Source organism: Nomascus leucogenys, chromosome 7b (assembly GCF_006542625.1).
Source record: "Nomascus leucogenys isolate Asia chromosome 7b, Asia_NLE_v1, whole genome shotgun sequence".
Taxonomy (NCBI): Eukaryota; Metazoa; Chordata; class Mammalia; order Primates; family Hylobatidae; genus Nomascus; species Nomascus leucogenys.
Window position 1 is genome coordinate 8,823,612 of NC_044387.1, and position 119,997 is coordinate 8,943,608.

The 119,997-nt window shown below is 47.3% G+C and overlaps 5 protein-coding genes and 1 non-coding gene across 7 annotated transcripts; 2 read left to right on the forward strand and 4 right to left on the reverse strand.

The window, feature by feature from the left end:
* Positions 1-17,332: 17,332 nt before the first annotated feature.
* On the reverse strand, positions 17,333-18,917 carry LOC115835882. Its single transcript, XM_030815194.1, has one exon. The coding sequence runs from the start codon at positions 18,915-18,917 to the stop codon at positions 17,466-17,468; it is 1,452 nt and encodes a 483-aa protein (XP_030671054.1). The 3' UTR covers positions 17,333-17,465.
* LOC100599926 lies at positions 17,333-26,846 on the reverse strand. The gene is made up of 4 exons (XM_030815193.1): positions 26,480-26,846; positions 24,924-24,983; positions 21,617-22,005; positions 17,333-21,530 (listed from the first exon to the last, which is right to left on the reverse strand). The coding sequence occupies exons 3-4, from the start codon at positions 21,684-21,686 to the stop codon at positions 19,492-19,494; spliced, it is 2,109 nt and encodes a 702-aa protein (XP_030671053.1). The 5' UTR covers positions 21,687-22,005; positions 24,924-24,983; positions 26,480-26,846; the 3' UTR covers positions 17,333-19,491.
* A 22-nt stretch (positions 26,847-26,868) lies between these two features.
* On the forward strand, positions 26,869-42,330 carry LOC115830397 (NHP2-like protein 1). Of its 2 annotated transcripts, none has more exons than XM_030815459.1 (3): positions 26,869-26,989; positions 35,857-35,977; positions 41,064-42,330. In XM_030815459.1, exons 1-3 carry the CDS (start codon positions 26,987-26,989, stop codon positions 41,324-41,326), a joined length of 387 nt encoding a protein of 128 aa, XP_030671319.1. In that variant the 5' UTR covers positions 26,869-26,986; the 3' UTR covers positions 41,327-42,330. The 2 variants fall into 2 exon arrangements, with proteins under 2 accessions (XP_030671319.1, XP_030671320.1); XM_030815460.1 differs by lacking the exon at positions 26,869-26,989 and adding an exon at positions 33,582-33,843.
* Positions 36,411-36,517, reverse strand: LOC115836219. Its single transcript, XR_004031185.1, has one exon. It is a non-coding gene; the product is annotated as a U6 spliceosomal RNA (small nuclear RNA).
* A 5,624-nt stretch (positions 42,331-47,954) lies between the features above and the next one.
* On the reverse strand, positions 47,955-91,862 carry XRCC6 (X-ray repair cross complementing 6). The gene is made up of 13 exons (XM_030815461.1): positions 91,680-91,862; positions 90,939-91,035; positions 84,355-84,467; positions 77,717-77,855; positions 77,199-77,453; positions 76,162-76,345; positions 67,064-67,250; positions 63,246-63,414; positions 60,424-60,585; positions 57,004-57,133; positions 55,695-55,795; positions 50,536-50,649; positions 47,955-48,374 (listed from the first exon to the last, which is right to left on the reverse strand). Exons 2-13 carry the CDS (start codon positions 91,018-91,020, stop codon positions 48,181-48,183), a joined length of 1,830 nt encoding a protein of 609 aa, XP_030671321.1. The 5' UTR covers positions 91,021-91,035; positions 91,680-91,862; the 3' UTR covers positions 47,955-48,180.
* A 94-nt stretch (positions 91,863-91,956) lies between these two features.
* DESI1 (desumoylating isopeptidase 1) lies at positions 91,957-112,401 on the forward strand. The gene is made up of 6 exons (XM_003264814.4): positions 91,957-92,245; positions 105,446-105,467; positions 105,975-106,044; positions 109,118-109,227; positions 109,887-110,009; positions 112,083-112,401. The coding sequence occupies exons 1-6, from the start codon at positions 92,158-92,160 to the stop codon at positions 112,174-112,176; spliced, it is 507 nt and encodes a 168-aa protein (XP_003264862.1). The 5' UTR covers positions 91,957-92,157; the 3' UTR covers positions 112,177-112,401.
* The last annotated feature ends 7,596 nt before the right edge of the window (positions 112,402-119,997 follow it).

Below are 119,997 nucleotides of genomic sequence, written 5' to 3' on the forward strand. Positions count from 1 at the left end.
TATATATATATTGCTCCACACACACATATCTATTTCTATTTAAATATACTTAAATATATTTAAATGTTTTATACTTTAAAATATTTTTCTAAATATAAAATTCTAGTGTATTTCTAAAGTTATCCAGGTAAGTCTATTGTGAAGCCAGGTTTGAAAACTGCTTTTGGGCCAGGCGCAGTGGCTCATGCCTGTAATCCCAGCACTTTGGGAGGCCAAGGCGGGCGGATCACGAGGTCAGGAGATCGAGACCATCCTGGCTAACACGGTGAAACCCTGTCTCTACTAAAAATACAAAAAAATTAGCCGGGCGTGGTGGTGGGCGCCTGTAGTCCCAGCTACTCGGGAGGCTGAGTCAGGAGAATGGCGTGAACCCAGGAGGGAGAGCTTGCAGTGAGCCGAGATCGCCCCACTGCCCTCCAGCCTGGGCAACAGAGCGAGACTCTGTCTCAAAAAAAAAAAAAAAAAAAAAAAAAAAAAAAACTGCCTTTTTTTTTTTTTGAGTCGGAATTTCACTCTTGTTGCCCAGGCTGGAGTGCACTGACATGATCTCGCCTCACTGCAACCTCTGCCTCCTGGGTTCAAGTAATTCTCCTGCCTCAGCCTCCTGAGTAGCTGGGATTACAGGCACCCGCCACCATGCCTGGCTAATTTTTTGTACTTTTAGTAGAGACAGGGTTTCTACATGTTGGCCAGGCTGGTCTCAAACTCCTAACCTCAGGTGATCCACCCGCCTCGGCCTCCCAGGGACTATAGGCGAGAGCCACTGTGCCTGGCCGAAAACTGCTATTTTATATTATCTCTACTATTTCCTTCCTCGGTTTGCTCCTTTATATATACTAAAAAAAAAAAGAACTATAGGCAAGTTCTTATAGCCAATTATTACAACATTATCTCTCAGCTCCAAACCCACCCTTCTCTACAATCATTTGTGGCACTTCTGCTGGTGGCTTTGAGGAGAGATTCTGTAAGGTTGGAAAAGCTACAAACTAAATTCAGCAGCTGCTGTGGGAAGGTTCTGTCACTGCAGGGTCAAGAAGCATTCTAGGCTAACACGCACAGAAACAAGAAGCAGGCAGAAAGCAAACAGGAACCATGAGGAAGGAGCAAGTCCTTCAGCCCTCACCCTTACTCTTCCTCTAGTGCTTTCCACCTGGGTGAAGTTCCTGAGGTCTGATGGTTCTGCAAGCCATGCTGATACCAACCAGAAGTGGATGGCTGCAGGATTGTAGACCCATTCAAGGGTGGCCTAGAAGGAAAATGATGAAGGAAAATCCCCCGGGTGGTCAGAACTTCAAGTGGTACATTGTCTACATTAGCTAGACTGAGAGATGGTCAGAAGTACATACAGATCATATTGACTTATGAGCAGCTGCTAACTCTTTGGCTGGATGGTCACAGACTTGAGAAAGACACAATTGCAAGATTGGTAACTGGGCCAGGCACAGTGGCTCACACCTGTAATCCTAGCACTTTGGGAGGCCAAGGTGACTGGATCACTTGAGGTCAGGAATTCGAAACCAGCCTGGCCAACATGAAGAAACCCCATCTCTACTAAAAATACAAAAATTGGCCAGTTGCGGTGGCTCACACCTGTAATCCCAGCACTTTGGGAGGCCGAGATGCGCGGATCACGAGGTCAGGAGTTCGAGATCATCCTGGCTAACATGGTGAAACCCCATCTCTAGTAAAAATACAAAAAAATTAGCCAGGCATGATGGCGGGTGCCTGTAGTCCCAGCTACTTGAGAGGCTGAGGCAGGAGAATGCATGAACCTGGAGGTGGAGCTTGCAGTGAGCCGAGATCGCGCCACTGCACTCCAGCCTGGGCAACAGAGCGAGACTCTATCTCAAAAAAAAAAAAAAAAAAAAAGCCAGGCACGGTGGCTCATGTCTATAATCCCAGCACTTTGGGAGGCCGAGGCAGACGGATCCAAGGTCACGAGACCATCCTGGCTAACATGGTGAAACCCCGTCTCTACTAAAAAAAATAAATAAATACAAAAAATTAGCCTGACGTGGTGGCAGGCGCCTGTAGTCCCAGCTACTCGGGAGGCTGAGGCAGGAGAATGGCGTGAACCCGGGAGGCAGAGCTTGCAGTGAGCCGAGATCGTGCCACTGCACTCCAGCCTGGGCGACAGAGCAAGACTCCGTCCCAAAAAAAAAAAAAAAATTAGTCAGGTGTGGTGGCGCACACCTGTAATCTCGGCTACTCAGGAGGCTGAGGCAGGAGAATCACTTGAACCCAGGCGGCGGAAGTTGCAGTGAGCGGAGATCACGCCAATGCACTCCAGCCTGGGCGACAAAGTGAGACTCTGTCTCAAAAAGTAAACAAATGAACAAACAAAAAACAGAAGAAAGGCAAGGCAGGACCACAAGCTCTGAGGAAGATTAGTCATCCACTTCCTCTCCCTGCCCACTATCCAGAAATTCCATCCTCATGAGAATCCTTATTAGGAGAGGAGACACACCCAGGTTTTACTGGAATGGGAGCTATGTATTCAGCCTCTCTTGTTTAAGCCACACTGCCCCAGACTGTAACCATCCTGGTGCAACCTTGTTTGCATCACGTATGAAAGCAAATCTTACATGGATTTCTATCTTCTGAGGATTCAGGTGGCTCACGGGCCATGCCCGCACTTCTGGTGTTCCTAGCTACCCTGCGGATCACGAGGTCAAGAGATCAAAACCATCCTGGCCAAAATGGTGAAACCGTGTCTCTACTAAAAATACAAAAATTGGCCGTGCTTGGTGGCAGGCGCCTGTAATCCCAGCTACTCAGGAGGCTGAGGCAGAAGAATCACTTGAACCCGGGAGGCGGAGGTTGCAGTGAGCCAAGATCGCGCCACTACATTCCAGCCTGGGCAACAGAGTAAAACTCTGTCTCAAAAAAAGAAAAAAGGCTGGGCGCGGTGGCTCACGCCTGTAATCCCAGCACTTTGGGAGGCTGAGGCGGGCGGATCACGAGGTCAGGAGATCGAGACCATCCTGGCTAACAAGGTGAAACCCTGTCTCTACTAAAAATACAGAAAATTAGCCGGGTGTGGTAGCGGGCGCCTGTAGTCCCAGCTACTCGGGAGGCTGAGGCAGGAGAATGGCATGAACCTGGGAGGCGGAGCTTGCAGTGAGCCAAGATCGGGCCACTGCACTCCAGCCTGGGCGACAGACCGAGACTCCGTCTCAAAAAAAAAAAAAAAGAAAAAAAAAGAAATATTGGTGACAATGATGCCTGGAGAAGATGGGCCTTTCAGAGGGAGCATAAAGTGGGAAGACACTTGTCTCTTGTGTGAATGCTCCCTAAAGAACATCTATTACAGAAGAGATTCTCAGTAACCAGGTAGTCAAAATGGCACATTTTTTGAATGTTAATCCACCTCTTTCCCTCGCCATCAAGTGCTTATTCAGTGGATCCATGTACAAGGTGGCTATGGTGGCAGAGCTGGAGGCTATGAGCTGGGCGCAACAACACGGACTTTCCCTTGTCAAGGCTAAATTGATAACTGCTATGACTGAGTGCCTAACCTGCCAACAGCAAATGGAGAGGCAGAGATTTGTCCTCACTGGAATAAACACATATTCTGAATACAGACTTGCCTTCCCAAACCATAATACTTCTGCCAAAAACACCTTTGTAAGCTTACAGAATGGCTTATTCAGTATCATGGTATTCTGCGCAACATCACTTGGATTAAGGAACTCATTTCACAAAAGAAGTGAGGCAATGGGCTCACACCCATAAAATTCACTGCTCTTATCCCATACTCTATCATCTGGAACCACCTGACCTAACAGAATGTGGAATGGCCTATGAAGACTCAGTTATTCCACCATCTGAAAGACACCACTCTGAACGGATAGGGTTCTATCCTACATGTGATATATATTTTGATGCAGTGATCAACATTAGGTGCTGTCTTACCCACAGTAGAATACATGGGTCAGAGAATCAAGGGGTAAAGTGGGAGTCATTTCCCTATTACACTTACTAACCCAGTTGCAGAATTTTTGTATCCTATAATAGCTCACTAGGGCCTCCATAATAAAATACCACAGACTGCATGGCTTAAACAACAGAAATTTATTTTCTCACAGTTCTTGAGGTTGAAAGCCCAAGACCAAAGTGCCAGCAGATTTGGTTTCTTCTGAGGCCTCTCTTCCTGGCTTGCAGATAGCTACCTTCTCACTGTGCCCTCACATGGTCTTTGCTTGGTGCATACACACCCCTGGTGTCTCTCTGTGTGTGTTCAAATTTCCTCTTCTTATAAGGATACTAGTCAGATTGGATTAGGGTCCATCCTAATTGCCTCATTTTAGCTTAATCAACTTTTTAAAGGCCCTATCCCCAAATACACTCACATTCAGAGGTTCTGAGAGTTAGAGCTTCAACATATAAATTTGCCGGGGCTGGGGGGTACATATAAATTTAGCCCACCATATATCCTATCCTGCAACTTTGGGCTCTGCTAAAGATCTTAGTTCCTAAGGAAAGAATGCTTCCATGAGAGGTCACACAATGGTTTCATTGAATTAGAAGTTGTGACTATCATCTGGCCATTTTGAGTGCCTCATGTCATTCAACCAACAGGCAAATAAGGGATTATTCTACCACCTGGAATGAGTGATCCCAATATCCAGGGGAAACTCAGTTGCCACTAACAATAATGGCAAGGAGGACTATGTGTGGAACCAGGTATTCTCTGGGGCTCTTCGTACTAGTCTCATATTCAATAGTAAAAGTTAATGAAAAACATCAGCAACCAAAAAAAAAGGAAGAGCCACTAAAGATTCAGAACTTTCAGAAGAAGAAGAGGTGAGAACAACCCTGGACCGACCAAAGCCCGTGTGCCGCTGCATCCCGCGCACAGCGCATACATCCCACTGCCGTCGCTGCTGCCACCATGCCCAAGACAAAGGCTGAAGGGGATGCTAAAAGAGATAAAGCCAAGGTGAAGGACGAACCACAGAGAAGATCCACAAGGTTGTCTGCAAAATCTGCTCCTCCAAAGCCACAGCCCAAGCCTTAAAAGGCCCCTGCAAAGAAGAGAAGGTCCCCAAAGGGAAAAAGGGAAAAGTGGATGCTGGCAAGGAAGGGAATAACCCTGCAGAAAATGGAGATGCCAAAACAGACCAGGCACAGAAAGCCGAAGGTGCTGGAGATGCCAAGTGAAGTGTGTACATTTTTGATAACTGTGTACTTCTGGTTACTGTACAGTTTGAAATACTATTTTTTATCAAGTTTTATAAAAATGCAGAATTTTTTTTAAGCTATGTTGTTAGTACACAGAACACTTCACTGTTATATTTTGGGGAAGGGGCCTATGTCACTAATAGAATGTCTCCACAGCTGGATTGATGTGGGGAAACATCTTTCCCTTCTAGTTTTGAGAGACTTCCTCTTGGCTCCCAGGAGGAGGGATTCCCTGACTTTGACACACGTGGCCACTTTGGCACACGTGGCCACTTTGGCACAAAAGCCTTGTGGTATGGAAAAACAAATTCGTTTTTATGTCCTCTTCTCCCTCTCCACCTTTCAGCATAGATTTAACTCCCTTAAGACCCAGACATCTGTTGGGACCTGACCTCTAGTCATTGGTTACCAGTGTGTCAGGCAATCTAGACTTTCCAGTGATGCCACTGAGATGGCACCTGTCAAAAGAGTAGTGGCTCCATTTTTAGATTGTGGATCTTCAGATAAATTCTGCCATTTTCATTTCACTTCCTGAAAGTCAGGGTCGGCTTGTTTAAAGTTGTTAAACAACATGCTAAATGTGAAATGTCAACCCTCACTCTAAACTTTCCCTGTGAGCATCAGATGAAGACTTCATTGGGTTTTACAGTGGCTTTCCGATTTTTGGTAGTCCATTGAAGATGGGAGTTTGAAAGTTGTTGTGTACTGTTAACGACTGTCTGCCCATGTCCTGCCTGAAATACCATGACTGTTTACGGAAAGTATCTTTAATAAAGCTGGACACAGTTTGGCTTGGAAAAAAAAAAGATTCAGACCTTTCAGGAATGAAGATGTGAGTCACCCTACCATGTAAAAACCCTGACCAGTTGAGACTCTGGTTGAAGGCAAAGGATACATAGAACAAACACCATTAAGAAGGAAATTATAAATATTAACTATATCCTTGTGACCAGTTATGAAAATGAAGATTGTAATATATTTCTGTATATTAACTGTTTTCTTCTCTCTCCTTTTTTCCGTATTGTTTGTACACGTTTTGGTGGAGGTTAGCTTTAAAATTTAGTCTTTAGGTAACAGAATATTCATATAGGATTGTGATTGAATTTAAAAATAAATTATTAACCTCCTTATGTTGGGGACAAATTGACAATGGCTTAGTCTGTATGAAGTATATGAATGAAGGATAGTTACATCTTGTTAGGTAAAAAAAACAAGATGTTTTTGTTCTATGGGAGTTCAAATATGTGGAGAAGGGTGTTTGGACACCAAGTAGCCAAAGGAATGGACCAAACCAATTATTACACTATTGTCTTTGAGCTCCAAAACCCACCCTGTAATCTGCCTTGGAATACTGACTGGACTCTGCAAATCACATTTTTGCTTTGCTAGCTGAACCTCATTAAGCTCTGTCAATAATGAGCACTAGAAAGAGATGGCAAGGCTGTAGGAAGAAGGGATTTGCTCCTTCCTCTGTTTCCTATGGGTTTCCTGTCTGCTTCTCATTCATATAAGTCTTCTCATTCATGGAAGTATCCCCTTAACACTTTTTTTTTTTAAGAGACAGTCTTGCTACGTTGCCCATGTTGGACTTGAACTCCTGAGCTCAAGTGATCCTCTCACCTCAATCTCCTGAGTAGCTAGGACCACAGACCCACACAATTCAGGTGCCTGGCACCTTAGCACTTCTTTATCCTGGCAGTGGCAGTGCCATTCTATGACAGCAACTCAATCCAGCCTGCAGTTTTTCCAGAACCACCTTCATTGCATCTCTCCTCCTCCAGAGACAACAGTATTATCTAGTCAGTACCACTCAGAGGTCTGAGTTTCATAAGCAGGCCCTTCCTCCAAACTTCTAGGTTTTAACCATTCCAGCCTCTTTCCTTGGTTCCCCCAGCCCCAGTGAGGGAGTTGTTTTCTATAATTGCTATCTCCATGAAAATTTGGTTGTTCTCTTTTTCTTCAGTTACCTACTTAACCAACATTATTTTTTTAATTGAGACGGGGTCTCACTGTATCACCCAGGCTGGAGTGCAGTGGTGCAATCTCAGCTCACTGCAACCTCCACCTCCCGGGTTCAAGTGATTCTCCCGCCTCTGCCTCCCGAGTAGCTGGGATTACAGGTGCCCAACACCATGCCCGGCTAATTTTTTTTTTTTTTTGGTAGAGATGGGGTTTCACCATGTTGGCCAGGCTGGTCTCGAACTCCTGACTTCAAGTGATCCACCGGCCTAAGCCTCCCAAAGTACTGGGATTACAGGCGTGAGCCACTGCGCCCGGCCTACTTAATCATTCTTTAAAGTTTTTTTCTATTCAAATAATTGGTGCCATGGTTTCTATTTCCTGACTGAATCCTAACTAGTACAATTCTCACTCTCTCTGCAAGAATTCTCGCATACCAGGGCTCTTACCTTCTTTCTCTACAAACACTTTATAGGTAAACCCATGCACTTCGACAATTTTTGGTTTTTTCTTTTTTTTTTTTTTTTTAAGAGAAAGGGGTCTCACTTTGTCATCCACGCTAGAGTGCAGTGGGATGATAACTCACTGTCACCCCAAACTCCTGGACTCAAGGGATCCTCCCACCTCAGCCTCCCAAGTAGCTAGGACTACAGGCATGTGGTCCCACGCTCAGTCCACTTCAACAGTTTTAACCACCATCTGTGTGCACACAACTTTCAACGAACCAATATGAGATGTACTAAAAAAGAGTTTTGTATGTGCCTTTGTAATAGCACTCGTCAACTCTAGTTATTTACCTGTCAGTCAATCTCTTCTCCAGATTGTAAGCTCCTAGAGGACAGGGACCATGTCTTATCTATCTATGTATCCGTAGTGCCTGATCCAGTATCCAGCACAGAGTAGACACCCAAGGAAAAAATGTAAGGCCAGGAATGGTGACTCACGCCTATAATCCCAGCACTTTGGGAAGCCAAGGCGGGAGGATTGCTTGAGAATAGCCATTTGAGACCAGCCTAGTCAATATGGTAAGCCCCTGTCTCAATGAAAAGAAATTTTTTTAGCCAGTCATGGTAGTGCACACCTATAAGTCCCAGATACTCGGGAGGTTGAGGCAGGAAGATTGCTTGAACCCAGCAGTTCAAGGCTGCAGTGATTGTACCACTGCACTCCAGCCTGGGCGACAGAATAAGGCCATGTCTCAACAAAAAGAAGAAAGAGAGAGAAAGAAAGAAATATTGGGTCGGGTGCAGTGGCTCATGCCTGTAATCCCAGCACTTTGGGAGGCTGAGGCAGGCAGATCACCTGAGGTCGGGAGCTCGAGACCAGCTTAGCCAGCATGATGAAACCCTGTCTCTACTCAAAATACAAAAATTAGCTGGGCGTGGTGGCAGATGCCTGTAATCCCAGCTACTCGGGAAGCTGAGGCAGGAGAACCGCTTGAACCCGCGAGGCAGAGGTTGCAGTGAGCTGAGATTGCGCCACCGCACTCCAGCCTGGGCAACAGAGCAAGATTCCATCTCAAAAAAAAAAAAAAAAAAGTAAAAAACAAATGTTGAATTAGTGATTGAAAACTAATGGGGTTCCTCTTATCTGTGTCTAAACAGACAATTTCGCCAAGGTCTCAAGTAACCAGTGCTACAATTCAGACTAATACTTTCATCTTCAAGTGCTAGATACAAGGTTTGAACTTACCTTCAATACAGAGGTCTGTCACACTCCCATCTTCCATGCTGCCTAATAGTCCTTGGAGCAGAGGGAGGTAAGAAAGGGGTGGTTAGGCAGGGCGCGGTGGCACACACCTGTATCCCAGCAATTTGGGAGGCCAAGGTGGCAGATTACCTGAGGTCAGGAATTCAAGAAAAGCCTGACCAATATGGCGAAACCCTCTCTCTACTAAAAATACAAAAGTTAGCCGGGAGTAGTGGCCTGTGCCTGTAGTCCCAGCTACTCAGGAGGCTGAGGCAGGAGAATCACTTGAACCCAGGAGGCAGAGATTGCAATGAGCTGAGACTGCACCACTGCACTCCAGCCTGGGCGACACAGACTGTCTCAAGAAAAAAAAAAGGGAGTGGTTAACAGTTCTCTACAAAGAGAAATAGACCCACACAGGCACACTGTAAATTCTAAGTCTAAAAGCAGCTATAAACAATGTTCCAGCTAAATTCTACTCTCAGCACCAAACACTTTGACTTTCAATGACCTGCCCAGGCTTTAAAAAGATAACAAATGGCCGGGCGCCGTGGCTCACGCCTGTAATCCCAGCACTTTGGGAGGCTGAGGCAGGTGGATCGCGAGGTCAGGAGATCGAGACCATCCTGGCTAACACGGTGAAATCCCATCTCTACTAAAAATTCAAAAAATTAGCCGGGCGTGGTGACAGGCACCTGTAGTTCCAGCTACTCGGGATGCTGAGTCAGGAGAATGGCATGAACCCGGGAGGCGGAGCTTGAAGTGAGCCAAGATCACGCCACCGCACTCCAGTCTGGGTGACAGAGCAAGACTCCATCTCAAAAAAAAAAAAAAAGATAAGAATTGTGGCCAGGTGCAGTGGCTCATGCCTGTAATCCTAGCACTTTGGGAGGCCAAGGCAGGCGGATCACCTGAGGTTGGGAGTTCGAGACCAGCCTGGCCAACATGGCAAAACCCCATCTCTACTAAAAATGCAAAAATTAGTTGGGCATGGTGTTACATGCCTGTAATCCCAGCTACTCGGGAGGCTGAGACAGGAGAATTGCTTGAACCCAGGAGGCGGAGGTTGCAGTGAGCTGAGATCACGCCACTGCACTCCAGCCTAGGCGAAAGAGCGAACACCATCTCAAAAAAAAAAAAGGTAAGAATTGTCAATGTGGTACAGCAAAAAAAAACCCCATGTGCTCTGGTGTCTATGACAGACCTGGGATAAAATTCTAGTTCTGTCACTTGTTAGCATGAATTCCCTGAAGCTTGGAGATCATCCTAGCTCCCTTAAAAACTGTCTTGGCAGTTAAAAGCCTGAAAAGTCTCTGGCACAGAAAAGCAATCAATACAAGTTAGCTGCCTTCCTCCCTGAAAGGGCTCATTCCATTGGACATTATCGTCATATTAAAAGAAAGAACATCAGATAAAATTTAATCTATCATACTTCACACATGAAGATATTAAGGCACAGGAGAGGGAAAGTAACTTGAGCAGGGTCATACCTAGGTCAGCAGACTCCATTCTGCTCCTGTACAAAGACCATGTATACTGGACTCTTTGAAGAATTTTTATTTTTATTGAGACGGAGTCTTGCTCTGTCACCCAGGCTGGAGTGTGGTGGCACGAACTGGTCTCACTGCAACCTCCGCCTCCAGGGTTCAAGCAATTCTCATGCCTCGGCCTCCCAAGTAGCTGGGACTACAGGCATGCGCCACCACACTGAGCTAATTTTTGTTATTTTTAGTAGAGATGGGGTTTTACCATGTTGACCAGGCTAGTTTCTAACTCCTGACCTCAAGTGATCTACCCACCTCAGCCTCCCAAAGTGCTGGGACTACAGGCATGAGCCACCACGCCCGGCCAACATTTCCCATTTTCATCTTCTTACTTTTACTAACTTCTTGGCTCTAGTAAAGTCAGTTACTGTAAAATGCATCTTGGATCTTAGAAAAAGGGCCATTTCTACATCATTATGACAAAACAATTTGCTAATAAAGTATTACAATACAAAAAATCTAAATAATCTAAGATCATTTTTCCAAGAGCCCAAAAGCAGATATACATACTATACATTCAAAACTCATGTCAAATTTCCCTCTTAATCTTACCAAAAAGCACGCTTATGAAGTGGATGCAGACTCTCTGATCCTGAGACACCAGTTGCGTGACCAGGGAGGTATGCCTCACGAGGGCATCTTGGAAGCAGGACAACATGTGCTTCTTGCGCACTAACTTGAAGCAAATGAAGAAAAATATTCAATAGCAACCAAACTTTGGCTATTCTGAATCCAACAACCGTAATTTCCAAATACAATTACAAGATGATACAAGGGATCATTTAAACTATGGTAAGATCCATACTCCTTCAAGGGAGGTTGGAAAAGGATATCATTTACACAGAGGAATCCATGTATTCATACAGAAAATTATACATGAGCTAAGGTTCCTAATGGCCTATATTTACATAGCAATTTATTTTTCACAAATCATTTTTGTCCACCAGCTCATTTAAGCCTAACAAGTTGGTGAAGAAAGCAAAAATAGAGGCTGGGCATGGTGATTCACGCCTGTAATTCCAGCACTTTGGGAGGCCAAGGCGGGCAGATCACGAGCTCAAGAGTTCGAGACCAGCATGGCCAACATGGTGCAACTCCATCTCAACTAAAAATAAAAAAAATTACCCGGGCATGGTGGCAGGTGCCTGTAATCCCAGGGAGGTGGAGGTTGCAGTGAGCCGAGATAGTGCCATTGCATTCCAGCCTGGGGGACAAGAGCGGGATTTCGTCTCAAAAAAAAAAAAGAAAAAAGAAAAGTGTGTTCAGAGGCGGGGCATGGTGGCTCATGCCTGTAATCCCAACATTTTGGGAGGCCGAGGCAGGCGGATCACCTGAGGTTGGGAGTTCGAGACTGGCCTGACCAACATGGAGAAACCCGGTCTCTACTAAAAATACAAAATTAGCATGGTGGCGCATGCCTATATCCCCAGCTAATTGGGAGGCTGAAGCAGGAGAATCACTTGAATCTGGGAGGGGAGGCTGTGGTGAGCCAAGATCGCACCATTGCATTCCAGCCTGGACAAGAGGAAAACTCTGTCTCAAAAAAAAAAACAAAGAAAAAAAAGTGTGTTCAAGCCGGGTGCCGTAGCTCACACCTGTAATCCCAACTTTGGGAGGCCAATGTGGGTGGCTCACCTGAGGTCAGGCGTTCGAGACCAGCCTGGCCAACATGGTGAAACCTCTTCTCTACTAAAAATACAAAAAGTAGCCGTGCATGGTGGCAGGCGCCTGTAATCCCAGCTACTCAGGAGGCTGAGGCAGAAGAATCGCTTGGACCTGGGAGGCAGAGGTTGCAGTGAGCCAAGACTGCACCATTGCACTCCAGCCTGGGCAACGAGAGCGAAACTCCATCTCAAAAGAAAAGTGTGCTCAATAAAAGGTAGAAGTTGCATCTCTTATTGCTTCTCATCTGTGCTACTGTAAGGCTCCTGTTTTTCCTTCACCAATTCATCCTACATAATAGATTAAGGTAGTGATCTACATGAGCTACTCAAAAAATCCTAGTAACTCCCCTTCATCTGACAGTTTATATTCAAGCTCCTTAGCTAGGTTTCAAACTCTTCAAGTAACTGTCCTCAACCTGTCTCTCCAATCTCATCTCTTTCAATTTCCCTTCAAACACTCTGATTATCCCCAAAACCCATCCTTATAATACCTACCTCCTGGGATAATCAGCCTCCCACTTCCTGTGGTCCAAATCTCACCCATCTTCTTAAACCTAATTTGAATGCTTCCTCCTCTAACAAACCTTTCCTAATTCCTTTCCTTACCCTGAACAGCACTTGACTACAAACATGTTCATTCTTCTAAGTTCCAAATAACATGTTCTCTTATTTTCTCCCCGCTGCACTGTCTTATTCATCTCTGACTTACTGTCCAAGAAAAGCAGCCTCAGAATTTCCATCCTTAATGAAAATTCAGAGGTTATTAGCTAGTTTACGAGTTCCCAGAGCACAGTATGGGAATTCCTAAGGGTGCCTAAAACACTTTCCAGAGGTCCACAAGAACAAAAATATTTTCATATAATATTAAAATGTTCTTAGTCTTCCTCATTTTTTTTTAATTTTTTCTATGTTGGCCAGGCTGGTCTTGAACTTCTGGCCTCGTGATCCGACCACCTCGGCCTCCCAAAGTGCTGGGATTACAGGTGTGAGCCACTGGACCCGGCCCAGTCTTTCTCATTCTTATTCTCCCACAAGTGCACAGTGGAGTTTTTGAGACTATATGACATGATAGCACAACAGACTGAATGCAGAAATAGATAAAAATCCAGCTGTTTGGCCGGGTCTGGTGGCTCACGTCTTTAATCCCAACACTTGGCCGGGCGTGGTGGCTCAAGCCTGTAATCCCAGCACTTTGGGAGGCCGAGGCGGGCGGATCACGAGGTCAGGAGATCGAGACCATCCTGGCTAACAGGGTGAAACCCCGTCTCTACTAAAAATACAAAAAATTAGCCGGGCGTGTTGGCGGGCGCCTGTAGTCCCAGCTACTCGGGAGGCTGAGGCAGGAGAATGGCGTGAACCCCGGGAGGCGGAGCTTGCAGTGAGCCGAGATCGCGCCACTGCACTCCAGCCTGCGGGACAGAGCAAGACTCCGTCTCAAAAAAAAAAAAAAAAAAAAAAAAAAAAAAAAAAAAAAAAAAAAAAATCCCAACACTTTGGGAGGCCAAGGCAGGCAGATCACCTGAGGTTGGGAGTTCAACACCAACCTGACCAACATGGAGAAACCCCGTCTATACTAAAAATACAAAATTAGCTGGGCATGGTGGTGCATGCCTGTAATCCCAGCTACTTGGGAGGCTGAAGCATGAGAATCTCTTCAACCTGGGAGGCAGAAGTTGTGATGAGCCGTGATCGTGCCATTGCACTCCAGCCTGGCCAACAAGAGTGAAACTCCATCTCAAAAAACAAAACAAAACAAAAAAAAAACCCAGCTGTGTTTAAGAGAGACAGGGTCTTGCTCTTGTCCAAGGAGTGCTGTGACTTGGTCATCGCTCAATGCAGCCTTGAACTCCTGGCTCGAGTGATCCTTCCACCTCTGCCTCCCAAAGCAGTAGGATTACAGGCATGAGTCACTGTGCCTGGCCAACCTGTCTTCAATTAAAGCAACTTGCAAAAATGTAAAACAAAGCCACTCCTGTCACTATCTTCCTTGTTTTGAGAAAATAGTTATTTATATTTTTAAAATTACTTATGCCACAGGACTGTACACTTAAAAAGATCTAAAAACAAATCGTATGTTATCTATATTTTGCCACAATAAAAAATTACTTATGGGCCAGGCACAGTGGCTCACACCTGTAATCCCAGCACTTTGGGAGGCCAAGGCGAGGGGATCACCAGAGGTCGGGAGTTCAAGACCAGCCTAACATGGAGAAACCCTGTCTCTACTAAAAATACAAAATTAGCCAGGCATAGTGACGCATGCATGTAATCCCAGCTACTCGGGAGGCTGAGGCAGGAGAATCACTTGAACCCGGGAGGCGGAGGTTGCAGTGAGCTGAGATTGCGCCATTGCACTCCAGCCTGGGCAACAAGAGTGAAACTCCATCTCAAAAAAAGAAAAAAAAAAAAAGAGAAATCAAAATATTTGAGAATGCAGCCAGGCATGGTGGCTCACAGATGCAATCCCAACACTTTGGACTTTGGGAGGTCAAGGCAGAATTGCTTGAGACTAGGAGTTCAAGACCAGCCTAGGCAACACACAGGGAGACCCCCGAGACCGTTTCTACAAAAAAAAAGAAAAAATTTTGAGAACTTCTGATCTAGCCAATCCACCCACTCACGAATTCCCCTCCCATGAATTGGAGAGAAACTTGACCTCCCAAAGTCTTCTTGGATGTCTCCATGGACAAGAAAACTCACTGCAGGTTGGGCACCGTGGCTCACGCCTATAATCCCAGCACTATGGGAAGCCGAGGCGAGTGGATCACCTGAGGTCAAGAGTTCGAGACCAGCCTGGCCAAAATGATGAAACCCCTATCTCTACTAAAAATAGAGAAATTAGCCGAGCGTGGTGACGGGCGCCTGTAATCCCAGCTACTGGGTAGGCTGAGGCAGGAGAATCGCTTGAACCCAGGAAGCAGAGGTTGCAGTGAGCGGAGATGGCGCCATTGCACTTCAGCCTGGGTGACAGAGCGAGACTCCGTCTCAAAACAAACAAAACCACTTCACTGCAAACGCCGGTAGGCATTGAGGGCCCAGGCAGCCTGCTTTGGCCAGCTCTGCCCAAGGAACAGTCTTCCAGTTCACCCCACTTCTGCCCGGCTGTAACCTGTCACTCCTGTCCCCTCGGAGCCCAGACTGCCCCTCCTCCGATTCACACCCCGACAGCTGAAGGGAATGAGGGGCAGCCGCCGCGTGCGCGCCTGGCCCGCAGGTGAGTGGGGGCTGACATGGCGGGAGCCTGAGCTAAGGCCGAATCCCCGGGAAATGAAGGCAGGGGCAGCAAAGGGAAGGAGCCAGAAGGCAGAAGGCGGGAAGGTGTGTCCCTGAGACTGGGTGAGGTCCCGGGGGATCCGGATTTCCGCCCTTTCAGGCGCAGAGCCAGTGCACGGGGCTCCACCGAGGCCCGCAGGCCGGCCTGGGGCTGAGGGGCTCGCGAGGCCAGGGTCCGGGACGGGCTGACGGGGAGGAGAGTGAACACAGCGCGGGGGCCCGGTTTTGCGTCCGGTTCACCAGAGCGGGTCTGGCAAGGGCCCGGCCGCGTTTGCTGAGGGAAATGGCCAAACCCAGGTCTTCTGAAGAAAAGGTTCCGCTCGCACCGACACGACGGGGTCCGGCAGCAGCTCCAGCGCGCAGGCCAGGCACAGGCGGGGGGTCACGGGCAGCAGCCAGCGCGGGTCGTGCCGGTAATGGGCCCTCTCGAATAGAAGCGCTGCCTCTTCCTCTCTCCTGGGCCCGGGAGTGCCCGCCGTCGCCGCCGGCCTCACAGCCATCTCTTCGCTTGCCCTCAGCTGAGGCGGCACTCTTTCCCGCGCAGACTGCACGCATGCGCACTTGGAGGACAGAACTGCGTCGGTGTGGAATGCGCCTGCGCGGACCCAGGACGCGGCAGTCTCAGGCAAGCAGCAGCCCCTGAGGGTAAGTGGTGGACGCAAGTGCTCTGGGTCGTGTCTAACTAACTAAGCCAAAAGCAGTTTGTGCTTAGAACCCTGCAGGAATGTCTTTACCACACCCAAAGTTGAAAAGCAATTATGAAGTAGGGGGCATTTGCCTTGAAAAAGGAAGGAAAGGAAGCTATTTCTACTGTTTTTTAAAAGTGAAGGCCGGGCATGGTGGCTCACGCCTGTAATCCCAGCACTTTGGGAAGCCGAGGTGGGCGGATCACGAGATCTGGAGATCGAGACCATCTTACCCATCATGGTGAAACCCCATCTCTACTAAAATACAAAACATTAGCTGGCTGTGGTGGCACGTACCTGTAATCCCAGCTACTTGGGAGGCTTGAGGCAGGGGAATCACTTGAACCCAGGAATCGAAGTTTGCAGTGAGCTGAGATTGTGCCACTGCACTCCAGCCTGGTGACAGAGCAAGACTCTATCTCAAACAAAAAAAAAAGAGGGAAAATAAGCAATCTCAAGGATTTGCATCTAAAAGCAATTAGAGGCTGGGTGAGTTGGCTCATGTCTGTAATCACAGCACTTTGGGAGGCCAAGGCCGGTGGATCACCTAAGGTCAGGAGTTTGAGACCAAGCCTGGTCAACAAGGTGGAACCCCCGTTTCCACTAAAAATACAAAATTTAGCTGGGCGTGGTGGTGGGCACCTGTAATCCCAGCTACTCGGGAGGCTGAGGCAGGAGGATCACTTGAACCTGGGAGGTGGAGGTTGCAGTGAGCCAAGATTGCACCACTGCACTCCAGCCTGGGTGACAGAGGAAGACTCCATCTCAAAAATAAATAAATAAATCAGAAGCTTAAAACCAAAAAATAAAAATAAAAGTAAAAAAAAAAAAACAACCCAAAGACAGAAGTTCAAGACCAGCCTGGGCAACAGGGCGAAACCCCACCTCTACTAAAAATGCAAAAATTAGCCGGGTGTGGTGGCTCATGACTGTAATCCCAGCTACTCCGGAGGCTGAGGCAGCAGAATCGCTTGAACCCAGGAGGCGGAGGTTACAGTGAGTCAAGATCAAGCCACTGCACTCCAGACCTACGCTCCATCTCAAAAATAAAAAAGCGTCCCATGCAGAGGACCACCCCTCCCCATAAGCAGCTGAGGCTTTTGGAGTGTCCTGCCTCAATCAGGATTAGCTTGGGGACAGGGCAGGATAGAACCTCTGTGGACTCCACTGTGAGGAGCTGGGAGGGAGGTGTTTTGGAGAGAACATTGGGTTGACCCACATTCCCTAAACCACAACCACAGAGTGCAAGGGGCTTCTACCCCACCCACAAAGTATCCCAAACCCCGAAAAGGGGTGCTTGGAAAATGTGCCAGAGAAATCAGAACACCACAGGGCCCACACAACCAATTTATTAGAGGCTTTGCAGGGATGAGGACACTCTCAAAGCTTTTCTGATTTGTCCTGAGGACTCTGGGCCTGAGTCTACTTTTTAAAGCCATGCTGGAAGAGAAAAAAATTCAGATGCTTCATAATACTAAACTTTTTGGAGGCTCGGGTATTCTGTGGAGCCCCATTTGGGTTCCCAGGTGCCTCCTGGCCCTGGGGACTCTCTGTCTTAGGAAGGGGGCCCCAGTACAGCAGTGACCTGGCGGCTGAAGATCCTTCTGTGAAGCAGTGTGGTCTCCAATGCTGTCCTCCCCTGCACGTGGATCACCCACTTTGGGAAGCAGAGTAGAATCAGGTTCCCTCAGGCTCAGGTTAGGGGACAAGTGCTTGCGCTTGGCGAGCTGTGGGGACCAGGACATCTTGTTCAGAAGGGTCAGGCTCAGCTTTGCCACTGCAGAGTGGAGCCTCCCTTTGAAGCTAACAGGTTCTGCAGAATGGCAGGGAGGCTGCTGCCCAGCCCCTCTGCACCCTGTAGATTCCAGGCTTCCTCTTCTCCAGTATGTGGGCTGCTGGCATTTGAGTCTGGGGGGCTTAGAGTCCTCCCAGGATGTACATTCCTTCCTCCAGTGGGCGTGGTCTGCCCTAGAGAATGAGGTCCTCACTCTGCTGGGAGCCCTCTCTGCCAGCTGGGAGACCCTTGACCTGATAATTTTCCTGCCCCTACTGTTCTCACTGGGAGGCTCTCCGACCCTTTGTAGGCCACACCAGCTCCTGGACTCCGCTGCCGGCCTGGGGGTCCTGGGAGCTGGAAGCTTGGTCCTAGCGGGCGCTTCCTGGATCTCCTGTGGTTCTCTGGCGCCCCCTGGTGGCGTGACTCTCCTGGCCTTTTTAGGCTGGATGGAAACGCTCATGGGCTCTGACCTGTGCGGTCTGTTCCTCTCCAGAGCTCTGGCTTGTATAGGAAGTTTTGAGCTTTTTCTGTCTGGGCGCTGAACCCTCTGGAACCTCTCTTGGGACTTAAGGCCTGATGAGGAGCCTTGGGCCTCACAATCCCTTTCCTGCTGCGCTTGGAGCTCCGGGCCTGTGTTCAGTCCAGGGGGCCTCGCCCCAGAAAGGGTCAATGAGCAAGATCCTAAGAAGTTAAACAGGAAATAGGACTCCAGGATCCGCCGGGGAAGACCCCACTTCAGGTGTGCAATCCTCCTCCGCATGAGGGACTCCAGGAGCAGTCGTTTGCTCTTCTTGAGGCCTGTCCCCTTGGGCAGGACAGTGAGGGCGGTGGGAGGACCCGCCAGAATGATGGCAGCTTCCCGGGCTGGGCCACGCGGGAGACAGGGGCAGGCAAAGGGCATGCCCAAGGGAGCAGTCAGAGACGGAGGGTTTGGGGACTGCCGAGTCAGGCTGGGGGCCTTCTCTGGATCCACCCCTTTGTCCCTTTGTCGTCTTCTCCGGGATTCAGGTTGGGCCTGCTGGGAGGCTGGACTGATCCCCACTCTATAATCCCTGGCAGGGGTTGTGCCCTGGCTGGCCAGTTGCTCTCTCTCCCCACCCACCAGCAGGAAGACTTCACCCCGGTGCGGGAGAGGATTCATCTCAGGACAGGGGGCAGAGATGAAACCATTCACAGCCACTGCCCATTCCTGTTCCCAGGTCCCACATCCATAGCCAGTGAAGGCTAGAGGCCATGGTAGGCTGTGCCTCCTGCCTGTGGGCCTCTCACTCCCAAAACAGTCGACTTGGAGAGTGTCCCTCACAGCATCCTCTCCTCTGACCAGATCCTTCTTTCCTCCCCTTGGTGCTTGAGGCCCTCCAGCATCCTCATCTGTGCACTTTCTCTGGCTTCCTATATCCTGGAGTTCTGCAACGTCCTCAACTCCACCCTCATTCTTATTTCCTCGCACTTGTACCTGGATCTCTTCATCAATTTCACCTCTTAACTGTCCCTGGTCATCTCCTGCAGGAGCCTGGGTCTCTGTACCATCATCACTTGTGGTCCCTCTCAGGTTTCTCTTCCCCTGTATTTGAATTTCTTCATCATTCCCACCTCCACCCTGTTTCTGGTTCTTCCACTCTAATAAACGGGTCTTTCCATTACCTTTACTTTTTAACAGTCTCTGGTTCTTTGCTCTAAGCCTCCAGTTGTTTCCCCTAAGCCTCCAGATCATTCTAATGTCCTCGTTTCCAACCTCTGTCTGGTTTTTCTTCTCTGATGCCTGATTTTCTGCAACATCCTTTCCAGTCAGCTCCCAGTTCCTCCTCCCTGGTGAATGGCTCCCTCCCAATTTCACTATCTAACTGGTCCTCGTTCTCTCTCTTAGGTCTCTGAGTCTTTACACTGTCCTCAGTTCCAGGTCCTCTCTGGTTTCTCTCCACTGGAGCCTGAATTTCTGTTCCATTCTCACTTCCCATCTGCTCCTGGCTCTTCCACTCTGATAAAAGGATCTTTCTACCAAGATCACTTCTAAACTGACTCTGGGTTTCTTTCCCAGGTGCCCAGGTCTTTACACCATCCTCACCTCCAACTTCTCTCAGGTTTCTCTTCCCTTGTATCTGAATTTCTGCCCCATTCTCACCTCCAATCTGCTCATCTTTCTTCCATTCTGCTGAATGCATTTCTCCATCAATTTGACTTGTTAATTTGCCCCAGTTCCCTGACTCAGATGTCTGGGTATGTGCACCATCTTTGCCTCTAATATGTTCCTGATTCTTCCCCTTTGGTATGTGAATCTTTCCACTAAATTCATTTCCTAACTGACCCTGATTTTTCCCCCCAAGTTCCTGGGTCTCTTTATCATCCTCACCTTTAACCTGTCTCCTGCCTAGTGACTGAATGTCTGTACCATCTTCTTCTCTAAGTGGCTCATTGCTCTGAGTCTCCACATCAGTTTCACCTTTTAATTGTTCCTGGATCTCAGCCTCGGGTGCCAGGATATTTGTGCCATCCTCACATCCATCCTTTCTCTGGTCTCTCTTCTCTGATGCCTGAATTTCTGCTCTATGTTCACCTCCAATCCAGTTCTGATTCTCCCAACAGAGTATCTCAAATTCTCTATAAATTTCACTTACTACTTGTCTCCGGTTTCCCCACCATAGTGCCTGGATCACCACCCAATCCTTCTCTCTTATCTCCCTGAGCTTCTTCTTGGTAGCTATCTGGGTTTCCTTAGCATCTTCACCTCTTCTCAGGCCCTTATTTCCCCACCCCACTTGAATTTCATGACTTAATTGTTTCTGGTTCTCTCCTCCAGATGCTTGGGTCTTCTTAGCTTTCTTACTTCCACCTTGATCATGCTTCTCCCACCTTGGTGTCTGGATCTTTGTAACATTCCCATTTCCAACACATTCCTGTTTTCCCCAATCCAAGGCCTGGGTCTCTACACTATTCTCTTTTACTTCTCCCACGTTCTCCCTCCCACATGATTGGGTTTGTGCAGCATCCTGACCTCCAACCTGGTCCTTGTTTCTCCCCTCTTCCGTCTGAATTTCCACATCCGCATCCCCTTTCATCTGATCTTGTTTCTCCCACTGTGGTGTCTGGGTCTCCTCACCATTCTCATCTCCAGTCTGGCCTTGCTTCCCCAATCCTTGAGCCTGGATCTCCTCCCCATCCTCCTCTCCAGCCTCTTTCTTGTCCTTCCTCTCAAATGTCTGGGTCTCCACAGCATCCTCACTTCCATTCTTATCCTGGTTCTCCCACTCAGGTGTTTGGGTCTCTGCATCAATTTTACATCTTAACTGTTCTTGGTTCTCTCCCATATGTGCCTGGGTTTCAGGGAGATTCTTACCTCCAGCCTCCCTCTGGTTTCTATTCCCTAGTTCCTGAATGTTGGTTCTACTCTCAACTCCCATCCGGTCCTGGGTGTCCCATCCTGGTGTCAAGATCTCGCCATCAGTTTCACTTATTACTAGTCTCTGGTTTGCACACTCCAACACGTTAGTCTCTGCATCACCCTCCATTCCAAAGTCTACTGGGAACTGCTCCCTAGATGCCTGGATTTCTGAAGCATCCTCCCGTCTGCTCCCTGTCTGGTACATCCACCTTGGAGCCTGGGTCTCTCTACTATCCTCTCTGCCTGCTGTCTGGTTTTTACCCCCTGGTTCCCAGGCCTCTGATGGACAGTGCCAAGACTTCCAAGTGCACATTCTCATTGTTTGGTGGGAAGGATCAGGCAGGAGCTCTCTGGGGCAGAACTGCAGCCTCTGAGCTGAAAGTAAGTTTGGAAGAGAGGTGGTTAAGGTCATGGAGGTGGGGCGAGACCTCATGCTGATGACAGGCTCCAGTGACACCAACCTTTCCTGTGAGTGAAGCAGCAGCTGCTCCATCTCTTGACACATGTCCAAGGCAGGGTGAGTCTGACCATCACAGAGACACCAAGGCACCTGCCATGCTTTCCAGGAACTGTCCTGAGGCAGTAGACAGGTGTTTGAAATGGAGGTGGTACAAAAGATGGGCTCAGAGTGGGTGTGGACACCTGAAGTTGGGCCTGGACATGAGTGCTGTGGAGAGAGCAGTTTCTGGGCCCATGATTCCTGGAGGCTCCTCCGGTATCCCCATCTCTGCCTTTGTGTGCATTGTTGAGAATCTAGGCCCCTGGACTTTCCAGGACTGAAGAATTCAGGAGTCAGCTTGAAGACAGTTTCGCACCTCATGGAGGGCACTGCCCACTTCTGCATTGGCACCTGTAAGTGAGAACAGAGAAGCAAAATCCTTGCACACATAATAACTTGCATAATCCGCACAGACAGAATAGTCAGGGAAGGCTTCTTGGAGGAAGTGACATTTGACTGGAGACCTGAATGAAGTAAGGGGCAAACCAAGTGACATCTGAAGAAAGAGCGTTGTAGGCAGAGGAGACATTAAGTACAAAGGCTTGAGGATGGAACAAAATTACGTGTACAGGAACAGCAAAGAAGACTGTGTGGCCAGAATGGAACCAGTAACAAGGAGAGCACTGGGAGATAAGATCGGAGACAAACACGGGACAGATTACGCTGGTCCTTAGAGTCATGATTAGGAGTGAGAATTTTCTTCTGAGTTTGGCGGATAATGTAAGTATAGGAGCCATTGCAGGGTTTTGAGCAGCTAAGTGCTATGTTCTGTTTCTAAAAGTTTGTTCTGATGGCAGGGCATGGTGGCTTATGTCTGTAATCCCAGCATTTTGGGAGGCCAAGATGGGTGGACACTTGAGGTCAGGAGTTCCAGACCAGCCTGGCCAACATGGCGAAACCCCATCTCTACTAAAAATACAAAAATTAGCCAGCCATCGTGGCGCATGCCTGTAATCCCAGCTACTCAGGAGGCTGGGGCACAAGAATTGCTTGAGCCCAGGAGGTGGAGTTTGCAGTGAGCCAAGATCACACCACTGCAGTCCAGCCTGGGTGACAGAGTATGACTCCATCTGAAAAAAAAAAAAAAAAAAAAAAAAAAAGAAGAGGCCCGGCGCAGTGGCTCACGCCTGTAATTCCAGCACTTTGGGAGGTCAAGGCAGGCGGATCACAAGGTCAGGAGATTGAGACCATCCTGGCTAACACGGTGAAACCCCATCTCTACTAAAAATACAAAAAAAAAAAAAAAAATTAGCCAGGCGTGGTGGCGGGCACCTGTATTCCCAGCTACTCAGGAGGCTTAGGCAGGAGAATGGCATGAACCCGGGAGGTGGAGCTTTCAGTGAGCCGAGATCGTGCCATTGCACTCCAGTCTGGGTGACAGAGCAAGACTCCGTCTCAAAAAAAAAAGAAAGAAATCCACAGAGTCGGCCAGGCGTGGTGGCTCACGCCTGTAATCCCAATGCTTTGGGAGGCCAAGGTGGGTGGATCACTTGAGGTCAGGAGTTCGAGACCAGCCGGACCAACATGGTGAAACCCTGTGTCTACTAAAAATACAAAATTGGGCCGGGCGCGGTGGCTCACGCTTGTAATCCCAGCACTTTGGGAGGCCGAGGTGGGCGAATCACGAGGTCAGGAGATCGAGACCACGGTGAAACCCCGTCTCTACTAAAAATATAAAAAATTAGCCGGGCGTGGTGGCGGGCGCCTGTAGTCCCAGCTACTCGGAGAGGCTGAGGCAGGAGAATGGCGTGAACCCGGGAGGCGGAGCTTGCAGTGAGCCGAGATTGCGCCACTGAACTCCAGCCTGGGCGACAGAGCGAGACTCCGTCTCAAAAAAAAAAAAAAAAAAAAAAAAAAATACAAAAATTAGCTGTGCATGGTGGCACATGCCTGTAATCCCAGCTACTAGGGAGGCAGAGGCAAGAGAATCACTTGAACCTGGGAGGCAGAGGTTGCTGTGAGCCAAGATTGCACCACTGGACTTTAGCCTGGGCCACAGAGCAAGACTCCATCTCACAAAAAAAAAAAAAAAAAAGAAAGAAAGAAAAAGAAAAAAGAAAGAAATCTGCAGAGTTGGCTGGGAGTAGTGGCTCATTCCTGTAATCCCAGCACTTTGGGAGGCCAAGGCAGGCGGATGACATGAGGACGGGAGTTTGAGACCAGCATGACTAACATGGAGAAACCTCACCTCTACTAAAAATACAAAATTAACGGGTGTGGTGGCGCATGCCCGTAATCCCAGCTACTCGGGAGGCTGAGGCAGGAGAATTGCTTGAACTTGGGAGGCAGAGGTTGAGGTAAGCCGAGATCACACCATTGCACTCCAGCCTGGGCAACAAAATCAAAACTCCGTCTCAAAAAAAAAAAAAGAAAAGAAAAGGAAATCCGCAGAGTTGTGACTACAAACTTCTGGACTGCTGGTAATCATTTGTTTCTTAATCTCCATGCTACAAACTGATGTATTCAATTATGAAAATTTACTGATCTACACACTTGTAATTGTGTGTGTGTATTATCCTTGGACCAATTTTTTTTTTTTTAAGAGAGAAAAAAGAGGCCAGGCGCAGTGGCTCACCCCTGTAATCCCAGCACTTTGGGAGGCCGAGGCAGGCAGATCATGAGGTCAGGAGCTCGAGACCAGCCTGGCCAACATAGTGAAACCCCGCCTCTACTAAAAATACAAAAAAAAAAAAAAATTATCCAGGCGTGGTGGCGGGTGCCTGTAATCCTAGCTACTTGGGAGGCTGAGGCAGGAGAATCGCTTGAACCATGGAGGCGGAGGTTGCAGCAAATCAAGATCACACCACTTGCGCACTAGCCCAGGCAACACTGTGAGACTCTGTCTCAGAAAAAAAAAAAAAGAGAGAGAAGAAGGCCACTCTGGTGACTGTATGGAGGATAGGCTGTGGTTGGATAAGAGAAGCAGCAAGAACCAGGCAGAAGGCTGTTGCTATGGTCCAAGTGAGACATGATGGTGTCTCTGCCCAGGAAGGTGTGGTGTGGTTAGGAGAAGTGATCAGATTTGAGATACAATTTGCAAGTATACCCCTCGGACTTGCAGATGGATTGAATGTGTGGACTGAGGGAAAGAGAGGAGCTCAGGGTGACTCCTGGGTTTGGGGCTTGGCCGATGCTCTCCCTGAGCAGCCTGATTTTCCCTCTGATTCATTTTCTGGTACACCAGGCATAAAACAAGTTCCTTGTAACAAGTGACAGAGACAATCATGGTGCTGAGGGAAGAAGGGTGAAGGTGTGTGGGGCCCACTCACCTGGATGACATTCCTTGTGCTGAAGCGGGTCCTGGTGACCTGGTGCCAATAGTGCCGGACCTGCCAGACCAGAAAGAGGCAGAGGACAAGCAGGTTGCCACAGCACTGAGGGTCCCTGCAGCTGTGATCCTGGGAGAGCAGGCCCTGCACTGGCTCCCACTCAGGGCCATGGAATGGCCCTACCACGACACAGACACCCAGCAGTGACAACAACATGGCAAAGCTTAGGTCAGGCAGATGGTGTTGGGAGCTAGAGGGCAGGCCTGGCACATCTGATGCAGCCAGCTGCAGTAGGATAGCCGCCACCTCATAGCACCCCTGTCATTGAGGCCACCTCACAAAGGGGGCTGATGCCCCAGCCTCAACTCTGACCCTGGTGCCAGGCCTGGCTAGCATGTTCTTGGTGCAGGTAAGGACAGTATTGGGGAATTGTTCAAAAGTAATTAAGAGGAAGAACTTGCTTTAAACAAACCCATCCTCTGGAATGAAAAGATTAAGTTCCCTGAATGTGTGATGGGGTGATATAACCTGCGGTCTGCTTGATTTCTTTCTTCCTATGAAATACTTGGATCTGCCTGTCCTTCTATCTATTATCAAACATTTAATGAACACTGTATTGAATACATGTATTCTTGTTTAACCACTCAACATCCCTTTCTCGTTGCTTGCAGTATCCTGATTTCCTGTGGGGGAATTACTTTTCCCATCTTAGGATGGGAGTGTTGGTGGGAAAATAAATGCTACCCTGAAGACTCTTTTACCCAAAAGTTCTATTCAAAATATTAAATATCTGAGCAGGCAGGGACATCAGCCAATTATAATGAGCCAGGCCTTAACCGTTTAGTGGCTGGAATTTTTTTTTTTTTTTTTTTTTTTTGAGACTGAGTTTCCACTCTTGTTGCCCAGGCTGGAGTGCAATGGCACGATCTCGGCTCACTGCAACTTCCGCCTCCCAAGTTCAAGCGATTCTCCTGCCTCAACCTCCCAAGTAGCTGGGATTACAGGCATGCGCCACCACGCCCGGCTAATTTTGTATTTTTAGTAGAGATGGGGTTTCTTCATATTGGTCAGGCTGGTATCGAACTCCCAACCTCAGGTGATCCACCCACCTCAGCTTCCCAAAGTGCTGGGGGGATTACAGGCGTGAGCCACCGCACCCGGCCTTTTTTTTTTTTTTTTTTTTGAGATGGAGTTTCTCTCTGTTGCCCAGGCTGGAGTGCAGTGTGCAGTGGTGCGATCTCGGCTCACTGCAAGCTCTGCCTCCCGGGTTCACGCCATTCTCCTGCCTGGGCCTCCCGAGTACCTGGGACTACAGGCGCCCGCCACCACGCCCGGCTAATTTTTTGTATTTTTAGTAGAGACGGGGTTTCACCGTGTTAGCCAGAATGGTCTTGATCTCCTGACCTAGTTATCCACCTGCCTCGGCCTTCCAAAGTGCTGCGATTCCAGGCGTGAGCCACCGCACCCGGTCGGCCTTTTTTTTTTTTTCTTTTTGAGAGTCTCGCTCTGTAGCCTCAGCTGGAGTGCTGGAGTGCAGTGGCACGATCTCAGCTCACTGCAGCCTCCACCTCCGGGGTTCAAGCGATTCTCCTGCTTCAGCCTCCTAAGTGGTTAGGGTTACAGGCGCCCGCCACCACGCCTGGCTAATTTTTGTATTTTTAGTAGGGACGAGGTTTCACCATGTTGGCCAGGGTGGTCTCGAACTCCTGTCCTCAGGTGATCCGCCCGCCTCGGTCTCCCAAAGTGCCGGGATTACAGGCATAAGCCACTGCGGCCGGCCGGTGGGTTACTTTTTGAATGTTTAATTCATTGTTTCTGCCAATAATTTGTACTAGACGGCTCATAAGAACGCCAAAGTACGTTCCTTCTTCGACACAGGGCCAGTTTCCGCGCCAGTGCCCCCGTAGAGGGCGGGGCCCACTCGCTCGCGTAGCGTCACCTTCGCTTCCTGCCGCGCGGGGCCATTTCCGCTGCTGCTTCTGTGAGTTTTTCCGGTGGAGGCGAGTGCTTCTGAGACGTCGGCTGCGCTCCCCTAGGAGTGCTGAGCCCGCGGAACCGCAGCCATGGTGAGTGCGTGCGTTGGCCGAGGGACCGGGAAGCGGGAGACTCAGGGTTGCGTTCGCTCCCTAGCCTGTTAGATGGAGGCTTAGACCCTGAGCCGCCGGCGTTGGGTCTTAACCGCCGGGCCCTGAGTTAGAACCCCAGCAGCCGCGGGGTCCCAACAGCCTGGCCCGAGGTTAGAATTCAGGAAACCTTAGGATCCCCGCAGCTGTGTTGCTTTGCCGTACGGTCTGTTTGCTTGGCAAAAGGCCTGCGGCGAGCGGAGGGGGCATGGCCCAGCCTGGGAGAAAGAGACCAACCCACGTGGGAGAGGGCAAAAAGTTGGGTGAAGAAAACTTGGCTCCAACTTTTTTTTTTCCTTGTGTCTTTTCGTACGAAATCTACGATGGCGTGGGACCCTGGGATTCGGATCAACTTCTCCTACCCACCCTACCTCACCCCACCCCCGTTGCTGGGGTTCAGGAGGAGATCTCCCGTGGGCCTGCGCTTAGTGCCCGCCGCGAGTCACACGCGCCGGGGACCTAGAGGAGCCTTTGGCATTTGGGGGCTGTGGGTAACATGAAGTGAGCGCGACTCACGGCCTTGAGTGCAGGAAAGGCTTCTCCTGCAAGGCGGTAGCTTCAAAAACCAGAAGTCTGGTAGCACCACGTGCGGCGTCTCTAAACTCTTGGTCGTCTCTGACTTTTGAACATCTAGGGAAAGTTCTAAAACGTGTGTCCTGGCGTAGTATTTTTGGTTGGCACTTGGTGAGGAGGGAAGAATTTGTAAAGCACTGTAACTTCTATAGTTAATCCTTCCATCGGAGCTTGGATCCCGGCGGTAGCACTCCCCCCAAACCTCCTCCCGTGCATTTTGAAGCTTAGTACGTGGCTGAGCCTAGAACTTGAAGCTTCCAAACTCAGTGCTCGCTTTAATGCAGTTCTGTGAAACGTTCTGGAATCGGATGGTCTCAGGTTGAACTTTGCAGTTTTCCTCAACTGTAAAATGGAGATGACAGTGCATGAGGATGTTGTGAGGATCAAATGAAATAAAGCATGTTAAACATCTAGTCCTGATGCTTGGTACAGAGTAAGCATGCAGTATTTGTTGTTCAATCAAAACCTTGCAAGTTTTGGCTGTCTGGTGTACAGGGAAACTAAACTGATCATGCTAGGTAGGGATTTAGGTTGGCTGGTGGTATGATATCATTCGTTAATTTATTTAACCCCTGAAGAAATTGAAAGGCGAATAAATACACCCTAAGCAAGTTTCAGTTAGTGTTTATAAGCTAGGTAGTTTGGTTTTAAAATTGAGTTTAACATTTTTGTTGACTAATAGTGAAACATTTAGGTATTTAATGATTGTTCAGATTCCTGAAGTCTTCCTCTTTTATGAATTTGATGTTTATTGAGAGTTGAGAATCCTGATTTCCAGAGAATGGGTTGTTGGAAACAACGGCAATTTTTAAAGTTTTTTTAAATTGACATATCATAGTTGTACATACTTTGGGGGTTCCACGTAAGATTTTTAAGTATATCTATTTTAAAACGTGCGACAGGGCCAGGCGCGGTGGCTCACGTTTGTAATCCCAGCACTTTGGGAGGCCGAGGCGGGTGGATCATGAGGTCAGGAGTTCAAGACCAGCCTGACCACCATGGTGAAACCCCATCTCTACTAAAAATACAAAAATTAGCCGGGCATGGTGGTGCATGCCTGTAATCCCAGCTACTTAGGAGGCTGAGTCAGGAGAATCACTATAACCAGGGAGGCGGTGTTTGCAGTGAGCCGAGATCATGCCACTGCACTACAGCCTGGGCGACAAAGCAAGACTGTCTCAAAGAAAAAAAAGAAATCCCTACTGTAGTATCAAATAAAACATTTGTATGGCCGGACGTGGTAGCTCATACCTGTAATCCCAGCACTTTGGGAGGCCAAGGCGGGTGGATCACCTTAGGTCAGGAGTTTGAGGCCAACCTGGCCAACATGGTGAAACCCCCGTCTCTACTAAAAATACAAAAATTAGCTGGGCGTGGTGGTGCATGCCTGTAGTCCCAGTTACTCGGGAGGCTGAGGCAGGAGAATTGCTTGAATCTAGAAGGCAGAGGTTGCAGTGAGCCAAGATTGCGCCACTGCACTCCAGCCTGGGCGACAGAGGGGGACACCGTCTCTTTAAAAAAAAAAAAAGATAAAAAAATAAACTCCAAATCAGTAGAGGGAAAAATAGTGCAAATGCAATGATAAATCCAGAAAAAGGAAAGAAAGAAAAAGAAACAGAACAAGTGGAACAAATAGAAGGCACAAAAGAAGGAAAATTTGAAACCATTATACCAATACTTAAATATGTAAAGGGACTGAGTGCTCCAGTTAAAAGACGGGATGTGGCCGGGCACTGTGGCTCAAGCCTGCAATCCCAGAAATTGGGAGGCTGAGGTGAGAGAATCTCTTGAGCCCAGGAATTGGAGACCACCCAGGGCAAAATAGTGAGATCCTATCTCTACAAAATTTTTTTTCTTTTTTGAGACAGAGTCTCGCTCTGTCACCCAGGCTGGTGTGCAGTGGCATGATCTCTACTCACTGAAACCTCTGTCTCCTTGGTTCAAGAGATTCTCCTGTCTCAGCCTCCCGAGTGCTGGGATTACAGGCATGTGCCACCATGCCCAGCTATTTTTTGTATTTTTTTAGTAGAGACAGGGTTTTGCCGTGTTGGTCAGGCTGGTCTCCAACTCCTGACTTCAGGTGATCTGCCTGCCTCGGCCTCCCAAAGAGCTGGGATTACAGGTGTGAGCCACCGCACCCAGCCTAAACAACTTTTTTTTTTTTAATTAGCCAGGAGTTGGCCAGGTGTAGTGGCTCATGCCTGTAATCCCAGCACTTTGGGAGGCTGAGGCGGGCGGATCACGAAGTCAGGAGTTCAAGACCAGCCTGGCCAACATGGTGAAACCCCGTCTCTACTAATAATACAAAAATTAGCCGGGCATGGTGGCGCATGCCTGTAATCCCAGCTACTTAGGACACTGAGGCAGGAGAATCGCTTGAACCCGGGAGGCGGAAGTTGTGGTGAGCCGAGATTGTGCCACTGCACTCCAGCCTGGGCAACAAGAGCAAAACTCTGTCTCAAAAAATAAAAAATAAAATAAAATAAAATTAGCCAGGAGTGGTGGCCCACACTTGTAGTCCCAGTTACTGAGGAGGCTGAGGCAGGAGGATCACTTGAGCCCTGCAGGTCGAGGCTGCAGTGAGCTATTGTCATGCCACTGCACTCTGGCCTCAGTGATAGAGTGAGACCCTGTCTCAACAACAAAAAGGGTGTAATTCTTTTTTTTTTTTTTTTTTTTTTTTGAGATGGAGTTTCACTCTTTCGCCCAGGCTAGAGTGAAGTGGCGTGATCTCAGCCTACTGCAACCTCCGCTTCCCGAGTTCAAACCATTCTCCTGCCTCAGCCTCCAAATAGCTGGGATTACAGGTGCCTGCCACCACGCCCAGATAATTTTTGTATTTTTAGTAGAGACAGAGGTTTCACCATGTCGTCCAGGCTGGTCTTGAACTCCTGACCTCAAGAGAGCCACCCACCTTGGCCTCCCAAAGTGCTGGGATTATAGGTATGAGCCACTGTGCCTGGACTGCCCTAGCTAATTTTTAAGTATTTTTAGAGATGAGGGTCTCACTGTGTGGCCCAGGCTGGTCTTAAACTTCTGGCCTCAATCAGTCCCCAGCCTCAGTTTCCCAAGTTGGTGGGATTATAGGCCTGAGCCACTGCAGCCAGTTCAGAAAACACTTTTCAAACAGAATACACTTTTCAAACATGGAACATTTTTGAAAATTGGCCATAAAGCAAGCCCTGCAAATTTTAACATTGGTAATAATTACATACCATTTTTGCCCAACCCAAATGGAAATAAGTTAAAAATTAGTAACAAAGTAGTTTGAAATGAAAAATATAAACTGTCAGAGAGATTTAAAAATTATAGTAGAAATTCAAAAATAGAACAGAACAATAATGAAAATACCACATACCAGAGCGTAAGTGACAAGGGCAAAGGGGGGAAGAAACAAATGAAAGGATATAATGAGGCCGGGCGCAGTGGCTCACGCCTGTAATCCCAGCACTTTGGGAGGCCGAGGCGGGCGGATCACGAGGTCAGGAGATCGAGACCATCCTGGCTAACACGGTGAAACCCCGTCTCTACTAAAAATACAAAAAATTAGCCGGGCGCGGTGGCAGGCGCCTGTAGTCCCAGCTACTCGGGAGGCTGAGGCAGGAGAATGGCGTGAACCCCGGGGGGCAGAGCCTGCAGTGAGCCGAGATCGCGCCACTGCACTCCAGCCTGGGTGAAAGAGCGAGACTCCGTCTCAAAAAAAAAAAAAAAAGAAAGGATATAATGAAGTATTACTTGGAGCCTAAGACGCTCATGCTAGGAAGAAACGGGCTAAAAAGGTAGGAAAAAAACACAAGGACAAAATAACCCCAAAGAAAGTAGAAGGAAAGAAAAAAAACAAAAGGAGAAATTGCTGAAATAGAAAGTAGAGCATACTGCTGGGTCTTTTCCTTTCTGAAGCCCCTCTTTCTCACCAGAGAGAGCTGTTCTTTGTCTTTCTTTTGCCGATTAAACCTCTGCTCCCGGCCAGGTGCAGTGGCTCATGCCTGTAATCCCAACACTTTGGGAGGTCGAGGCAGGTAGATCACCTGAGGTCAGGAGTTCGAGACTAGCCTGGCCAACATGGCAAAACCCAGTCTCTACTAAAAAATATAAAAATTAGCCCGGTGTGGTGACGCGCACCTGTAATCCCAGCTACTGGTAGGGGCTGAGGTAGGAGAATTGCTTAAACCCAGGAGGCAGAGGTTGCAGTAAGCCAAGATTGCGCTACTACACTCCAGCCTGGGCAGCAGAGCAAAACTCCATCTCAAAAAAAAAAAAAAAGTGCGCTCACCATTGCTCCATCTGTAAGGGCACACCCTTCTGTAGAAGTACGTTGCCTTGCTGAGAATTAAAAAGAAAATTTTATATTCGAGTGCTATTTCTTTTGCAGCACCGAAACTTTATATAACAGTGGTGTGTGCCTAACTATAGTCTCGGCTACTCAGTAGGCTAAGGTGGGAGGATTTCTTGAGCCTAGGCAGTCAAGGCTGCAGTGACCCATGATCGCACCACTGCACTCCAGCCTGGGCGACAAACCACAGAGCAAGACCCTGTCAAAAAAAAAAAGAAAGGGCCGGGCGTGGTGGCTCACGCCTGTAATCCCAGCACTTTGGGAGGCCGAGACGGGCGGATCACGAGGTCAGGAGATCGAGACCATCCTGGCTAACACGGTGAAACCCCATCTCTCCAAAAAAAAAAAAAAACCCTGCTCCTAAACTCCTGTGTGTCCGTGTCCTAAATTTTCTTGTCATGAGACAACAAACCCCAGATATTTACCCCAGGCAACGAAGCTAGTTCAGTTTGACACTGTTGTCAAAGTTTTGGGGAATTAGTTACTGTCATGCATTGCTGGCGGGTGTGCAAGTTGTTAAACCCTATATAGGGTCAATCTGGAATAGATATAAAAGTTACAAATGCATATTATATCTTTTGACTCATTAATCCCACTTCTAGGAGTTTATCTTACAGGTATACTGAATGAAACATAATATAGATTAGGTATAGATGAGATTAGACATTTTAGCATTTATATAATAGTGAAAGATTAAAAAATATATAAATGGGCTGGGCACAGTGGCTCACGCCTGTAATCCCAGTACTTTGGGATGCCCAGGCAGGAAGATTGCTTGAGGCCAGGAGTTCAAGACCAGCCTGCGCAACATAATAAGACAGTGCCTCTAAAATTAAAAAATTAGCCAGACGTGGTGGTGCATGCATGTAGTCCCAGCTACTTGGGAGTCTGAGGCAGGAGGACCACTTGAGCCCAGGAAAGTCCCCTTCAGAAAGATTAATCGAAAAAATAAGGCCAGGCACGGTGGCTCACGCCTGTAATCCCAACACTTCGGGAGGCCAAGGCAAGCAGATCACTTGAGGTCAGCAATTGGGAGACCAGACTGGCCAACATGGTGAAAGCCCGTCTCTACTAAAAATACAAAAAAATTAGCCGGGCCTGGTTGTGCCTGCCTGTAGTACCAGCTGCTCTGGAGGCTGAGGCCGGAGAATCCCTTGAACCCCGGAGGAGGTTGCAGTGAGCCTGGATGCCACCACTACACTCCAGCCTGGGTGACAGAGCGAGACCCTGTCTGAAAAAAGAAAAGGTTTAAGTAGGTACCATGTGAAGGAGACCTACTCTATAGACATTAAAAAGAAAGGATGGCCAGCTGCGGTGGCTCACGCCTGTAATCCCAGCATTTTGGGAGGCTGAGGCAGGCAGATGACCTGAGATCAGGAGTTCGAGACCAGCCTGGCCAAAGTGGTGAAACCCCGTCTCTACTAAAAATACAAAAATTAGCCGGCCGTGATGGCTGTCACCTGTAATCTCAAGTACTCAGGAGGCTGAGGTTGCAGTGAGTCGAGAGCGCGCCACTGCACTCCAACCTAGGCGACAGAGGGAGACTCCGTCTCTAAATAAATAAATGAGGAAGAGAAAAATAATATGGAGGTCTTCCCTCGACCTCCCCCAACCCCCTTCCTTTAGAGGACTCCTCCATCCTTCACCTAATTCCTCCTAGTTGTCCTGGGACCAAGACAAATTCGCCTAAGATAAGGAGTACGTAGAAGACAGGGCGTCCTGGTGTACAGGCTGGCCCTGGACGTCACTTCCGCTGGCGGCAGTGGCGTCACTTCCAGCTCCTGGGGGCGGGGCATCCGTGTCCTTGTGGTGCTGGGCAGCCGACTGTCCAGACCAACACGCGTGGTGTTCTCGCGGTGTCCGGCGAGAGACTACCAAGACAGACGCTATGGTGAGTGTTCCTACTGGGCCACTGTCTCCGGGTCACTTCCCGAGAGCCGCGGTGCCGTGAGCGTGGTCCGGCTATGTCAGAAAAGCTGTAAAAAAATGGAAGGAGAAAAAGGCAGGTGCGCGGTGTCGGGCAGGAGACCACCGAGGCAGGCGCTATAGATGAGTGGTCCCACCGGGCCGTCTCCGTCTCAGCGACTGCCGTCCACCCTGTGTCCAGCCTCCAAGGCCGAGGTTAGGTGGTAGCCGCAGTGAATCACTCGCGATTCGCACGTTACACACGATGGCGACATGTGGGGCCGCACCTGGGTTATAATATGAATATATCCTTGTATATAAATATGTGTTTGTAAAAACAAAAAAAAAAGAGAAAAATTAATGAAAATGGTTAACTGGAGCAGTGGGAATGAGATGGAAGGAGCAGAATAGGCAGGCCACTCACCCAACATGCTCCCTACATGGATGTGTATTTATTTATTTATTTATTTATTTATTTATTGAGACGGAGTCTCGCTCTGTCGCCCACGCTGGAGTGCAGTGGCGCCATCTCGGCTCACTGCATCCTCCGCCTCCTGGGTTCAAGCTATTGTGCGTCAGCCTCTCGAGTAGCTAGGACTACAGGCGTGAGACACCGCACTCGGCCCCTACATGGGTTATTTTGACACAGGTCTCAGTGACGTCATTTTATCCATAAGTATTACAGTATATATCTATAAAGTAAGGATTTTTAACATAACTGCAAATGCCATTAATTAGTTAATAAGGGTTGCAAGTTGGTGATATTTAAGTGTACCATTCCCTCTTTATTTATTATGCGGAATAGTGATACAAGAAGTACTTCTCATCTTCTACCTGGTTACCGCCTACTACAGCATTTAGGAAAGGCACAGAGGATGATTGTTTCCCTTTCCCAGTTTTCAAAATATTGAGTTGCTATCACTTGCATAGTTTTGACTTTTAAACCATGAAGATATTTTACATATTTGAAAAATAAAATTTAAAGCAAGCTGACTACAAAATAAATCTACTTGTATACCAAATTGCTAACTAACCACAAGGAAAATTTTAATTTGAGTAACTTTTGAACAAAGTCCTGTTACTGGATGGCTTTGATAGGATATATCCTAAGAACAAAAATAAATTTTTACTTTGGTGAGTTTGTTGGTAGAGGTGGTATATTGGTGTAGCAATTTTGGAACCATTTTGTGTGTATTGTAGAGTAGAGTAGGTGAGGAAATACTTTGATGTGTTGGAAACCAGGAGTTTGAACAGAAGATATGCGTATGGAATGGGGAATGGAAAGAAAACTTTGTGCTTCATTTACTGTAAATTATGTCTTATTGATTCAATAAATTCAGGTGGAATACAGAAGTTCAAATTTAAAGATTACCCATGGACTCCTGACCTCAGGTGATCCACCCGCCTCGGCCTCCCAAAGTGCTGTGATTACAGGCGTGAGCCAGGAGTTTGAGACCAGCCTGGCCAACATGGTGAAACCCTGTCTACACAAAAAATACAAAATTAGCCTGGCATGGTGGTGCATGCCTGTAGTCCCAGCTGCTTGGGAGGCTGAGGCACAAGAATCATTTGAACTTGGGAAGCAGAGGTTGCAGTAAGCTGAAATCGTGCCACTGCACTCCAGCGTGGGCAACAGAGCAAGACTCCGTCTAAAAAACAAAAACAAAAACGGATTACCCATGGACTTAAATGGATGCTGAGCCATGGGAGCCCACTTGTAATCCATTTGCTGTAACATTATCAAACATTCGGCTGAAGAAAGACAAAAGTACATGAGCTTTAGTATACTTTACTGAACTGTGTAATTCCTAATAGTGTATTTCCTTTTTTTCGAAGATAGGAGTGGAAAGTCCATTGTTAACTACGTGGTGTTTTGTGTGTTTGAGGGTTAGGGAGCAGGGCAGCTGCCCCCTGTGTCTCAATTGTTGATTAATATTTTGTGACTCAGGTAGGAAAACTTCTGGCTCAATTTGTCTGATATTTTTATTTCCCCCCATAGACTGAGGCCGATGTGAATCCGAAGGCCTATCCCCTTGCTGATGCCCACCTCACCAAGAAACTACTGGACCTCGTTCAGCAGTCATGTAACTATAAGCAGCTTCGGAAAGGAGCCAATGAGGGTAAGGCAGCCACAGGGTGCTGCTCTGGGGCAATGTTAAAGGCACCTGTTTCCATCTGGGCCCTCTGATCTGATTTCCAATTTGGGAGGAGGGCTAGCTGCTCTTGACCACAACCAGTGGGAGGACTTTGGCATTAGATGCTAAAGCTGATGGGCTAAGAATTTTTTTTAGACCCACCAATTGTTAACATTTTGCCACATTTACCTTCTTTTTCACTCTGTAAATGAATTTTATTCTTGCTGAGCCATTTGAAAGCAGTTGTAGAGACTTTGTATAGTAGCTGTATGACCTCTCCAGAGCCATCAGAAGGAAAGGGATATTAATGCTTTTTAGCATCCCTTTGATGATGGATACTTAACATTCATGAATTTCATTTCGTTCCCAGAAACATTCCCTACCCCTCTCCCCCTTTTTTTTTTAGATGCAATTATTCAGAAACATGGAATGTTTCACGAATTTGCATGTCATCCTTGTGCAGGGGTCATGCTAATCTTCTCTGTATTGTTCCAATTTTAGTATATGTGCTGCTGAAGCGAGCACTACCTCCCTTTGTAAAAAAGGAAAAAAGAAAAAAAAGCTGTTTTTCAGTAGAATAATTATGTATGCATGATACTTCTGCCCAGAGGTAATATAGGATACTCTCACTTTATTATTTTTTTAATTTTATTTTTATTTATTTATTTATTTATTTATTTGAGAGTTTTGCTCTTGTTGGCCAAGCTGGAGTGCCATGGCAGGATCTCAGCTTACTGCAACCTCCGCTTCCCAGATTCAAGTGATTCTCCTGCCTCAACCTACCAAGTAGCTGGGATTACAGGCATGCACCACCATGTCCAGATAATTTTGTATTTTTAGTAGAGATGGGGTTTCTCTGTGTTGGTCAGTCTGGTCTCGAACTCCTGATCTCAGGTGATCCACCTGCCTTGGCCTCCCAAAGTGCTGCTGGGATTACAGGCGTGAAACACTGTGCCCAGCCTTATTTTTATTTTTATTTTTTTTCAAGTAGAGACAAAGTTTCACCATGTTGGCCAGGCTGGTCTCAAACTCCTGACCTCAAGTGATCCGCCCGCCTCTGCCGCCCAAAATATTGGGATTATAGGCGTGAGCTACTGCGCCCAGCTGCCCAGCCTTATTTTTATTTTATTTTTTTATTTGGAGACAGAATCTCGCTCTGTCGCCCAGGCTGGTGTTGAACTCCTGAATTCAGGCAATCTGTTTGCCTCGGCCTCCCAAAGTGCTGGGATAACAGCAGGCGTGAGCTACCACACCCAGCCAGAATACTCTCATTTTAACAGATGCCCGGTAGTTTGATGTGGTAGAGCTCTTTTGTCGTTGAAGATTTTTAATGGAAACATCAGAGATTTTGTCAACTGTGTTTGAGATTTAGGAGAAGTATTACAATCGCTTTTACCTGTGCTGCTGAAGGGAGATAAAGTAGACTCTCTGGGTCTCATCTTGGTGCTCTTTCCTCCCTGCTCGTCACACTGCAGTAACTTCAGTGCCTGGTATAGCAGTAGCCAGTGGGGCATTGTAGGGTGACTCACCAGCTCTCCTGGGAGGTCTCTCTTCTCACTTGATGCACTCAGGTCAGCTTGGCTGGGCAGGGATGTGAGTTCTTACACTTTAGGTAGATGAGGACTCATGGACACAGAGTAACCTTATTTCCTCTTGCCATACTTTGCACAGTGATAGGCACACAGGTCCTTGAATGGAGATGCTCAGTCTCAGCGACTTCAATTCAGAATGTGCTTACTGGGAGTTCAGGGAGGGAGATGCAACAATTTTCCGTACTTCTGCCTCAGTGTCAGGTATTCTTTCTTGCCATATTTATTGATTGCCTGCTGTGTGCCAGGCACATGTGTATATATGCTGATGATGCATTGGTGAACAAAATGAAGTCTCTGCCTTCTTGGAGTATACATTCCGGTGGAGAAAGACAGATTTTTTTTTTTTTTTTTTTTTTTTTGAGACGGAGTCTTGCTCTGTCCCCCAGGCTCGAGTGCAGTGGTGTGATCTCGGCTCACTGCAAGCTCCGCCTCTTGGGCTCACGCCATTCTCTTGCCTCAGCCTCCCGAGTAGCTGGGACTACAGGCGCCTGCCAACACGCCCGGCTAATTTTTTTTTTGTATTTTTAGTAGAGATGGGGTTTCACCGTGTTAGTCAGGATGGTCTCGATCTCCTGACCTCGTGATCTGCCCGCCTCGGCCTCCCAAAGTGCTGGGATTACAGGCTTGAGCCACTGCGCCCGGCCGAAAGACAGGTTTTATGCCTGGTGGTAAAGAATGCTGTAAAAGGCCGGGTGCAGTGGCTCATGCCTGTAATCCCAGCACTTTGGGAGGCCGAGGTGGGCAGATCACGAGGTCAGGAGATCGAGACCATCCTGGCTAACACGGTGAAACCTAATCTATACTAAAAATACAAAAAATTAGCTGGGCGTGGTGGCGGGCACCTGTAGTCCCAGCCGCTCAGGACGCTGAGGCAGGAAAATGACGTGAACCCGGGAGGCGGAGCTTGCAGTGAGCCGAGATCGCACCACTGCACTCTAGCCTGGGCTACAGAGTGAGACTCCATCTCAAAAAAAAAAAAAAAAAAAGGCTGGGCGCGGTGGCTCACGCTTTGTAATCCCAGCACTTTGGGAGGCCGAGGCGGGCGGATCACGAGGTCAGGAGATCGAGACCACGGTGAAACCCAGTCTCTACTAAAAATACAAAAAAATTAGCCGGGCGTGGTGGCGGGCGCCTGTAGTCCCAGCTACTTGGAGAGGCTGAGGCAGGAGAATGGCGTGAACCCGGGAGACGGAGCTTGCAGTGAGCCGAGATCGCGCCACTGCACTCCAGCCTGGGTGACAGAGTGAGACTCCGTCTCAAAAAAAAAAAAAAAATGCTGTAAGAGAGAATAAAGTAGAGAAGGGGGATAGGAATGGCAGTGGTGGGTCTTTTTAGATGGAGTATTCAGAGAAGGTCTGTCTGAGGAGCTGAAGTTTGAGCAGAGAACTGAATAGATGAGGGTGTTGGAAAGAAACGTTTTTGGGCATGGCGTAAAGGCATGCTTGAGGGATTCTAAGGAGGCTGGTGTGTGGCTGGAACTAAGTGAGGGAATGAGAGGTACTAGGAGATCACGTGAGACCATGTAGGCCACCGTTAGCAGTGAGTACAATGGGAAATGAGTAGAAGGATTTTGAACAGCAAGATTGCTATGATCTTACTTAACACTTATAAAAGAGTCACTCCTATGACTTTTGTAGGGTGAATAAGCTATAGTAATATCAATAGAAATGAACATGCTTTGCATTTACCATGTGTCAGGTATTATTATTATTATTATTTATTTATTTATTTATTTATTTTTGGGGATAGGGTCTCACTCCGTAGCCCAGGCTGGAGTGCATTGGCATTGATCATGGCTCACTGCAGCCACGACCTCCTGAGCTTAGGTGATCCTCCCACCTCAGCCTCCCAGGTAGCTGGAACTACAGGTGTACGCCACCACACCTGGCTAATTTTTTATATTTTTAGTATTTATATTTTTATTTTTTATAGTATTTATATTTAGTATTTATATTTTATATTTTTAGTTTTGCCATGTTGCTCAGGCTGGTCTCAAACTCTGAGTTCAAACAATCTACCTGCCTCAGTCTCCCAACGGGCTGGAATTACAGGTGTGAGCCACCGTGCCCAGCCTCATCATTCTTATTAACTTGTTTAATCCTTCCAATAATCCTATTAGGTAGAATTATTAGGTAATTAGAATTAGGTTAAAAAGAATTAGGTAATTCTTTTTTTATTAGGTAGAATCCTATTAGGTAGAATTATTTTATAGATGATAAAAGTAAGGGAAGTTAAACACCTTGCTCAAGGTCATCTGTGTAACAAGAATGAGTGCCAGCATTTGCACAGACAGTGTAGCTCTAGAGTGTGTGCCCTTCTCAAGTACTCCAGCATGAATGCAGAGTATTCGCACTGAGCCACAGAGGCAAGCAATCAGAAGAGTACGCATCTGAAACGGTGCTGTGGGGTGTTGAACTTGCATGGTGAGTCGCATGTGGAATCAGCTTTCTAGAAGTATTGATTATGGCAGATTGAGATGGTAAAACTCTGACTCTCAGTCACAGATACCTTGAGAAGTACTATATTATTAATATACTACTACTTGCTGGTGGGGGTTTGTGGAAGCTGTTGCAGTTGGCGAGGCAAGAGATGATGGTGACTTGGACAAGTATAGCAGAGAAGTAGAAAGAAGTGGTCAGGGCCAGGCGTGGTGGCTCATGCCTGTAATCCCAGCACTTTGGGATGCCAAGGCAGGTGGATCACAAGGTCAGAAGTTTGAGACCAGCCTGGCCAACATGGTGAAACAAAAAATTAGCTGGGCATGGTGGCGGGTGCCTGTAATCCCAGCTACTTGGGAGGCTGAGGCAGGAGAATCACTTGAACCTGGGAGGCAGAGGTTGCAACGAGCCAAGATTGCGCCATTGCACTCCAGCCCGGGCGACAGTGTGAGACTCTTATCTCGAAAAATGAAAAAAAAAAAAAAAAAAAAAGAAAGAAAAAAGTTGTCAGATTAGGCCGGGCACAGTGGCTCATACCTGTAATTTCAGCACTTTGGGAGGCCGAGGTGGGTGGATCAGTTGAGGTCAGGAGTTTGAGACCAGCCTGGACAACATGGTGAAACCCTGTCTCTACTAAAAATACAAAAATTAGCTAGGCACAGTAGCACATGCCTGTAATCCCAGCTACTTGGGAGGCTGAGGCAGGAGAATCACTTAAACCCGGGAGGCGGAGGTTGAAGTGAGCCAAGATCGCACCACTGCACTCTAGCTGTGTGACAGAGCAAGACTCTTATCTCAAAAAAAAAAAAAAAAAAGAAGTGGTCAGATTCAGGACGCGTTTCGAGGATAAGTGGTGGGTTTAATGTAGGGCTTGAGAAAAGGCCATTATGTATGACTGACTGGTGTTTGAATCCTTTATCATATCCCAGGGCTGGTCTAGGACACACACAGTTGTGTGTGCCTAGGCATTCTTCCCAGTTTGTTGTGGCTGCCCTGCCCAAGCCCACATCACCTATTAGCTTCACGCCCTTCTCTCCACAGCCACCAAAACCCTCAACAGGGGCATCTCTGAGTTCATCGTGATGGCTGCAGACGCCGAGCCACTGGAGATCATTCTGCACCTCCCACTGCTGTGTGAAGACAAGAACGTGCCCTATGTGTTTGTGCGTTCCAAGCAGGCCCTGGGGAGAGCCTGTGGGGTCTCCAGGCCTGTCATCGCCTGTTCTGTCACCATCAAAGAAGGCTCGCAGCTGAAACAGCAGATCCAATCCATTCAGCAGTCCATTGAAAGGCTCTTAGTCTAAACCTCTGGCCTCTGCCACGTGCTCCCTGCCAACTTCCCCCCTGAGGTTGTGTATCATATTGTCTGTGTTAGCATGTAGTATTTTCAGCTACTCTCTATTGTTATAAAATGTAGTACTAAATCTGGTTTCTGGATTTTTGTGTTGTTTTTGTTCTGTTTTACAGGGTTGCTTTCCCCCTTCCTTTCCTCCCTCCCTCTGCCATCCTTCATCCTTTTATCCTCCCTTTTTGGAACAAATGTTCAGAGCAGATAGAAGCGGGGTGGTGGCACCGTTGAAAGGCAGAAAGAGCCAGGAGAAAGCTGATGGAGCCAGGATAGAGATCTGGTTCCAACTTTCAGCCACTAGCTTCCTATTGTGTGCACGGTGTGGTGGAATTAAACACCTTTCATTATGTATCCCTGTGCCTGGCACACAGAATCATTCATACGTGTTAAAGTGATCGAGGGGTTTCATTTGCTCTGGGGGGATTATGTATCATTTGGGGAGGAAGCATGTGTTCTGTGAGATTGTTCGGCTATGTCCAAGTGTCATTTACTAATGTAACCCTGCTGTTTGCTTTTGGTAATGTGATGTTGATGTTCTCCCCCTACCCCCAACCATGCCCTTGAGGGTAGCAGGGCAGCAGCATACCAAAGACATGTGCTGCAGGATTCTGGAGGCGGCCTGGGTGAGTGAGCCATGGGGCAGTTGACCTGGGTCTTGAAAGAGTCAGGAGTGACAAGGTCAGAGAGCATGAACTGATGCTGGCATGAAGGATTCCAGGAAGATGATGGAGACCTGGCTGGTAGCTGTAACAGAGATGGTGGAGTCCAAGGAAACAGCCTGTCTCTGGTGAATGGGACTTTCTTTGGTGGACACTTGGCACCAGCTCTGAGAGCCCTTCCCCTGTGTCTTGCCACCGTGTGGGTCAGATGTACTCTCTGTCACATGAGGAGAGTGCTAGTTCATGTGTTCTCCATTCTTGTGAGCATCTTAATAAAAAAATCTATTCCATTTTGATGACAGAATGGCAGTGCCTGATTCTTAGTAAGTATCCGGCTAAAATTGGAATGAAGACATACTTAGCTTTACTGGAGTGGTGATAGCTGCTTAAGACTTTTTTTCTTCTTCTTTGTGAAAGAGTTTCACTCTTGTTGCCTAGGCTGGAGCGCAATGGCACGATCTCAGCTCATTGCAACTTCTGCCTCCTGGGTTCAAGCGATTCTCCTGCCTCAGCCTCCAAAGTAGCTGGGATTACAGGCATGCGTCACCACGCCCAGCTAACTTTGTATTTTTAGTAGAGACGGGGTTTCACCTTGTTGGCCAGGCTGGTCTTGAACTCCTGACCTCAGGTAATCTGCCTGTCTCAGCCTCACAAAGTGCTGGGATTACAGGTGTGAGCCACCACGCCTGGCCACTTGCTTAGACTTTTTTTTACCAGAAGACTATGGAAGAGCTGTCTCCTCCTACCAGGTAGTTTCTGCCTTGGCAGTTCAAAATGTCGTCTTATACAGACTCAATTGGAGCATTGCTATCACTGGAACTGGCTTTCTCAACCCCGTGCTGTTGACATTTGGGGCTGGTTAATTTGTTGTGAGGACTGCCCTATGTGCTGTATGTTTAGTAGCATCACTGGCCTCTACCCACTAGGTGGCAGTAGCAGCGCCCCCCACAACCAAAAGTTTCCAGACATTGTTAAATGTCCCCGGCAGTAAAATCACCCCCAATTGAGAATCACTGTTGGAGAATCAGGGTTTCTAGTGACCCTTGGCACATGCAGGATTGGTATTGGTGACTAAAGCCACTGCCCCCTCACTTGCCTCTTCTACTTATTTTCTTAAGGATAAGTCCCTTGAGAGCCTAATAACTCAGCTTGAGAAATCTTGCAAGGTGCAAATAACTGGGTACCATAGTGGTCAAGTGAGAATAGATCCCCTCTTTGCCAGCTTGGGCCAATATACCCCTGCTCTAGCAAGAAGCACACCTGGGGGAACCTGGCAGCCACCTTGGCCAGTTGGACCTGTTCTGTGCATCCTGGGCTGGTCATTTCTCCCAGCTTACTCCAAGTGTTCTCATCACCACCCCTGAAGCAGTTTTATATTTTTGGATGGTGGAATTTTACACAGTGCTTACTTTTTCACAGTCGTGCATTCAGTGTTTTTGGTCAATGACAGACCACACATATATGACAGTGGTCCCATAAGATTATAATACTAAGTTTTTACTGTACCTTTCCTACATTTAGATGCACAAATGCCATCGTGTTACAATTGCCTACAGTATTCAGTAACATGCAGTACAGGTTTGTAGCCTAGGTGTATGTATAGTAGGCTATTCCATCTAGGGTTTTGTTTGTTTGAGACAGTCTCGCTCTGCTGCCCAGGCTGGAGTGCAGTGGTGTAATCTCAGCTTACTGCAACCTCCGCCTCCTGGGTTCAAGCAATTCTTTTGCCTCAGCCTCCTGAGTAGCTGGGATTACAGGAGCACGCCACCAAACCCGGCTAATTTTTGTATTTTTAGTAGAGACAGGGTTTCCCCATGTTGGTCAGGCTGGTCTCGAACTCCTCACCTCTTGATCCGCCCACAGCCTCCCAAAGTGCTAAGATTACAAGCGTGAGCCACTGCACCCGGCCGGTTTTTGTAAGTATACTCTATGGTGTTTACACAGTGATGAAATTGCCTGACAATGCATTTTTCAGAACTTACCTCTTTCATTAAATGACACATTACTTTTTTTGTTTTTTTTTGAGACAGTCTCGCTCTGTCACCAAGGTTGGAGTGCAGTGGAGCAATCTCAGCTCACTGCAGCCTCCACCTCCTGGGTTTAAGTGATTCTCCTTCCTCAGCCTCCTGAATAGCTGGGATTACAGACACGCCACCATGCCCAGCTAACTTTTGTATTTTTAGTAGAGACGGGGTTTTACCATGTTGGCCAGGCTGGTCGGGAACTCCTAACCTCAAGTGATCCACCTGCCTCAGCCTCCTAAAGTGCTGGGATTACAGGCGTGAGCCATCCCGCCCAGCCGACGTAGTGACTTTTCTTTTTTCTTTTTGAGACGGTGTCTCGCTCTGTCACCCAGGCTGGAGTGCAGTGGCGCGATCTCAGCTCACCGCAAGCTCCGCCTCCCGGGTTCACGCCATTCTCCTGCCTCAGCCTCCTGAGTAGCTGGGACTACAGGCGCCCGCCACCACGCCTGGCTAATTTTTTGTATTTTTAGCAGAGACGGGGTTTCACCATGGTCTCGATCTCCTGACCTCGTGATCCGCCCGCCTCGGCCTCCCAAAGTGCTGGGATTACAGGCGGGAGCCACCGCGCCTGGCGTTTGTTTACTTTTTGAGACGGAGTCTCACTTTGTCGCCCAGGCTGGAGTGCATTGGCGCGATCTCTGCTCACTGCAACTTCCGCCTCAGCCTCCTGAGTAGCTGGTATTATAGATGCCCGCCACCACGCCCGGCTAATTTTTGTGTGTTTTTAGTAGGGACGGGGTTTTCACCATGTTGGCCAGGCTGGTCTCGAACTCCTGACCTCAGCTTCCCAAACTGCTGAGATTACAGGCGTGAGCCACCGCGCCCGACCTCTTCTGGTTTTCAATAAGACATTAAAACAAGACATTACAGAAGGGGAAACGCTGAGAGGTAAAAGGCTCATCTTCCCAAGTAACCGCAGCTTTCGATGAGTGCCATTCCAGACGTTCCCTCTGCACCTGGCCTAGAAGTAAACAGACATATGTGCATCCGTGTGTGTGTTTCAGTTTTGGCCAAACGGATTCGTGTTCTCGAGCTGCTGCGGCGGCCACAAGGAACCCGGGTGCCGCTGAGCTTAGCCCGCCAGACCCTCCCGCTTATGGCTCCCAGGCCCAGGAACCCGGCCCGCCTCGTCCGTGGCGCGCATGCGCAGGCCCAGGTCCGCGCTCCCCGCCGGCTATGTCGCCACCTGGCGGATGGAAGCGCGATGGCCGCGGTAGAAGTCAAGCGCCAGAGGGCACTCCATGCGGATAACCAAATCTGAGGTTGCCCAAGTCCCTGATGTAACATGGCGCAGTATTTGCATATGAACTACGCACGGCCTCCCGGATACCTTAAATGATACTCTAGATAATTTACGATACCTAATAAAATGTAAATGCTATGTAAATAATTGTCATACTGTATTATTTATGGAATAATGACAATTTTGTTGTTGAGACGGAGTCTCGCTCTGTCGCCCAGTGCAGTGGCGTTATCTCGGCTCACTGCAACCTCCTCCCAGGTTCAAGTGATTCTCCTGCCTCAGCCTCCCGAGTAGCTGGGATTACAGGCTCCCACCACCACAACTGACTAATTTTTTTATTTTTAGTAGTAGAGATGGGGTTTCACCATGTTGGCCAGGCTGCTCTCAAACTCCTGACCTTAGGTGATCCGCCCTCCTCAGCCTCCCAAAGTGCTGGGATTACAGGCGTGAGCCACCGCGCCCGGCGGGCTAATGACAAAATTTGAAGTCTGGCCAGGCGCGGTGGCTCACACCTGTAACGCCAGCATTTTGGGAGGCCTGGACGGATCACCTAAGGTCAGGAGTTCGAGAGCAGCCTGACCAACATGGTGAAACCCTGTCTCTACTAAAAGTAAAAAATTAGCCGGGTGCGGTGTTGTGCGCGCCTGTAATCCCAGCTACTCAGGAGGCTGAGGCAGGATAATCGCGTGAACCCAGGAGGCAGATGTTGCAGGGAGCCAAGATCGCGCCACTGCACTCCAGCCTGGACGACAAGAGCAAGAGTACAGATGCAGCCATTGATTTTTTTCCTCAAGTTTTATTTATTTTTTTGAGACAGTCTCGCTCTGTTGCCCAGGCTGGAGAGCAATGGCACGATCTCGGCTCAGTACAACCTCTGCCTCCCAGATTCAAGTGATTCTCCTGCCTCAGCCTTCCGAGTAGCTGGAATTACAGGTGCATGCCATCATGCCCAGCTAATTTTTTGTATTTTTAGTAGAGATGGGGTTTCACCATACTGGCCAGGCTGGTCTCGAGCTCCTGACCTCGTTATCTGCCTGCCTCGGGCTCCTAGTGTTAGGATTTCAGGCGTGAGCCAGCACGCCTGGCCCCCAAATATTTTTGATCCACGTAGGTTGAATCCATCGATGTAGAGCCTGCGGATGCAGAAGACCAACTGTACCTATCGAGTGCCATGTTCTTTTACGTATTTTCTCATTTTCACCATGTGACGTTATTACAAGAATGTGGAAGCCAAGCCTCAAAAATGCCTCATAAACTGCCCAAGGTCACTTGTATATATGATGGCACTAAGACGTAAATTTGCTAAATCAGCCTTGTGAGCTTCCAAAGGCCTAACCAATTCCACTGGAACATGGTATTTCTTCTCTCCTGGGTGGGGGGCTCAGCAGGCAGAGAAGGCATCATTCATTTACAGAGAAATATCATTCTGTTACTGTTTACCACAGACCTCTGGTGATTTGTCTAACATTCACATACCTGCCTGGCTCTGGTAGGTGTTTGACCCTTGAACTCTCATTCTCTCCATTTTGGAAGTAGGAGGCAAAGGAGCGTAGGTTTGGGCATAGTGTGCACAGCAAAGCCAGCCTGGAGCTCACTCCAGGGCTGCTCTTCACTAGCTCTAGCATCCAGGGTCGGATACCAAGGGCTCAGTGGGGCTACTCCTTGCCCTCCTATTGCAGGTGACTGGCTGTGACTAGTGTGATTTCAATCTACCTTCGTAGATTAACACCCTATAGAATCCAGTTTCCAAACTTGCTCCATTTTAAGGGGAATGGTCCAATTTCTCAACAATTTCTAAGCATCTAATGGGAGAATTATCTTCCCCTCTTGCCCAGACACGTAAGGAAATACAAAAAAATACAGTATCTCCTTTCAAACAGAAACAAAAGCAGTAACAGGTTAAAAAAAAAAAAAAAAAACCTATAAAGCTTAGAGCCGAGAATCCAAAGCTGAAAGGAGTAATTTGGCCCCTCCTACACTCTCTTCCTCATGAGGTGCTGCTCTAGTCCTGAAGGACACAGGACATGCAAACCCTTACTCACATCCTCAGAGGAGACCAATTCCAGATGCTCTCCTTCCTTCCCTCAGGCTAATTCTTCAAAAGCTGTGGCAGCAGAATGAGCAGGACACTCCTGTCCTCTTCTCCTTCTTTAAATACTAGGACATTTTCTCATCTTCTTGAACTTCCTACAGCTCCCCTGAAACACAAGAGGAGTAACTCTTCATTTCACTTATTCTGGAACCCAAATTCTCAGGGCAACAGAAAATGGGTATATTTTTGCATGATTTAATGTTGCATTAAGAGGAATGCAACGAGAGGGAGTTGCTGTTTACTCACGAAGCAAATGGCCCCAGAACTAAGTGTTACCTTCTTACTGCTTCAGAAATCTGATTTTTACACCTTAACATGACACATTTAAAGGGAAACAGGCTAGAGGACAGAGGATAAGGATAATATAATCGTGCTAGGGCTTCTTACTCCCGAAATACCTTCGCCTGCCTTGACCCGTCACACTCTCACCCTCTCCGCTGATACTTGTTTTGTTTCCATTGCGGTGATGAGTGTTCCCAATGAAAGAGAAAATTAAGCTAAGTGATGGCAAGTGAGTTTTGGATGCAAGGCATACACATCTTTCTCCTTCACACAAAAGAACGGTATATAGTACAAACTTAGGGCTCTTTATTCAGGCAGTAAAGTAAGGAACAGCAAAGTGGGAGGGCTACACCATCACCATGGCAACAGAAAGCCTCAAAAACATAAAGTCCCTCAACTTATGTCGGGTAGACTCTTCCTAGCTCAGGAGAAACACATTTTAACTGGCTGAGGACAAGGCCAGGCAGCCTGGCCACACTGTGGAAGGGCAGCTGGACGCGCGGCCTCCGGTCAGTCCTGGAAGTGCTTGGTGAGGGCTTCCAGCAGCTCCTGCTTCTTCAGCCCACTCTTCAGCCCATAAGCCCGGCAGGCCTCTTTCAGCATGGGCACAGTGAACTTGCCCAGCGTGCCCTTGCTGATGTGGGTCTTCAGCTCCTCTTCTGAATACTCCACCTTGGGCCTTTTGCTTCCAGAACCTTCATTATCTGGGGGGAAAGGTCAGGAGGGAGTGACTGGAAATGCTACAAGTGGCATCCCAGCTACATGGCATGGGGGCTCTCGTATAATCTGGGCTGCAATTAACCATAGGCTGGCTGTGATGCCAGCCTAGGATACCATGGGGAAAACTTAACTCGATAAGGCAGCTTCATTTAAAGTGCAAAATAAAACACAGTTCACACCTAGGAGGAAATTACAAGTAGTGTGAATGCCATCAGTTTACCCAAAACTGTTGCTCACTCTGGGTAAGTCATTCCTTCCTTCCTTCGAAAATCTTTTACAGGTTCATGACCAGCCTTGGTAATACAGTGAGACCCTGGCTCTAAAGTAATAAAATCAACCGGCCATGGTGGTGTGCACCTGCAGTCTCAGCTACTCAGGAGGCTGAGGCTGGAGGATCACTCGAGCCCAGGAGGTTGAGGCTACAGTGAGCCAGTGAGCTGTGATTGAGCCACTGGACTCCAGCCTGGGTGACAGAGCAAGACTGCCTAAAAACAAAAAAAGGATATAACTTCTGTATCATTTTTGAGATGGAGTCTCACTCTATCACCGAGGCTGGAGTGCAATGGTGCGGTCTCGGCTCACTGCAACCTCCGCCACCCGGGTTCAAGGGATTCTCCTGCCTCCGCCTCCCAGGCACTTGGGACTACAGGCGCCCACTACCACATCTGGCTAATTTTTGTATTTTTAGTAGAGACAAGGTTTCACTGTGTTGGCCGGGCTGGTCTTGAACTCCTGACCTTGTGATCCGCCCACCTCGGCCTCCCAAAGTGCCGGGATTACAGGCGTGAGCCACCGCACCTGGCCAACTTCTGTATCATTTTTAATAGAAATTGAAAAAATTAAGTCCTGGAAGGGTGAGAGTGCAGGAAAACATTCGCACTCCTTGGATAGAGGGTAAATCACTGTTTTGGAAGCAATTCACTGCAAGAATGTATCCTGTGGATCTATTCACACAAGAACACGATGGAAATGCATGTTCACTGCAGCATATCCACCCGTCAATACAGGTCTGGTTAAATAACCTGGTATATCTATCCAATGAACTACTCTGCAGCCTCATTTTTTAAAAAATGAGATAGATAGGTAAGTGTGGATATAAGTAACTGTCCAACATATATAGCTGAGTAACAAAAATAGCAAACTAGAAAACAATGTATTATTCCATTTGTGCTGAAATATGTATGTTGGTATGTGTAAATATGTATGGTTGTATAGACAGTTCTTTTCTAAAATTTTTTCATTTTTAATTTTTGTGGGTACATATTAGGTATATATATTTGTGGGGTACATGAGGTATTTTGATACAGGCATGCAATGTGAAATAATCACATCAGCATAAATGGGGTATCCATCCCCTCAAGCATTTATCTTTTGTGTTACAAACATTCCAATTGTATTCCTTTAGTTATTTTTAAATGTACATAAATTACTGACTATAGTCACTCTGTTGTATTATCAAATAGATCTTAATCATTCTATTTTTTTTTTGTACCCATTAACCATCCCCACCAACCCCCCAATGCCTCACTACCCTTCTCAGCCTCTGGTAACCATGCTTCTATGCTCTATCTCCATGAGTTCAATTATTTTGATTTTTAGATTCCACAAATAAGTGAGAACATGTAAATGTCTGTCTGTCTGAGCCTGGCTTACTTCACTTAACATATTATTGCAAATGACAGGATCTCATTCTTTTTTATAGCTGAATAGTACTCCATCGTGTACGTGTACCACATTTTCTTTATCCAGGCATCTGTTGATGGACACAAGTTGCTTCCAAATCTTGGCTATTGTGAATGGTGCTGCAATAAACATGGGAGTGCACATATCTCTGATATACTGATCTCCTTTCTTTTGGGTATATGCTGACCGGATCATATGGTAGCTCTAGTTTTCACTTTTTGAGGAAACTCCAAACTGTTCTCCATAATAGTGGCTGTACTAATTTACATTCCCACCAACAGTGTATGAGGGTTCCCTTTTCTCCACATCCTTGCCAGCATTTGTTATTGTCTGTTTTTTGGATAAAAGCCATTTTAACTAGACTGTGAATATATATTTCTGAAATGATATTGCCCACTGTGATAAGACTATCATAAAAGCAATTTTTAAAAATAGCCCACATGTCCACATTCAGCTCCTCACCGTGTTTTCTCTTGGTAACTTTCCCTTCAGGATTGTAATCTGGTGGGTAAACAAGCTCCTTAAACTCATCCACCAAGGAGCCCAGTCTTTTATTCATTGCTTCAACCTTGGGCACTGGAAAATCAAAACACAGAAGAGTGGCCTGGTGAGTCACGAGCCCCAGTTTGCTGTCCACTTCCAACTCTCTGAGAACCAGAAGAGAGAGCACCTAACTGCTGAGGTGGGAGGGGTCTAGGGAAAGGTCTTTCCAGCATTTACCAAGTACCTTCCAACACCTGCATTTACTGTAATCACACATACTACCGCCAGGCACTGTTGTAAATGCTTTAAACTTACTCTATTTACTCCTTCTAACAACCTATAGGATAGGTAAATTTGTCCCCAGTTTTTTTTTTTTCTGTGGTGGAGTCTTGCTCTGTTGCCAGGCTGGAGTGCAGTAGCACGATCTTGGCTCACTGCAACCTCCGACTCCCTGGTTCAAGCGATTCTCCTGCCTCAGCCTCTTGATTTGTCCCCAGTTTTACAGAGGAGAAAAGCAGAGAGATTACATGACTTTCCCGAAGGGGAGTGGTACAGTGGAGATACTGAGCTAGATTCTGGGAATTCAAACAAGTGCTCATGCCTGCGGTGAGCTTACAGCCCAGTGAGAGTGAGGAGGTGGATAAAAACGATGCAGTGGAGTTGGGCAACACCATGCAAGAAGTGACTGTACAGGCACACTAGAACACAGGAGGGGTGGTGAAAGATAAGAAGCAGAAGGCATCAGGTGAGAAACAGCAGATGACATACACCTGGAAGGTAGGGTGTTAAGGAGGACAGGGCCAGTAGAGAGGTGGGAAAGATGGGCATGGCGAGGTCGTGGAAGCTTGGATGCCTGCCAAGGAATTAGGCCTTATCCAAAGAACCCTGATAGCTGCATGGAGGGTGAACTGAAAGAGGGTAAGATAGACAGGTGAAGTGGGGTGTGGGTGGGAGGACCCATATATATGAGAAGTGACAGAACTGGCAGGACTTACTGACAGAATAGGATTTATTATTTAACTGAAATTACAGAGCTGGAAACCAGAACGTAAGAAGAATAGGAGTGGGATGGGGAGATGACTGGCTGAAACAGGGGGAGCAAATACGACAGGAAAAGGCAACTTTGGAGGAAAGATCAGACTTTTGTTTTGTTTTTTGTTAGCTTATAACTATATTGTTAAATCAAGCTTCTGACATGAGCTGTCACATCAAGGGCGAGGGTGATGAGATGGGCAGCTCACATGCCCATATTTGCCAAGCATGGAGAGGAGCTCTTGCTGGTGTACCTAGATGGCACAATGCTGGAGCCAAACTGTGCTCCTGCTACATCAGAAGCCCCCTGCTCCACATCATGGGAACCTCTGCAAGAGCACTGGCTTCCCAATCTGGGAATCATCTGTAGAGTTTTAAAAGTACTGAGAAGCTGGGTGCAGTGGCTCATGCCTGTAATCCCAGCACTTTGGGAGGCCGAGGCGGGTGGTCACCTAAGGTCAGGAGTTCAAGATGAGCCTGGCCAATATGGTGAACCCCATCTCCACTAAAAAATACAAAAATTAGCCAGGCATGGTGGCAGGCGCCTGTAATCCCAGCTACTCAGGAGGCTGAGGCAGGAGAATTCCTTGAGCCTGGGAAGCGAAGGTTTCAGTGAGCCGAGATCCCACCACCACACTTCAGTCTGGGTGACAAGAATGAGAACCTGTCTCAAATGAATGAATGAATGACTGTACTGACGTCCGGCCGATGTTCAGTACTAAAAATAAAAATAAAAGTACTGGCCAGGCACGGTGGCTCACGCTTGTAATCCCAGCACTTTGGGAGGCCGAGGCGGGAGGATCACGAGGTCAGGAGATCGAGACCACGGTGAAACCCCGTCTCCACTAAAAATACAAAAAAAATTAGCCGGGCGTGGTGGCGGGCACCTGTAGTCCCAGCTACTCGGAGAGGCTGAGGCAGGAGAATGGCGTGAACCCAGGAGGCAGAGCTTGCAGTGAGCCGAGATTGCACCACTGCACTCCAGCCTGGGCGACAGAGCAAGACTCCGTCTCAAAAAAATAAATAAATAAAGTACTGAGCACAGTGGCTTATGCCTGTAATCCCAGCACTTTGGGAGGCCAAGACAGGTGGATCACTTGAGGTCAGGAGTTTGACACCAGCCTGGCCAACATTGGTGAAACCCAATCACTAATAAAAACACAAAATAGGCCGTGTGCTGTGCCTCCTGCTTGTAATTCCAGCACTTTGGGAGGCCAAGGAGGGCGGATCACGAGGTCAGGAGATCAAGACCACGGTGAAACCCCGTCTCTACTAAAAATACAAAAAAAAAAAATTAGCCGGGCATGGTGGCAGGTGCCTGTAGTCCCAGCTACTCGGAGAGGCTGAGGCAGGAGAATGGTGTGAACCCAGGAGGCGGAGCTTGCAGTGAGCCGAGATTGCGCCACTGCACTCCAGCCTGGGTGACAGCGTGAGACTCCGTCTCAAAAAAAAAACAAAAAAACAAAAACAAAAACAAAAACAAAAACAAAAAAAACACACATGCTTCTGGGCACCAACCTGAGCATCAGATTCAATCAGCTTGGGAGAGGGCTCAAGAATTTGCATTTCTCACAAATGTCCTGGTGACATTGAGGCTGCCAGTCCAGGGACCACGCTTTGAGAACTGCCAGTGTAACCTGCTGAGGGCAGCTGGCGAGAAGTGGAATGCGAGAGGAAGGGTGGGCTCAGAGTTACTCAGAGCAGCCCTAGTGGAAGAAGGGAAGCAGGTCCAGGAAAGGAGTTGGAGGGTTTCCACCGGCACAGGATGAAAACCCTGGTGGTACAGTGTTACAAAGCTGAGAAGAGAGTGGGAAAACAACTTCCAGTCTTCAATAAATACTTACTTAAAAAAAGCATATATTGGTGTTAGAGGGAAATACACAGGCATTTGATTAGAAAAGAGTGAGGGATGTAAAAGAGGAAAGAGTCAAAGGTTCAGATGTTTGAGCGGAAGGATATCCAGGTCCTACAGTAGACGCTGACCAGGTAGCTGGAGGTTCCAGCCAAGAGTTTAGAAGAAAGGACAGGGCTGGAGACGTGTAGGCCTGGGGGTCATGGCCATGAGGTGATAACTGAGGTTCCGCGAGTGGATAAGAAAACAAGAAGGCAGAGAAGAGAGGGCTGAGGATAGAAATCTGGGTCATTTAGGTTGTAAGAAATATTAGGACAGGCTGGGCGCAGTAGCTCACGCCTGTAATCCCAGCACTTTGGGAGGCCAAGACAGGTGGATCACTTGAGGTCAGGAGTTTGACATCAGCCTGGCCAACATGGTGAAACCCAATCACTAATAAAAACACAAAATAGGCCGCGTGCGGTGCCTCCTGCTTGTAATCCCAGCACTTTGGGAGGCCGAGGCGGGCAGATCACGAGGTCAGATCGAGACCATCCTGGCTAACACGATGAAACCCTGTCTCTACTAAAAATACAAAAAATTAGCCAGGCGTGGTGGCAGGCGCCTGTAGTCCCAGCTACTCAGGAGGCTGAGGCAGGAGAATGGCGTGAACCCGGGAGGCAGAGCTTGCAGTGAGCGGAGATTGCGCCACTGCACTCCAGCCTGGGTGACAGAGCGAGACTCCGTCTCAAAAAATAAATAAATAAATAAATAAATAAATAAAAATAAAATTAGCTGGGTGCGGTGGCAGGTGCCTGTAATCCCAGCTACTTGGGAGGCTGAGACAGGAGAATTGCTTGAACCCAGGAGGCAGAGGTTGCAGTGAGCTGAGATCATAAACTGCGCTCCAGCCTGGGAAACACAGCAAGACTCTGTCTCAAAAAAAATAAAATAAAAATAAATAAATAAAAATTAGGGCAGCCAACCCAACCGTTTTGAAAATAGAGGTAGAAGAGAAAACAGGACTTTCCCTGAAATTATAGGGCTGGATGCCAGAACGTAAGGAGTTGAGACCCTGGTAATGGAATAGCTGTGGACTAAAGACAATGGCTGTGTTCTGAGCACTTACTGAGTGTCAGGGCCTACATTTTGTTAACACCTTGTAAGAACAATATCATTATCCACATTTTACCAAAAAGGAAACCAAGTCTCAGAGGGATTAAGTAATATTCCCAAAGCTACTCAATTTAGTAAGTAGCAGAGCTGAGATCAAATAGACATCAGTCACCTCCAAAGCCTGTGTCCTAAACTACCTTGCTAGGCACTAGGCCACTGACTTCTGAATTTGCCTAAGGCCTGAAAGGAGGAGATGGGCTGTTTAGCTCAAAATGTTTCTCTTCCAGACACAGCTAAGTAGGCACCACAGTAACAATGGTCCAGTAACTCTTCTGCTTTTAACACTGGGGCTATTTTGTCTAAAATAAAAGAGATCATTCTGAGACCAGCCGGGCCATCATGGCGAAATCCTGTCTCTACTAAAAATACAAAAATTAGCCGGGCAGGGACCAACTACTAAGGAGACTGAGGCACGAGAACAGCTTGAACCCAGGAGGCAGACGTAAGCCACTACACCCGGCCGGAGTCGCTGGATTCTAAACCCAAATCCACCACTTATTTCCTCCTATATTATTTATTTATTTATTTTGTTTTTTGTTTTTTGAGACAGCGTCTCGCTCTGTCACCAGGCTGGAGTGCAGTGGTGCAATCTCGGCTCACTGCAGCCTCTGCCTCCTGGGTGCAACCGATCCTCCTGCCTCAGCCTCCCGAGTAGCTGGGACTACAGGCACACGCCACCACACCCAGCTAATTTTTTGTATTTTTAGTAGAGACAGAGTTTCACCATGTTGGCCAGGATGGTCTCAATCTCTTGACCTCGTGATCCACCCGCCTCGGCCTCCCAAAGTGCTGGGATTACAGGCGTGAGCCACTGTGCCCAGCCTCTTATTTTTTAACTTTCACCAGCATGTAGTCACAGGGTGGCCTAGTGCAGAGGCAGGTCTCAGGAGCCTGGCATTCTCCTCCTCTCACTATGGAACCAGCCAAATCTGTTCCGTGGCTGTTTAAGCTGGTCTAGAAAAGCTCCCAAACAGAGGGGGTCTGGGCAATGAGGTTAAGTGTTTAGAGAGGACTGGGAAATGCACCCAAATTACTGGTTCAGAGTGGAACCAGTAAGAAAGCCTCCCATGAAAAGAACTACTCGATTCAACCGCCTTACATGTCAGGTCCACTGCTTGTTCCGGCTCCATCAAATCCAAGGCCAAGGCCTCCAGGTTTCTGAAGTGCTGCTGCAGCACGGGGTTCTCAAAGCTGTCACTTCTGTTAAAACAATAATGTAACTCAATTGAAACATGACAATTTAAACATTGAAAAAAGAAGAATAAATAAAACCACCTGAGATACTACAGGTCCAGGGTGAGCTGAGAAAAACACAAAAACACCCCAAGTAAAACAGTTGAGGTCAGGTGTGGTAGCTCATGCCTGTAATCCCAGCACTTTGGTAGGCCAAGGTAGGCGGAATGCTTGAGTCTAGCAGTTCGAGACCAGCTTGGACAACATGGTGAGACCCTGTCTCTACAAAAAATTTAAAAATCAGCCAGGCATGTTGGTGCATGCCTGTGGTCCCAGCTACTCAGGAGGCACAGGTAAGAAGACTGCTTGAGTCCAGGAGATCAAGGCTGCAGTGAGCCATGATCTGCCACTGTACTCCAGCCTGGAGGGCAGAGCGAGACTTTGTCTCACATCAACTTAAAAAGCAAACCAGCCTGGGCACCCTGGCTCACGCCTGTAATGCAGCACTTTGAGAAGCTGAGGCAGGCGGATGGTTTGAGCTCAGGAGTTCCAGACCAGCCTGGGCAACGTGGTGAAACTCCATCCCTACAAAAAATACAAAAATTAGCCAGGTGTGGTGGTGCAAGGCTATGGTCCCAGCTACTCGGGAGTCTGAGGTGGGAGAATCACCTGAGCCCAGGGAGGTCAAGGCTGCAGTGAGCTATGGTAACACCACTGCACTCAAACCTGGGTGACGAGACCCTGTCTCAAAATAATAATAATAATAATTAAAATAAAAAATTATTTAAAAATGACATGAAAAAAATTATGTTTAGTGTCCCATTATGCAGGCTCTGAGAGTTGGTCTATTATATATGTGAGAGGGAATGACTTGAATTACTTATTCTTTTAAGCCTGTAACAATTTACACTAGATTTATTTACTTTTGCTCATTGTGGAATAACAAACACAATCAAGGAGAAGGGCAACTAAGAATCCCACTATTTTTTCGAATTTGTTCAACCAACCAATCTGGCTAAGTACAGCACAACAGAGCAACCACAGAATCCCAGAGTCTCCAATATAATAAAAGCTTCCATTCTCTATATGGCTTTCAAAAAACTATTAATAAACAAGTAGTAATCTGTTAGTTTGCTGAAAAGAGTAGTGCCATTCTCTTGGCCTATGCCCAAGCTAAGTTTCTAATAAGACTTTCAACTCAGGAGGCAGTTCCAGAAGGCCTGAGATTGACTCACCTGTATGTGAAGCGAAGCTTCTCAACGATAGCCTTCATCTTGTCCACCTGCTCTGAAGTTGCCATGATTTTTTCAGTAAAGGGCATCTTCCTTTTATCATCAGCAAAAGGTAAAAAGACCAGCTGGAAGCCTGAAGAAGGGAGATAAATTTTCTTTGATTTGACTTCAAGTGTTGCAGTCACTTGTTTCTCGGCTCCAAATTCTTCCTTCTATGTCCTGTGGTGCTGGTGCTGGTGCTGGGGCCGGGGCCCCTGCAGGCCCCATTTCTTGAACTTCACCAGCTGGTTTTTGTTATCATCTGCCTAACAGACTCCCTCTGCAGTTTCCAGGAGACTGCAAGGGAGGAGGGGTGCCCCTTCCTGTATACAGTAGATCCCTTATCCCTGGGGAATATGTTTGAAGAACCCCGGAGGATACCTGAAACCTCAGGCAGCACCAAACCTGACTGCCATCAATTGAAACATGTTTCTGTCCATGTTGTACATTCACAAATTTAATATTTAATGTTTTTTTCCATCTTTTTTTTTTTTTGAGATGGAGTTTCACTCTTGTCACCCAGGCTGGAGTACAGTGGCACAATCTCGGCTCGCTGCAACCTCCGCCTCCCAGGTTCAAGCGGTTCTCCTGCCTCAGCCTCCTGAATAGCTGGGATTACAGGCGCCACCATGCCCGGCTAATTTTTGTACTTTTGGTGAAGACGGGATTTCGCCATGTTGGCCAGGCTGGTCTCAAACTCCTGATCTCAGGGAATCCACCCACCTCGGCCTCCCAAAGTGCTGGGATTACAGGCGTTAGGTACTGCGCCCAGCTTTCATCTTTTTTTTTTTTTTTTAAGACAGGATCTTGCTATCACCCAGGCTGGAATGCAGTGGTGTAATCACAGCTTACTGTAGCCTCTACGTCTCAGGCTCAAGTAGCCTATCAAGTAGTCAGGACTACAAGTGAACACCACCACATCTGGCTACTTTTTTGTTGTTTTTTTTTTTTTTTTTTGCAGAGACAGAGTTTCACCATGTTGCTCAGGCTGGTCTCAAACTCCTGGGCTCAGGCGATCCACCTGCTTCAGCCTCCCAAAGTGCTAGGATTACAGGCATTAGCCACAGTGCCTGGCCTCCTTTTCTATTTTAACTAAGCACTTCTCATGTACTGTGGCAGTAACTTTTACAGTTTGAGGTGCAACAGCAAAACTAGCTGGGGCCAGACATGGTGGCTCACGTCGGTAAGCACAGCGCTTTGGGAGGCTGAAGGAGGAGGATCACTTGAGCTTAGGAGTTCGAGACCAGCCTGGGCAACATAGTGAGACTTTGTCTCAATTTATGTAAAAAAAGGGAAAAAAACAAACAAACAAACAAACAAAAAACAAACTAAGATGAATTTCTTGTTTTTTTGTTTTGTTTGTTTTGTTTGTTTGTTTTTGAGACAGTCTTGCTGTCGCCCAGGCTAGAGTGCAATGGCGCGATCTAGGCTCACTGCAAGCTCCGCCCCCTGGGGTTCACGCCATTCTCCTGCCTCAGCCTCCCAAGTAGCTGGGACTACAGACACCTGCCACCATGCCCGGCTAATTTTTTGTATTTTCAAGTAGAGACGGGGTTTCACCGTGTTAGCCAGGATGGTCTCGATCTCCTGACCTCGTGATCCACCCGCCTTGGCCTCCCAAAGTGCTGGGATTATAGGTGTGAGCCACCGTGCCCAGCCACTAAGATGAATTTCTTTTTCCTTCTTAACAATTTTGTGGATAGAAGATTCCTTCTTACCATGTATCTTAGCAACCTCAGCATAAAAAAAAAAACTAAAATGAATTTTTTCCCTTCTTAACAATTTTGTGGATAGAAGATTCCTTCTTACCATATATCTTAGCAACCTCAGCATGTATTTTTTTCTTCCTTAAAGTCAAGAACTCTCACCTTTTCATTTAAAGGAAGCACTTTATGACTTTCTCTTTAGTATATCCAAATTGCCAATACCACTACACTTGTGCTTTGGGGCCATTATTAAATAAGGGTGACCTGAACACAAGCACCGCAATACTGATTACCTTGACAGTCAATCTGATAACCAAGACAGCTACTAAGTGACTAACCGGTGGGTAGCATTTACAGTGTGGAGATGCTGAACAAACGGATGATTCCTGCCCCAGGTGGGATTGTGCTTTTAAGTTATTTCTGGAATTTTCCATTTAAAATTTTTGGACCATGGTTGACTATGGGTAACTGAAACTGCAGAAAGCAAAACTGTGGTTGTGGCCCTCCTGTATTTACTGTTCCTATCTGTATTGCCCCAGCAAAGACCCTTTACCTGGCAGCAGTTGGTTCCAGTCTCCAGCTTTTTCGATACATCCAGAGCTAGCCGGACAGTGCCTCCTCCCTGGAGGGCTAAGTCCCAGCTCCACGGGGGCCTCCTCTGAGCTTCACCCTCGCCCATTTTATCCTTACCCTCTACCACGTGATAAATAAAAGGTAACAGGTAAGGCTTATCAGGCTGATTTTAGTTCAGTTACTGGCTGGTTCTGGAAGGACTAAAAAATCTAGGCCCTGTAACCAACTGCTGCTACCAGGCGAAAGCCTTTGCTGACAATGCTGACCACACTGAGCAAACAGGAAGAAGCAAGTCCCTCACCTCTCCTCTGCCCTTTGGTCTCCCTCTAGCACCCACTATAGACACAGCCTGAGAGCCAGCTGTGAAAGATGAAATTAGGTTTAGATCATTTCAGCCTCAGCAGTGCAGAGCATAAAAGGGTGGATTTGGAGCCGAGATACAATAGCTTAGCAACTGAGCACTCCTGAGCATGCTGAGGATCAAAGTTAAAACTACAGTAACTCATCTCAAATGTAAAACCACCCCGAGGGAAAGGTGCTCCAGAACGCCCAACTTTGTAGCTAAGGAATATTAAATAGAAAGGTTAAATTACTTGCCCACGTTGACCAGCTAACAAGCAGCAGAGATGGGCCCAAAACAAAAGCAAGCAAGCTTCCAGACACACAAGCAGAAGATAAAGTCAAATCTGACTTTAAAATCCATGGTCTTTCCGCTATACCTCACTATCTTGGCAAACCCCATGGTTGGTTTGTATAGGAACTAAACCAAACATGAGACATTACAAGGGTGCCAAACAATGGCTTTGGAAAGAAAGGTGTCGGCAGTGAGGTCCCAAGAACTTGTGTCAGTAATCTGCAAACAGTCCCCTAGGCAGACACTTCTCTATCCTAGCTGCAGATCAGCCTTGTATGGCTGTGCAACCCATCACCACATTTAGTGGCCTTACCTGGCTGTGCATTAAATTCACCCAAGAAAGCTTAAAAATAGACATTTTTAAGCCCCATTCCCAGAGACTATGATTCAGTAGGTCTGCATTAGGAGCCCATGGATGATTCGAAAGTATGAGCAAGGTTCAGAAGCCCTGGAAGTATCTCTGCCACATACCTGGAGGAGTCACCTGAATTTTCTGGTCATCCAACTCTTCTTCCTGTGGCACCAAAGCCACAAAATAAGGAGGGATGTTCCTGCGGGGTGTGTATCTGCACAATGCTGCAACCTCCTTCTCCAGACACTTGATGAGCAGAGCACTGAACAGGGTTGAGCTCCCTAGAAAACAAAAAGCCCAGTGACCAGCCTCCTAAAAAAAGGTTTCCTCCTTTCTTCTTTTAGCCCTACAGTTTCTCTTCCATTTTCTTTAAAGGGCTTATTTTAATTTTATTATTTATTCATTTGAGATAAGGTCTCACTCTGTCACCCAGGATAGAGTGCAGTGCTGCAATCACAACTCACTGCAGCCTTGACCTCCCAAGCTCAGGCAATCTTCCCACTTCTGCTTCCTGAATAGCTGGGACTACAGTCATACACCATCACACCCAGCTAGTTTTAAGATTTTTTGTAGAGATAAGGTCTCTCTAAGTCACCCACACTGTTCTCCAACTCCTAGGCTCAACTGATCCTCCAGCCTCAGCCTCCCAAAGTGTTGGGATTACAGGCATGAGCCACCACACCAAGCCTTTAAAGGGCTTATAATATCTCAACAGGTAAGGGTTGGAGGACCCCACAGCTGAAGGGAAAATGGGGGCAGCAGAGACACAGAAAGGAAAATTTAAAAAGGAATAAGAGGTTTAGAAGCCCCAAACATTCCACTTAAGAAAGTTAATTATGGCTGGGCATGGTGGCTCACGCCTGTAATCAGCACTTTGGGAGGCAAAAGTGGGCGGATCACAAGGTCAGGAGTTCGAGACCAACCTGGCCAATATGGTAAAACCCCGTCTCTACTAAAAATACAAGAATTAGCTGGGCATGGTAATGCGCGCCTGTAGTCCCAGCTACTCAGGAGGCTGAGGCAGAAGAATCGCTTGAATCCAGGAGGCGGAGCTTGCAGTGAGCTGAGACCTCACCACTGCACTCCAGCCTGGGCGACAGAGCGAGACTCTGTTTCAAAACAAACAAACAAACAGAAAGTGAATTATTGGCCAGGTGAGGTGGCTCACGCTTACAGTCCTAGCACTCTGGGAGGCCAAGACAGGTGGATTGCTTGAGTCCAGGAGTTTGAGACCAGCCTTCCCAACATAGCAAAACCTGTCTCTACTAAAAATACAAAAGATTAGCTGGACGTGGTGGTGTGGGCCTGTAGTCCCAGTTGCTGGAGAGGCTGAGGTGGGAGATCACCTGAGCCTGGGAGCTTGAGACTGCAGTGAGCCAAGATGGTGCCACTGGACTCCAGCCTGGGTGACAGAGTGAGACTCTGTCTCCAAAAAAAAAAAAAAAAAGCAAATTCTTAATGTTAATTCACCTTTACTGACACTAGGTTAATGACATGGCCCCAGTTACTAATGAAAACCAATCAAGTCAAATCTGGGGTGTTCATGAGCCACAGCACAGAGGAAGATAGGGTCTAGACTGCAAAAATAAACACAACGGCAAAGTTCACATCCTCTTTAATTTCCAACCCTAGAGAAAAAGCTGTGGACTTATTTTGGTTTTGTTTGCTTTCTGCCCTCTATCTGATGCTTCAAAGAATTACATGGGAAATTGTTTTTAAAAAGCTAAATTCCAGGCTGGACGTGATGGCTCACACCTGTAATCTCAACACTTTGGGAGGCCAAGGCGGGTGGATCACCTAAGGTCAAGAGGTCGAGACAAGCCTGGCCAACATGGTGAAACCCCATCTCTACTAAAAATACAGAATTTAGCCGGGCGTGGTGGCGTGCACCTGTAATCCCAGCTACTTGGGAGCCTCAGGCAGGAGACTCGCTTGAACCCAGGGGACGGAGACTGCAGTGAGCCGAGATTGCACCACTTTACTACAGCCTAGGCAACAACAAAAAAATGAATATAAATATAAATAAGGCCAGGTGCAGTGGCTCACACCTGTAATCTCACCACTTTGGGAGGCCAAAGTGGGTGGATCGCGAGGTCAGGAGTTCGAGACCAGACTGGCCAAAATGGTGAAACCCCGTCTCTACTAAAAATACAAAAATTAGCTAGACGTGGTAGCAGGTGCCTGTAATCCCAGCTACTCCAGAGGCTGAGGAAGGAGAATTGTTTGAACCAGGGAGGCGGAGGTTGCAGTGAGCAGAGATCACACCATTGCACTCCAGCCTGGGTGACAGGGAGAGACACTGTCTCAAAAAACAAACAAACAAACAAACAAACAAACAAATATATATATATATATAAAGCTAAATTCCACAGTCCTCACCCAGGAGGCAGATGTTGCAGTGAGCTGAAACTGCACCATTGCACTCCAGCCTGGGTGACAAGTAAAACTCCATCTCCAAAAAAAAAAAAAAAAAAAGAAATCTGTTTAACTTTCTTCATTCCCACATTTCCAAAATTTCAGCTTGAAACACTTTTGTTTTTTTTTTTTTTTGAGACAGAGTCTCACTCTGTGGCTCAGGCTGGAGTGCAGTGGTGTGATCTCAGCTCACTGCAACCTCTGTCTCCCAGGTTCAAGCGATTTTCATGTGTCAGCCTCATAGGCGCAAGCCACCAGGCCTGGCTTAATTTTGTATTTTTAGTAGAGACGAGGTTTCACCATGTTGGCCAGGCTCATCCTGACTTCAGGTGACCCATCCGCCTCAGCCTCCCAAAGTGCTAGGATTATAGGCATGAGCCACTGCACCGGGCAGAGCTTGAAACACTTTCAACATACTCCATTAGCATCTCCTGTACAGTGTCCAAGCAGTGCCCATTTACAAAGCGCTGCTCCGTAAACTGCATTGTGTGTTAAGAGTCACTCATCCATGGTCCACGCTACTTACCGATCACCAGCGACTCCTCTGGGTACACGAACAGGGAGGGCCTCAGGTAATGGTGTTTCTTCAGCAGCACCAACGGCTTGAAACCCATGAGCATCAAACCTGGATCATCAAACCGTTTTAGCTCTTCTGTTTCCTCTTTCTCCAGTATGATCTGACGACTCCCATAGATCTGAAGGAGAAGAACAACAAGGATCACATGGGAAGGCTACGTGGTGATGCAAAATAACTCTAAGATGATGATGCTAGCCAGTTAAAATCAGCTCTCTTCTTTTTTTTTTTTTTTTGAGACGGAGCCTTGCTCTGTTGCCCAGGCTGGAGTGCAGTGGCGCAGTCTCGGCTCACTGCAAGCTCTGCCTCCCAGGTTCACGCCATTCTCCTGCCTCAGCCTCTCCGAGTAGCTGGGACTACAGGCGCCCGCCACCACGCCCGGCTAATTTTTTGTATTTTTAGTAGAGACGGGGTTTCACCGTAGTCTCGATCTCCTGACCTCGTGATCCGCCCGCCTCGGCCTCCCAAAGTGCTGGGATTACAAGCGTGAGCCACCGCACCCGGCCAAAATCAGCTCTCTTCTAAGGAGCAGGAAGATGGCTCACCTGGGGCATCCTCCTTCTCCAACAGGGAATTAACATTTATTGAGTGACTGCAGGTACTTTACACCAACTACTTTATCTTCTGTAACTATCCTAAGAGGTAGATGTTCAAACTGTTTTAGAGTGGGATTGTGCTTATGAATAGCCACTGCACTCCAACCTGGGCAACACAGTGAGCTTCTCTTTGCAAAAACAATAAAATAGGCTAGGTGCAGTGCCTCATGCCTGTAATCCCAGCACTTTGAGAGCTGAGGCAAGACTGCTTGAGCCCAGGAGTTCAAGACCAGCCTGGGCAACATGGCAAGACCCAATCTGTATAAAAAAATTAAAAATTAGCTCGGTATAGTGGTACACACCTGTGGTCCCAGCTTCTTGGGAGGCTGAGACTGGAGGATCGCTTGAGCCCAGGAGTTCGAGGATGCAGTGTGCCAAGATGGCGCCACTGCAATGAAGCCTGGGTACCAGAGCAACTCTATCCCCCCAACCCAAAAAAAGAAAAAAAAAAAAAGTACTGACCTCTCAGCACCATCCCTGACACACAAAGCATGCTTAAACCATATCTATTTATTTTATTATTTATTATTTGAGATGCAGTCTCTGTCACACTGTCACTGGCGTGCAGTGGCACGATCTCAGCTCACTGCAACCTCCCAGGTTCAAGTGATTCTCCTGCATCAGCCTCCTGAGCAGCTGGGATTACAGGTGTGAGCCACTGTGCCCAGCCCAAACCATATCTATTTATTAAATGAGAGGACCTATGTCAGGTACTGTGCTAGGTCTCAATGTGGGAGGCACAGACACACATATATAAGTACTATTCCCAAGGCAGGGCAGATTGGCTCATGCCTGTAATCCCAATACTTTGCGAGGCCAAGGAGGCTGGATCGTTTGAGCTCAGGAATTCGAGACCAGCCTGGGTAACATGGTGAGATCCTGTCTCTATGAAAAAAAAAAAAAAAAAAAAAAAAATACAAAAAATACAAAAAATTAGCCAGGCGTGGTGGCATGAGCCTGCAGTCCCAGCTACCCAGGTGGCTGAGGTGGGAGGATCAACTGAACCCAAGAGGTTGAGGCTACAGTGAACCATGATGGCGCTACTGCAAAGATTATTGTTTGTATTGTTTGGAGATATACACACACACACACACACACACACACACATACATATACATATTTTTTTTTTTTGCACTCTCTTCCCCAGGCTGTGCACCACCACGCCTGGCTAATTTTTAGTTTTTTAGTAGAGACAGGGTCTCGCTATGATGCCCAGGCTGATCTCAAACTCCTGGGTTCAAGTGATCCTCCTGTTTCAGCCTCCCAAAGTGCCTGAGCCACCATACCCAATGATGTTTGTATTTGATCCTGGATATGTGATTAATAACAGCTTAGTAGCAGATTCAAATTTGGGTTTTACGAACAAAAGAACTCTCAAGGTTTTTTCAAACATACTGGACCAAGAAAGAAACTCAGTGACCAGACAGCTTACTGCCTACCAATAAATCAATACAAAAAATTAGTTACTTCCAAAATGGAAGAGAAAATTTCTTTATCTTTTTCTCCTTCAAAGAGTAGGGCAAAAACTCTCTGGCTTGAAATTTGTGCTCATGGGTTGAATCAAAATAATATTTTAGTCATCCTTATAGGCCCTAAACTTATGTAAAATCTCAGATTCTTCCACATTTTGCATAAAGGAAGCATGACTCATTCAATTTTAATTTTCGATGTTAAATCCCTCTATAGACTGAGCAAAGGTAAGAGGATGAGGAAAGACAATGTTCTGCATCCTGCATCTGTCTTTCAGATGCAGAAAGGGAGATGTATGCCATCCCAAGGCACAGGAAAAATACCACTAGCAAAAATAAATTCTCTCCCTAAAAAAACGAGTTCATACTCTTCCTAACTCCTCATCTCCCTAATTAACTATCAAGTATTTTCTGCTATTGTACCTGAGCAAGACAGCTAGACTGACAGCAGCATGTACTGAGTGATGAAGGGGTGAGGTTTTCACTGACATCTCTTTCAGACACTGGCCCAGTTTAACTTTCTAGCTATCAAAATATCACTGATCCAGACGCCACAGTCCTAAGGAATTAAGTCTTTGTGTTTTAATAGGTTAGCAAGAAAGGTGCACATGGCTCATCCAAGTGTGGTGGTATTTACAACTAATTGATCACAACTAGTTACAGATTTCTTTGTTCCTTTTCCACTCCCACTGCTTCACTTGACTAGCCGAAAGAGAAAAGAAACAGAAGAGGGGAGGGGAGGGGAGGGAGTCGGGGAGAGAAAAAAGAAAAGGAAAGGGAAGGGGAAGGGGAAGGGGAAGGAAAGGAAAGATGCACATACTAAAGTTATTTAACTGGTCAGCCTGATCAACGTCTCTCCTCCTCGTTAACTCTTCAGTGGGAGAAAATTCAGTAAGAAAATATCTTGGGTTAGGTGTGGTGGTTCACACCTATAATCCCAGCACTTTAGGAGGCTGAAGCAGGAGTACTGCTTGAGCCTAGAAGTTCGAGGCCAGCCTGAACAACATAGTGAGACCTCATCTCTATTAAAAACAAAAAAAAAAATGAAAAAAAAAAAAAAAGCTGGGCACAGTGGCCAATGTCTGTAATCCCAGCACCCCAGCACTTCGGGAAGCCAAAGCAGGATTACTTAAGGCCAGGAGTTTGACACCAGCCCACGCAACATAGTGAGACACCGTCTCTTTTTTTTTTTTTTTGAGACGGAGTTACGTTCTTGTTGCCCAGGCTGGAGTGCAACGGCGTGATCTCGGCTCACCGCAACCTCTGCCTCCCAGGTTCAAGTGATTCTCCTGCCTCAGCCTCCTGAGTAGCTGGGATTACAGGTATGCACCACCACGCCCAGCTCATTTTGTATTTTTAGTAGAGATGGGGTTTCTCCATGTTGGTCAGGCTGGTCTTGAACTCCTGACCTAGGTAATCCACCCGCCTCGGCCTCCCAAAGTGCTGGGATTACAGGCATGAGCCACTGTGCCGTCAATCCAGTCTCTTAAAAAATAAATAAATAAATAAATAAATAAATAAATTAGCTGGGTGTGATGTCACATGCCTGTGATCCCAGCTACTTGTGAGGCTGAGACAGAAGGATCGCTTCAGCCCAGGAGGTCAAGGCTGTAGTGAGTCATGTTCGCCCCACTGAACTCCAGCCTGGGCGACACAATGAGACCCTGTCTCAAAAACAACAACAATAAAAGGCATCTCTACCTACCTGAGACCTCTTGGTATCGCTAGGCAGAAGCAAACCGCCTGTACTTGTATTAAAGGTCCGGGTCTTGGTTTTCACTGGTTCATTTGTTTCCCGATAGAGCTTTATTGGAGGAGGCTTGAGAGCCTTCTGGACCAGATTATAAATGCCCACAGAGATCACTATATCTTTGTTGAGCTTCAGCTTTAACCTGAGGGAGTGAAAAATGAAAGAGCATGAACTGAAAGACCGCACTTTTCTATCTAAAATTCCCTCATAACACCAAAGCTTCACTGTTTTACTCTCTCCAATAATCCTAAGCAAGCTCTCAAAATATAAATATGCTTTTTAATAATACAATCGAATTTGCTATAATACCACCTCAGAATCTATACCACAATATATTAACTACTTAAAATAATGATAAAGAATGTACTACAGGTTGAGTATCCCTTTGCAAAATGCTTGCTTAGGACCAGAAATGTTTCAGATTTTTTTTGGAATATTTGCATTTTATACTACTTACTGGTTGAATATTCCTAACCCAAAAATCTAACACCCATAATGCTCCAATAAGCACTTCCTTTGAACATTAGGTCGGTGCTCAAAAAAGTTTCAGATTGTAGAGCGTTTCTAATTTTGCATTTTCAGATTAGAAACACTCAACCCGTATAATAAAATGATGGTTTGTATTAAGCACAGCACTATACCAATCACCTCACAGCTATTCTCTCATTTAATCATCATAATAACCCTGTAAGTACTGTACTGGTTGTCTCGTCTCTGCTTTTTTTTTTTTTCGTCGAGACAGAGTCTCACACTATTGGTTGGGATGGAGTGCAATGGCGTGATCTCGGCTCACTGCAACCTCTGCCTCCCGGGTTCAAGTGATTCTCCTGCCTCAGCCTCCCAAGTGGCTGGGAATATAGGCACCCGCCACGACACCCAGCTAATTTCTTTTTATTTTAGTAGAGATGGTGTTTCACCATGTTGGCCAGGCTGGTCTTGAACTCCTGACCTCGTGATTCACCCGCACTGGCCTCCCAAAGTGCTGGGATTACAGGTGTGAGCTATCATGCTTGGCCTCGTCTCTGTTTTTCTAGGATCCCTTCCCCCTGCTTTGAAGAATAAAGACCCATCATGCCGGATGCGGTGGCTTAGGCCTGTAATCCCGGGTCAGGAGATCGAGACCAGCTTGGCCAACATGGTGAAACCCCGTCCCTACTAAAAATACAAAAATTAGCCGGGCATGGTGGCGCACAGTCTGTAATCCCAGCTACTCAGGAGGCTGAGGCAGGAGAATCGCTTGAACCAAGGAGTTGGAGGTTGCAGTGAGCCAAGATCACGCCACTGCACTATAGCCTGGCGACAGAGCGAGACTCTGTCTCAAAAACAAAAAAAAGAAGGAAAGAAAGAATAAAGCCCCATCAAAATAAGGGTTAGCTGACAAAACAAAACAAAAAAACACCCCAATTTTTCTTTGGGAATTATCCTTCCCCCACTACAGTTTTCGGAGAATGTTAGTCAAAGTCAAGTTGCTGTGCCTTTTTCTGGCCAAGTGGTGGGCATATCTGACCCTGGAGAAGGCCATAGGACGTTCTCATCTGAGAGTCGGGGTCTCTGAGCAGTGGCCATGAAAGGACATGATTGCAGAGAATACTTTCTTCTCATAATGGCACCCTAAAGACACTGTCATTAGTTCCTGCTGTGTAGATTCCTAGAACTAATTATTTGACTCATACGCTGAAATTAGTCAAGGTCAGCCTTTTTTTTTTTTTTTAAGATGGAGTTTCGCTCTTGTTGCCCAGGCTGGAGTACAATGGCACGATCTCCACTCGCTGCAACCTCCGCCTCCCGGGTTCAAGTGATTCTCCTGCCTGAGCCTCCCAGGTAGCTGGGATTACAGGCGCCCACCACCACACCAGGCTAATTTTGTATTTTTAGTAGAGACAGGGTTTCTCCATATTGGTCAGGCTGGTCTCAAACTTCTGACCTCAGGTGATCCGCCTACCTCAGCCTCCCAAAGTGCTGGGATTACAGGCGTGAGCCACAGCACCCAGCTCAAGGTCAGTTTTTATTGCTTGCCACTCAAGAACCTTATTATTGACCTTCTATAAATGAGGGCTCAGAGAAGTTACATGACTTGCCCAAGGACAATTAATAAAAATCCATATTCAAACTCAAGTATCCCTGTTTCAAAGCTCATGTACTTTTCCATCATGACATATTGCTCCAGAGCACTTATACCAACAGCTTAAGCAGCAACAGGACCTCTTGAAAATGTGTTCTGCAGGCCGGGTGCAGTGGCTCATGCCTGTAATCCTAGCACTTTGGGAGGCTGAGGCGGGTGGATTGCCTGAGCTCAGGAGTTCGAGACCAATCTGGGCAACACGGTGAAACCTCGTCTCTACTAAAATACAAAAAAAATTAGCCAGGCGTGGCAGCGTGCATCTGTAGTCCCAGCTACTATGGAGGCTGAGGCAGGAGAATTGCTTGAACCCAGAAGGCGGAGGTTGCAGTGAGGCAAGATCGCACCACTGCACTCCAGCCTGGGACGACAGACCAAGACTCCATCCCCAAAAAAAGAAAATGTGTTCTGCAATAATAACAATGTACAAATATATTTACAATATGCAAAAAATACTTATATTATGGGGGAAAAAAGAACGTAAAATAACCTATGATACACATTCTTCTAAAGCACATAGAACATTCTCTAGGAGAGACCATATGTTGGGCCACAAAACGAGTCTCAGTACATGGAAAAAGATTGAAATCCCATAAAGTATGTTCCTTAACCACAACGGAGCTAAGTTAGAGGTCCACAACAGAAAGAAATGTGGGAAAACCTCAAATATTTGAAAATTAAACAATACACTTAGAAAAAACCCAAAAAGAAATCACGAGGAAAAAATTTTTCTTTTTCTTTTGAGACAGGGTCTCGCTCTGTCACCCAGGCTGGAGTGCAGTGGCGCCATCTCGGCTCACTGCAACCTCCGCCTCCCGGGTTCAAGAGATTCTCCTGCCTCAGCCTCCCAAGTAGCTGGGACTATAAGCACGTCCCACCGCGCCCAGCTAATTTTTTTCCTTTTTTTTTTTTTGAGATGGAGTCTCACTCTGTCACCTGGGGTGGAGTGCAGTGGTGCAATCTCAGCTCACTGCAACCTCCGCCTCCTGAGTTCAAGCGATTCTCCTGCCTCAGCCTCCTGAGTAGCTGGGATTACAGGTGCACACCACCACGACTGGCTAATTTTTGTATTTTTAGTAGAGACGGGGCTTCGCCATGTTGGCCAGGCTGGTCTCGCACTACTGACCTCAGGTGATCCGCCCGCCTCAGCCTCCCAAAGTGCTGGGATTATAGGCGTGAGCCAGCGCGCCCAGCCAGAAAATTTAAAATTATTTTGAACTGCATGAAAGTAAAAACACAATATATCAAAATGTATAGGATGCAGCTAAAGCCATGCTCAGACACAAATTTACAGCTTTAACACTTTTTTGTTTTGTTTTTGAGACAGAGTCTCGCTCTGTCGCCCAAGCTGGAGTGCAGTGGTGTTAGCTCACTGCAACCTCTGCCTCCCGGGTTCAAGTGATTCTCCTGCCTCAGCCACCTGAGTAGCTGGGACTACAGGCACCCGCTACCACGACCGGCTAATTTTTGTATTTTTAGTAGAGCCGGGGTTTCACCATGTTGGTCCAGCTGGTCTCGAACTCCTGACCTCATGATCCGCCCGCCTTGGCCTCCCAAAGTGCTGGGATTACAGGCGTGAGCCACTGCGCCCGGCCAGCTATAACATTTTTATCAGAAAAGAAGAAAAGTCTCCAATAACCAAATCTTCACTGTTGTGGAACACCTAGCAGTATTTAAAGAAGAGAACATGTTTAGACAAGTGTCTGTATAGTTTGAAGGTATACAGGTTCACACCGTGGAGAGACCACTGGTTTTGAGCAGAGCCACAAATAGAAATTTTGGTTCCTGGGGTAAGCACCTAATATACCTTCAGATCAACTTGGAAACGCATGATGTGACTCATGGATGAGTGTTGGTAACAGATGCATTACTAACAACATCAACCATTTGGTGGCTTCTTAGATGTGAAAATCAGTGTCTAAAGGCTGATTGAAGGAGAGTTGACGATAAATGCAACCAATTACAAAACTGCACAATCTTCAAAAGTAACTTTTTTTTTGTAGACAGGGTCTCACTCTGTAGATTGCTACAGTAAGTTTAAATATTGTTAAAATGCCCATACTACCCAAAGCCATCTACAGACTCAATGCAATCCCTATTAAAATACCAATGACATTCTTCACAGAAATAGACAAAACAATCCTAAAATGTATGTGGAACCACAAAATCATACCGGGAAATTCTCCAGCACATTGGGCTTGGCAAAGATTTCTTAAGTAATACTCCAGAAGCATAGGCAACCAAAACAAAAACGGACAAATAGGATCACATCAAGTTAAAAAGCTTCTGCACAATAAAGGAAATGATCAACAAAGAGAAGAGAAAATATCTGGAAACTATCCATCTGACAAGGGATTAAGAACTAGAACATATAAGGAACCCAAACAACTCTACCGGAAAAAATTCTAACATAATCTGAGATATCATCTCACCTCAGTTAAAATGGTTGGAGGTTCCTGAAAATACTAAGAAGAAAACTACTGTATGATCCAGCAATCCCACTGCTAGGTATACACCCCAAAGAAAGGAAATCTGTATATCAGAGATATCTGCACTCCCATGTTTATTGCAGCCCTATTCACAATAGCCAAGATTTGGAAGCAACCTAAGTGTCCATCAAAAGAAGAATGGATAAAGAAAGTGTAGTACAATGGAGTACTATTCAGCCATAAAAAAGGAGATCCTGAGGCAGGTGGATCACCTGAGTTCAAGACTAGCCTGGTCAACATGGTGAAACCATGTCGCTACTAAAAATACAAAATTAGTCAGGCATGGTGGCGCATGCCTGTAATCCAAGCTACTTGGAAGGCTGCAGGAGAACTGCTTGAATCCAGGAGGCAGAGGTTGCAGTGAGCCAAGATCACGCCATTTGCACTCCAGCCTGGGCGACAAGAGCAAGACTCAGACTCAAAAAAAAAAAAAAAAGGAGATCCTGTCACTGGTAACAACATGAATGTTGTTGCATTCACTATGCAATGTTGTTTCACTATGTTAAGTGAAATAAGCCAGGCACAGAAAGACAAACTTTGAATGTTCTAACTTATTTCTGGGAGATAAAAAGTAAAGCAATTCAACTCATGGACATAGAGAGAAAAGGATGGTTACCAGAGGCTGTGAAGGGTAAGGGGGTAGGGATGGGGCAGTGGGGATGGTTAATGAGTACAAAAAATAGAATGAATAAGATCTAATATTTTAGAGCAGATCAGGATGACTATAGTCAATAATAATAGTACATTTTAAAATAACTAAAGGAGTATAATCAGACTGCTTATAATACAAAGGATTAGTGCTTAAGGTGATAGATATCTCAGATAGATAACCCATCTGTGCTGATGTAATTATTATGCATTGCATGCCTATATCAAAATATCTCATGGATCTTATAAATATATACACCTACCATGTACCCACAAAAATTAAAAATTTTAAAAAAATCGTAAGTTTAATAATTTTCTAGGCCTTACACCTAAGGCATTGTTCTCAAACATCTCCAATTTATTATTATTTATATCAAGTATCCATCCTATAATGACTGTTCCACAAAATAAGAACAGCTAACATTTATAAATAATTACCACGTGCCAAGCACTATGCCTGGGTTATCTCATTTAATGCTCACGGCAATCCTATGTGAAGGTACAATTTTTTAATTTTTTTAATAAATAGAGACAGGGTCTCCCTGGTTTGCCCAGGCTGGTCTTGCTTCTGGACTCAAGCAATCCTCCTGCCTCGGCCTACTAACATGCTGGGATTACAGGCGTGAGCCACTGCACCTAGCCAAGGAGGTACCATTTTTTGCTCCCATTTTACTAAGGCTCAGAGAAGTCAGGTCACATAGCAAAGGGACAAGGACTAGAATCCAAACAATCTGACAACAAGGCCTACATTTACCCACTATTTTATCCTCCCATCCATCTCCACCAAAATGTGTAGTAGACTTCCAAACTGTAGTATAAACAACATCGCATCACTTCAAGACAGGTGAAGAGGTGACAAGATACTTGTCTGAGGAAAGAGAAATCATTTCCGAGAGGAAAAGGAGAACAATGACAAAACTACAATTGTGGCAATGAATGATTCAAGGTCTCCTGAAAAAAATTTCTTGGGTTTTCTGGTAGAATTGTCAGTAAACTCTTAAACACTGTTTAAAAGTTACCAAAGGTCATGGACCCCTATACTGAGGAAACCAGTCCAGAATGAAAGCTTGAGGAGGAACATTTGAAGCCAGGAGTCTGAGACCAGCCTGGTTAACATATCAAGAGCCCCAAGTCTACAAAAAAAGCTACTTGGGGCTGGGCACGGTGGCTCACGCCTGTAATCCCAGCACTTTGGGAGGCTGAGGCGGGCAGATCACGAGGTCAGGAGATCGAGACCATCCTGGCTAACACGGTGAAACCCCGTCTGTACTAAAAATACAAAAAAATTAGCTGGGCGTGGTGGCGGGTGCCTGTAGTCCCAGCTACTTGGGAGGCTGAGGCAGAAGAATGGCATGAACTCGGGAGGTGGAGCCACTGCACTCCAGCCTGGGCGACAGAGCGAGACTCCGCTCAAAAACAAAGAAAAAAAAAAAAAAAAAAGGCTACTTGGGAGGCTGAGACAGGAAGACCGCAGGAAGACTACCTGAGCCCAGGAGTTGTAGGCTGCGGTGCCATTGTACTCCAGCCTGGGCAAGAGTGAGACTCTGTCTCTTAAATAAAAGGCTGAAGGTCTTTAGGAAGAAACGCTGAGGAACCTTTAGGATTCTAATATCAAGGCTCTCTAAAAAAACAGAACCTAGGCCGGATGCAGAGGCTCAAGCCTGTAATCCCAGCACTTTGGGAGGCCGAGGCGGGCAGATCACGAGGTCAGGAGATCGAGACCATCCTGGTTAACCCGGTGAAACCATCTCTACTAAAAATACAAAATTAGCCAGGTGTGGTGGCAGGCGCCTGTAGTCCCAGGTACTCAGGAGGCTGAGGAAGGAGAATGGTGTGAACCTGGGAGGCGAAGACTACAGTGAGCCCAGACCGCACCACTGCACTCCAGCCTGGCCAACAGAGCAAGACTCCATCTCAAAAAAAAAAAAAAAAAAAAAAAAAGAGAATCTAGGCTACACATGGACACATGGTAGCTCACGCCTGTAATCCCAGCACATTGGGAGGCCTAAATGGGAGGATTTCTTGAGCCCAGGAGTTTGCAACCAGCCTGTGCAAAGCAGTGAGACCCCATCTCACAAAAAAAAATAAAAATAAAAAAATAATCAAGAGAGCGTGGTGGCACATGTCTGTGGTCCCAGTTACTCAGAACACTGATGTGGGACGATCACTGGAGCTCAGGAGGAGGTCGAGGCTAAGGTGAGCTATGATCATACTGCACTCCGGCCTGGGCAACAGAGCGAGACTTTGTCTCAAATAAAAATAAAAAAAAAAAAGGAAAAAGAATCTAGCAATCTGGTTCCTATTGGTCTCAGGTTTACAAGAAATCAGAAGGACACAATTTTAACAACAATGATAATAACTACCATTTATGAGTTTTTGCTCCCTAACAGGCCCTGTTTTCTAAGTGCTCTTCACTAACTCTTCACAGTAACCTAATGAGGCAGGTATTGTTGTCACCAATTTACAGAGAATGAGGCAAACAATGCACTCATGCGCCACTAACAGTTTGGTCAACAATGGGGTGCACACACAATGATAGTCTCTTAAGATGATAATGGAGCTCAAAATTTCCTGTCACCTACCGACATCATAGCTGTCTTAAGTTTGTCGCACAAGGCATCACTCATGCATCCGTAGTGATGCTGTGTAAACAAACCTACTGTGCTGCCAGTTATATAAAAGTATGCAGTCATGTCCTAGGCCTTCACATTCACTCACTATTCACTCAGAGCCATTTCCAGTCTTGTAAGTTCCATTTGTGGTAAGTGCCCTATGCAGGTATACCATTTATCTTTATACCATATTTTTTTTTTTTTTTTTGAGACGTAGTCTCACTGTCACCAGGCTGGAGTGTAGTGGCACGATCTTGGCTCGCTGCCACCTCTGACTCCCGGGTTCAAGCGATTCTCAGCCTCCTGAGTAGCTGGGACTACAGGCGCGCGCCACCATGCCCAGCTAATTTTTGTATTTTTAGTAGAGATGAGGTTTCACCATGTAGGCCAGGATGGTCTCGATCTCTTGACCTTGTGATCCACCCGCCTTGGCATCCCAAAGTGGTGGGATTACAAGGCGTGAGCCACCGCGTCTGGCCTATATCATATTTTTATCATACCTTTTATATACCTTTAGATAGATTTAGACACACAAATACTTACCATTGCCTACAGGAAACAGTATGGTAATATGCTGTACAGGTTTGTGGCCTAAGAGCAACAGGCTAACCACATAGCCCAGGTGTGTGGTCGGCTGTACTCTCTGGGTGTGTGAAGTACCCTCTGTGTTTGCACAATGACAAAATCACCTAATGATGCAGTTCTAAGAAGGTATCCCCGTCATTAATTAACACATGACTGTACTAGTGAGTACAGCTAAGGATACTCTTAGACCATAACTGTTTACCCCCACGAAATGGAGGGCTGTGTTATTTTAGAGAAATATCATGCCAGCTCTTGCCAGAGATAAAGCAGCAAATAGCTTCTGCTATCCTGAAATAAAGTGTTTTAGAGGAATACTGTGAGGCAGTGGCATAGTCGAGTTAAGTGGCCAGGCAGGTCAAAGCAATGTATTGCTTCTGGTTCATTAAGCAATGTGTAGCAGTGCATTGCTTCTGACTTTTTTTTTTTAAGGTAGAGAGAGGGTCTTGCCATGTTGCCCAAGCTGGTCTCAACTCCTAGGCTCAAGCAATCCACCCGCCTTGGCCTCTCCCAAAGTGTTGGGATTACAGGTGTTAGCCACCGCGCCCAGCCTGCTTCTGATTTAAGGGCAGTGTAGGCAGCTGACCCGGGCTGAGTGCACACCTGCTGAGTGCTCGCTTCCTGGTCTCCTTGGCGCGAACCTTCCGCAACAGGTCTTCTAGCTTGCTGGATTCCTCAAAGTGAACCCTGAGGTCCTCATCCTCTGCTATGCTGATGATATCTCTGTAGAACAAGGATATGTCAAAGCCCCCAGGTTTCTTCAGGTGCATCAAGTCAAGGAAGATGCCTGTTGCAAGGGTAAACAAGAGTGAGGGAGGAAAAAACAATTTTCAGCAAGTGAGAAGTTCTTCCAGTTAAAACTGAAACATGTTTTTAAGAAGCTCCCTGAAAACTAGACTATTAACATTTTCAGGACTTAGAGAAAGGAAATCTAGAAAGAAAGGACTTAAGGAAATCAACTGCTATAATGACTTCAGAGAACTTTTCAAATAGTCACCATTTGTGGTAATATTAAAGTCAAGACAACTGGCCAGGCACAGTGGCTCACACCTGTAATCCCCAGCACTTTAGGAGGGCGAGGTGGTGGATCATCTGAAGTCCAGAGTTCAAGACCAGCCTGGTCAACGTGGTGAAACCCCATCTCTACTAAAAATACAAAAATTAGCTAGGCACAGTGGCTCATGCCTGTAATTCCAGCTATCTGGGAGGCTGAGGCAGGTGAATTACTTGAACCTGGAAGGTGGAGGTTGCGGTGAGCCAAGACTGTGCCACTGCACTCCAGCCTGGGCGACAGAGTGAGACTCCGTCTCAAAAAAAAAAAAAAAATATCGAGACAATCTTTTTCTGATGGAGTCCTTTAGACAGCTAATGGCATGGCCATCTGCAGTGTTAATGTTACACAGGCGTCTTCTCCTGGCTTCACTTTATTTTTTTATTTTACTCTAAATGGTAAAAAGCACATGCCTGAAGTCAGGTACACAGAAAGCAATAAAACTGCACTGGGCACAATGGCACATGCTTATAGTCCCAGCTACTTGGGAGGCTGAGGCTGAGCCAAGACTCCTGAACTCCTAAAAAAAATAAAAAATAAAAAAACAATAATTAAGTGCCAATTTAAGAGAATGAGGAAATATGCCCACCTGTATCTCGGAGATCACCGGCTTTGGTCCTGGCCCGGCTGGCTTTGGCACTGTCATTGCCATGGGGGTTGTCTTCATTGGTGAACAGCATGATCCTCTTATGACTCATCTTGAATTGGACATCACTAAAGAGGTTGGCACAGACCCACAGCACTTCACTGAGTGAGTAGTCAGATCCGTGGCCCATCAGGTCTTGGAAACGTTTTTGTCCCTGCTGCCCCTTAAACTGGTCAAGCTCTAGAATTCGTTTTGCACCTGATCAGAGGCAGGGAGTCAAATGGAAGGAAAAATCACAAGAACGTCAGTGGCTGCCTTTACCACAAGACTAACAGAAGGACCCTTTTTCACCCCAGAGCTGTTTAACCCATTTAACAAAGTCCACATCGAGCAAGGTCCCCTTTGGAGGAAAGCATACTCCTAGACAAGATGTAACTTGCTTCCTTCTCCACAGTCCTCTTTGATCAGAGTATTGATATTCTCATATATAAGGGAAAAGCTGATCTTAAAATATTACTGACCTGGATTATCCAGCTCCTGTAAGACGTAAATATTTTTAAAATTCACTGAATTTTTGTCTTTCTCAGTACCATAGAACACCACAGCCAAGAGATCTCGATCACTGCTTATGATCTTACTGATGTACACACTTTGGATACACTGAAAAAAATAAAAATTCAATTAATATTTACTTACCACTAAATGGAAGCTCCATAAGTGCTCAGTACCTATTAGTTGCTCAAAATACGTTCGCTGATTTTGTGTATGGCACTAAAATAAGGCATGACCCCTACCTTCAGGGGTAATGAATCAGTGAAAGTAATGGGCATAAATATCAAATTTTAACAAAAACCAGAATGCAGTAAGTATATATTAGAAGTATAAGCAGTCCCTGCCATAGAAATCAGAGAATTAACAACATGTATATTCAGGCCAGGCACAGTGGCTCACATCTGTAGCAATCCCAGCACTTTGGGAGGCCGAGGTGGGAGAATCACTTGACCCCAGGAGTCTGAGACCAGCCTGGGCAACATAGTGAGACTCCATCTCTACAAAACAACAACAAAAACACAAAAAAATTAGCTCGGCATGGCAGCACAGGGTCCCAGTTACTTGGGAAGTAGAGGTGAAAGATCGCTTGACTCCAGGAGGTGAAGGCTGCAGTGAGCAGAGATCGCACCACTACAGTGCAGCTTGGGCAACAGAGTGAGACCTTATCTCAAGAAAAAAGAAAAAGAAGTATCAGAGGGAGGAAAATGTGCTATAGGAGTTGGGGCAAAGCAAAGCTTTGGAATCAGAAAACCTGGAGTTGAGTCCTACTGATGTCACTTACTTAACTGGCTGAATTTGGACAGGTCATGTGATCTTTCAAGTACCCTGGTATCAGGAAACAGAGTTTATATACACAGTTGGCCCTCCATATCTGCGGTTCTGCATCTATGTATTCAACCAACCTCAAATCTCAAATATTCGGGAAAAACAAAGAAATTCCAGTTTCAAAAAGCAAAACCTGAATTTGCCATGTGCCAAGTACTACGTTGAAGCCATGTGAATGAAGTGATGCATAGGCGGCATCGTATTAGCTACTATGAGTAACCTAGAGATGACTTGAAGTATAGGGGAGGATGTGTGTAGGTTATATGCAAATACTATGCCATTTTATTTAAGGGACTTGGGCATCCTCAGATTTTGGAATCCACGGGGAGTCCTGGAACCACTTCCTCCAATAACAAGGGATGACTATATAAAATAATTACAATGCTTAAGTACATGTGACCTGAAAATAAGTCAATAACTACCAGTAAGAGCATCCTTGAAATAAAACTGCTTAACTACCCAGTTAAAGACATCAGTATTCCAGTAATAGGAAAGGTCTACCCCTCTATATAAACTAATGTCAGCATCTGGTAAATCAGGTCTTGTAAGAGTTCGTCAGTTCAGCTGGGCGCGGTGGCTCATGCCTATAATCCCAGCACTTTGGGAGACCAAGGCGAGCAGATGACGAGGTCAGGAGTTTGAGACCATTCTGACCAACATGGTGAAACCCCATCTCTACTAAAAATACAAAAATTAGTTGGGTGTGGTGGCACATGCCTGTAATCCTAGCTACTCAGGAGGGTGAGGCAGGAGAATCACTTGAACCCAAGAGGTGGAGGTTGCAGTGGGCTGAGATTGCGCCACTGCACTCCAGCCTGGGCGACAGAGCGAGACTCCGTCTCGAAAAAAAAAAAAAAAAGTTCATCAGTTCTAGGGGCCTACTTTATTCTGGAGCACTAACAAAATTAAGTCTTGGGGCCAGGTACAGTGGTTCACGCCTGTAATCCCAGCACTTTGGGAGGCCAACATAGGAGGATTGCTACAGAAGTTTGAAACCAGCCTGGGCGACATGGCAAAACAATGTCTCTACAAAAAACAAAAAAATTAGTTGGGCATGCACATGCTTGTAGTCCCAACTACTCAGCTACTCAGGGGTGCTCAGGCAGGAGGATCACCTGAGCACAGGAGGTCAAGGCTGCAGTGGGCAGAGATCATGCCACTGCACTCCAGCCTAGGTGACAGAGCAAAACCCTGTCTCAAAAAAAAAAAAAAAAAAGAAAAAAATTTTAAGTTTTGGAACCTGCAAAGCTGAGGAATAAACCAACCATGGTGATCCCCTCCATGTCCTGCCTGAGCTCTAGCTGGCCTTCGTCCACAGCTATTCTCTCCTTAAATGCAGAACGCGTACTATAGCTAGTCATTAACAACAATCCACATGGCAAGTAGTCATTTCCATAAATATTTTAATCTACTCTGAGGAGTCTACAAACTTTTAAAAGAATCTGGTAAGGGCTCCTTTCAGGTTCTAAAAATTAAAAACAAAAACTAAAACAGAATTTTAGAAAATGTTTTCTATTGCTTATCAAATACTGAATACTTATCATCGGTTATCAAATTGTGCTCATCCATGAATGTCTCATTTCCTTGCTACCTAACACTACATTTTCTTCTGAGGTCTTTAGGCATCAAGGGTTCCATTAACTCTCTGAAATTACAGGTAGAATTGTGAGTACTATCTTTTTTGAGGGGAAGGTATGTAACTGTCATCATATCCTCAAAGAGGTCCACAGTCGGCCAGGTGCAGTGGCTCATGCCTGTAATCCCAGCACTTTGGGAGGCCAAGGCAGGCAGATCACGAGGTCAGGAGATCAAGACCATCCTGGCTAACATGGTGAAATCCCGTCTCTACTAAAAAACAACAAAAAAAAATTAGCCGGGTGTGGTGGTGGGCGCCTGTAGTCCCAGCTACTCAGGAGGCTGAGGCAGGAGAATGGTGTGAACCCAGGAGGCAGAGCTTGCAGTGAGCCAAGAGCCCGGGCAACAAAGCGACACTCCGTCTTAAAAAAAAAAAAAAAAAAAAAGGGTCCACGGTCTAAAAAAGGTTAAAGCACTGCTCTTCAAAGTGATGGTCTCCAAATCAGTAACATCAGCATCACCTGACAACTTAATAGAAATGCAAATTCTTGGTCCCCATTCTAGACGTAGAGAATCAGAAACTCTGATTCTGGGGCAAGGTTCTGTAGTCTGTGTTTTAATGTCCTGCAAGTAATTCTGTTTGAGAACCACTTTAAATTAACGATTGTTTTTATTCATAGTTCTATTATTTTATTTTACATACACTTTTTTTTTTTGAGATGGAGTCTGGCTCTGTTGCCCAGGCTGGACTGCAATAGTGCCATCTTGGCTCACTGCAACCTCTGCCTCTCAGGTGCAAGCGGTTCTCCTGCCTCAGCCTCTAGAGTAGCTGGGACTAGAGGCGTGTGCCACCACACCCAGCTAATTTTTGTATCTTTAGTAGAGACGAGGTTTCACCATTTTGGCCAGGATGGTTTTGATCTCTTGACCTCGTGATCCGCCCACCTCGGCCTCCCAAAGTGCTGGGATTACAGGCGTGAGCCACCGCGCCCGGCCTTTTTTTTTTTTTTTCTTTTAAGAGAGAGGGTCTTACTCTGTTGCCCAGGCTAGAGTTCACTGGCACAATCATAGCTCAGTGCAGCCTCAAACTCCTGGGCTCAAGCAATCCTCTCACCTCGGCCTCCTGAGTAGCTGGGACTACAAGTGCACACCACCACACCCAGCTTATTCTTTTTTTTTGGTGCAAGATATTCTGGTGTGCCAACTACAAGAACTATTTCTTTTTTTCTTGAGATGGAGTCTCTCTCTGTCACCCAGGCTGGAGTGCAGTGGCGCGATCCTGGCTCACTGCAACCTCCACCTCCCGAGTTCAAGCAATTCAACTGCCTCAGCCTCCTGAATAGCTGGGACTACAGGCCTGCACTACCATGCCCGGCTAATTTTTGTATTTTGAGTAGAGACAGAATTTCACCATGTTGGCCAGGCTGGTCTCGAACTCCTGACCTCAAGTGATTCACTCACCTCAGCCTCCCAAAGTGCTGGGATTATAGGCGTGAGCCACCACGCCCTGCCTACAAGAACTATTTGTACACAAATTAGAACATGAAAAGTTTCTGTTCAGTTCCAAATTCTAAAATTATGAGACATCATATATATAATAAATCTGTGAAAATTCTTCTCTATGAAGTACACAAAAGAAACAGTAATCTTTTTAATTAAGCTGAAATTTAGATAAAAAAGAATCATTTCTAAGAGAACAATTAAGAGGTATTTAATACATTCACAATGTGCCACACATAGTGGCACATGCCTTAACCCCAGCCACTCAGGAGGCTGAGGTGCGTGGATTGCTTGAGCCCAGGAGTTCCAAACCAGCCTGAGCAATAGTGAGACACCATCTCAAAAAAAAAAAGCAAGGCCGGATGCCGTGGCTCATGCCTACAATCCCAGCACTTTGGAAGGCCGAGGTGAGCAGATCACGAGGTCTGGGGTCCAAGACCATCCTGGCCAACATGGTGAAACCCCATCTCTACTAAAAATACAAAAATTAACTGGGCATAGTGACACGTGCCTATAATCTCACCTACTCAGGAGGCTGAGGCAGGAGAATCGCTTGAACCAGGGAGTCAGAGGTTGCAGTGAGCCAAGATTGCGCCACTGCACTCCAGCCTGGTGACAGAGCGAGACTCCACGTCAAAAAAAAAAAAAAAAGGCATAAATGCACACACAAGGCTGGGCGCAGTGGCTCACGCCTGTAATCCCAGCACTTTGGGAGGCCGACGCAGGAGGATCACTTCAGGAGATCGAGACCATCCTGGCTAACACGGTGAAACCCTGTCTCTACTAAAAACACAAAAAGTTAGCCAGGCATGGTGGCAGGTGCCTGTAGTCCCAGCTACTCTGGAGGCTAAGGTAGGAGAATGGCATGAACCCGGAAGGCTGAGCTTGCAGTGAGCCAAGATCACACCACTGCACTACAGCCTGGGTGACAGAGCGAGACTCCATCTCAAAAATAATAATAAAAATAAATAAATAAAACACACACACACAAACATTCACAATGTTGTGCAACTACCAACTCTAGTTCCAAAAACTTTTCATCACCCCAAAAGCAAACCCCGTACCCATTGAGCAGTTGCTCCCCGTTCCTCTCTTCCCTGTGCCTCAGGTAACCAACCACCCCTCTGCATTAAGAACTTACCTATTCTGGATATTTCATGTAAATGAAATCATACAATATTGGACTTTTTGTATCTGGCTTCTTTCACTTAGCATAATGCTTTCAAGGTTCATCTACTTTGTAGTATGTATCAATTATTCATTCCTTTTCATGGAATGTGTATCTATACGCCACTGTTTAGCCATTCAAAATATTTTGGAGTAAGATAGAAGTGGTGGCTGCATAATGTTGTCAATGTGTTAAGTGTCATTGAATTGTATACTTTCAAATGGTTAATTTTATGTTACATGAAACACAACCTCAATTTAAAGAAACAAAAACAGGTCAGGTACAGTCAATCACACCAATTTCTCCACGGCCTTGCCAACACTTCTTATTTTCTGCTGGTGTTTTTTTTTTTTTTGAGACGGAGTCTCCCTGTCGCCCAGGCTGGAGTGCAGTGGCGCAATCTCGGCTCACTGCAAGCTCCGCCTCCCAGGTTCACGCCATTCTCCTGCCTCAGCCTCTCCGAGTAGCTGGGACTACAGCCACCCGCCACCACGCCCGACTAATTTTTTTGTATTTTTAGTAGAGACGGGGTTTCACCGTGGTCTCGATCTCCTGACCTCGTGATCCGCCCCGCCCGCCTAGGCCTCCCAAAGTGCTGGGATTACAAGCGTGAGCCACCGTGCCCGGCCTCTGCTGGTGTGTTTTAAATTTCAGTTTGTTTATATAGTGGGTGTGAGTGGTAGCTCATTATGGTTTTCATTTGCCTTTCTCTAATGACTAACATGCTGAGTATCCTTTCCTGTGCTTGTTGGACATCTGTGTATCTTTGGAGAAATGTCTTATCTTGTTTTTTTGTTTTTTTTTTTTGAGACAGAGTCTCACTCTGTTGCCCAAGCTGGAGTGCAGTGGCACAATCTCGGCTCACTGTAACCTCCGCCTCCTGGGTTTAATAGATTCTCCTGACTCAGCCTCCCGAGTACCTGGGACTACAGAAGCGCACCACCACACCTGGCTAATTATTTTTGCATTGTTAGCAGAGATGGGGTTTCACCATGTTGGCCAAGCTGGTCTCCTGACCTCGTGATCCGCCCGCCTCGGCCTCCCAAAGTGCTGGGATTATAGACATGAGCTACCACGCCCAGCTGGAGAAATGTCTTTTCAAGTCCTGTGCCTGTTTTAAAATTGAAGTTGCCTTTTTATTGTAGCCATCTTCCCCAACCACAGGCAGTAGTCAACTCCAGAGTATCACTCACTCTTTTCCACACTATAACTGTGGGAACTTCCCTTCTTCCTTTATACTCCCATCTCTGCAAGAGGAGGAGCCTACTTCTTTTTTCTGTTTGACCTCCTGGGCTCAAGCAATCCTCTCGCCTCAGCCTCCTGAGTAGCTAGGACTACAGGTGTGCACCACCACACCTGGATGATTAGTGTATTTTTTGTAGAGACGGGGTTTCTCCATGTTACCAGGTTGGTCTCAAACTCCTAGGCTCAAGTGATCTGCCCGTCTCGGCCTCCCAATGTCCTGAGATTATAGGCATGAGCCACCATGCCCAGCCAATACTGTTTTTAAATTTGTCTTAAATTAAAAGATAGTCTTACCTGGATGCTCATGTCAAAAGGTGTCAACTCATTTTCACTCTGAGATTCAAACATAGCCTTGGAGGCATCAACCAAAAAAATCAAACTATCTCTTCCTGAATATTTATAGTCTCCTATGGGGAAAAAAAATGGAAGAAAATGTTTGTCCTTGTTTTCATATTTGTTTACCATATAAAATAAATAAAGGCCATAAAGTATAACCTAATAAATTATTATAAGGTGAACAACCATAAAATCTCCACCTATGTCAGGAAATTGAGTCTTGCCAGACACCCCAGAAATCCCTCTTATATTCCCATCCAATTACAACACCCACCTCCCCCAAAAAGTCCTGGGCTCAAGCTCAGCCTGCCAAGCAACCGGGACTACAGGTGTGTGCCACCATGACCAGCTAATTTTTTAAATTCACTGTAGAGATGGTATTGTGCTACATTGCCCAGGCTGATCTCAAACTTCTGAGCCCAGGCAATCCTCCTGCCCAGGCCTCTATTTTTTTTTTTTTTTTTTTTTTGAGATGGAGTCTCGCTCTGTTGCCAGGGTAGAGTACAGTCGTACGATCTCGACTCACCACAACCTCCGTCTCCCAGGTTCAAGCGATTCTCCTGCCTCAGCCTCCCAAGTAGCTGGGATTATAGGTGCCCGCCACCATGCCCGGCTAATTTTGTATTTTTAGTAGAGACGGAGTTTTACCATGTTGGCCAGGTTGGTCTTGAACTCTCGACCTCAGGTGATCCACCCACCTCAGCCTCCTAAAGTGCTGGGATTATAGGCGTGAGCCACCGTACCTGGCCCCGCCCTGGCCTAAGAGCTGGGATTATAGGCATGATCCACCACACACCCACCCCTTATGTTTCTTTGTAATTTTAACACCCAAACCTACATTTCTAAACATTAGCTTTGACTTAATTTTCTAAAGCCTCTTCATCTACAGATACCCTCTCTTTTTTCCCTTGTAATTTATTTGCTGAAGAGCCAGGATGCTTTGTACTATACACTTTTCCACATTCTGGATTTTGCTGATTGCCTTTTTAAAAAAATTAATTAGGCAGGGCACAGTGGCTAATGCCTGTAATCCAACACTTTGGGAGACCAAGGAGGGCGGATCACTTGAGATAAGGAGTTCCAGACCAGCCTAGCCAACTTAGTTAAACCACGTCTCTACTGAAAATACAAACATTAGGCCGGGCGCAGTGGCTCACACCTGTAATTCCAGCACTTTGGGAGTCCGAGGCGGGCAGATCATGAGGTCAGGAGGTCGAGACCATCCTGGCTAATACGGTGAAACCCTGTCTCTACTAAAAATACAAAAAAAAATTAGCTGGGCAGGGTGGTGGGCTCCTGCAGTCCCAGCTATTTGGGAGGCTGAGGCAGGGGAATGGCGTGAACCCGGGAGGGGGAGCTTCCAGTGAGCCGAGATCACGCCACTGCACTCCAGCCTGGGCGACAGAGTGATACTCGGTCTCAAAAAAAAAAAAAAAAATACAAACATTAGCCAGGTGTGGTGGTGCCCACCTGCCATCCCAGCTAATCGGGAGGCTGAGGCAGGAGAATCGCTTGAACCCGGGAGGCAGACGTTGCAGTGAGCAGAGATTACACCACTACTCTCCAGCCTGGGCCACAGAGCAAGACTCTGTCTCAAAAAAAAAAATAAAAAATAAAAAATTATTTTGGCTGGGCACAGTGGCTCACGCCTGTAATCCCAGCACTTTGGGAGGCCGAGGCATGTGGATCACGAGGACAAGAGATTGAGACCATCCTGGACAACATGGTGAAACCCCATCTCTACTAAAAATACAAAAATTAGCTGTGTGTGGTGGCATCTGCCTGTAATCCCAGCTACTACGGAGGCTGAGGTGGGAGAATCGCTTGAACCTGGGAGGTGGAGGCTGCAGTGAGCTAAGATCACACCACTGCACTCTAGCCTGGGTGACACAGCGAGAACCCGTCTCAAAAAAAATAAAAATAAATAAATGGCTGAGCACGGTGGCTCACGCCTGTAATCCCAACACCTTCGGAGGCCGAGGCATGTGGATCACAAGGTCAAGAGACTGAGACCATCCTGGACAACATGGTGAAACCCCATCTCTACTAAAAATCCAAAAATTAGCTGTGTGTGGTGGCGCATGCCTGTAATTCCAGCTACTAGAGAGGCTGAGGCAGGAGAATCGCTTGAACCTGGGAGGCAGAGATTGCAGCGGGCCGAGATTAGTCACTGTACTCCAGCCTGGCGACAGAGACTCCATCTCAAATAAAAAAAAATTAGTAAAATTATTGAATTAATTATTTTAGAAACAGAGTCTTGTTCTCTCACACAGGCTGGAATGCAGTGGCGCACTCATAGCTCACTGCAGCCTTGAACTTCTGGGCTTGAGCGATCCTCTGCCATGGCCTCCCAAAGTATTGGGATTACAGGCATGAGCCACCTTGCCTGGCCTGCTGATTGACCTCTTTTGGTGTAGATTAACATAGTCCTCTGTCCTTCCTACTAAGGACCTACAGAGGCTTAATCAGATTCAGGTTTTCTTTCTTCAGCATGACTCTGTAAGTAACACGCTTTTTCCTAAAAAGGTATACAATGTCTTGTCATCACCAAGTAGCTGGGATTACAGGCATGTGCCACTATGCCCAGCAAATTTTCTGTATTTAGTAGCCATGGGGTTTCACCATGTTGGTCAGGCTGGTCTCAAACTCCTGACCTCAGGTGATCAGCCCGCCTCAGCCTCCTACTCCCAAAGTGCTGGGATTACAGCGGTGAGCCACTGTGCATGGCCTGCAGCTTGTTAATAAGTTTAATTAGCTGCCTTCTGGAGAACAAAATGGCAATGTGTGTCAAGAACCTTAAACATGCAATGGCGCGATCTTGGCTCACTGCAACCTCCACCGCTCACGTTCAAGTGATTCTCCCGCCTCAGCCTCCTGAGTAGCGGGAGCGGGATTACAGGCATGCGCCACCACGCCCGGCTAATTTTGTATTTTTAGTAGAGACGGGATTTCACCATGTTGGCCAGGCTGGTCTTGAACTCCTGACCTCGGGTGATCCGCCCCTCTTGGCTCCAAAAGTGCTGGGATTACAGGCATGAGCCACCGTGCCTGGCCTATTTTATTTTATTTTATTTATTTTTTTTGAGACAGAGTCTTGCTCTGTCGCCCAGGCTGGAGTGCAGTGGCGCGATCTCGGCTCACTACAAGCTCCGCCTCCCAGGTTCACGCCATTCTCCTGCCTCAGCCTCCCGAGTAGCTGGGACTACAGGTGCCTGCCACCACGCCCAGCTATTTTTTTGTATTTTTAGTAGACACAGGGTTTCACCGTGTTTGCCAGGATGGTCTCAATCTCCTGACCTCGTGATCCGCCCGCCTCGGCCTCCCAAAGTGCTGGGATTACAGGAGTGAGCCACCGCGCCCGGCCTTATTTTTTTTTTCGAGACGGAGTCTTTCTCTGTCCCCCAGGCTGGAGTGCAGTGGCGCTTGGCTCACTGCAAGTTCCGCCTCCCGGGTTCATGCCATTCTCCTGCCTCAGCCTCCCGAGTAGCTGGGACTACAGGAGCCCGCCAACATGCCCGGCTAATTTTTTGTATTTTTTTTAGTAGAGACGGGGTTTCACCATGTTAGCCAGGATGGTCTCGATCTCCTGACCTCGTGATCCGCCCGCCTCGGCCTCCCAAAGTGCTGGGATTACAGGCTTGAACCACCGCGCCCAGCCTCCTATTTTTTATTATTATTTTTTTGAGACGAAGTCTCGCTCTGTCGCCCAGGCTGGAGTGCAGTGACGCAATCTCGACTCACTGCAAGCTCCGCCTCCCTGGTTCACGCCATTCTCCTGCCTCAGCCTCCAGAGTAGCTGGGACTACAGGCGCCTGCCACCACGCCTGGCTAATTTTTTGTATTTTTTTAGTAGAGATGGGGTTTTACCATGTTAGTCAGGATGGTCTCTATCTCCTGACCTTGTGATCCACCCGCCTCGGCCTCCCAAAGTAATGGGATTACAGACGTGAGCCACAACGCCCAGCCCCTATTTTTATTTTTTTTGAGACAGAGTTTCACTCTGTCGCCCAGACTGGAGTGCAGCGTTGCAATTTCGGCTCACTGTAGCCTCTGCCTCCCGGGTTCAAGCAATTCTCGTGCCTCAGCCTCCCGAGCAGCTGAGACTACAGGTGCATGCCACCACAGACTCAGCTAATTTTTGCATTTTTTAGTAGAGATGGGGTTTTGCCACGTTGGCCAGGGTGGTCTCGAACTCCTTACCTCAAGTGATCTGCCCACCTCAGCCTCCCAAAGTGTTGGGATTACAGGCGTGAGCCACCACACCTGGCCAAATTATGGTATATTTAAAATGAGCTATAGGCCAGGCACAGTGGCTCACACCTGTAATCCCAGCACTTTGGGAGGCCGAGGTGGGTGGATCACCTAAGGCCAGGAGTTCAAGACCAGCCTGGCCAACATGGTGAAACACTGTCTCTACTAAAAATACAAAAATTAGCCTGGTGTGGTGGCGCACACGCCTGTAGTCCCAGCTGCTTGGGAGGCTGAGATGGGAGAATAGCCTGAACCGGGGTGTCAGAGGTTGCAGTGAGCCAAGATTGAGTCACTGCACTCCAGCCTGCGTGACACAGCGAGACTCTGTCTCAATAAATAAATAAATAAATACATGTATATGCACTATCGTTACAGCAATACAAGAAATCAGATAGGCCAGGCGCAGTGGCTCACGCCTGTAATCCCAGCACTTTGGGAGGCCGAGGCGGGCGGATCACGAGGTCAGGAGATCGAGACCATCCTGGCTAACACAGTGAAACCCCCTCTCTACTAAAAATACAAAAAATTGGCCGGGCGTGGTGGCAGGCGACTGTGGTCCCAGCTACTCGGGAGGCTGAGGCAGGAGAATGGCGTGAACCCAGGAGGCGGAGCTTGCAGTGAGCCCAGATCGCACCACTGCACTTCAGCCTGGGCGACAGAGCGAGACTATGTCTTCAAAAAAAAAAAAATAATAATCAGATACAGTCTGGGCATGGAGGCTTATGACTATAAACCTAGAACTTTGGGAGGCCAAGGCTGGGGGGAATCGCTTGAGGCCAAGAGTTTGAGACCAGCCTGATCAACATAGCAAGACCCTGTCTCTGCAAAAAATTAAAAAATTATTGGGAGTTGGTAGCACTTGTAGTCCCAGCTACTGAGGTAGCTGAAGCAGGAGGATCACTTGAGCCCGGGAGTTTGAGATTACAGTGAGCTACGATGATCTCACTACTGCACTCCAGCCTGTATCTATTAAAAAATTAAAAAACACATATATTTCATTAGGAAATAAAGATTGAAAGATACTTGAAAGAAAAATACAGCTGTGCGCGGTGGCTCACGCTTGAAATCTCAGCACTTTGGGAGGCCGAGGCGGGCGGATCACGAGGTCAGGAGATCGAGACCACGGTGAAACCCCGTCTCTACTAAAAATACAAAAAAAAATTAGCCGGGCGTGGTGGTGGGCGCCTGTAGTCCCAGCTACCCAGAGAGGCTGAGGCAGGAGAATGGCGTGAACCCGGGAGGCGGAGCTTGCAGTGAGCCGAGATCGCGCCACTGCACTTCAGCCTGGGTGACAGAGCGAGACTCCGTCTCAAAAAAAAAAAAAAAAAAAAAAAATACAAAAATGTCAAAATGTTGGTAGTGGTTGTGTTAGGGTGGTAGATTATAGCAAATTTTTTTCTTTTTTATATTTCCTATGTTTCTCACTTTTTTTTTTTTTTTGAGACAGAGTCTCGCTCTGTCGCCCAGGCTGGAATGCAGTGGCGCCATCTCGGCTCACTGCAAGCTCCACCTCCCAGGTTCGCGCCATTCTGCTGCCTCAGTCTCCCTGTAGCTGGGACTACAGGCGACCGCCATCACGCCCGGCTAATTTTTTGTATTTCTTTTTTGTAGAGACGGGGTTTCACCGTGTTAGCCAGGATGGTCTCGATCTCCTGACATCGTGATCCGCCCACCTCGGCCTCCCAAAGTGCTGGGATTACAGGCTTGAGACACCGCGCCCGGCCGTTTCTCATTTTTAATAAAAACATTCAAAATTTTTCTACCCGGGAGTTAAATTAACCAGTATGAAGATGATATGTACCCCTAGTTCTCCTCCTTTGTTTTATGTGTTACTGTGTTGCCTGAACATACACTCCCAAACGTGGAGGCTACAGTGAGAGAATCACTTTCCTGTAACTGTGTTGCTTGCGTTTATTCTTTGGTTGCTGTAGTTATTGTAGGGTGGAGGCATTTTTACATTGAGGTCCTGGAATGGTAACACTACTTTCCTGGATGAGAAGGGTCTCACCTGAACCACTTAAGATGACAAAAAATACCCATGGTCATGGCCATTTATCAGGGCCCGAAAGATGTCAAACTACCAGTGTCCAGAAAAAACTTAGGGCAGACTACAGTAAGATCTGAATATAAGAGCCTAGGGTAGCTCTGCAAAGTTCAAAGGAAGAAAAGAATTTCAGAATTATCTGGGAGGAGAAGGGCAGGCCACCAAACAGCAAGTCCATCCAGCAGAGATAGGCAGGGAAGGTCTTCCTTCCACACACCGAATGGCACTACATGCTGAAGTCACTTACCACTTGCTTCAAGGTTCTCTTCTTGTTCTTCTTCTGCTTCTTCATCACCCTCGGTTTTGTAATATGACTCCCACCCTGACATGTTGGCTACTGCTCACTAGGCGAAAGACGTTAAAGTTAGTAACAGGCAAATTTAAACCGAAAAAATACCGACCTCTAGGTTCTTGTGAGATCTGTTCTAAAAGCTTGGTTAGTAATGAGGAATGTGGACAGTAAATCCTGCTGCCTCGAAAGCTCGGCAGTCGGACTGCATGTAAATGCGCATGGGGGCCATCCCAGTAGCCGCCTCATCGCATCTATACCTCACGTTTCAGGGCCCGCGGCGGCCCGCGGAAGCCAGATCCCTGAGGTCCCGCCCCCGACGCCATTTAGACGGTGAGGGATTCCCGCTCCGGGATTCTGTGCTGACTAACGGACCCCCTCGTCCTCAATACCGCCCAAAAACCTCCCCAAATTCCTCAATCACGCCCAATGAGGTCTCAAACGCAGACGGGCCTCAAGCGCAGGCGGGCCGCAAGCGCAGGCGGGCCTCAAACGCAGGCGGGCCTCAAACGCGAGGTGCCGCCTCCTTCGCGAGGAAGGAGCGTGGTCTCGAGTCTGTCGCTGCTCCTCGGATTCGCACACTTAAGGCTAACGCTAACCCTCTAGCAAGGCTATGGGGGCGCGCGAGACCGAATGGGCGAAGCAGGACGAGGCCAGGCCTAGCTGGCGAACAACACAAATGGATAACGGCCCGCTTACCTTTGGCGCAGGGAAGCGACCAACTTGGACAGAAGACGAGAATCCACGCATGCGCAGGCCCTGTACTCGGTCCCAATCAACGCCCCCTACGTCATCACGCATGTGCGCCCTATATCGCGTCAGGCTGGCACGCACACTCCCCAACCAGCTTCTACCTATGTCCCTGACGAAAGCCAACCCATCAGCGAGAGCCCCGCCCCCTTCGGCAAAGCCCCGCCCCTTCTGCACGACAGGACGGTAAGCACATGCGCAGAATTGCATCCCTGCCCCCGCCCCCTCTTCCGTGTGGGCCCTCCCTGTCCCCTCTCTGTCACCTCACAGTAGTCGTTGCCGGTATCGGGTGTGGGGGCGCGAGCAGCGCAGGGCGGCCTCTCCCCCACCCCTCAGCCCGGGCCCGGGCTCGGTCCCCCCGTCTCCCTCCGCTTCGCACTCCCGTCGGGTACGAGGGCCGTCGTGGCCGCCGTCGCCACGGGTCCCAATGGAGCCGCCGAATCTCTATCCGGTGAAGCTCTACGTGTACGACCTGTCCAAAGGCCTGGCCCGGCGGCTCAGCCCCATCATGCTGGGTGAGGGGGAAGGGGCCAGGTGGGCAGGAGGGAGGGAGCCAGGCCAGAGGGTGGCGGCTGGCTGAGGTGGGGAGACTTGGGCCACGACTCACGGGGAGACACATGGCCCAGAGGATGGAAGAAAAGCCGAGTGGAGAAGAGAGTGTTCCGAAGTTTGGGCCATCTGAGCCCCGCCTTAGCCTCGCAGATACCATCCTCACGTTTGAATTCAAGGGGAAGGGATGGAGGAGTCATGCCTCCACCTTGCAGGGGGCTCGGGCAGAAACCGAGCCCTCGAGAGCCCCTTCGACGAGGGTGTGGGGTAAAACAGAGCTGGATCCCGGCGGGTTCCCTGCCTCGCTCGGGTAGCCCGGTGCACTCCTGCCTCCTTGGCGCGGTGTAGGAAAGGTGAGGATGCCTGCCGCGCGGTGCCCCTGGTGGTGACAGAGACACTGCGGAGGTCGGGTGGCCCTCGGAGAACCTTGCCTCAATGCCAAAAGGAAGCTTCCTTTGCAGTCCCAGGGATAGGTGGGATGGGGGAGATAGAGCTGCCTAGGGACCCAACCATCGCCCCCAGGTAGGTCAAGTCAGGACAAGAGGAGCCCCGAACTCCAGAATTCACCAAGGGGTCTTCTCCCCACAGTTTCTAAGTTAATTGCTTTTGCTCAAATGGCAAGAAAGCAGTCTTGGGGGAAGTTTGGATGAGGTCGTGTGAATAAGGATTAGTAAAGAAAGTATTTCGGTTGTGCTCCATTAAACTACTTAACTGGGAGGAGAAAAACCAGCCCTCATTCAGTGACGATCACACCTCATTTCAACTTAAATACAGGAATGTCTTGTGTAACACAGGAATTGTCAGGTTTGTAATTTCGGGTAACAATGAGCAGGAAAGAATTCAAATAATTGAAAATTGAAGCTTTGACAGCATCCATTTGAATGGCTAGTTTTTCCTGGCTTCTGTGGAGACATTCGCGAATGATTTAGTTCATCTCTGTGAGACGAGGGGGAAGAGGTCAAGTAAGCGAGGCAACTTTTGAGGGCATCCTTCAATGTCCTTGAGTTTCTAATATGTCGTAGTGAATTGAACTTAATCTCACAACCGTGGGCCCATGAGTTGTTTCTATATTTGGCTTCACATCAAAATCATCTAGGGTGCTTGTTAAAAATGCAGATACCCTCATTTCCAACATATATTGTTAAATGAGATTAGAAAAAAACAAGGTTAGAGCAGCTCTTTAAATATGCAAATCAAAGGATATATATGTGCTTGCTTAGGCAAATAATTATCCGTAAGGATACACAAGAAATTGATAACAGCAGTAGCTTATGGAAAGGGGAACTTGATGCCAGGGGAACAGGAGTAGAAGAAAACTGCTGTAAACTCTTTCTTACCTCTGGACCTGTGTATTCCATGCACATAATATCTATTTAAAATGAGAAAATTTTAATTATATGGATTCTAGAGCTTTACTTCACAAATACTAAATCAGAATCTCCTGGAGTTTTAGTCCAAAAATCTGTATTTTTAATGAGCTTATCGGCTAATTCTTATGTAGCCAACCCATTATTTGACAGGGGTTTGGGCCTAGATAACCAGTTGTTAAAATGATTAAGGCACATCTGAAAGCAAAACTTACAAAGTCACTGAGGAAGCTGTTACTCATTAATAGATTACATCAGTCAAGTGTTTTTGTTTTTTTTTTTTTGAGACGGAATCTCGCTCTGTCGCCCAGGCTGGAGTGCAGTGGTGCCATCTAGGCTCACTGCAAGCTCCGCCTCCCAGGTTCACGCCATTCTTCTGCCTCAGCCTCCCGAGTAGCTGGGACTACAGGCGCCCACCACCACACCCGACTAATTTTTTGTATTTTTAGTATAGATGGGGTTTCACTGTGTTAGCCAGGATGGTCTCGATCTCCCGACCTTGTGATCCGCCCACCTTGGCCTCCCAAAGTGCTGGGATTATAGGGGTGAGCCACCATGCCCAGCCCACATCAGTCAAGTTTTAACTAAACGTCTTGGAATGGAGCCATTTGTTTGTTTTTTTATCATAGTGAGGAATCAGATATTTCCTATACCCCAAGTAAAACCTCCCCCTTTACACTGGGTATTTTTTATCCTATTACCTAATAATTATTGGGCAGCTGAAAGGGGCCTTAGGAGTCATTATTTCATTCATTCAGCAGATATTTATTGAGCGTCTGCTGTATGCTAGTCAACGTGTTAAGGTAAATGAGGTTGATATAATGAAAAATGATGTTCGTTGCCATCATTGCCATCATGAAGCTATCTAATGGGGAAGACATTAAAAATAAATACATAAACAAATAATTAGTTACAAATTGCATAAGTGCCTTCTGCACAGGAAGCACACTGGGTGCTGTGATAGAAAATAACAAGAGAGACCTTTTTTTTTATTTTGAGATGAGTCTTGCTCTGTTGCCCAGGCTGGAGTGCAGTGGGGTGATCTCAGCTCACTGCAACCTGTCTCCCAGGTTCAAGTGATTCTCCTGCCTCAGCCTCCAGAGTAGCTGGGATTACAGGTGCATGCCACCACACCTGGCTAATTTTTATATTTTTAGTAGAGACGGGGTTTCACCATGTTTGCCAGGGTGGTCTTGAACTCCTGACCTCAAGTGATCCGCCCGCCTCAGCCTCCCAAGGGAGTGCTAGGATTACAGGCGTGAGCCACTGCACCCAGTGAAGAGACCTATTTTAAATAAGGGTATCAAGGGTAGTGACTTTGAAACTGGGAATTTAGGATGAGGACGAAGTAGCCACGGAGGGTAATAAGGGAGTTACAGTGTTCCAAATAGGAGAAAGATCAACCTGCCAAAGCCCTGAGACAGGAAAGAGTCTGGCCTGATACTGGAAATGAAAGAAGGCTTTTGTGGAGTGTAGTGGGTGAAGGGGAAAGTGCTATAACTGAAGATGGAGTAATAGACCTGCCCCCTTCCCACTCCCTGCCCTTTTATATAGATGTGAAGTCCTGGAAGGCCTCAGCCAAACATGGGAACATCACCCATTCATTGGGCACATCAGATTCTGATCTGAGGAAATCACCTTGTTTGCTAATCTACTTCTCTCTTCTCTACCTCTTTTTTCCATATTGCTTTTATACCTTCTGCAAAATTAATGAAGAAAGAGTTAGCAAAGCTAGTAGTCATTACTTTCTAGAGTTGAAAACTTAAGGAAAATAGGCATGGTCTTACTGGTTCATCCCATTCAGACACCACTAATCTTGAAGTTGGGTATGTCCCAGTTCTATAAGTAGCCATATATTGATTTCCCATTCCTAAATATATTTGAACCTTTAAAAAATCAATTTGTTTCCTGATTTTTATGATGAATTCTAAAAGTATATTAATAGCCAGTATTTATTGAGAGCTTACCATGTGTCAGACCCTTTTTTTCTGAGTACTTTGCGTGCATTATAATCCTCACCACAACTTTGAGATAGGTCCTGTTATTGCCTCCATTTTCTTGATTGAGGAACCTGAGAAGTAGAGTGTTAAGGAATTTGCCCCAGGTCCCAGAGCTACTAGGTGGTAGAGCTGGGTTATGAACACAGGCAGTCTGACTTCCAGAGCTCGCGTTCTCTGTCATTTTGAGATACCACCTCTAATGTGTAATACGTTCCTTTATAATTGAAGTAAAGTAGATGCCTTCCTGAAGTTTGTAAAGGCATCCTTTGCCAAATGTTTCAAATTTGGATGAGAAAAAAAGCTGGGTTCAATGTGTATGTGCCACTTATAATCTAGATTTATGATCATGCCTCTTAGCCTCCATTTTCCCAAATTAAATCCATGTGATCTCATCTGTAGTACCCTCTCAGGCTTCAGTTATGTCAGTTCTCCAATGGGAGACCTCATCTAGCTCTGTCGCAGTTCAGGATTGGACTAGATAAAGCCCAAGGTAATTCGCCTTTCCTGAAGCAATGTAAATTCCGTAGTTTTACCCTGTCCTGTTTTCAGCCTCCTAGAATTGCCTCAAGTGAAGGCATTACTGTTCTATAGCTTTTCATTCACTATGAAAAATGGTCCCAAAATTATCTTCAGCATTCTAATTGAGCAGATAGCCTCATTGCACTTTTTTCATAGTCACTGATTGCCTAAAATAATTAGCTATTATAATTGTCCTTCAGTTCCTCCTCTTAATAATTTTGGCTGCTCTTTAAGTTTCTTGACCTCTTTTTGTGCCAGAGTACATGCAGAAGTGTGTGTGTGTGTTTTAATTGTGGTAAGAAGTACTTTGTATTTGTTTATTATTTTCTGATCGGAAGTTTCGTGTACGTGCATCACGTTTTTCTTTACAAGCCCATTTCAAAACTGTTTTCAGATTTAAAGATTTGGAGACATAGAATATGTACATTTCTTGGCAGAATGCATTCTAATGAATATTAGAGATTTTACACTATACTCAATTCTTTACTTCATTTTGTAGTACAAATAGTAATGAAATAAAAGATATGATGTGAACTCTGTCCTCCAGGAGTTTTTCTTTTTTGAGGCCGAGTTTCACTCTTGTTGCCCAGGCTGGAGTGTAATGACACGATCTCGGCTCACTGCAACCTCCGCCTCCTGGGTTCAAGCAGTTCTCCTGCCTCAGCCTCCCAAGGAGCTGGGATTACAGACATGTGCCACCATACCTGGCTAATTTTTCTATTTTTAATAGAGACTGGGTTTCACCATGTTGGTCGGGCTGGTCTCGAACTCCTGATCTCAGGCGATCCACCTGCCTTAGCCTCCCAAAATGCTGAACAAACCCCCCTCCCAAAGTAAGGCATGAGCCACCATGCCCAGTACAGGAGTTTTTCTTAAAATATTATTTTCCTTTAAATAATGAAGATAACTTTTGATAACAATATAAAACAGATTATGATTAGGTGCCAAAGTGAGTGAGTGGTGCAGGAACTATGTTAGGCTTTGAAATAAGAGAGGCCATGGTGAGCTGAGCATGTCAGAAAGGCTTTGGCAAGAGCCTGGAGCTCCTGGAGGGCAAGGACTCTGTCCCCTTCCTTTATGTCCCCAGTGGCCTGTTGGAGCAGGTGTTCAGTAAGTATTGATTATAGAAATGATTGAGACTTGAACTTAAGCTTGAAGATTAAGTAAAATGTATTCAAATCTGAGAGAGGTTTTTTCTGTTTTAATGCCATCTATTGTGCTTTGTTTTTGATTTTTGTTCACTGTGTGAACTGTTTTATACTCATCTAATGAATTAATTTAATAATCATGCAATTTCTTTAAGGCAAAATGGAAAGGAATATGGCTTACAAGGCCCTATGTGATTCTGCTTTTTTAAATTTTATTTATTTATTTATTTATTTTGAGACAGAGTCTTGCTGTGTGCCCAGGCTGGAGTGCAGTGGTGCGTGCCTCCCAGGTTCACGCCATTCTCCTGCCTCAACCTGCCGAGTAGCTGGGATTACAGGCACCCACCACCATGCCCGGCTAATTTTTTTTTTTTTTTTTTTTTTTTTTTTGTATTTTTAGTAGACGGGGTTTCACCGTGTTAGCCAGGATGGTCTCGATCTCCTGACCTCGTGATCCTTCCGCCTCGGCCTCCCAAAGTGCTGGGATTACAGGCTTGAGCCACCGCGCCCGGCCTGTATTTTTTTTTAGAAGAGACGGGGTTTCACCATGTTAGCCAGGATAGACTCGATCTCCTGACCTCGTGATCCGCCTGCCTCGGCCTCCAAAAGTGCTGGGATTACAGGCGTGAGCCACTGCACCCGGCCTGACCAGTGGTTTTCAAATGCTCTTTAGCTGTGAAACTTTTCCTTGAAATGAAATCTTCTGCAGATATGCATGTGGAAAACAGGTGAAAAGGAACTTGTTAAAACAAAAAAAACAAGGCTGGGTGAGGTGGCTTATGCCTGTAATCCCAGCACTCTGGGAGGCCAAGGGGAGGGTGGATCACCTGAGGTCAGGAGTTTAAGACCAGCCTGGCCAAGATGGTGAAACCCCATCTCTACTAAAAACACAAAAATTAACTGGGCATGGTGGCAGGTGCCTGTAATCCCAGCTACTTGGGAGGCTGGGGCAGGAGAATCACTTGAACTCAGAGGGCAGAGGTTGCAGTGAGCCGAGATCATGCCACTGCACTTCAGCCTGGGTGATAGAGTGATACTCCATCTCAAAAAAAAAAAGGATGTAGGCCAAGTGCAGTAGCTCACGCCTATAATCCCAGCTACTTGGGAGGCTGAGGCAGGAGAATTGCTTGAACCCAGGAGACGGAGGTTGCAGTGAGCCAAGATCACGCCACTGCACTCCAGCCTGGGAAACAAAGTGAGACTCTGTCTCAAAAGGAAAAAAGAAAGGATGTAAATTCACTCAATTCATTTTTAATGTTATTGTTGGCTCCAAGTGTTTGGTGGATGAATGAATAAGTGAAATGATGAGGCCGGGCGCGGTGGCTCACGCTTGTAATCCCAGCACTTTGGGAGGCCGAGGTGGGCGGATCACGAGGTCAGGAGATCGAGACCACGGTGAAACCCCGTCTCTACTAAAAATACAAAAAATTAGCCGGGCGTGGTGGCGGGCGCCTGTAGTCCCAGCTACTCGGAGAGGCTGAGGCAGGAGAATGGCGTGAACCTGGGAGGCAGAGCTTGCAGTGAGCCAAGATCGCGCCACTGCACTCCAGCCTGGGTGGCAGAGCGAGACTCCGTCTCAAAAAAAAAAAAAAAAAAAAAAAAAAAGAATGAATAGGCTGGGTGCAGTGGTTAACACCTGTAATCCCTGCACTTTGGGAGGCTGAGGCGGGTAGATCACAAAGTCAGGAGTTTGAGACCAGCCTGGCCAGCATGGAGAAACCCCGTCTCTACTAAAAATACAAAAAATTAGCTGGGCATGGTGGCGCACTCCTGTAATCCCAGCTACTCGGGAGGCTGAGGCAGGAGAATTGCTTGAACCCGGGAGGTGGGCGTTGTAGTGAGCCATGATTGCACCGCTGCACCCCAGCCTGGGCAACAGAGCGAAACTCCGTCTTAAAAAAAAAAAGAGAATGAATAAATAAGGGGATCTTTTTTCTATAATCCCTATCTCCACTCTATGAATGGATGAGATCCTAAGTGTACCTTGATGCAGTTGAATAGGAAGTGTGGCGTGTAGCTTACAGGCAAATTCAGTGATGATACAAAGGATATAAAGGAGAATAAAGTAGGGTTTATATCCTGCAACTTTTGAGTTGTTTTTCAGGTGTAAAATAACTGAGGCCGCTCTCCAAAAACCTGTTTAGTAGGAATGGGTTTGAGCTGATTATACATCCATACCTGCCAGCTGTACTCCTGGGTCAGTGAGCATGCGCATCTGAGAAGACAGCAGTAGACTGGGAGTGCAGTATGCCAGGGTGGCAGAGTCATTTCAATAACAAGCCAGGCAGCCCAGATTGGGGTTAGGAACTTTGTCCTCGATAGCACTGTGTGTCAACCAACAGAGCTAACTAAACAGAACAGCTCATCTCAACAGATGTTCATGTCACATCTCAGGTCCAGGTCCTTTGCTAGGTGCTGGAGTTACAAAGATGCATAAGAAACTGTCCTGGTTATTGAGGCAACCGTAGTCTAACTGGGGAGAAGGACACGTGAATAGTTTCAATACCAGGGTACTATGAGAACAGCTATAAAACTTTCAAATTATAAACCCTAGAAGAAATGAGTTAGCCTTTATTGGGCATGTATTATGTCCCAGACCCTGTGTTAGGCATGTGTCATGTATCATCTCCTTTAATCCTGGAAATGTTATGAGGCAAGCACTGTTATTATGCTTTTTTTTACAGAATAGGAAACTGTAGTTTAAACAGTGCATCCAATAGAACTTTCTGCAGTGATGGAAATGTTCTAGATCTGCACTGTCCAATAAGTAACCACTAGTCACATGTGGCTATTGAATACCTAAAATGTGGTTAGTGGAACTGAGGGACTGAATTTGTGCATTTATTTAATTTAAATAGCCACATGTGGTCAGTGGCTACCATATTGGACAGCTCAGGCTTAGTGTTCTCAGCCTCTGCAGTGTTCTCTGTGATCTGGTCCTCCATTACCTCTGGTCATCTTCTACTTCCCCTCCTCACCCATTCTAGCTTCACTGGCCTCCTTACAGGCCTTCAGATAAACCTGGCATGTCATTGCCCCTGCATCCCTCTTTCCCTTGCCTCCTTTAAATCTTGGCTCAAAGTTGGGCCTGGTGGCGCACGCCTGGAGGTGGGAGGATCACTTCAGCCCAGGAGTTCAAGTCCAGGCTTGACAACATAGGGAGACCCCATCTCAAAAAAAAAAAAAAAAAAAAATAGGCCTGGGTGGTACACATATAGTCTCAGCAACTGGGAAGCTGAAGTGGGAGGATCACTTGAGCCTGGGAGGTCAAGGCTGCAGTGAGCTTTGATCGCGTTACTGCACTCCAGCCTGAGTAGCAGAGCAAGACCCCGTCTCAAAAAAAAAAAAAAAAAAAAAAAAACTTCACTCAAATGTCATATTCTCAAAGAGGCCCACCCTGATCATCCCTGAAACTCCCTTAACCTACTCTTTTTTTTTTTTTTTTTTTTTTTGAGACAAGAGTTTTGTTCTTGTCACCCAGACTGGAGTGCAGTGGTGCAATCGCGGCTCACTGCAATACCTCCCGGGTTCAAGTGATTCTTCTGTCTCAGCCTCCCAAGTAGCTGGAATTACAGGTGTGTGCCACCATGCCTGGCTAATTTTTGTACTTTTAGTAGAGATGGGGTTTCACCATGTTGGCCAGGCTGGTCTCGAACTCCTGACCTCAGGTGATCCGCCCGCCTTTGCCTCCCAAAGTGCTCGGATTACAGGCGTGAGCCACTACACCCAGACCCCCTTAACCTACTCTTGTTCGTTCTGTATCATTCACTATTGCTAACATGTTATGACTTATTATCATTATTATTATTGACTGTCCCCTCCCCCCACCTAGAAAGTGTCATGAAGGAGGTTTTTGTTTACTGATGTATCCCTAGTGCCAAGGATAGTGCCTGGAAGGTGGTAGTCACTCAATAAACATTAGTTCACAGTTTCAGCCAGTAAGATTCATACCCAACCTGTCTACACCAGAACCTGTGTTCTTATTCACTATACTGTACTTCCTCCTTGTAAATGTAGCATTCCTCACAAAGTAAATGAGAAAAGCTTCATTTGAAAGGAACAGGGGCCAGGCGCGGTAGCTCACGCCTGTAATCCCGGCACTTTGGGAGGCCGAGGCGGGCGGATCACGAGGTCAGGAGTTCAAGACCAGCCTGGCCAACATGGTGAAACCCCATGTCTACTAAAAATAGAAAAATTAGCCAGGCGTGGTGGTGAGTGCCTGTAGTCCCAGCTACTTAGGAGGCTGAGGCAGGAGAATCACTTGAACCTGGGAGGTGGAGGTTGCAGTGAGCCAAGATCACGCCATCGTACTCCAGCCTGGGCGACAGAGCGAGACTCCGTCTCAGAAAAAAAAAAAAAAAAAAAAAAGAAAGGAACAGGTAAGAGAAAGCAGGTATCCTTAATCTTCTCTCCAGTTTCACTGAATTATTAAATGTCTTCAAGTAAATAAACAAATTGCAGCCTTTTAAACAGCTGATTTATAAATGACAGTTCAGAAGGGCACATCAGCTCTATTTAAAATGCAGTGTTAGGCCACATAGAGTGGCTCACACCTGTAATCCCAGTACTTTGGGAGGCTGAGGAGGGCAGATCTCCTGAGGTCAGGAGTTCGAGACCAGCCTGGGCAACATGGTGAAACCCAATCTCTACTAAAAATACAGAAATTAGCTGGGCATGGTGGCGCACACCTGTAATCCCAGCCTGTACTTGGGAGGCTGAGGCACCAGAATCACTTGAGCCCAGGAGGCGGAGGTTGCAGTGAGCCAAGATCGTGCCACTGCACTCCAACCTGGACAATAGAGTGAGACTCTGTCTCAAGAAAAGGAATGTTAGTCTCCCCATTTTACATATAGTAAACAGGAAAGAGGAGATTTAGTATCTTATAGCCCAGTGGAACCCAGGGTTTGAAGATGCTTGTCCTAAATGGATTACCACTCCCCCTTTGGCATCCAGTCTGGTTCTCATCAACCACTGTGAAATTTCACCTCAGTTTGGATAAGGTCAGAACCTGCCTCACATTCTCTAGGGTGCTATCCCCAGAAACCCCTGGCTAGGATCCCTCTATCCACTTGTGTTCTTTTTTTTTTTTTTTGAGATGGAGTTTTGCTCTTTTCACCCAGGCTGGAGTACAATGGCGCCATCTCAGCTCATCGCAACCTCCGCCTCCTGGGTTCAAGTGATTCTCCTGCCTCAGCCTCCCAAGTAGCTGGGATTACATGCGCCTGCCACCACGCCCAGCTAATTTTTGTATTTTTAGTATAGACGGGGTTTCATCATGTTGGCCAGGCTGATCTCAAACTCCTGACCTCAGGTGATCCACCACGCCCGGCCCACTTGTAGTCTTCCAGGCCAGAGCAGCAGATCTCTTGGTGAAACGCAGACTGATCTCTGGAATTGGAACAGAGGCAGAAGTACTCCGCTACATTTCATTTTCTTGTTATTCCATTTAGCCTGGGAACACTAACAGCAAAGAATGGAATTTTACATGTAAAATAGATATAGCATTTCATATTAATTTGCTGGATGTTGAAATCTGTTCTTAGATTTTACTTACCAATACTGAAGTAGAATTTTTTTTTTTTTTGAGACAGAGTCTCACCCAGTCGCCCAGGCTGGAGTACAGTGGCATGATCTCAGCTCACTGCAACCTCCGCATCCCACATTCAAACGATTTTCCTGCCTCAGCCTCCTGAGTAGCTGGGATTACAGGTGCCTGCCACCATACCCGGCTAATTTTTGTGTTTTTAATAGAGACAGGGTTTCACCATGTTGGTCAGGCTGGTCTTGAACTCCTGACCTGTGATCCGCCTGCCTCAGCCTCTCAAAGTGCTGAGCCACCATACCTGGTCTTTTTTTTTTTTTTTTTTTTTTTTTTTTTTTTTTTTTAAGATAGAGATTCACTCTTGTCGCCCAGGCTGGAGTGCAATGGCGCAATCTCGGCTCACTGCAACCTCTGCCTCCTGGGTTCAGGTGATTCTCCTGCCTCAGCCTCCTGAGTAGCTGGGACTATAGGCATGCACTACCATGCCCGGCTAATTTTGTATTTTTAGTAGAAACGGGGTTGTTGACCAGGCTGGTCTCAAACTCCTGACCTCATGTGATCTGCCCGCCTTGGCCTCCCAAAGTGCTGGGATTACAGGCGTGAGCCACCACACCTGGCCTATTTTTTATTTTATTTGAGACAGAGTCTCATTCTGTTGCCCAGGCTAGAGTACAGTGGCGCAATCTTGGCTCACTGCCTCCCAAGTTCAAGCAATTCTCGTGCCTCAGCCTCCTGAGTAGCTGGGACTACAGGCACATGCCACCACACCCAGAGAGTTTTTTTTATTTTATTTTTAGTAAAGACAGGGTTTCTCTGTTGGCCAGGCTGGTCTTGAACTCCTGGCTTCAAGTAATCCGCCTGCCTCAGCCTCCCAAAGTGCGGGGATTACAGGGGTGGGCCACTGTGACATGTCTGAAGTAAAGTTTATTTTTATCTTGTGGAAGTCTTTACCCTTTTCCCCAAGGAGGTCATCGTACCTAATAAGAGCTTCCATTTATCAGACATCTGTATATCACATACTGTGAAGCATTCTACACATTAACATTACCAGTCACAGCAACTCCAAATTGGAGAAACAGACTTAAACAGGCTGGGTAAACTTGCCCAAGATCCACCACTAGGAAGTGGAAAATCCAGGATCTGAACCCATGTGGTCCCCTTAACTATCTCTGAGGATGCTATGCCGAGTGTGTGGTGGCTCATGCCTGTAATCCTAGCACTTTGGGAGGCTGAGGCAGGTGGATCACTTGAGGCGAAGAGTTTGAGACCAGCCTGGCCAACATGGCAAAATCCTGTCTCTACTAAAAATACAAAAATTAGCTGGGCTTGGTGGTGCATGCCTGTAATCCCAGCTACTTGGGAAGCTGAGGCATGAAAATCACTTGAACCCAGGGGGCAGAGGTTGCAATGAGCCGAGATCACGTCACTTCACTTCAGCCTGGGCAACAGAGAGACTCTGTCTCTAAAAAAAAGAAAGTCACAGGGCAAACAGCGAAGGTAGCAGTTAACAATCAGTAATCTCCTATGTCGCCATGTGAAGTGATAAGCAGGAGTGAGTGAGTGATGTTTGCTGACACTCCACATCTTTCAATGCCCTTCCTCTGCCTCCTGAGCACTGCTGTAGAGTATCTCCCATGGACTCTTGTGATTGTGATGAGCTCCTTACCCTGGTCTGCTTGGTCTGCTCTCTTCCCTCCAATTCATCTGCTATCCCACAACTACAGTTATCTTTTCCGAACATGGATCTGATCAAGGCACTCTCCAGCCTCACAGCCTCTTTGAGTCCAGCCCTGCCCGCTTTGCTGGCCATCCTGTTGGCTGCTCCTCCCCTTGGCACCATCACTGCCACCTTTCTTCACTCTGCCCTGCAGGCTTTAGACTTCACAGCCATGCATGTGCACGTCTTGTTCTCTCCCACAGAAATGTCCATCCCTGCCCTTACTTGTCATTGGTAATGGAAGCTCACAAAAGTAGTTTATTATATTTAGCACCTTATTTTTACCACTATGATACAGCGTATTAACATTTTGTTTTAGTTAATTATTTGTGTGTCTCAGTCCATTTGACTTTGAGCTTCTCAAAGGCAGGAATGTGATATGTTCCTATTTGCATTTCCACACCTAACATTGTTTCTGGCACATAGAGGTAGAATAACAGTGCCTTATTTAAATGGATAGCATTTACAAAGTTTTATCCTATCAGTTTCTGAAGGATTTCACCTCAACGAAGAAATGAGTAATAACATTCATTGTATTACTGTAGTCTTACTGTACGTGAGACAGAGAAGTTAAAAAGGCATAGCTGAATTGACCCCAAAGAGGAAAGAATAGCAGACATAAAACTGGGGTACCTTTATACTAGTGTTTTTAATCTTGCATTCTGATAAAAGACTCTCATTACTTTTCAACTTACTTACACTTAAACTCTGTCACAACCTAAAGACCTTACTGGAGGGGACTTGCATTCCTAGAAAGTCCCTCAAAAGGTTTATGACAGGTTACCCTGGGTTTAAGTGATGTCGTGAATTTACCAAGGCTGAGGGGCCACTTATTCTAGTCCCAAGTGGCTAAATCTCTTCTTCTCTCCACAGGGAAACAACTGGAAGGCATCTGGTAAGTTGGGTGGGTCTCCTTACTTTGACTAGTTTTGAAACAAGGCAGCACTATGCATTTCAGGTTCTAGTCTGTGGCTTCCAGCAAGAAACCTATCTCTCCATGCTATAAATCTTCAAGCCCTAAAGCAGTGCTTCTCTTCAGGAGTTCTTTTGCTCTCTCACCCTGGGACATTTGGCCATGTCCAGAGATATTTTTGGTGTCATACAGGGAGGAGGATGCTACTGGCATCTTGTGGATAGAGGCAGGGATGCTACTCAACAGCCTAGAATGCACAGGACAGCCCCGCACAACAAAGAACTACCCAGCCTCAAATGTCAATAGTGCCAAGATTGAGAAGCCCTGATCTGTGGTATTTATCATAGTCATACCTTTGGTTTGTTGGTTTTATAAGACTGGTCCCCACAGTCCTATCCTTGGGCAGAAATTATTCTCATTGCATTATGGTGTTTGCTTTTTCTCAAAGTTTAAGTTTTCTGGCTCACTGTGTCTCTCTCTGTGTGACAGGCACACATCCATAGTTGTGCACAAGGATGAGTTCTTCTTCGGCAGTGGTGGTATCTCCAGCTGCCCCCCGGTAAGTGTCTTCCCCTACACTCTGTCCTGCAGTCTCAGGTTCCTGGGGGCTCCTGTAGACCAGTAGCTTTGCTTCTACTGTGGACTTCTGGCATTGTTCCTCAAAGCCGCCTGAAGACTCGGCTCAATAAAACCTTTCCCAGACACCTCAGCCAGTTCCCCTCCTCTCTGTTCCCATGGCACGTGTGGGTCCTTCTGTCTCACAGAGAGCATGTTATTGTGAAATGAGCTGTTTCTGGTTCTCCACAGGGAACTGTGTAAGCTCCTTGCGAGCTGAGACCTTCCATCTCCATCCCCTGCACAGTGTCCGGCTCATCCTAGGAACGCAACTGATGTTAAGCTGAATGATGGGGGCTCTGAGAAGCATCAAGAGTTGCCCAAACTTAAACAGCCAATAAGTGACACCAGTCCTAGAACCCAGGATTATCACACTAAAGCCCACACCCTTTTCCGAAAATTTCTTTTTTTTTTTTTTTTTTTTGAGATGAAGTCTCACTCCGTCGCCCAGACTGAAGTACAGTGGCGCGATCTCGGCTCACTACAAGCTCCGCCTCCCCGGTTCGCGCCATTCTCCTGCCTCAGCCTCCTGAGTAGCTTGGATTATAGGTGCCCGCCACTACACCCAGCTAATTTTTTGTATATTTTAGTATACACGGTGTTTCAGCATGTTGGCCAGGCTGATCTCAAACTCCTGACCTCGTGATTAGCCCTCCTCGGCTTCCCATAGTGCTGGGATTACAGGCGTGAGCCACAGCACCCGGCCTTTTCCAAAAATTTCTATCAGCTATCCAAGTGTTGTCACAGTAGGTGCTCAAGCAATGGCCAAGCAGCCATTCATTTTGGTTGTGTGTTTGTTTTTGCTATATCCTACAGGAAGGATTTTTTTTTCTTGAGATAGGGTCTTGCTCTGTCACCCAGGCCAGAAATGCAGTGGCACAGTCTTGCTTACTGCAGCCTCCACCTCTCAGGCTCAATGAATCCTCCCACCTCAGCCACCTGAGTAGCTAGGACTCAGCACCAACAAGCCCTGCTATTTTTTTCTATTTTTTTAGAGATAGGATCTCCCTATGTTGCCCAGACTGATCTCAAACTCCTGGGCTCAAGCAATCCCCTGCATAAGCCAGAATTCTCCCATTGCTTTTAGAATAAAAGCCAGAAAGCTCAGCATGGCCTCCCAGGACCTACCTGATCTGGTCTCTGACTCTGACTCTGGCCAGCCTTTTAGGTTGTTCCCTCCCAACCCTCACTCTCTTCTCATTGTTTGAACACACCATAGACATTGAAACCTGCACTCTGACATCAGTACACCTTCTTGATCCTTCACCTGGTTATGCCTCTCCATCCTTCAGATTTGAGTTGTGTCACTTTCTCAGGCAAGTTTTCCCTGACCCCTCAGACCGGGAAGGTCTCCTGTCATAATGTACTGTTGGCATTCTGTACTTTTCCAGCATGCCCTTAATTGCAGCTCATAATTATATACTGGTTTATGGGATTTTTCAGTCTCCCTTCCCTGCTAGACTAAGCTTCTTAAGGGCAAGAATCTCATCTATTTTGTCCACACCACAGCCCCAGTGCCTAGCATAAGGCCTGACACACAATAAGTTCTCAATCCATATTTGTTATATGAGTGAATAAGAGGGGTCAAAGAGTGACCTTTTAGTTTCTTACAACTCTGAGATAATTGTTCTCTGCCTACCATGGTTATCTTGCTCACCATGCTTTCCTCAGTGCCCAAAACAATGTCAGCTATGTAGGAGGTGCTCAGTGGCTATGAATGAATGATCTTTTCGGGGAGATCTGCTCTGGAGTGTTATCCCTTCCCAGATTTGTTCTCCCTGCTGATCCCGTTGCTTCCCCAGTGGCTGGTTTCCCCACTCAACCTCAGTCTCTCCTTCAGTCTTCTCTGGCAGTCTGTTAACCACATGGCTGAGGGTTTTCTGTAGGCCTTTTGGGAGCCATTAACTCCCTTGCCCTATGATGGTGATAGGGCAAGGATTAAGCTCGCAGATCCAAAAAGAATTGAATTATGGAAATATCTGCCAGCCTGCCAGATTTCTCACATCGTTTTTCCATTATAACATGGGATATCAAGTATGTCATAAGAAAAATTGACTGCATACTTTATGCAAATAGGCATGGAGAGATGGCCTGCGAAGTGTGAGCCATTTCTATCGTCCTGTTCTGTCCTCATGATGAGACATACTGGGGACAAAAGTAGACTTCAGATTCTGGGTTTCTCTTTCTCAGCTGAGTAAGTGGACAGCATCAGGAGTCAGAGCTGCAAGAGAATCAGCTTCCCAGGCCCCCCCCCACCCCAGAAACAAGAAGTCCGACTCCTAACCATGCTGCCAGCACATGGCAATGAAAAGTGACCAGAAAGCTCTAAGCCAAGCTTGTCCAACCTGCAGCCTGTGAGCCATATGCAGCCCAGGACAGCTTTGAAAGTGGCCTGACATGAATTTGTAAAGTTTCTTAAAACATGAGCTTTTTTTTTTTTTAAGCTCATCAGCTATCATTAGCGTTAGTGTATTTTGTGTGTGACCCAAGACCATTCTTCTTCCCAGTGTGCCTCAGGGAAGCCAAAGGAGTGGACACCCATGCTTCTAAGCCATTGCATCCTTGATACAAATAGCGAATAGCATTCTTCATCTGCCCAGGGTGCTCTGCAAGTTAAATATGAAGTCAGGCTGGGCACAGTAGCTCACACCTGTGATCTCAGCACTTTGGGAGGCTGAGGTGGGTGGATCACTTAAAGGTCAGGAGTTTGAGACCAGCCTGACCAACATGGTGAAACCCCATATCTACTAAAAATACAAAAAATTATCTGGGCATGGTGGCAGGCACCTGTAATCTCAGCTACTTGGGAGGCTGAGGCAAGAGAATCACTTGAACCCGGGAGGCGGAGGTTGCAGTGAGCTGAGATTGTACTCCAGCCTGGGTGACGAGAGAAACTCCGTCTCAAAAAAAAAAAAAAAAAAGTCAGAACAGAGTGTTTGTGGTCTACTGTGGGAAGCCACATTAAAACATTCAGTGGAGATGGTAATTTAATACTTTCTTTGGGTTGGCTCTTTTAGGGAGGGACATTGCTTGGGCCCCCAGACTCTGTGGTTGATGTGGGGAGTACAGAAGTCACAGAAGAAATCTTTCTGGAGTACCTCTCCTCCCTGGGGGAGTCGCTGTTCCGGTGAGTGGAGACGGGTGGTGGTTAGTTGTGTCTGTCTCCCCAACTAGATAATAACCCTTTGAGGCAGCTGCCATGTCATATCATCCTTATCACTCAGCACAAGGCCTGGCCCAGTTTTTTGCTGAATTAACATGAAGAAAAGGCAGTTATGCTACAAAAAGCTCTAAGTTGTTCTGATACAGATATTCCTTCAAACATACTTTCTGCTGAAATTTTTAGAGGAAATAAGGGCTTTTCATTCCTTCTGATTAAAATCAGCAAGTGCTGTTCTCAACCTGTATTGGCCAAGTTTGCAGAAGGAAAAACAGGGTTTGCAGAAGGGTTGGGATGAAATACAAACTTGAGCATATTTTCTCTTAAAGAGGCTTTAGTCAGTTTCAGTAAGGGGGTAAACTCTAACACCAGAGCTCTGCTTTCGTGAATGTAAAGATTCTCCTGAAACTGTGTAGGAGCCACGTCTTTTCAATTTCTCCTTCCCTTAAAAATCAGTTATTAATGGCCAGAATGGCAAATAAGCAGTGCTTTTCTGGTGTATGAGAGGGGGGAAATCGCAGTCCTCACACTGAGCTGTGCTCACCATTCCACTGCCTAGCTTGAGTTATTCCACATAGATGCTTGCTGGTTTCTCATATATGTTCTGCAAACCTTTCAATGTACAGAGGTGAGGCCTACAACCTCTTTGAACACAACTGTAACACCTTCAGCAACGAAGTGGCACAGTTCCTGACTGGGCGGAAGATTCCTTCTTACATCACAGACCTGCCATCTGAAGTTCTCTCCACGTAAGTGTGGCCTCTGTCCCTGCCCCTGCCTTGGCCAACCTTGAAAATCCCCATTCACCGTCAGTGCCCTTCTTCTGGCCCCCATCTGCCCTCCCAACCAGGTGGGCCTGCCCTGATGGCAGGTTCTAACACAGAAGGCTGCCATTCTCTCCACCCACTGATGCGCACCTGTATTACCTCCACCTTCAGAGCTAGACCAGCTCTGCCCTGGCTTAAGTGCAACCACAGAACTTAGAAACCCACTTGATACTGGCTTCAGTACTTGCACAAAATTCTGGCGTCTGTCCTTCCCATTGTACTCGAAGCATGCCACTCCCCAGAAGCACCCAGTTAAAATGCAGTATTAGACAAGCAGAGAGGGGGTGAGAAAAGTAGTAGGGGGGCTTGTTTTGTAGCTGTTGATTTGCCTGTCTTCCACTGCACCATGAGCTCTTTGACTCCCTCAACGACTATGTTCTACTTGCCCTCATGTATTACAGCACAGTCTTCAACAGATGTTTTCTTCAAGAACACTCTGCAGCCCTTTCTCTCCTCATGTGGCCCAAGCCTTGGAAAAGCCTTGCAGGCCATCATCCAAGCAGTATACCCCGAAAGGACACAACACCCGCAAAGCCATCTTACCTCCTCCCTCCCCTTGCCGTTGATTGCATTCAGGCAGCCTCTGCTCGTTCCAGGACCGTGTCTATTTGCTTATTCTGACTCAGTTTCTCCTGAACTATGGCCTTATTTAACAGAGATCCTGGCAGGTTTCGCAGGCCCAGCAAGGTGGGCTGTTTTTTATACCTGAGGAAGCACCTCCCAGGAAGAGTTTGCATAGGAAACAAGGCTGCTGTGGCAGGCTGGTGAGGAGCCCCAGTCTGCCAGCCCTGGCCCTGCCTTCCTATCATTCGATGAGTTTGCAGTCCCACAGCTCTGCTGAGGCATCTAGGTTATGGGGCCCTGACCAAACTGGAGTAGCCAGAATGTTCTTGCTGTTATTATTTGATGGGTGGAGTTCCTGGAATTGTCTGAATTAGGGTTGATATTTCTAGGTTTAATCTGTCTATACTTTGGAGTACTTCATTCCTTTAAACTTGGAGATGATTTTCAAAAATGGCAGTATCCACTAAAGAAAAAGCCAGTGACTTAAAAGTTTTTGGGCAACCTTATTTATGGTTGTCGTAATCATGGAAAATCTCCAAACTCCAGTATTTGTAGTGTTTTTTCCATCTGTTACTATGAGAGCAAACTAGGAGCCCTTTAGAAAGGCATTAATGGCATAAGCCCAGAGGCTTATGCCTGTAATCCCAGCACTTTGGGAGGCCGAGGCAGGCAGATCACTAGGTCAGGAGTTCGAGACCAGCCAGGCCAACATGGTGAAACCCCATCTGTACTAAAAATAAAAAATTAGCCAGGCATGGTGGCACACGCCTGTAATCCCAGCTACTTAGGAGGCTGAGGCAGGAGAATTGCTTGAACCTGGGAGGCAGAGGTTGCAGTGAGCCGAGATCAAGCCATTGCACTCCAGCTCTAGGCTAGAGGTAGACTGTCTCGGGGTGAAAGAAAAGCATTAATACTGGCAACCTAGCATTTGTCATTTTTCCTGAATATTCCCTGTATTCCCTGGCAGACCTCTGTTCCTGAAAAAATCCAGTTATTTGCTGTCCTCACCCCTTTGTCTTCTTTTTCATATCCTTCTTCTTTTGCCTCAATTTCCTTGCTTAAATTTGATCTTTTCCTTGCTCACAAGAATTAAAGACACAAGCACATAGAGCACAGAAAGTTCTAGTTCTCTGTATGTAGCCAGCCTACTCAAACCACAGCTAACCAGGCTCTAGAGGTGAGGCCCTGAGGAGGGAACCCCAGGAATAAAAATACAGAGCAGGCTATTTCGGAGATGCCCTCCAAGAACACTGGTGTGTGAGGCAGGTGGGAAACTTGAGTGAGGTGACGAAGTGCTCTTTCCTTCTCTGATGGTGCTGCTGCTGCTGCCACCAGCGCCCACTCCTCCTCCCTACCTGTGGGCAGTGCAGGGTGTGTGACGGCAGGCCACATCCCAGAGCCAACCCCTCTCATGTCTCTGTTTCCTTGCAGGCCTTTTGGACAGGCACTTCGGCCCCTCCTGGACTCCATTCAGATCCAGCCTCCGGGAGGGAGCTCCGTGGGCAGACCCAACGGCCAGAGCTAACAGGACTGCCTGGGACCGCCCTGCCTCACCAGGGTTTTCCTTTTTAAACAAAACAAACCCTACCAGATTTCTATTTTATAATTTTACATCAGAGCTAACAACCAGGGGACGGCTTTTTAAATTTCCCAGGGAAGGAGACCGTCAGGCCGCATGTAGACAATGCTGCTAAGAAACAGAACAAAATGCCACCCCTTCTAATAGTATTATACTAATTTATTAAGGCTGTCTTGTCTGTGCGTTCACTTTGGACGCTGTTTCCTAAGCGTCCTCCACACTGGAGAAAGGGAGGGGCTTTGTTTAAACAGAAAGCGAGTCAGTTTGTGGAAGCCCCAACCTAGAACTCTTTCCAGAGAATACTCACGCTCTACCCAAGTTGCCAACACCTGTGGGACCCAGGTGAGTTTTAGAACATCCGTGACCCGGAAACAGTTACTCTAGTGTTAAATGAACCAAAGGATTTGGTGCACATGGGACCAGTTTCAGGATGACTAACCTAACCTAAGTGAGCTCTTTAGCCACAACCCTCCTCACCTTTCCTCCCTTACCCCAAGCAAGGCCAGTGCTGGAGCAGCCATTGCCTCAGGATCAAGGGAGTAACAGCAAGTATCAGGCCGGAGAAAACAGGATAAAGCCATTCCTCCTTCTACCTAGATGGACTGCCAATCTTCTGCCATCAATTTTGGGAAACCTGCCTTGGTGCCCCCGAGGCTGCTTTTCCTCAGCATAGCTGACATGTCATAGTGGATGAGGTCTGGGCGGGAGCAGTAGAAGCCGAGGCCTTTTTTCTGCAAGTAATGATGTAGGTTATTTGCAGTCTCTGTAACCACCATCCAGGCCAGTATGCAGTATTTAGCTGGGGACCAAGGGACAGGATTCCCTGCTCTAAGAAAATACCTTTTTTTAAATTATTATTATTTTTTGAGATGGAGTCTCGCTTTGTCACCCAGGCTGGAGTGCAGTGGCATGATCTCGGCTCACTGCAACCTCCGCCTCCCGGGTTCAAGCGGTTCTCCTGCCTCAGCCTCCCGAGTAGCTGGGATTACAGGTGTGCGCCACCACACCAGGCTAATTTTTGTATTTTCAGTAGAGACAGGGTTTCACCACGTTGGCCAGGCTGGTCTGGAACTCCTGACCTCAGGTGATCCACCTCCCTTGGCCTCCCAAAGTGCTGGGATTACAGGTGTGAGCCACCGTGCCCTGCCGGAAAATACCTTTGATGTGGAAAGAATAATGATGTGAGGCCGGGTACAGTGGCTCACGCCTATAATCCCAGCACTTTGGGAGGCCGAGGCAGGCAGATCACTTGAGGTCAGGACTTCAAGACCAGCCTGGCCAACATGGTGAAACCCCGTCTCTACTAAAAATACAAAATTAGCCGTGCATGGTGGCACATGCCTGTAGTCCCAGCTACTCGAGAGGCTGAGGCAGGAGAATCGCTTGAACCCTCCGGGGAGGCAGAGATTACAATGAGCCGAGATTGTACCAGTGCACTCCAGCCTGGGCGACAGAGTGAGACTCCATCTCAAAAAAATAAAATAATGAAGTGGAATCAAGGTGGCAAGAAAATTTAGAATCGTTTCTGATAGGGACTTTCCCTTATCCTAAATGTGTTTTGAAGGCACACATTATTTCCGTTGTCATTCTGACTTTAGAAAGGCAGGTTGGGGCATGAGTGGGCATTTTCCTAATGACTTGCTGCTAGGAGTTTATAGGCAGGGAACAGTCTGGGAGTCTCTAATCCAGAGAGACTTTCAGATTCCCTCTCTTCACGTGAACCTCCATTAGTTAGATTTTGGGAAAGTGTGAAGAAGGGACTCAGAGCTGCCAGGTACCCGAGTCAGTTCTAACATCCTTGGGCCCCTTCTGCCACAACTTCTTGCCACTTCACAGACTTGAATTATGTTGCTTCTTCCTGGAAGTCTGGCCTGCAGCAGGGGCCTTTCGTCTCCAAAAAGCTGCTGCTCATTTCTGGCCCCATCTGCTGCTATCTTTGCCATTAGCCATCACAGTTTGGCATCATCAGAGTCTCAGCTAGAGGAGATGTCATTCTGCCTTAGTGTTTGCCTGCGACCTGACCAGAGGCATGACCAGCTGGGATGTCAAGTGACATTTGGGAACTTGTAGAGGCCAAATGAGTGAAAGTTTAGTTCTTCTCAAGACCCACTGATTTGCCAGTGTGCATGGAAATAATAGATTAGAGCAGAAACTAGCAGGGACTGTTGTATAATCGTGATCTACTAGCAGAATTGGGCCCAAAGAGAAAGAATTTCTGAGGCTGGGTTTCTTCTGGGAGGGTAGCAGCTTGGTCTTGGCCAGTGCTCTGTTTCCCACCAGCGTTGTTCCCTTTTCCAGCTTGCCTGGCCCGGCTCTGTCTTCCAGGCTCCTGCTCCAGACCCCTCTGCCTGGGGTCTCCCCTCCATCCAGGGGGTTCTGGGCATCACAGGTCCTTTTTTTCCTTTCTCCTCTCCCAGATCCAGTTTCAGCTGGTTTGCTTCTCCCAGCAGGCACCCTTAGGCCCAGGAGCAGCTCCCGAGAGAATTTGAGTCACTCATTTCCTTGAACAGCACCCCCCTTTACACTAGCAGCCATTTGTGCCATTGCCTGTGCCCTAGGGTTTGTGGGGAGAGATGGAGGGATCAGTGAGCAGTTTTCCCAGAGCTCCATAAGAAAGCAAGCTCTCTCTCCCCTGATGGGAGCCCCACTGTCACTAACTGTAAACTCAGGCTCAGGCTTCAACTGCCTACCCCCATCCTCACATTTCTGTTTATCCCAGCACCTCAGGAGCATTCTCATTATGGCTGGCTAACTCTGCCTGGATGTGAACAGGCAAGCAGAGTGGGAAATGAGTCATGTACTTGTATTGCACAGTGGACACCTCTAGAGGTCCATTGGTTTAAAGGGATAGGGAAGGAGGAGGGATGAGACCATCACCCCCTCCCAGAAGTAAATCTGGTATCTGAGTTTTCTTTATGCCCTTGAGTCAAACTAATAACTGTGTCTAGTACGGAGGTGTTTGCTGGTTTTCTTCGGTGTTTTTTCTAATGCAATAAACTCATTTCTGCCTGCTGCATTTGTGTGGTGCCTGAATCAGGTCTGCACATGCATCCAACATGAAGCAACCCCAGGCTTTTGGGTCCCTTGGAGCTTAAGTCTGCGGGGTCTGGATGTGTCTCCTTTGCATGGTTGTGAGCCTGTAGATGAGAAGTGATAACAGAGAAGGATGTCTGAATTTCACCACTGGTTTATAAAGATGGGGGAATGGCCCAGAGAGAATATCACTTGCCCAAGGTCACCTTGCAGCTGGTGCAGCTCAATGCTTTGTCTAATAACTTCAAATTCTGTAGTCTTCCTCTAGCTATCAGGAGTGTCTGACCTCACCGAAAAGTGTTCACTTCTAGTTTCAACTTGGCTCTAGGCTGGGTCTGTGGCTTCTCATGCCCAGACAGGCTGTAGCTGAGAGGGCAGGCAAGGAGCCTAGTGGGGGCCTGGCACATCACTGAATGTGAGCCCTTGACCATAGAGCCTGGCTGCTCTTTCTTTTTTTTTTTTTTTTTTTGAGACGGAGTCTCGCTCTGTCGCCCAGGCTGGAGTGCAGTGGCGCGACCTCGGCTCACTGCAAGCTCCGACTCCCGGGTTCACGCCATTCTCCTGCCTCAGCCTCCCGAGTAGCTGGGACTACAGGCGCCTGCCACCACGCCCGGCTAATTTTTTGTATTTTTTGTAGAGAGGGGGTTTCACCATGTTAGCCAGGATGGTCTCGATCTCCTAACCTCGTGATCCGCCCGTCTCGGCCTCCCAAAGTGCTGGGATTACAGGCGTGAGCCACCGCGCCCGGCCACCTGGCTGCTCTTGAAGGAGGCAGAGAGTGTCTGGGACGAGGCTGCCCCACTGGTTTCCCAGGTTGGAGAGCCAGGCAAGGTCACGCTGCAGTGAGAGTGATGGACACCAGGTGGCGCTGTGGCCCTGCACACCAGGCCCAACCTACTGCCCAACGCCCAATGCCAGGCTGGTCTTGGGTACCCTCGGCCACCTCAGTAAGCTCGTCCAGCTCCCCTCAGCCCCTGTGTGGACCCCTACGAGCCCATGGGGTAAGAGCCAAGCTCCTTGTCCTCATTTATCAAGGCCCTTCTCAATCTTGTCCTTGAACACCCTGGTCCTACCCCACACCCTGCTGCAAGTGCCAGTTCCAGTCCCTGTCACTTCTGGTGGTTTCACCCTTTGCTCCACCTGGATCCCCTTTCCCCACCCCTTGTTCAGTGCTAAAGGCCCAGTGCCAGCATGTCCTCTGACCTGTCCCCGCCCAGAGCTGACTCCTTGCTCCCATGGGTACCTCCAACGCACTCCCACCAGCCCAGTACCTCCCAGGGCAGGGCCTGGCATGGGGTGAGCCCCAGATTTTGAGACCATGACAAAGGCCTTGGATCCTTTCTAAGTCCCTCCCAGTATGACTCCACTCCCCACCCCTGGCTTCCGAGGTCAGGAGAGAGACTCGCCCAAGTTCTCACAGTTCTGGGCTGAGCTCTGACCTGCAGAGCCCACTGACCCCAGCTGTCAGGCTGCCACTCCTGTTCCACACCCCCAGGTGGAACAGTGCTGTGGTCTGGGCCATATCTGTCCCCAATGACTTTGGCTGAGAGAGCCCCAGAGAGCCTGAGCCAACCCAGCAACAGCCTCCACCGCCTCCTACAAAGCCATCTGAGCATGCGCCCTTCAGCTTGTTTAGATTCAATGGACTTATTATGAAGACAATGTAAGCACTTCAGGCATTTTGAAAGTTTTTGAAAGTTTTTTTTTTTTTTTTTTTTGAGACGGAGTCTCTGTCGCCCAGGCTGGAGTGCAATGGCGCGATCTCAGCTCACTGCAAGCTCCGCCTCCTGGGTTCACGCCATTCTCCTGCCTCAGCCTCCCGAGTAGCTGGGACTACAGGCGCCTGCCGCCACGCCCGGCTAATTTTTTGTACTTTTAGTAGAGACGGGGTTTTACCGTGTTAGCCAGGATAGTCTCGATCTCCTGACCTCGTGATCCGCCCGCCTCGGCCTCCCAAAGTGCTGGGATTACAGGCGTGAGCCACCGCGCCCGGCCTGAAAGTTTTTAAAAAAAAAAAAAAAAAAAAAAAACAGCTAGGCGAGGTGGCTCACGCCTGTAATCCCAGCACTTTGGGAGGCCGAGGTAGGCGGATCACCTGAGGTCAAGAGTTCAAGACTGGCCGGGCGTCCCTCCAAGTCACCCTTCTGTCCAGTCTTCCCTCCCACCAGTCCTGCTCTTTTCTCCCCAAGGCCTCCCCTGGTCCCCATCTGAGCACCAGTTGCCAGGGATGAGCCTTCCTCTTACAGGGACATAGTGGTGGCCACAGGTATCCCCCTACCTGGTCCTCCTGGGTCTGTACCTCAGGGCAAATAACTCTCCCTCTCTGGGTTTCAGTGGCATTATGAGAATTTAGGGAGAGACTGTAGGAAAGGGATTTGTAAGCAGCAGCCCATTTGTTAAGGGGCCAAGGGTGCTTATCTTTGTTTTTAGAAAAGTGGATCCTGTCCATAGGAGACAAACCCCTCCTGCCCAGTGGGCCACCTTCCAGATGTTCTGGATCCAAGCACTATGGGTGGGGCCCAGAAATTTGCACTTAACCTGTTTCTAGGAATTCTTCAGTCATGGAACAGGAAAATGAAGATACCTGGTCAAGTGTCCTGTATGGTGGTCAGCCCACAGTAGAGGATTAATAAGCATCAGTTTTGTTTTTTTTTTTTTTTTTTTTTTTGACACAGTCTCGCTCTGTCACCCAGGCTGGAGTGGAGTGGTGTGATCTCAGCTCACTGCAACCTCTGGGTTCATGCGATTCTCCTGCCTCAGCCACCTGAGTAGCTGGGATTACAGGCGTGCGCCACCACGCCCGGCTAATTTTTGTATTTTTAGTAGAGACGGGGTTTCACCATGTTGGTCAGGCTGGTCTGGAACTCCTGACCTCGTGATCCACTGCCTCAGCCTCCCAAAGTGCTGGGATTACAGGCGTGAGCCACCGTGCCCAACCAGCATCAGTTCTTACTATCTCACTGTGTCCGGAATTGGTGGGTTCTTGCTCTGACTTCAAGAATGAAGCCGCAGCCCTCGCGGTGAGTGTTACTTTTTTTTTTTTTTTTTTTTTTTGAGATGTTGTCTCGCTCTTTCACCCAGACTGGAGTGCAGTGGCGCCATCTCGGCTCACTGCAAGCTCTGCCTCCCGGGTGCACGCCATTCTCCTGCCTCAGCGTCCGCATAGCTGGGAATACAGGCGCCGGGCACCACGCCAGGTTAATTTTTTCTATTTTTAGTAGAGACGGAGTTTCACCGTGTTAGCCAGGATGGTCTCGATCTCCTGACCTCGTGATCCCCCCGCCTCGGCCTCCCAAAGTGCTGGGATTACAGGCGTGAGCCACCGCACCCGGCCGTGTTACAGTTCTTCAAAGTGGCGTGTCCGGAGTTTGTTCCTTCTGCCGTTCGAATGTATTCGTTGTTTCTTCCTTCTGGTGGGTTCGTGGTCTCGCTGGATCAGGAGTGAAGTTGCAAACCTTCGCGGTGAGTGTTACAGCTCTTAAGGCGGCGCATCTGGTTGTTCGTTCCTCCCAATGGGTTCGTGGTCTCACTGGCTTCAAGGGTGAAGCTACAGACCTTCGCGGTGAGTGTTACAGCTCATAAAGGTAGTGCGGACCCAAAGAGCAAAAGAACACAGCTCCCACACCCTAGAAAGGGACCCGAGTGGATTGCCACTGCTGGCTCGGGGCAGCCTGGTTTTATTGTCTCATCTGGCCCCACCCACATCCTGCTCATTCGTCCATTTTACAGAGAGCCGATTGATTTGTTTTACAGAGAGCTGATTGGTCCGTTTTGACAGGGTGCTGATTGGTGCGTTTACAATCCCTGAGCTAGACACAAAAGTTCTCCACGTCCCTGCTAGATTAGCTAGTTACAGAGTGTGGACACAGAGGTTCTCCAGGTCCCCACCAGAGTAGCTAGACACAGAGTGTCGATTGGTGCATTCACAAACCCTGAGCTAGGCAGGGTGCTGATTGGTGTGTTTACAAACCTTGAGCTAGATACAGAGTGCCGACTGATGTATTTACAATCCCCTAGCTAGACATAAAGGTACTCCAAGTCCCCACCAGACTCAGGAGCCCAGTTGGCTTCACCCAGTGGATCCCGTACCGGGGCTGCAGGTGGAGCTGCCTCACAGTCCCGCGCCGTGCGCCCGTACTCCTCAGCCCTTGGGTGGTCGATGGGACTGGGCGCCGTGGAGCAGGGGGCGGCGCTCGTCGGGGAGGCTCGGGCTGCGCAGGAGCCCACGGCGGAGGGGAGGCTCAGGCATGGCGGGCTGCAGGTCCCGAGCCCTGCCCCGCGGGGAGGCAGCTAAGGCCCTGCGAGAAATCGAGCGCAGCGCCGGTGGGTCGGCACTGCTGGGGGACCCGGCGCACCCTCCGCAGCTGCTGGCCTGGGTGCTAAGCCCTTCACTGCTCGGGCCAGCCGGGTAGCCGCTCCAAGTGCGGGGCCCGCCAAGCCCACGCCCACCCGGAACTCTAGCTGGCCGGCAAGCGCCGCACGCAGCTCCGGTTCCCCCCACCCCGTGCCTCTCCCTCCACCACCTCCCCGCAAGCCGAGGGAGCCGGCGCCAGCCTCGGCCCGCCCAGAGAAGGGCTTCCCACGGTGCAGCGGCGGGCTGAAGGGCTCCTCAAGCACGGCCAGAATGGGCGCCCAGGCTGAGGAGGCACCAAAAGCGAGCAAGGGCTGCTAGCATGCTGTCACCTCTCATCACCTTTCATAGTTCTATCACGTGGGGTTTATATTCCTCATTAC

What these genes read in the sequence shown, in the direction of transcription:
- DESI1 (XM_003264814.4), top strand. Translation starts at nt 92,158, where the DNA reads ATGGAGCCGCCGAATCTCTATCCGGTGAAGCTCTACGTGTACGACCTG. An exon ending in AAACAACTGGAAGGCATCTG is followed by an intron (nt 105,468 to 105,974) that starts GTAAGTTGGGTG and finishes TCTGTGTGACAG; the next exon opens with GCACACATCCATAGTTGTGC. An exon ending in CTGGGGGAGTCGCTGTTCCG is followed by an intron (nt 109,228 to 109,886) that starts GTGAGTGGAGAC and finishes TTCAATGTACAG; the next exon opens with AGGTGAGGCCTACAACCTCT.
- XRCC6 (XM_030815461.1), bottom strand. Translation starts at nt 91,020, where the DNA reads ATGTCAGGGTGGGAGTCATATTACAAAACCGAGGGTGATGAAGAAGCA. An exon ending in AGAGGAGTCGCTGGTGATCG is followed by an intron (nt 60,586 to 63,245) that starts GTAAGTAGCGTG and finishes TTTGTTTTCTAG; the next exon opens with GGAGCTCAACCCTGTTCAGT. An exon ending in AAGCTTCGCTTCACATACAG is followed by an intron (nt 55,796 to 57,003) that starts GTGAGTCAATCT and finishes TTGTTTTAACAG; the next exon opens with AAGTGACAGCTTTGAGAACC.
- LOC100599926 (XM_030815193.1), bottom strand. Translation starts at nt 21,686, where the DNA reads ATGGTCAGACTCACCCTGCCTTGGACATGTGTCAAGAGATGGAGCAGC. An exon ending in CTGCTTCACTCACAGGAAAG is followed by an intron (nt 21,531 to 21,616) that starts GTTGGTGTCACT and finishes ACTTACTTTCAG; the next exon opens with CTCAGAGGCTGCAGTTCTGC.
- LOC115835882 (XM_030815194.1), bottom strand. Translation starts at nt 18,917, where the DNA reads ATGAATCCTCTCCCGCACCGGGGTGAAGTCTTCCTGCTGGTGGGTGGG.
- LOC115830397 (XM_030815459.1), top strand. An exon ending in TCGGAAAGGAGCCAATGAGG is followed by an intron (nt 35,978 to 41,063) that starts GTAAGGCAGCCA and finishes TTCTCTCCACAG; the next exon opens with CCACCAAAACCCTCAACAGG.